The following is a 144,179-nucleotide window of genomic DNA, read 5'->3' on the forward strand; positions in this document are numbered from 1 at the left end:
AAAACATAATTGTAAAATTATATATAAATGAGTTCATAATTCACACAAGCTGCTTACCCCTTGCATTAGTCTTCTTGGCTTCTATAACAAAATACCATAACCTAATTTCCTCATTTAACCTCAATTACCCCTTAAAGACGCTAGCTCCAAATATAGTCACATTGGGGGTTATAGCTTCAACACATGAATTTTGGGGAAGCACAATTCAGTCCAAAACTCCCCCACAAAAGTTTTAAAGTACTTAAATTCAAGTCAATAAATATAGATTTATGTGATCATTCTAATGGTTTCCTAATAGTCCCTTGTACGGATGCACTATCATTTAAATAATCACACATTTATGTTATTTCTATTTTTTTGATACTCTAAAAGATGCAGCAATGAAAACATATGTACATGTGTGTGCAACTATGTTTGCAACCTTTTCCAAAAACCTCCTTAAAATAAATTCCAGATAAAGGGTCACCTTGTGGAAAATGAGGCTTAGGGAACTGGCACCAAAGCTGCTATTCTAGATATTGTTACTGCTGTGAATAATGAATTCTTTTGTCGCTGACCCAGACATCCATGAACTTGACAGCCTATCTTGTTGGCTTTGTCTGTAAAGTAAAATCTCAGATGCTTCCCCACTCTTAACACATTTGCACAATTTGCGATAGTCTCCATTATCCCTTGACAATCTAGAGTATTATCTATCTCCTCAAACCTCATCAGGCTCATAGTTTTTAAAACAAAAGAACCTTGTTTTATTTTTTAAATTGTATAGGCTTATTGGTCATTTCTGTTGATTTTTTTTGTAAATACCCATTTTTCTATTACACGCTTTTTTTGTACAAAATTGAAAGAGTTATTTGTATATTAGGAATATTGGCATTTTGTCTGTTAGATATTTATAGAATAGTTTCTTTCAAACTTAATTGATGTTTTATTTTTTTTCTAAAGTCAAATCCAAAAATCTTTTGCCTTACAGATGTTTGTCTTGGTGTCGTGCTCTCTCCTCTTCAAAATATTTGAATATTAACTTAATGCCTTTGCTGAAATTCAGGTGGGCCACAGATTAGCAGGAAGATTAGCACACACGCACACACGTGCACACACACACACTGATGTATTTATCCAATTTGGTGAAAGTGAGGTAGCTGCATAAAGCAGAGGCAAATGCTGCATACATCAGTGTAGCTTTCTTTTCTCACACCCCAATATGGTGGTGGTGGGGGACGTATAGCCTGATGACACTATCCTGTCCATGCTGAGGTTTCACTGTGCTATGTCACAATCCTTTTATACTTCGAACTTACTCCTTTATTCAGGCAGACTCACACAAACAATCTGTGGATTAATTCCATTGAAGGAATTGTTGATTTGTCCACATCTCCATCCCTTTTAATCTCCTTTTGCAGAATTAAGCTATTCTTTCACTTGTCCAGAAAATTTTAGATTCATCTTTGTAAGTTCTCCATCTCACTCACCACCCCTAATACCACCAGGATTTTAACTACAATTGCATACTACAAAAACATACTATTTAAGGAGGCTGAGACACAATCTCTTCATAAACCCCACCCAAGGCAGCAACACACAACCAGGAGGAAATTCAAAACCCCCAGCTTCTCCCAGAGAAGTGAAGAGTTTGGACCCCACAAAGACTTCACTCTGAGAGATGAGACCCCAGCACAACTAGCTTTGAAAGCCAATGGGGCTTGAGTCCACAAGGTGCATGAGGCTATAATGAACTGTGAGCCTGTCCAAACTGACTAGCATGGACTCACTGTGACTATGTACACAGGACACAGTAAAGAGGCATTAGACTGAAATGAATAGTCTTTCTGTGAAAGAAGCCTATTTTCTTATCTTAAAAGCTTTAGCCTGAAGGGCAGGCTTCTAATTTAACACACAAGTAGGGGCAATTATAATACCTACAGAGGCCACCAAGACTGGCAGGTGCTATCTTCATGCCCTCCCTCTGCCTTGCCTCAGATTGCCTGGAAAGGAGCTTGTGAACATGACTGGCACCTTGGCTTTTGTGGCTTCCACTCAGGGGATGCACTCCGTGGTCAGCTGGATCTAGGGGCTACCAGAGATGAGCACAGTAGCAAATGGGACAGTAGCAAATGAAAAAAAGTAGTTCATAACTGACTATGTGCCCTGGGCTCAGCGCAGAAGGAACAGACAGAAATGCTTATCTCCCAGCCTCGCCCCTGCAAGAAATGTATTTTCATACTTTAAAAGCTGCTGCCTGAGGGTCCAGCTTCCAATCAGCCTGCATCTTGGTAATAACTGAGATTCTCCACTCTGAGACACTGATGTATCTTGACATACTATCAACTACTGGGAGACACTAGTCTCCCGATAGTCTGCTTGGATGATCAAAATCTTTGGGAGACAACCCAGAGCTAGGGCAGGGTTGAACAATCAGGTTCATCTCCTACACAAAACAACTTCTTCAGGACTGGAAGAAGTGGCTGTTTAGCAAATGCATAAAAACCAACACACTGTGCTAAAGAAAATGAGAAATAGAAGAATATGTTCCAAACAAAAGAACAAAACAAAACCCTAGAAAAAGACCTTAATTAAACAGAAATAAGTGATTTACTCGATAAATAGTTCAAAATAATGTTCATAAAGATGCTCATTGAGATCAAGACAATGTGCATGGACAAAGTGAGAATTTCGACAAAGAGACCTACACCAAAACACATAAATTGTCAAAAGCTAAATACGAGGAGAGAATCTGAAAAGCAGTATGAGAAAAACAATTTGTTAGGTACAAGGGGACCTCCACAAGACTCTCCATAAGACTATCTATACATTTGGCAGCAGAAATTTTGCAAGCCAAATGGGAGTAGTACAATATATTCGAAGTGCTGAAAAAAACACAGCCAACCGAAAATACTTTACTTGGCAAATTGTCCTTTAGACCTCAAGTAGAGAAAGAGTTTTCCAGACAAACAAAAGCTTAAGGAATGCATCACCACTGCACAAAGGGATTTCCTCAAAATGCAACAAAAGAGTGCTAATTAGTAACAGGAAAACATATGAAAGTATAAATATCCAGTAAAGGTAAATACATAAATTCAGAATACTCTAATGTTGTAATGATAGTGGATTGATTACTTATAAATCTAGTATGAAGATTAAAAGACAAAAGTAATAAAAATAATAATTTTTAATGGATACATAAGATAAAAAAGTATAATTGTGATATCAAAAACAAAATGTAGGAGAGTAAAAATGTAGAGCTTTAAAATGTATTCAAACTTAAGCTTTTATCAACTTAAAATAGAAATGTTTTATGTAAACCTCATGGTACCACAAAGCAAAAACCTTTAGTAGATACACAAAAGATAAGGAGAAAGGAATCTAAGCATACTGCCATAGAAAACCAACAAATCACAAAGGAAGAGAGCAAGAGAAGAAAGGAACAAAGGAATTATGAGACAGACAGAGAACAATTAACAAAATGGCAATAAGTACATACCTATCAATAATTATTTTAAATGTAAATAGACTAAATTCTCCAATCAAAACACAGAGTGGCTGAATGGATTAAAAAAACAAGACCCAACTATACACTGCCTACAAGATATTCACTTCAGCTTTAAGAACACAGACAGACTAAAAGTGAAGATACAGAAAAGATATTCCATGCAAACGGAAACCAAAGGAAAGTAGGGTTATATATGCTTACATCAGATAAAATAGACTTCAAGACAAACACTGTTATATGACAAAGGGTCATTATATAAAGGAGTCAATCCTCAATCCCACAAAGAGGATATAACAATGGTAAATATTTTTAATAGGAACACCTAAATATGTAAAGCAAATATTAAAAGACCTAAGAGAGAAATAAATAGCAATACAATATCATAGGGGACTTCAATAGCACACTTTCATCAATGGATAAATCATACAGACAGAATATCAATAAGGAAACATTGGACTTAAATGACATGTTAAGACCAGATGGACTTAAAAGACATTTACAGAATATTCCCAAACCAGCAAAATACACTCTTTTCAAGTGCACATGAAACATTCTCCAGGACAGATCATATATTAGGCCACAAAACAAGTCTTACTATAAAAAATCTTCAAATAAAAAGATTGACACTATATCAAACATCTTTTCTAACCATAATGGTGCATAACTAGAAATCAATTACAAGAAGAAAACTTGAAAATTTGCAAATATGTGGAGATTAAAAAAAAAAATGTTCCTGAACCACCAATAGGTCGAAGAATAAATCAAGGGAGAAATCAAAAAAACATCTTGAGACAACTGAAAACAGAAATACACCAAATCCTATGGGATTCAGTAAAAGCAGTGCTAAGAGGAAAATTCATAATAATAAACACCTACATTAAGAAAAAAGAAAAATCTCAAATAAATAACCCAACTTTATACCTTAAGGAACTATAAAAAGAAGAACAACACCCAAAGTTAGTAGAAGGAAGGAAATAGCAAATATGAGTGGAAAAAAATGAAATAGAGACCAGAAAAACAATAGAAAAGATCAAAACTAGGAGCTAATGTTTTGAAAAGATAAATAAAATTGAAAAACCTTTAGCTAGACTAAGAAAAAAAACAGAGTGAAAACTCAAATAAATAAAATCAGAAAAGAAAGAGAAGTTAAAATGAAAACCACAGAAATACAAAGGATATGCAAGAGTACTACGAAAGGCTATACACCACCAAATTAGACAACCTAGAAGAAATGGACAAATTCTTAGAAGCATACAACCTACTAAGACTGAATCATGAAGAAATAGAAAATTTGAACAGACCAATTACTAGTAAGGAGATTGAATATACATTCAATGCTATACAATGGCATCAAAAAGAATAAAATACTAAGAATAAATTTAACCAAGGAGATGAAAGACCCACACACTTAAAACTATTACATATGGATGAAAGAGAAATTAAAGACTAAAAAAATAAACGGAAAGATATCCATGCTTGTGGATTGGAAGAATATTATTAAAATGTCCATACTAGGGGCGGCCGCATGGCTCAATTGGTTAGAGCGCAAGCTCTCTCTCTCTCTTAACAAGGTTGCCGGTTCAATTGACACAGGAGCCAGTGAGCTGCACCCTCCACAATCAGATTGAAAAAAAACAACTTGACTTGGAGCTGAGCTGCGCCCCCCACAACTAGACTGAAAACAAAAAATAACAATTTGACATCCTGGAAAAGCACACTGTTCCCCAATATCACCCCCCCCCCCCAAATATGCCTATACTACCCAAAACAATCTGCATATTCAATACAATTCCTATCAAAATTCCAATGGCATTTTTCTCAGCAATAGAAAAAAACAATTCTAAATTTGTATGAAAGCACAAAGTACCCCCCAAATAGCCAAGGCAATCTTGAGAAAGAAAAACAAGGCTGTAGTCATCACACTTCTTGATTTCAAATTATAAAACAAAGTTATAGTAATCAAAACAGGATGGTATTAGCATAAAAACAAACACGTAGATCAATGGAACAGAACTGAGAGCCCCAAAATAAACCCAGACATATATGGTCAATTAAATTTACAATAAAGGAACAAAGAATATACAATGGGTAATGGTTAATGTCTTCAATAAATGGTGTTGGGAAAACTGGGCAGCTACTACAAAAGAATAAAACTGGACCACTATCTTCTCATTTTCAGTTGACTTTTGTGTATAAATACTTGAACATAAGACCCAAAACCATAGAAACCCTAGAAGAAAACATACCTGGTAAGCTCCTTGACATCAGTTTTGGCAATGATTTTCTGATTTAACATGAAAGCAAAAGCAACAAAAATAAACAAGTGGGACTACATCAAACTAAAAGCCTTCTGTATAGCAACGGAAACAATCAACAAAATGAAAAGGCAGCCAACCAAATGAGAGAAAATATTTGCAAATCATATATCTGATAATAGGTTAATATTCAAAATATGTAAAGAACTCATACAACTCAATAACAACAATAATAACAACAACAACAGCAATCCACTTAAAAAATAGTAAATGTTCTGAAGACATTCAAATGGCCGATAGTTATATGAGATGTTCAATATCACCAAGCATCAGGGAAAAGCAAATCAAAAGCCCACTGAGATATCACCTTACATCTGTTAGAATGACTATTATAAAAAGACAAGAAATAACAAGTATTGGCCAGGATGTCAAACAAGGGAATTCTTGTGCACTGTTGGTGGAATGTAAATTGGTTCAGACACTATGAAAAACAGTGTGGAGGTCCCTCAAAAAAATTAAAAATAGAACTACCATACGATTTATCCAAAGGAAATTAAATCATTAGGTTGAAGAGACATACACACCGCGGTGTTCATTGCAACATTATTTACAATAAGCAAGACATGGAAACAACCAAAGTGTACATCAATGGGTGAATGGATTAAAAAAATGTGAGATTATATACATATGTGCATACATATATGTTTCTTTAAGTACTTTAATGACTGCCGATTTTAGTATTTTAAGTTCAACAGAAGTAGGGACCACTCACAAATTGGTAAACACAGCATGTCGTATGTGTTCAATAGGTTCTGGCTAAGTAAATGATAGATGCCCTTTATTACATTAGCAATCTTTAATAAAGACAAAAATATATAGCTTAAATTTCATTATTTTGTAAAACTATGTAGGGATACTTAACTCAAGTAGCAAACAAGACCCAAATGCACAATCAGATATGAAATAACATAGACGTGAACAGCAATAACATAGAGTCATACTGCCTACGATCACCCACATCTCACCTCCATTTTTTACTGACTGATTCCCCTGAGTCTCAGTTTACACATCTATAAAATGAAAACAATGATAGCATCTACTTCATAGAGTTAGTATGAGGAGAAATCATAGCCAATAATTAGCACAGCGCCCAGCATAGGGCATTTTAATATATATCATCTACTAATAGAAGTTATTAAAGCAAGGGATAAGCATTCTTCTAAATGGTTTACATATGTTGTTTTATTTTAAGTAATGAAAGTAGCAGATTTCACCTTCGTATTCATTCTCTTAAAAAAGGAAAACAAAATGTTTGAATTGTTTCAGAAGTCTATAAATTGGTAATAATAGAAGACTTACAAAATATAAGCTCCTCAAACGTGTCTCTGGGACCAGCAGCATCAGTAGTACCATGAGTATTACTTTTGTATTGCTGCTATAACAAATTACCACAAATTTAATGATTAAAATAACACAAATGTATTACCTCACAGTTTCTGTAGGTCAGATGTCTGGGCTCAGCATGGCTCAGGTGGTTCTCTGCTTAGAGAGTCTCACAGGCCGAAATCAAGGTGTCATCAGGGCTGCACTTCTTTCTAGAAGCTCTGGAAATGAATCGTCTTTCAGGCTCAGTTAGGTTGTTGTAAGAATTCAGTTCCATGTGGGACCGAGGTCCCTGTTTCCTTGAGCTATTTGGGACTGTTCTCAGTTTCTAGAGACCAGCCACACCCTTGGATTGTAGCCCCCTGCCTCTGTCTTCAAAGCTAACAAGGGCCAAGTAAACGTTCCTTAAGCTTCAACTCTCTGACCTCCCCTTCCACTTTTAAGGCCTCATGGGATTGCATTGGACCCACCCAGATAATTTATGGTCATCACCTGTTTTCGTCAATTCATTAGTAACCTAAATTCGGTCTGCCAAGTCCCTTCACAGCAGTTCCTAAACTAGCATTTGATTGAGTAACCAGGGCACAGTGCGATTCCTGGTGAGATTTCTTTAGAATTCTGCCTATCACACCTGGGAACTTTTAGAAATTCAAATTCTCAGGCCCTGTCCCAGATTTACTGAATCAGGACCCTCAGAGTGGAGGTCCAGCAGTCTGTGTTTTCACACGCCCTTCAGCTGATTATAACACAAGCACACTAACATTTGAGAACTATTGAAAGAAGTGGAAAGTATATGATTTGACTTCAAATCTTAAAGTTCAGCCAAGAACACCTGTTCTCAATTTTAAAATGAGTCTCAGAGAAACTTACTTCAATAAATTATTTTATAATACATGATATATTAATTACATTATGTCAACTCTTACTGATGCTAATTTTATTCACTGGCGAAGGGTCTCAATTTGAGTTTTAATGGCTACAAATGAAAATTTTGTTTCCCCAAACAAAAAATTTTTTGTATGTACCTTCTTGAAAAACAGTCTCATTTAAGGGGGGAGAGTCCTTAATCCTGAAGGATAATGTATAAATAAGACTACATGAGGAACTCCACACAGGAGCCCAGAAACCCCTTTATCTCTGGATAGTTAGGGGAACTGAGAAGGACTTTCCAGGCACCACTCATCACTTATTCATTATTTGCTTCCCTCATTTGCAATTTTTTTTTTCTCATTTCTTCTGCCTTCTTCTGAAGTCTCAATTGTAACTTTCAAATGAAATGAGATTGATGCAGAAGAAATTGGGTATAAGGGCAAGAGGAGGAAAAAAGCCAAAAGCTGGCTCTGGAAAACGAATCTTCCAGTTGGTCTCCCAATTGACCAGATGGTGTGTACATGCAATTTGTAAATGTAGGCCAGAGGGGAATTATTTCCTGACCAAAATGTGCTAAACAAACCCTTTTATACTATGTGACTGTATGAACTGCTCTAAAGACATTTTAAAGTGAAAGAAAAATAATGTGGCATAAAAACCTCCTTGCAAATGAAATGGCAAAAGATTGACATAGCTGCCGTAGCCTATAATACACTTACCTAAACTGTAATGACCCATCTTCACTTAAATTGGCCTATAGTCTGTAAAATATGGAGGTGTGCAATCATAGCTATCTATTAAACTTGACACATGAATCATTATAGAACGTTTCCTTGAATTTCATTTCGTATACCTTGAAAACTCTACCAAAACCTCAGGGGACTTCAGGCATATAATCGACTTTTTAAAAACTCGTATCTTCTCACTGTAGGATCCAAGGTCCAGATCAAGCTAAAAAGCCATCACATTACCAGCCTTCTAGGTCCACAAATGTAGTTGAATTATTCTACCATAATGGCTAGAGCCTGGAGGTTTGTGCCCACTCCCCCAAATTCCTATGTTAATCCTTAATGCCCAGTGTGACGCTATCAGGAGGAGGCTCCTTTGGGAGGTGATAAGGTCGTGATGATAAACTTCCTGAATGGGATGAGTGCCCTATAAAAGAGACCCCAGATGTGAGGACATTGAGAAGATGCTTGTCTATGATCCAGAAACAGGGCTCTCGTCAGCACTGAATCTGCCATGCCTTGGTCTTTCACTTCCCAGACTCCAGAACTCTGAAAGAAATTTCTGTTGTTTATAAGCTACCCAGTCTGTGGAATTCTGTTATAGCAGCCTGAATGGTCTAAAACAATACAGGCACACTTGAGAGATACTGCGGCTTCAGTTCCAGACCACTGCAATAAAGCGAGTTGTAATCTTTGCTGGTGGTGAGTCTTGTAAAAAACACAACATCTGTGAAGCGCCATAAATCGGAGTGCAATAAAACAAAGTATGCCTGTCACGTTTTGTTTTGTTGTTGTTGAAGGTTCTTAAATGCCCCAAACAACTCTCTACCACCATCCCCAGAAGCTCCAGAAAGTGTTCACATAAAACTCCAGGCAGAACCAACTTTCAGGGCAGGCACAGTGAGGACTGTGGGACCCAGGGCCCAGATATATTATGAAAATTGTTTAAAGATATAATGGAGAAGTGGGCTCCCTTCAATGTGTTTTTAAAAATATGCCCACTAACGCACAGTCATAGCTAAACTTTCCACTTGAAGGGGGACATTAGTTTAAAATTATATAAAATGGCCTTTTCTGATAATCTTTTCCTCTCTGTGTGTTTCTGAAGCAGAAAGTTACAATTCTATTTCAAGTTAAAAAAAAAAAAAGGCTCAACCTCATTCCCCTGGCATTAGACCTGGCTTATCACTCCCCCTCCGCACCTCACGCAGGCATTTACACAGGAGTGTTGCCTTAATGTGGCATGCCAGTAAATTGAGATTCTTGAAGTTAAGGGTTAATCAAAATAATTTAGCTGATAGCAGTTAACTCTCGGGAGAACTGGAGTCCTCATCAGAAGCTGGCTGCACATGAGAGGGGAATAAGAAAAATGGTAAAGCCACAGCTCTTTCAGGAGAAAGCTCCAGTTCTCAGCTGGCACACAGGCTCAATTATCAGGTTTTAGCTTAGTGGAAAGTCAAGGCTCCCCAAGCCCACTGGTGCTCCGTGCATTTTATTGGCTCATTAAATGTAGGATTTTGTTTTCCAGCTGCAGCCAAACGTGATGTGCTATCCAAACAGAAAGTATGATGAGAACTGGAATAGCTGACACATGTGCTTCCTTTTCGCCTTCTCTATGCTTCCTCTCGTTCTAGCCACCACCTATATGCCTTATTCCCATCACAGGATTCGTATAGAAATAAACAGCAAGAGGCTCCATGGCAGGTTCTTTTCATAAAGACTCAAACTTCAATCACTGACTCACAAGGTTTCAGAGTGTGTGTGAGATGAAGTCACTCAGACATATTTCCTACCCGAAATGGCTCACAGAGTAAATGACAGAGGAAAATAGAGTCAGAGGACTTAAATATTACTAAATAAACATCAATTAAGCAACCTAAAGGGTCTTAAAGTCAGAAATCATTGACGAACATGAGAGAAAACATTGGAAAGCTCCTTGATGAGATGAGGAAAAGTTGAGAAGAATTTTTGCCTCAATTACTCATCCTAATAAAGGATAAATTATTCTCTAGATTACTCTCATATATAACAAACCTTCAGCTCCTTTTGGAATAGTGACCTGTTCTATGAATGCATAGGATTGGACTTGTAACAGTTAAAATAAGTCAGTGCAATGGAAGTGGGGAAGAGTGAGGAGAAGGTCACGGACATAATCCTAGCAGATCCCAGAGGTGCCTGCTCTCTGCACACTTCCAGATTCTTTCTTCCTCTTTCCAAATTAAGCAGCTTAGAAAATCTGAAGAAATAGATAAAAAACCAATCCACTACACTGTTTACCACACACAAAATCCAACTAGATTACCTAAAAATAATAATAAGTATTAAAACAATACAACCGACATGAGTAAAGTTGTGGTAAAATTAAATGTATTCATATGGTACCACTGGCATTCTAAAGTAATGAAACACTGAAGTGAAAAAACCTTAACAGCAATCTGGTAATATATATTAAGAACCAAAAATATGATTTGAACCAAAACTATGTTTAAGAACCCCAAATACCTTTTGACTCAGGGATCCCATCTCGAGGACTTTATCTGAAAATAAATAACTAAAAGAAAAAGTCATATAGTGAAATTTATGTTTTAAAAAGTTACTGACCCCCTGTCAGGCCCCATGCTAAATACTTACCCCACAAAGATGAATAAGAAATTGTCTTCAGTTACAAACTTCAACTCTATGGAGTAGGAGATGACAGGGACATAAATAATCACAATACGATGTAAAAAAACACATCGCCTGAGAGATATGCTAGGTCCAGTCGTAACAGGGAAGAGGTACAAGAAGAAATAAAAGGGCATTTATTCCACACCTCATACGTGCTGTGCTAGGTTCTGAGAAGTAAGCCAGACAGACCATCCCTGCACTCGTCATGCCCATGGTGTACTAATGGTTCCAGGTGAAAAGGCGGCATCCTCAGTGGCCCACGAAGCATGAAGTAGCCCAGGATATTTGGGCAACTGAACGTATATGGCATTTCTGGAGCATAGAATCAGGTGTTAGGGTAGAAGGAGTGAGAGGGAAGAGAGGCCAGGCTATGGGAAACTTGTATGCCCAAAAAGGTGCTGAGACTTCACCCTGTACTTGGTGCAGCATTACTGAGGGTTTGTAGAGAAAGCACAGAGTCAGACCTGCAATTCACAAAGGTGAGTCTGTCACCAGTGTGGAAAACGGGTGGGGATGGGGTGAGCAGCGAGATTGGAGGACGTGAGACCAATGAGAGTCTACTGCAATGGTCCAAATGAGAAATCCCAAAAGCTTGAACAAGGCTAGTAGCAGAGAGGACAGAAAGAAGAACAAGTCAGAAGACCTGGTACACAGGCCTTTGACATTCACAAATGATTTGTCCTTGCAGTCCCCAATCTCATGAATATGGCAGTGTCCGCAGAAGTAGCTGGCTTTCTCCCAAATAACTTCATTTCCATTTAGAGATTCCCATTCTGTACCTGTCTAAATACCATAAAAATTAAAAAGCTTTCAATTTTCATTAAATATTTCTCTTCCACTTCAGCAGTCTTTGCACTCAAACTGGAATGGCCACTGAAAATCTCTTTACAATGATCAAGTTGATTCTGATGCTAATCCAAACAACTGAAAAGTGTGACATTCCACTCTCTATCTATCTAAACGATGTTTTTTTTTTTTTAACTTTCTTTATCCATTCATCCATCAGTGGACACCCAGGCTGCCTCCACACCTTGGACATTGTAAACAATGCTGTAATGAACATATGGATGCACATGTCCCCTTAAAGTAGCATTCTGAGTTCCTTTGGATAAATACACAGAAATGGGATTACTGGGTCCTTCTTTGTCTGTTCTTATAGCCTTTGTTTAAAGTCTATTTTGTCTGATATAAGTATTGCTACCCCAGCTTTTTTTTTTCCCATTTCTATTTTCATGAAATATCTTTTTCTCATCCCTTTACTTTCAGTCTGGGTGTGTCTTTTGATCTGAAGTAAGTCTCTTGGAGGCAGCATAAATAAGGGTTTTGTTTTCTTATCCATTCAGCCCCTCTACCTTTAATCCATTTACATTTAAAGTAATTGTTGATAGATACATAGTTATTGCCATTTTATTTATTATTATTATTATTATTTTCATCTTAAAGAAGTCTCTCTAAGATTCCTTGTAATTCTGGTTTGGTGGTGATGAACTCCTTTAGCTTTTTCTTGTCTGGGAAGTTCTTTATCTGTCCTTTGATTCTAAATAATAGCTTTGCTGAGTAGAGTAGCCTTGGTTGTAGGTCCTTGGCTTTTCATCACTTTGAATATTTCCTGCCAATCTCTTCTGGCCTGCAAAGTTTCTGTTGAGAAATCAGTCGAAAGTCTTATGGGAGCTCTCTTGTAGATAACTAACTGCTTTTCTCTTGCTGTTTTTAAGAGTCTTTGTATTTCACCTTTGGCATTTTAATTATGATGTGTGTTGGCATGGGCCTCTTTATGTACATCTTGTTTGGGACTCTTTGTTCTTCCTGGGCTTGTACATCTGTTTCCTTCACCAGGTTAAGGGAGTTTTCTAACATTATTTCTTCAAATAGATTCTCATTTCCTTATTCTTCCCTTATTCTCTTCTCCTCCTGGTACCTCTATGATGCGAATGTTGGAACACTTGATGTTGTCCCAGAGGCCCCTTTATCTCTCCTCATTTTTTTTGGATTCTTTTTTTCTTTTTGCTGTTCAAATGATTGGATGTTTTCTGCTACCTTATGTTCTAAATTGCTGATTTGATCCTCTGCTTCATCTAATATACTGTTAATTCCCTATAATGTATTTTTCGTTTCTGTTATTGTATTTTTTTTGACTTGTTATTTTTTTATGTTTTCTATCTGTTTTACGTTTCCTATCTCTTTAAGTTCTCCCGGAGATCACTGAGAATCTTTATAACCAGTGTTTGAAATCTGTGTCTAGTAGATTGCTTATCTCCATTTTGCTTAAGTTCTTTTTATGGAACTTTGTTCTGTTATTTATTTTAGAACATGTTTCTTTGTCTCCCCATTTTGGCTGCCTCCCTGTGTTTGTTTCTGTGTATTTGGTAGGGCTGTTATGCTTCCCAGTCTTAGTAGAGTGGCCTTATGTAGTAGCTGTCCTGTGGAGTCCACTGGGGCAGTCTCCCTGGTCACCTGAGCTGGGTGCTCCAGGTGTGTCCCTTGTGTGCTTTGTGTTGCCCTCCTGTTGTAGTTGAGCCTTGGTTCTTGACTGCACATCAGTGGAAATGTTTGACCCTTGGGTTGATTGGTTGTGAGGATTGGCCGTTATTACAGTGGAGGAGCTATTGTGCAGGGGCTGACCCAATGGAGCAGGATTTGCTTTAGCAGGGCTCTGGTGCCTGCCCTGTCTGCCCGTTGGGTGTGTCATCCTTGGACGCGGCTGAGCTGATGCTCCAGCTGGGTCTGAAGCTGGCCACTGTGCATGCCAGCCCCAGAGCCTCCTGGGAAGGGACCATCTGCAGGTCAAGTTTAGCTGCAGCCTACTGCCTAGGGCCACCTAGCATGAGCCATAAAGTAATCTGCAGATGGCCACTGCCAGCACTGGGCTTGGAGGTGTCTTGAAAGGCTAAGCCACAAACCAAGACTGGCTGTCCCTAGTGCCAGGTTTAGGGCTGCTCACCCAGAGGGTGAGCAGGGACATACCGAAGCCAGATGGTGCTTGTATGGGTTTTGTGAACAAGTCTTGAGGTGGCTTCTTCTGTATGCCCTCCATTGTAGAACTTCAGTTTAGCTAGACTTCAGGTGATTCTCAATGATGGTTTTTCTGTAGTTTAGTTGTAATTTTGATGTGGTCATGAGAGGAGATAAGCACAACATTTACCTACTTCGCCATCTTGACTGGAAAATTGAAATGATTTTCTTAGACTGTTTTTCTCTTCTTCTGTCATTAAAAATTAGTATTATGCTCTTTGTAAAATTCATATTTCATTAGAAATAAAGTTGTTTTTTTTCTGTTTTGTTTTTGTTTTGTTTTTGTCACCACAAATGCTAGGACAATTAAGGAACTACCAAGCTGAGTGTGAAGGCAGGCAGGTTTTTTTGGAGACAACAAGGCACAATGACTCACTTCTGCATATTACCTTACAACACCCCACATTAAATTTTGCCTCAGGATGAAATTAAAATTGTGTTTGTGAGGCAATTGGTACAGTGTCTGGTATAGAGGAAGCATTCAAAAAGTGTTTGTAAGACAATGTAAAGTCATGTAACTAATTTTTTTTTAGTTAATGAATATGAACCTTCTATCTCAGGCCAAAAGAATTTTAAATACAATTTCAATATCCTTACAAATATACAAAAACAAGGGCTATACAGGTATCAAAACACATATGCTAAAAACTATATGTAGTAGTGCATAAGGATTCTCAAGATCATTGCTAAGTGGAAATAGAGCAAGTTGAATATATATATATATATATATATATATATATATATATATATATATATATATATATATATCATGATCTTATTTGTGTAATAAAAAATAATAAAAAGGAAAATATCAAATTTTGCAACTCTAAAATGTCTCCTTGTAGTTATAGAATAAAGTGATGAAAAGCTTCACCATTGTTTTAAAAAGTGTTCCTGGTTATTTCTAGGATAACATAGTTATATTGCTTGACAACATTTTTGGCATCCTTTTCTGGCCACAGAGGTTCTCATGTTGAGAGTGGCTAAGGATGTTGTACCGTCATTTCTCAGTTGCTGTTGAGGTGGTTTTAGGTTCAGACACTATAAACATGTGTACTCCCAGAGTGTTGTTTTGTTTCTTATTTTTTAATCTTCAAAGAGTTTACATGTCTGTAAGACATCATTTAATGCCACTGGGATTCATGCAAATTGATGCTTTTACCTCTGGTATAAAAATACGTCTTTTTATATTATCACCTACAATGAAAAAAGGTGAATAGGTCATCTCTCTGAGGGGCTGCTTCAGCAGAAGCAAAGCATCAGAACAATGCTGCCAATATTTAAGAGCCACGTTTGAAACTTTCCCTGGTAAGACAATAATTTGGGGATAAGAATTCTGTGAGATGCAAATGAACATAACTAAGAGTTGTAAGGCTAAGGCCTTACTACTAAAAGTATGGTCTTTAGGCCCGCCCAGTGGCTCAGGCGGTTAGAGCTTCATGCTCCTAACCCCGAAGGCTGCCGGTTCGATTCCCACATGGGCCAGTGGGCTCTCAACCACAAGGTTGCCAGTTCAATTCCTCCAGTCCTGCAAGGGATGGTGGGCAGCGCCCCCTGCAACTAAGATTGAACATGGCACCTTGAGCTGAGCTGCCACTGAGCTCCCGGATGGCTCAGTTGGTTGGAACGCATCCTCTCAACCACAAGGTTGCCAGTTCGATTCCTCAACTCCCACAAGGGATGTTGGGCTGTGCCCCCTGCAACTAGAAAATGGCAACTGGACCTGGAGCTGAGCTGCGCCCTCCACAACTAAGATTGAAAGGACAACAATTTGACTTGGAAAAAAGTCCTGGAAGTACACGCTGTTCCCCAATAAAGTCCTGTACCCCTTCCCCAATTAAAAAAAAAAAAAAATCTTTAAAAAAAAAAAAAAAAGTATGGTCTTTAACCATCACTGGCAGCATAACCTGGGAGCTTGTTGGAAGCAGAGAATCTCAGGCCCTATCCCATAGCAGCTGAATCAGAATCTGCATTTTAACAAGACTGCACATTAATGTTTGAGGAGAACTGATCTTAAATCAGTGGCTTGTTTGGACACTGTCATTAAAATTTTTTCATGAAAAACAACAACACTTTACTCATTGTTTTCTATAAATTCTTCATTATTCACATTACTACAATATGGCTATTCAATTTTAACTACTTGAATATATACCTTGAACACTGCTGTTTTTCTTATGGAAAATCCACTTGTTTGTATTTTTTTAAATGGCCCACTTTTAGGAAACTAACCATCACTTAAATTGAAAGAGAAAAATACAGTAAGTAGTGGACTTTAAAAGTAGCCCCAAAATAGTGAAAACCACAAAGTCAAAGACTTACTAAGAGGCAGAATTGACACGACTGAGGAAAACTGGATATGGAGGCAAATGGAAGAGGATTTGCCAAGAGCCACTCCTGGATTTCTGGCTTTGGCAAGTAGATGGAGGCTGGAAACCCTTTACCAATGGAAGAGGTATGGTTTGGGAAGGAGAAACTATGAGTTCAATTTTTGGACATACTGATGCTTTTGGATTTTCTAGCTAAAGATAGATAACAGGCAGCTGGATACACAGGTCAGGCTCAGAGGAGGAATTCCAGTGGGTAAAATAGTGAGTCACTTATGCAAGGCCCAGAGCAGCCTCCTCCAGCATCAGAATCAAGGTCTTGTACCTTTACTTTACCTCTATCTAACTCGAGTCATTTAACAACCAGGGTACCTCTGATGTCCTCCAGAATGTCTATGCAATCTCTAACATGTCAGTGAGATATGATGTATCCACCAGGAGACCATATTCTCTTACTCCCCAGCAGTGGAAGGCCCTCTAAGTCCACCTTATCAAGGCCATCTGGGGCAACTTCAGGAAGTCTGCATCAGAGTGGGTGGATCCAGACAGGACAAATGTAGGTTCCTGTTGTTAACCTAAACCTGGTGGAAGACTGAACTTCTCCCCCAAATTCTGCAGCCGAAAACCAGAGGCTCTCATAGCCAATCCACTGACATGTACAAGATGTATGTTTCTCTTCATAATTTGTGCGTGATGGTTTTCTAGGAGACATTTCCTGCATTGGTAACCTGCAATGACAACTGTACAGGTACTCTTGCTTCTAAAATAAATGCTGACCTTAGACTAAAGTAGAACTTAGCCCTGAAGGGTAAATTCTGGAAAGCTGCAAGTAAGAAAAGAAGGAAACATATTAGGTAATGTTCTCATGAGTATATGAAATCATTAAAAAGTCATTCAGAAGTTAACTTCTGCCTATATATACATATATCCTATCTCTATCTCTGTCATCTATCTATCATCTATCTATCTGTCCGTCTATTTATCTATCTATCTATCTATCTATCTATCTATCTATCTATCATCTATCTATATTTGGTTTTAAGATCTGATATTCCAGCAAGTGAAGGCATTTCATTAATTTGGTACAAAAATAAATTCAAATCATCTCAGAGAGAAACTACTCAGTATATTTGGGTTTTTAAACTTTTCAAAAAGTTACCTAGTAAACAATATCAATTATAGAACTCAAGTTTATTGGGATATTTTTTATTTTATAGACACAACTGCTGCAGGTGCAGAAGAAACAGTGAAAAAACTGCACTCATACCTACTTCATAATGTTTCTTTAATTAAAGGAAATATTTAAATTCTAAAAATAGACAACCTAAGTCAAGCAGGAATGAAACAGCATGTCTTGGGAAGTAGGCTTGTGTTTTAGCTGAGCTTGGCTATTTGGGGGAATGACTGCTTCTTTCTGCTTGAGGGGTAGTTTCTCAGAGGCAGAGAACAAGTACTTGGGAAGAGTAATTACTATTTCCATGCTTAAAAAAGGAGCTTTCATTTGGGCCCAATGTCTTGACTCTCTGATACTCTATAATCCCATCAAAATCATTGCAGGAGGAGAAAGCAATTTAACAAAAACGTTGGTTAATAGCCACATATCTTTTACATAAACTCAAGGAAAATAGCCAAATGATTTTGTCATTCTGCAAGGTAGCTTGTTAAATACTTATCTACATATTTACCTGTAGTCAGTAAGCATATGTGGGAAGCACAACCCAGACCACAGAGATGGGAGGTGTGAAGTGAGTATTCACCAGCCTGAAGGAAGTCGACCACAGTTAACATCAGTGGCTGAGACAGCTCTTTCTCATAGTGGCCACTTTGGTCAAGAAAGACATTTTTCATAGATATCATATGACTAATGTTATTATGGGCTTCCTTCTCTGACGACAGGTGCCACAAAATATGATTTCAAAGATTAAGTGGATGAGATTTTTATGGCCCTTGCCTATCAGCTGGGTTATTTCACAGACTCCATTTATTGAGCTACATGTCAGGCACTATTTTAGATACTTCACGTTCATTTTCTTATTTGATCCTCATACTGTCCCTAGCAAGTCAAATTTTAGTTGTAGAGACAGCTATCATTTCCTCCGTACTCCTGTATTATCATCACAGTCCAGGAAGGGGATGATCTTCAAATGACAAGAGCCTGACCCACCAGGTGACTGTTGAGTAGAGAAAAGGTGGACACCTGACGTCAGGTAAACTGTGCCAATCAAACTTAAATCTGTAGGTATTTGCAGTTGGATATAGATAAACCAGATTGGTCTCTGTTGACGAATAAACCTAATAAATATTCTAATGGAGAAGTCATGTTGGATCCATTTGCAAGGCCTCAGAGAGAATGAACAATGATGCAGAAAAAGACCGTTTGGCCTTTTAAGAGAGATTGACTGAATCAGAAGTCACATTGGTGCTCAATGGTGTTTCAATTCCTGATTCACTTGCTTTTGAGGCCTGCCACACTTCCTGTCCCGGGGGTTCATAAAACATCCTTCCCAGGGCATTCATAGAACATCCTTCCAAATGTATTTCCTTTTTTCTCAAATTACCTTGAGTAAATTTCATTCAATACAGCACACTGGTCTCTAAGAGAGTATTCTTATCCCCATTTTGTTGATGAGGAAACAGACTCAGAGAATTTAAGTGAGTTGCTCAAGATCATGCAGATAGTAAAAAGTGGAATTCAAGACCAAGTCTATATGACTCCAAAGTTTGTGCTTCCACCAGATTTATTTAGATCTAAAAATTTCCACATACATTGTCAACTGCTAACAACATCTAAAGCTACTAAGCTACAGCCTGCTATTTTCAGAACTTATTGCTGTGTCTTCTTAAAACTTAATATGCAAAACAAATGCTCATTGCAAACAGACAGGCATAGAGTGTCCATATTTTCATCCACATCATTAAGTCGAGGGAAGTGAAACCTCTTATTTTCTAGCTGAGTTGACCTCCTTTCAAGGAGCCAAATCTAATTGCTTTTACAGAACACATATATCTCCAGTAAGTTAGACCCATCTCCTCCCAAGGAAAAATTTCATTTTCTTCTGGTCAATTTTCTATGCACAATTTATCATCACTAGACCATCCTTATTGTTTATCTTCATGAACTGCTTTCCAGAAGAAATTGACATATATTTTTTCTATTTCTAACTAGCCACGAACCCAGAGTTACTCATATAACTTCTGAACAGCCCAACTTCAGAGTTAAGCTATTATCCTTCCTCTATAGAGAAAAAAACAGTTCCCTCATGTGATCCTATTACCCTTTCTGCACTATCTTGGCTCTCGTCCTGGGATGTGAGGCCTTACCACTCTATCACCCCACACAACTGCTTGGCTCATGCGAATCTGGACTTAGGCCACTCTTTGATTCAGTGATTATGTGCAAGGTTTAAGTTGTTTTTATTGTAGTTGAACCAAAAAAACCATCACTCGCTATAAATACATCAATTTTGGTTACTTTAGATTTGTTAAACTCATAACATTATAACATCAGCAAGAATTTTACAAAAATCATACATATGCCTACCACTCTAACAAATCACCTTCCTGAGTTTTTCTGTATTCTTTTATGTTCTATTTATATACGTGCATACTTTTTACCTAGTTTTAGTCATAACAGATGCAACTCTGTATTAGCTTCCCTTCACCTAACTTTTCAGGCAGCACTTTTCTGTACTGCTAATATTTTAAATTATCATTTGCGTGGCCACATCCACCCATGTTAGATGTTAAACTTTCAATGTTTCCAGTTACTTCTTTAAACAATTCTAAATCTGGTGACTAGCCTGTTAGGAGACAAATTCACCTTCAACTGCCTTACCATGAAGTGCTGACAAACACTGGTCACATGCAAACAAAAACCAAACTGGTGGCAGAATGTATCAGTTTTTCATTTGCCTGGTGAGGGGTAAATATGTGCCCATGATTTCCTTGGCAATTATCCAGGCAGAAGATGTTAGGAGATTTCTTCATACTTAACTTAGTGTCCAAAAGCAACAGATAAAGTAACTGGGGATCATAGCAATGACACCTTTTGTCTTGAGGGCTGTCATGCAGGGTCTCTGGTCCCGCTCCCAGCACAAGAATGCAGGATATGGTGAGGCCAGAAAGGAACACTCACGGAGCCATATATAGGGGAGTCATACCACTATATTCTTGCCTGCAGCTGGGTTGGAGACACAGGAAGCAGGAGCTACACTGTCCGCAACCCACCGTGCTAACTGTAATCCGCGCCTGTCAGCCACCACCTTCTTGCTAGCCCCCATTTTCTGCTAGCACAGTCACAGCAGTTATATTAGTGGCCAATGGCTCACTGGTTACAGCTGACGGCCAACTAGCCACAGCTGATGGCCATCCAATCACAGTTGATGACCATCTACTACCTGAGCCAGCACCTTTCCACGTGAGGCCGAGAGCATGGAAACTGCACTCCTGGCTCTGTCCCCACAGGGCAGTACAGTCAGCAGGGGAAATGCAGTTTCCAATGGGAACTGGGGTGTTCTTTAAGCATTAAAAGTTGTGTACTTCTGTCTTCTGTTCCCATAGGTCCCAGATGTGTTACAGAGAAATCTAGGATGGCGTTTTCTCCCTTCTGACCACAGCTGAGACTTGGTAGGGCTTGAGGTGTCTTGGTCCTTTTAATTGACATCTTTTATTTTGTTTTTCATCTAGACCCCCCTCCATCAGTATGTCTAGAAGATCTGTGTACCTCTTTTGGCTAGTGACAAAGTCACAGTGATTTAGGCCTAGAGAAATGTAAATCGGGTCAAGTAAAAAGTCCTACTAGTTATTTATCCTGAAACACACACACACACCAATAAGTATGTTCTTCATTAAACACAGATACATGGAACCACACAGTAGGCAGAAAAACAAAAGGGGGATAAATAAGGGGTATCCTGTTTCTTAATGTGCTTATGCTGTCCCTCAGCTTTACCCTTGTAAGGCAATTCACTCTAAAACCTGTGTTTAAAAATCTAAACAATTTGCTACTTTGTTACTTAGTTGCCAAAAGCCTCAAAGTACTCAATTTACTTGCTCTAACTCTTTCTTGATTCTCAGAGATGTCTGTCTTTGATGGGCTTCGTTCTTCTGTGTCACACTCCTTGCTGTGAAAGCCTCCTTTCCAGTATTCCTGAAGCAGCCTGAAATACCCCTCCTCTCCTGCTCTGTATGGTGGCCACACTCTTAGCTGTTTCTGAGTTGGTTCCTAAGCTCAAGACTAAGTGACTCAGCCTGAATCAGTAACCTTGCCATTAAAGGTCAGACTGTTTTGAACCATAACCAATGCAGATTTAATGCAGTCAATCTATTTACTACAGTCGTTCTAAATTAAATACAGACATACTCAATATGTATGCTAAGAAGACATATAAAGGAGGGAACACTATTTTCCAAGCTTCAAAACAGTTTTAATTATTTTATTACAGGTAGTCTGTTGAGAATGGTCGATATCTTCAAGGTTACTTATGGTAACTCCAAAAAATGAAATTTTATTAAAAACTTTAATTAAAATGAAAAACTGAGTTCAGTGGGCTTTCCTCTGACCTCATTCTCCTTGACCAATCTGCGTAATGTTTGACGGGCTGTCCAGCCACCCATCTGTTCCTGACCTGGCAGCCATGACAGTCACTCCATGGGGCTCGTTTTGCTCACATTCCTTGCCCTGCACCTTTCCTGTTCCCTTGACAGTTTCTTCCTGTTTCCTCAGGGGTCCACTCACTTGAAATACCTGCAAGTATCACCTACATGTGGCTTCTTGGTGTTAGTTGGCAGTTGCAAGTAATAGAAACATAACCTGAACCAGCATAAAAATTGAAAAGATACTTAAGGATTTGAGGCAAGAACTAAGCTGTAGGGACACTTGGGATCAGGGACTCAAAACATGTGGCCCTTTTTTTTTTTTTTTTTTTTTTACCTATTTTGTTTTCTTTTGCTGTGTGTCCATTTCATTTTCCTGTGGGCAGACTGAGTTCATCTCTTTTGTTACAGAGAGCGGGAAGACGGGGCTACAATGTTTTGGTCTCAATTCCAAATCTCTAAGGATATTGATTGGCTCCATTTAGGCTTAGGTCTTGAATGAATCAATTTGCTGGCGGTACAGGCAGGGGAAGGGTCAGGTGCTCACCTTCAATTGATCATCTACGAGGAAGTCATCACAAGAACGTGGTGTCTCTACTCATCACCTCCAGACTTCACCTCCCACCTGAGCACATGAAGAATTGCTGGATATTGTCACATGCTGCCACCTCAAAGTTAACAAGCCTGAAAATGACCTCATCATTTCCCACCTAAACAATATGCCACCCTCGCCCCTGCCTTTAGTCTTTGTGAATGAATTGTATCAGCATTCTCCCAGAATACTTGGCCAAAACCTTGAATCTTCCTGTCTCATCTTTCTCTCTCCTGTATGTGCAGTCATTTAGCTGTAAAATAGTAATAGTCAATATTTAGTGGACATTTATATACATTATTGCCCTGAATTCTCAAAACAAACCCACGAGGTAGATACTACTGATAAGCCATTTTACAGATAAAGGAGACTGAAGCTCAAAAAAATCAAATAACTTGCCCAACACACACAGCTACCAGGTAATAGCACTAGAAAGCAAATTGGGTCTGTTTGAGTTCAGAACCAAAGCTTTTAACAGCCATGCCATACTATCTCATTGTTTCTGAAACATGTTTACTTAATATCCATCATATTATATGCTGCAAATCCCTCTGCAATCACCTCTGCACCCACACAACAGCCCCATTGCTGCCATTTCCCTACAGCTGTCTGGAGTTCTGAAACTCGCCTGGGATCTGAACTCAAGTATGAGAAACCTAGACTTTTGGCAGTTCCAGTGTTACATTCCTTGACAGTTGTTAGGTTAATATCTCTAAGAGTTGTTCAAAGTTTTTCTTTCTTTTTTTAAAAAAGCAGTTAAATGTATTAGCTTGTTCTAGTTCCCCTTTAAATCTTTCATTCCTCTGTATCTTTTATGTTTTTCACGGCTCACCAGACACCTACGAAAATCCCCAAGCACAAAATGCATTATTTAGATGGCCATAACTCCTGATTGTTGGCTTATGTTATGGATATCATCTTTTTTTGACTGGCTGTCCCTTACTTTAAGACTCCTATTACTATTTCTAGAAAAATTTCCCCATAATGTGCCTCAATACTTTTCCAGAACAGTACTTTTCTGGAAATCCAACTCCAGCAAACCTCAGAAGTCCTTTACCAGGGTCCATTTCCCCTTGGAATATGGCAGTGTTGATCTCCCTTCACACACAACCTTCAGCTGGCTTATGTTGAATTTCCACTAGTAATGGTTAGTCGCTGTGCTAGGCAGACTTTAAAATGGTATCCAGTGATCCTTGCTTCCTGGTATCCACTCCCGTGTTAATCCCTTCCCTTGAAGTATAAGTTGAACCTAGTCACTTGCTTCTAACCAACAGGCCTGGTGATGTGATGTCACTTCCATTATTAGGATAAAGAAGATTGTGACTGCTGTCTTACTGGGAGACTATTATCTTCTTGGCTTGTGCACGTTGACGAAGCAAGCTGCCACGTTGGAGAGGCTGCTGTAGTCATGAGGGACAGAGAGTGGTCTCCAGCCCACAGCCAGCAAGAAACTGGATTCTCCTAACAACCATGCTAGGAGAGCCTGGAGATGAATCCTTCCCTAGTCGAGCCTGCAGATGACCCTGAAGTAGAGGGTCCCGTTAAATGCTGCTTGGATTCCTGACCCATGGAAACTGTGAGGTAATATGAGTTGTTTTTTAATCTGCTAAATTGGTGATAATTTGTTATGTAGAATTAGGTTAATAAAGTAACTAAATTCAAAAAGTCAAGTTTTCCCCTATCACAGTAGTCATGTATTTGACTTTTTGGAAGAAATTACCTTAATAACTGTTTAACTTTTATGTGAGTTAGGCAATAGTGTATTTTTGTGCATCATTAGCGTGTTTCCAGTTGATGGCTCCCAATATCCTATGCTGAGAACAGAGGAAGAGACAAATACAAAACCGAGGCTGCTTTCCCCTCAATCCTCCAACATTTGGGAAGTGGGAGCAAGTACACTTCCCACATAATTATGTGAGACACCTCAGTTTAAAAGGTAATTTCATGATCATTGTCTTGTGTGAGTCTTTCGATGAGACTTCTTGCCAAGGTCACTCAGCTAACATTCTTTTGACCTCCAATTTTTTGACATAATATTCCTTTGCTAAAACACTGCATGCTAACAATTTCAATTTCAAAATGTAAAAATAGAGCATATTAGTTTAAAAGATTAATGAGAACAGTAGGGAAAATCTCTTTATGATCTGCAATGACTCCATCATTAATCCCAAAGTGAATGCAAATCAGGCTGCCAAATAATCTATCAATGATCAGTTGTAGTGAAGAAATTAAAATCATCAACCCCTTCTTATGATATTGTCCCAACTTTGGCATTAATGACCATTTCTCTGTGACAGTAAAGAGCAAAAGGGGCACCCACTACCTGATGATAATATTATATTTCCTTATATGTGAAGTTGTACTCCTGTTTTCACAAATTACAGGAAGATAATTATTGTTTGTGAGCTATTTTCTCGGGAACAAAAGTTTTACACTGATCATGTCATCAATGGTTTATGTCCTACATAAAGCACTTGCCAAGTTTCCGTTTGTGGGGAAAATAAAGACTCATTTTGTCCCTTTTTTCTCCTAGAGTCATCACCTTAAACCATACATATGGGAGAGCACACAAAAACAGTCAAGTATAATTGTCACTTAGATGATCCTCCTGAGGGGAGGGAATGGGGTTAAGAAGCCAAATGCCATCAGCTTGCAAAAAAGTATCTTCCTATCCCCCAAAAATAAGTACCAACCTAACTTGAAATTGCATTTTAAAACCAGATACTATTTTAGTGCATGTAGGTATCAGCAGAAAATTCTTTGTCGCAGTCCCTCCAAGTGTCCAGCCGGGAGGCCAACTCTTAACACTCCTCACATAACATGTTCCTTGTAATAAATTGCAGAAAGCTTTCATGGGACGGAGAGTGGGTTAGAGAGCATGGATCTGTGCCACAGAGTCTCCGGCCAACATCAATTCCAGCCTCCAGGCCACCTGTTTTCTCTAGAATTCTGTCTGTTTTAAATCTTTCATTCAGTGCACACTGGACAAAAGCACTAAGGAGTGACAAACCCGATTTATTGCACTTTTTGTTTTACATCATGGGAAAACATCCACTCAAACAGATGCCAGATTAAGACAATATTTTTAATAGGATACTTGGTTTATGTTCTTCTCGTTTGTTCAACGTACTAACATCATGAAAAACTTAAGATTGACCACAGATTCCATGTCCAATGCCAGGGTTAAGGGGACACCAGCCACAGATCGTACCCATCTCTTGCATGTTCTCAGCACGGGATACTGGGAGCCGCACACCAGGAACATAGCAGAGCTGAGCAAAAAGCTTATTGTTGGACTTATATACAAAAATTAAACCCAATTTTGCACAAAAAAAGGTGCAGTAAAGTCAATCACAAGTACTATTTTACATTTTAAAATGTTAAGCCATACACCAAACATTGTATTCCTGGACTTCCATTTGCTCTTTAATTCATAGTCACATTTACAAGAAGTATTACGAGGTCCCGCAGTGGTAAAAATCAAATTATGGCTTCAGAGCCTACCAAGAAGGTCATATTACAGAAAAGAAATTTCCATATAAAACATACTGGTTTGTATTATAACCATGAACATTTTAAATAGCTGTTAGTTTGGAAAATTTACAGCAAAGAATGGCAAAATGATATATGTATTCATTTCCATAGTCACAACGTAATTATTTTTAAATGTATACTGTACACAGAGGCAAATAAATAACTTTTTACTTTAAAGGTAGCAAAGTACATAGAAAAGCATGACAAAAGAAAAAAAAGGAAAAACAAAACAACAGTCTTGGATTCAGACGACCTAGTTTCCGGTCAGTCTCCCTTTCTTGCTAGCTTGTGGTTTCAGACAATTCACCTCTCTGGAATTTACTTGCCTCATCTTACCTGCAAGGTTCTTTCCAGTTCAAGTGTTTTATATTCTAAATCCTCTCTCAGATTCAGAAAAGCAACCTACAGTCTATATCTTTTATGCCTTTAGCAGTTTCTGAATTACATACAATCTATTTGTAAGTAGTTAAATATATTCTAGAGAAAATATTAATACTATTGTATATTACACTTATAGTACTTGTTCTGAGGGGCAGGAGAATAGAGGCTGGGGTGGGTATTGGTAAAAATCAAATCATGATTTGAGAGCCTACAAAGAACATCTAAAATCTTCATGAATAAACTAGTTTTAAATTGTTCTTAAAAACTAAAGAACAATTCCACTCCTGGGTATTTATGTGAAGAAATCCAAAACACTAATTGGAAAAGATATATGCATACCTCTGTTCATTATGGCATTATTTACAATAGCCACCATATGGACGCAACCTAAGTGTTCATCAATGGACAAAAGGATAAAGAAGAAGAGATACATGAATACAGTGGAATATTATTTGGCCATAAAAACAAATAAAATCTTACCATTTGTGACATGTATGGGCCTAGAGAACATTATGCTAAGTGAAATAAGTCAGACAGAAAAAGACAAATACCATTTGATCTCACTGATACATGGAAACTAAAGAACAAAATAAACAAACAAACAAAACAGAAACAGATACAGAGAACAAACTGGATGCCAGATCAGAGGGGGATTAAGGAGCTGGGTGAAAAAAGGGAAGGGATTAAGAAATACAAATTGGTAATTACAAAATAGTTATGGGGATACAAAGTACAGCATAGGGAATATGATCAATAATATGGTAATAACTAAGTAGAGTGTCAGGTGGGTACTAGACTAATCAGGGGGATCACTTTATAACTTATATAAATGTCTAATCACTGTACTGCACACCTGAAACTAATATAAAATAATATTGAATGTCCACTGTAATTAAAAACAACAACAACAACAACAACAAAAACCCCCTAATGCTCTACCATTAAAAAAAGAAGAAAGAATTTCTCCCCTGGTTTTCCACAAAACTTAATAGTTTTCCCTTCTATCAGGTATTTTTAATTAAAACTTTAATAAGACTTTGATTCTTATTTTCCTAGCTTACATTTATTTACAGTTCTTACATGTTCTAGCTATTATCTTAAAATAAAATTAAATGTAATATAGTTGATACTGAAATTTTTTAACAATAAAATTAATTAAAACAAAACAAAGGAAAGGAGAAACCAGAGGAGTGGCATTTGATATTGTGGCAAGAAAAGGAAAAATGAAATTTTCTGTAAGACAAGTACAACAGATAGTATTTAAAACAATTTTTCATGAGAGTTTATTAACTGAACTATTTAGATTAGATCCACATGGATTACATTTTTCTCATTTCTCAATATATATTAATTTGTTCTACAACCCTTTCAACATTATTTGGGTCTTCTATCACAGTGCTTCTTGTGATATTTCTAATCTGAAAATCAAAATATGTTACTTCTACTTTTAAATTTGGGTGGTCAAGTTTCAAACATGGAAGTTATTATCAATAATTACACCAAACTCCATGCAAGAAGCCACTCTGGGACAAGAATTTTGGCCTTTGAACCCTGAGCCTATTTTTCTTTTTAAGTATTTCATGTTTATTTTTAAAATTAAAAAAATGGGCAGAGGACCTGAATAGACATTTCTCCAGAGAGGACATATGCATGGCCAAGAGACACATGAAAAGATTCTCAACATCACTAAACATTAGGGAAATGCAAAGTAAAACCACAATGAGATATCACCTCACACCTATCAGAATGGCTATTATCAATAAATCTCAACAAATAACAAGTACTTGGGAGGATGTGGAGAAAAGGGAACCCTCAAGCACTGTTGGTGGGATTGTAAATTAGTGCAGCCACTACAGAAAACCGTATGGAGAGTCTTCAAAAATTAAAAATAGAGCTGCCATACGATCCAGCCAGACCAGTTCTGGGTACTTATCTGAAGAAAACAAAGACACAAATCTGAAAAGATGTAGGCACCCCTATGTTCATTGCAGCATTACTAGTAATAGTCAAGCTATGGGAACAAGATAGATGTGTATCTATAGATGAATGGATAAAGAAGATGTAGTACACCCCCCCCACACACACACAGAAATATTACTCAGCAATAAAAAAGGATAAAATCTTGCCATTTGTGACAACATGGATGGACCTAGAGGGTATTATACTAAGTGAAATAAGTCAGTCAGAGAAAGACAAATACCATATGATCTCACTTATAATGTGGAATCTGAAAAAATAAAATAAACAAAATGAAACAGACCCATAAACAGCGAATGAGCTGATGGTTGCCACAAGAGAGAGGGTGGGAGAGTGGGAAGAAAATTATAAAATAATAAAAAAAGTAAAATATCAATACTAAGTGAGCATATGTAATACTGGTGGAATAGCACATGAGAAGCTTTGTGCTCTAAGACTACTAATTACTTTAGGGCTCAACAATGTTGATTTTATTTCATCCTCGTCATTTTCTATATTTTAAAAATCTTTAAATATATGTAAAAGATTCATCACAATATGAAATCTGTTTAAAAACTACAAAAACAGCTCTATGAATTTTTTTCACACAGAAATCCTTGAATCATTATCTAAATACTACAACTGTCACTGTTTTCACAGAATACATTTCCTAAATATAGGACAATTATTAATCACATGATGGGTGCTCTTATTGTGCAAATGTATGGAGAAGGAAAATGAGACCAACTGCAGAAACAAAAATTGGGTCTTTGAGCCCTGAGCTATTTTTAAGTATTTCATATTTATTTTGCCTCAAACTCCACAAAAAAGCAGCAGTAAGCATGTGATGGTCAGTCTTAGTATTTGCACAATTAAGTATTGTTTTTATGTAAGTTAAACTTTTTCCCTGGGGCATTAAAAGATTCCTGTGTAAAAACTCTCCAAGTGCCTTAAATACTAGTAATAGAGGCTTTCCAGAGAATCTTACTTTCTGCATATCATTTATTCAATTTGGCAGGGGGGTGATGGGTAACACTAACCACTTTGCTTCAGAAAGTACTAAATACTCTAAGTGTATGGAAGGCATAAAAATTGAAGTATCTTTATATATATGTATATATATATATGTATATATATATACACTAGCTGGGTATCTACTATATTCATTTCGGGGCTCCATAGCGAAAAAGATAATTTAGAAAGGCCGTCAAGAAAAATCTCAATGATGAACAGAATTTTAAAAGAATTATGCAACTTGAAAAAAAATAGATTTAATACTTATTTTTTCACCTTGATATTTATGAGTTCTCCGAGTAATCGGGCCTACACACATTAAAAAAATAAAATAAAATAAATTAAAAGCCCGCGTATTTAGGTTAGATGTTAAACCTCCTGTTTCGGGATTCCCCAAAAGGAATAAATTCTTATATGTTAAAGATCTTACCTGGGCTTTTGGAACAGAGCAGAGCGACATGCCTCAAAATGCTTTCGACTGCAGTTAACAGAAGTTCAGGTGCAGAAGACCTGCAATTTCCAGGAATCTACTGATCCTCTAAACCTGACTAAATATAAGTAAAATGGAAAGAATATCTGTCTTCCTCACAGGATGTTGCATCAATTTAATACAACAAACGTGAATTGTTAATGTGTAAAACACTAAGACCAAAACTGTCAGGACACAATCACTGCTTCTAACCCAGGAGTAGAGACACCAGGGGTTCTACCGTGAGCCAGCAGGACCTAAACACCGGAACAGTGCTCACCATCAACAGCGCTCTTCTCTTACACAGGCCAGAACGACTGATTTCCACGTGAAGGACTGGGCTCCCCCAACCTGTCCTTCAGGCTTCAGTGCATCTTATAAAACAATCTATTTTGGAATTGAGGATAGAGTTTAATCTTTGGGGAAAAGCTAGGACAGTATTCTTGTTCACACCACACAACAGTCCCTGGATACTGTTAATAATCAGTTTGTATCATAGTTCCTTTACATCAAGAGAATGGAAGAGTGATCCTCTTGTTACCGCTTGTATTAGGTAGGATTGCATCTAGCTGCACATAAGAGAAATCTCAATGTAAGAGCATCTTTTTTTCTATGTAATAACAAGTCTGGAGGTGCTGTAGCTGCCTTGTCTTAGTATGGTGGTGACGTATGTTCACATGGCTTCTCAAAGGACCCAGGCAATAGAAAGCTTCGGTTTTGTCAGTTCCATCCAGCAGCTTAGAAAACACAAACAACAAAGTGCAGGATGGGGGAAGGTGTCACAGAAAAGGCCACAGTTGAGATGGGCTTTGAGGATAAGAACGAGCTCAAGAAGGAACATGATACAGTGGAAACCGCAACAGGTAATGATGGAGTCAACAGCCAAGCTGTTTCACTAGTGTCCGCACCACTCACTGGAAGCTCGCAGGAACGCACTGCTCAGAGGGCCCTGGGCTGTGTCCTGCCCGTGTTGTTGTTGGTTTAGATCAGAAGGACCAGTCAAGTCTCCTTGCTGATTTCACTGTGGGCTCAGCTGGTTTTGTCTGTCTGTGGATAACAATACTCCTCAGGCATGAGATTCTGGTCTGAGTCCTAGTATTCCTGTTCTATCCCCAAGTGGGGAGAAACCTTATTTTAGGACAGTAATCCCTGGTCTTGCCAACTGCCAAGTTCTAGTTGAGGACCACAAGTGTGTTATCAGCCATGCAGTTTTAGTGGCTTTAATTGGATAAGACTCATTGTTTGGCACTTTTTCATGATTTCTTTTAAAACTGTACTGGTCTCACTATTGTCACCATTTTCAATTTAGAGTATTCACTTTAAAAAGTTATCTTTGTTTTCATTTTTAATGTTTTGCAGAGAACAGGAAGTAACATACATAATATGGGTAACCCTATAGCTAATCCTACCTGAAACAAGGAAAATTAGTATATTTCACCCTCTGACTCTCCCAGTTAACTAAGCATAAATATTTTCAGGGCCCATGTCTAGATTTTTTCTTTGAATGTAGACTACAGTCTTTAAACTTGGCTCCAGTCTTCAGGATCCAAATGTTGCACGTAAAACTAAGATCATATAAATTAATAAAAACATTAAGATTCAGTAGAAAAATAGAAAATGAAAATAAACAGAACATTCACAAAAGACAGTATCACTAGTAAATATGTAGAAAAAATTGAAATCTATTATTAATGATAATAATAATACTAACAGTGACAACCATAAAATATCCTATCCTAGGAAGGATAGGGAAGAAGCAACTAGAAATCTCATCTATTGCTGGTGGCAATATAACTTGGAAGAATCCTTATGAAAATCTATTTGACCGTAAAATGTTCTTATTCTTTGATTCCACCTTCGGGAATTTATATGAAGAAAATGATCTCAGAGACAGGAAAAACTGCACATTTATTGGATTACTGTAGAAACCTCGTAAGGGATCTTTCTGTTTCCATCCTTGCCCTACACTGTCCGCAACCCCTCATCCCCCAGCACAATCTATTTTCAACACAGCAATGACCCACGCTTCTGCTGAAATTCTTACATTGTCCTACTAAAGTCCTATATGACCTCCTTGCTACCTGTGGGATCTCGTTCCTCTTCCCCCACTCCTTTCTCTCCAGCCAGGGGGCCTCCTTACTGTTCCTCTCTCAAGTGGGCCACACTCCTGTCTTGTGGGCTTTGTTCTTGGAGTTTCCTCTGCCTCAGAGCTCTTCCCCAGACCCTAGTGGGCCCACTCCCGCTTCCCTTCAACCTTTGCTTGGCTGTCATCTTCCCAACAAGCCCTGCCCTGACCTACTCAATTCAAAATTTCAATTCATACACCTACCCCTGAACACAAGGGGATTGGTGATGCCCCTTACACTGTTCTTTCTCTTCTTCATATTGTATCAACTACTTACTATGTTTATGACCTGTCTCCCCACACAAAATGCAAGGTCCACACAGGCAGGGACTTCTGTGTTTTGCAGTGATGTATCCTAAAAACGTGGAATGGTACCTGGCACACGCAGCAGGTCCTCAAATGTTTTGTTCAAAGTTGTCTCAGTATAACGTTGATGGGATGTCATAGGAACTCTTGTTTATATCAATTAGCCTACGGTAAGATTGGTTTTGTTATACATCGTTTCACTTAAGAATTGCAACCCATTGATGACATGAACGACTTAGTACATATGTAAACAGTCAATAAGGAATTGTTGCATGTATTTTAAAATAGCATTAATGAAGAAGCTTGTCTAAAAACAAAGTTGGCTAATTAAAATCATTACAAGAGTATGTATTCTGGACTGACATAATCAGATGCCCCTAATCTTTCTGTGTAATTCCACCCTTTGCAACCAGGTACTTAAAAAGGGGGGCAGAGCCCTATGTATTACGTCTTCTGAATAGAGAAGAAGCATTTAACGCTTTGCTCTCGGGGTGCACCAGGGCACCTTCAGTCTTGGCATTCAGGACATGACTGACAGACACATCATTGGATCTGACAGGAAGAAGCCCACCAGACAAGGCTTTTCTCTCCTCATGCTCAGGAGACTAATATGCCACATGCCACAAGCGCACTTATCTATGCTTTGGTAATTCAGCTTATGATTTACAACTATTGCAATAATGGTTATTCCCTATTTTCTTTATTTCTGTAAGTTTTCTTTTCACAATTAATCAATAGATGAATAAAATTGAAACCAGCAAATTCTCCCCTTACATTCTTTGATGTCTCTCAAAGAGGTTCACACATTCTCAAATAGATTTCAAGTGGACATTGCTATTTCACTTGGGCTAATCACACTCTCTGTGACTATTCCATCTGTAAAACAGGCATACTCTGAGTTTTGCCTACATCAAAAGGGGCTGTACGTGGGAAGCAGCATGCATAAGGAAGTGGGAAAGCCAAAGGATTTAAAGCCGTTATCATTGTGAGTTCTAACTCTGGCTCTGAAACTTACTAGCTATGTGACCTTGGGCAAGTTACAGAACGTCTCAGAGCCTCAATATGAAGTGGGCAATATCTACCCTATGTAGGGTATATGTACATAAGGCATTTGAAAGAGTGCCTGACATAGATGCTCAAGAAATGGTAACTATTATCCTAACAGTGCTTTGTAAACCACAAAGCATATTATATAAATGTAATGCATTGATGATGATAATAGAAAGAAAAGGGGAGAGAAATATATGAATAGAATTGGCAAGTACTGGGAGTGTGAAAGTACAAGAACATGGAGAGGAGTGAGCAGCATGGCACGGCTGGAGAATGGGACTCCTGAAGAAATCAGTCTGATTTTTAGTCTCAAGAATATGGAAAGCTACTGAAGACATTTTGAGAAAAATATGGCAAGGCGAGACCTATGCTTTAGGAAAACAACTGTTTAGAAATGTGGAAGATCGTGTGGAGACAGAAAAGACAGAGGCAGGACAACCACTTAGTTAGAAGGCAAGAGGGTATGAAACTGAGCTGGAGCAGTGAGGATGAGGCAGAGAGGCACGGAGAAGAGGCTGCTACAGGAGTCTGAGTGAAAAAGGGGGAAATCAGCACAGAATGGCTGTGAAGGAATGAAGATGACAAAAACATGGACAGTGACAGTCAGGATTAAAGACAGAAGAAAGGGTCAGTATGACTTCAAGGGTTTGAGTGGGGGATTAGGAGAATGTTAATTTCATTGTTCAAGAAAAAAGGAAGATAATGTCAGTTTTGGACTGGAAGAGTCAAAGGCATTTGAAGAGATGCCCGATAGGCAGGCCCCAGGGAGGGACCTGGGCACCTGGGCATCTTATATAGATTTGGGGAGTTATCACCATAGAGATGACAACTGTTACTAAGGGGACTGAATGAGAAAGAGCTTAGGACCTCCAAAATCATAAATTACAGGAAAGACCCTTAATAAATATAAACACATTTACACAAGACTAAAAAGAGGACAGAAGTTGGCTAAATGAAGCCTCCACCAACAATGGAATTGAAAAAGTATAAGGTATGAAAATGAAAACAGTAATATCTACAAAAATCTTAAAAATATCATTAACATATTAAATTTGTAATTTTTACATTCACCTATAGAAATAAATACTAATAAAATCATTGGGCTCCTACAGGCATAGAAATTTGAACTGATCAAAAATCAATGCTTCTGAAATGTCAACTAAATTTATTATATATATATATATATATATATATATATATATATATATATATATATATATATATATATATAGTCACAGGATGTGGAGCACAGCATAGGGAATAGAGTCAGTGGAACTGTAACAGCTGTATATGATGTCAGAGGGGCAGTAGATTGGGGGAGAGGGGTTATCACTTTGTGAGGGGTGTACATATCTAACTATTACACTGTTTTGTACATCTGAAACTGATGAAAAAATATTTTAAATAAAATATTTAAAATTATTATAAATTCTAGAAAAACAAAAACAAAACTCAATGCTTCTAAATTTCTGTTATAAAATTAAGTGAAATTTTTTCATATCAATAAATATTTGGAGGAGACTAACGTGAGAATTCCAGTGTTTATTTACATAGTGCATATCTCAAAGAGTTTGAAAAAAAGTTTTCAACAGAAAGTCAGCAAATTCTCATAAATCTTCCCATTGCTAGCATTTGCAGGAGATGGAGTCTGGAAGTTCTTTAGAGATTGGAGTCTTGATAGCAGAGCTTCAAATGTTCCCATCACTTGCCAAGAAAGTGCCACACTTGCTCTGTGTTTAAAATGGAGAAAGAAGGGTGTTAGGGAAGGGGTAAAGAGGGAGAGAGGAAGGAAGGAAGAATAAGAAATTTAATTTAGACTTTTAGGAAGTATTTAGGCAGATAAAAACAATCAAGAAGCTTACTATGACACATTTCTCTATTTAAAGCTACTTCCATTAAAACTCTTGAGTTCTCTCATTTAGATCAAGCCTTACACAGAACTACATTAAGAATTCTAGAGTCTTCCCACTTTGTTTCCTCTTCTTTCTAGGTCATTTTAGTCTCTATTGAATAATATAGAAGATAGTACCCTAACTACAGCACGAAAGGTCTAGGAAAATCCTTTACTGTAAAATTTGACTACATGTCAAATATCCAAAATGGGATAGTATCACAAAAAAACAATTGGTTAGTTTGCCATATAAGGAATGGAGCTTGCTTTCCCATGAAATCATGTCTGGATTTGCTCCTTTTTAAACATCCTAGAACTGGACTCAAAGTAAACAGTTTTCGTGTTTCCTCCAAATTTGCAAGTTCAATATTTTTCTAATGCTTTACATCAAAGTGAAAAGGCCAAAAGCCTTGCAATATATTGAAAGACAAATGATACATGCACATGCTTGTATTTTTAAGTTTTTATCACAGAACATTCTCACTTGTTTCTCAAAACAGCTTCGAATAGTAGTAATAAATATGATATTTTTAATCCTACTCCAAATTTTAATTTTTAAGATCTTCAGTTAAAATGAATGATTCATTAAAATGATGAGAGATAATAAAGAAAATCTCCTAAATCAGATATTTCAAGTTTTTAAAAATTTATCAGAACTAGCTGGAATCTCTCTTCTTCACCAAAAAGATCATTACATAATCAAACCATTTTCTGCCCTAAAAGCAATACATGTGCTCTTTCTCATTTTCTGAAATTAGGAAATAATGTATTTCATGTGAAAAATTTGATGACTATTTAAAAAAGTATTTCACTGACCTCATATAAGTTAATCTATTGTATTTATTTCGTTTCCACTAACTGTAAATGAATAAATTTACGTATCTAGCTCCTCAAGAACCAAATTATACCCTACCTTCTTCATTACTTTCTTCATTTGGTGAACATGATACCTGAAAGATAAAAAAAGAGTCTCTGTTATAATAAATACTTAGATGTGGAAACAATATCCAAAAAACTTTTTATCACAAAATTATAGAAAAAACTACACACAATGGTTCTCTAACCTAAAAAAAAAAGTATTCCCTGTTGCCTTTTATTTTCATTACACATTCTTTCAGATAAATGAACAACAGGCTTAGAGTCAAGTAAAAAATAGCATGCTTTAAAATATCTTGTCTCATTAACCCATGGGAACCACTGAGAATGAGGAGAGGTTTTCTGTCAGCTGCTTCTTTGGCTGAGGTCTTAAGAACAAGTCAAACACACACATTCATAAATATGTGCACGCACACATAGACACACACACACACACACACACACACACACACACACAATTTACTTAGCTGTCTTCTAGAGTTTTTAAGTTAATTTTTGTTTATTTCGATGATTGGGCCAAGATTCTTAGAGTAGATGTAACATAATCTGTGGTGAACAAGTTTGAAGGAAAGGTTTTTCTTAAGATATAAGATTTTTTTCTAACTAAGAATACATTTTTAAAAGTTAAAAAAAAAAACCCAACAAAAAACATTTTATTGGAAGAACCATGTTCTATAGACAGGAATGCACAAAGCCAAACAATACTTGGAATAAGCATCTACATAACCACTACTTGAGAAACAGAACATGACAGGCTCTTCCCTAATTGTAACCTCATCTCCCCAGGGGATAACCACTATCCTGATTTTATAATACACTTTTCAGATTTCAAATTTCATAATCAACTTCTAATTCTCTGAATTTGCTCACCCTCAGTAGGGAAGATCTGCCTCTAACATTTGAGGTCTGGGGCAAAAGTAGAAATGGAAGACCATATACTACACATCTGAATATTTAAAATTTATAAATCAAGCTAACAAAGTGATAACTAGAATATAGAGAATGTCCCATCCTATCTTGTAAGTGTATATTTGTAATGACTTGGAAGCTCTCGTTTAGCATTCTGGATACCTCAGAGACTGCCTGAAGAAGGCAGATTGGCACATGGCCCTCATCCTGCCCGTCTCCTCCTCCCCCAGGTGCCATTCTGTATGGGGAAGCCTCACCTGCACAAAGGTGGAAATTCCCGCCCACATCTATGCATCCTCTATCTGCAAAGCCGCAGGCCCCTGCAGAAGTAATGGTGAACACACAGTCTACATGGTAATGAGCATGGACTTGGGGAGATGCCTATGCAGGCCCTGGAAACGGACTTGCAGCTGTCTGGGCAAAGAATTCCAGGGTTGTCAGTAGCCAGAAGGTAATCTTAAATGGGGGGCTTGGACTCTTGGAGAAGACACAACCTTAGTCCCTTTGTCTTATCCTGTGGGGAGGGACATGACTGGATGAGGGCCAAGTAGGACTGTCTAAAAAGAAGGACTCAAAGCAGGGCCCTTCTTGATTAGGTCTAAGGGCAATACTGAATAAGAACAACACAGTAGGAAAAAAATAAATAAATTTCAGCAATATTAAAATATTCCCTATAATAGCTAAAGTGTCACCTTGAGGGTGTTTTTGGCTGAGATTAATATTTGAAATGGTGAACACTGGGTAAAGCAGATTGCCCTCCACAATGTGGGTGGCCCTCATCCAATCAGCTGAAGGCCTGAATAGACTAAAAAGACCAGCCTCCCTAAATAAGAGGGAATTCTCCAGCAAAATGCTTTTGGACTTCATCTGTACCATCGGTTCTCCCAGGCCTCTTGCCTGCTGGCCCACTCTGCAGATTTTGGACTCCTCAAGCCTCCATCATCTCTCTCTTTCTTTCTCATCACATACACACTCTCTCTCTCTCTCTCTCTCTCTCTCTCTCTCTCTCTCTCTCTCTCTCTCTCCACTGATTTGTTTTCTCTGGAGAGACTTGACTAATACATTCCCCCAAAACATAAATGGTTTAACGTTATTTCTTCTTCTACTCTTTGAAAAAAAAGGCTAACCAAATGTGCTTTGTTTTATTTTCTGTCATAGAAAATAATGATGTAACAATGTAAGTAAACAAGACATCTGTACAAATTTTATGTAAAACATCCTTGAGCTTTTCCAAGTACTTTGGAAACAAGAAAAATTCGATTCGGCTCTCTAGTACAGATAAAATGCTTAATTTAACTATGAGGATGGTAGAACTTAAATAAATGTGGGTGTAAAAGAAATACTGCAACATAAAAATTATATTCGTTGAGATTTGATGACTCTGGTTTTCTAAATAGACTATAAAAGAGAGTAACTTGCCTATTCTGTGAAATTGTTATGCTCCTTAAATTGTGCAGGACACACATTACAAAGTTTGTTGGAAAGTTAGCTGTTTAGATTTCCTGTTTAAAATCAGCAGCTGCTTCTTGCTAGAGCTGTCAAACATTTCAAAGGAAGAACATGTATGGTATATAAAATAGAATAATGGAGCCGCTTCTCATTAAAAAGTACTACAGAAATAAACAAATTACTCTCGCTAAAACATTTATCATTACATTTTATTTTAAAATTAATTTCCAAAATGTTTCTTTTTTCATTCTTAAAATGTATTTCTTGGTTGGTAAAATATATTCAGAATGTATAAAGCCTTATATAAAAGAAAACAACCATCATGGGTAAACCTAACACTTCGAGATAATAAATTACTTAAGTTTAGAGGTAATGTACTATTTTTTTTTACATTGTCACATATTAACATATGCCAAAAGACAAACCAACATTGAAATTTGAAAACAACTCAAGTTCGTAACACACACCAGCTATTTAACTCTTCACCTACTGTCAATGGCTTCCTGACTACTAAACCTAACAATAAACATCACACTTGCTTATAGAAACTGGAAGAGCAAAGAAATGCACAGAGTAACACCTGAAAGTGGCCCGATTCCAATTTTCACTCCCAGGAGTCACCACTGTTACATGTTCCTCGTAAGAAATTAAGAAAGGATTTTCAGGAACTTCTCCTATTTCTTGGTAGGGGAAGATTGTGGGAACGCTCTACTCATCTAAGATCAATTCTCCAGGAAGCAGTGAGTATTATTTCATACCCTCATTCTAAAAATGCTATGTCCTCTTCTTTTCCCCACTCTCAAAATACTTCTCACGAGTATTCATATTTTTAACTTCTTAGGAAAAAATCTACTGCTCTCCAAGTATTCTTTGTCTATCAACCAAAGAAAGCTTACTCTGGCCTCTGTCCCTATCCATGCATAAACTGTATTTTAAATTAATATGAGCCATTAATACAACTGCTCTGTACTTAATGTCTCTCCTTCAAATAACCCCGCCAGCTTCCTACAAGCCATTTTCTTACTTATCCATAAACAAAACATAAAAGCATTTTAAGTTGATGTAAGTTTAACCTACTTCCTCAAGAATTTATATAATTGACTAGTAGGTAACAAAATAATTTTGATTTTCATTTCCTTTACCCACCTTTGAGTGGCGATGCAGAGTGACAGAATTTAAGAGGCAAAAAGGGAAAGGAGGAGGGAGATTAAGTTCACTAGAATCAGATCCTAATTTATCAGAAGACATTAAACATTTTTATAATGAATTGCCATAAAGATGTTCATTCTCAGAATCACAAATGAAACAAACCTGTATGGCATAAATATCGTAGTGTGATAAATATCATTAGAAAATTATATCCACAGAACAGCTTTGCTCTATAAGGCAACAGCCTGCTCTGATGGAGAGGTAGCTTTGATTGGCGTGCCCACAGGGGAGTCTCCTGACAGGCAGTCGAAGGGTCCAAGCCACCTTTGGGTAAGAGGGTGATAAGAGCGTGTCCCAGCCAGACTGACTTCAGTACTTAGTTCTGAGTTGGCCTGATTTCAACAACCAGAAGCCACGGACTGTCATCTCTTTCTGCGAGGTGCAAGGAAATTGTTATTGTCATGTCACCAACAGCTCTAAGTAGAGAGCAAGCATACACCCACAGGAAACCATTTGAGGAGCATGCTGTTAAAAGTCCTATCCAACAACTATAATGAACTGTGACACTATTCTTCTGGTCATCATGTTTTGTACTTGAAACTATTTTTTAGCATTCGTTGTTGGTATTTTCCTGCTAGAGCACAGAACTCCTAAGTGTACGCGTCTAAGCTAGCCGCCCTATTGATTCATCTTTGTTGTGGGCCTCAGGAAAAATGAAATATGGCTTTGGGGTGAAATTCTTTTAAGTGCTATTGTTCTTAAATGGTAACAATGTCTCAGACTCACGAGAGGCTCAAGTTGATGGATTCACCTAAAGTCTTTCACATGGACTCATTTCTAAGTGTATGTAAAACACCAATGTGCATTTATAAGATTAAAGGTCAAGGTTAGAGATGAAATAGATGGCCACCTTATCTAATGATGTCACCTGCCACTAAGGTTCACTCTGTGGCCCTGAGCTCCTGAATGCACTGCTCTTTATAATTCAGCTAAGAAGTTCTGAACTCACATAGAAAATGGCCACCTAAAATTCAGACTACACTACACATCTTATTACTGAAGAAATAAGACCTGACAAATGCAGTCCAAATACATTTTTAACTAAAGTTGAAATTTCCTCCTCACTCTTCTCCTTCCAAGCACTGCTCACTGTGCATTATGTGCCATCGTCACTGCCATCTTTGACTTTGTGTGCTCCTGGTTTGCTCGAGACTGTTTTTTAATGGAAATCTGACCCCACAAAGGCAAAAGCAAGTCAGACAAATGCTGTGGAGACATTTCCGCGAGGCATTCTGTCTTCTCAGTTTTAGATGTCTCTAACCTTTTAGAACGTTTTCGATCACTACTGTGAGTTAACGGTTCATGGTGTCATGGGACTGGGTCCCAGCAACTGAGCAGGAGTGTGGTGACTTACTCTCCTTGGCCTGAGCCCAGATTCTAAGATCTTTAAATCCCAGAGGCTGTCAGGCTGTGTCGGGTCTGAGGCAAGTCTGGGAATTTTTTTGGCAATGACTGTGGTTTTCTTCCTCAGTCCTACATGCACTGAGTTTGTGTATGGAACTTCACAGACTTTAAGTTTTTGTTTTGTTTTGTTTTTAGTAAAATGACTAGTTACCAAATATTAGAGAACCTTACAAATTACCTAATTCAAACTTTCCCCACTTCACACGATGCTTAGAGGTTTTCCAGTTCCTCAGAGAGCAGAATACAAGGAAAGTACTTAAACAGAAGCATGTGGGAGAAATTTTGAGGAAAAAACTCCCAGATGGGAAAAATGGTTAAGTATTAGAATACGATATGAGGCTGTGGAAACTAATTTAACTCTCTTTCCCGCTCCCCTTCTTCCTGTTTAAGTTTCTGAAAACAGGGCTAATTCTCACTGAATAATTTAAATTAGGCTGACTTTCCCACTATCCAACAATGGAATGGGAGATCTCAGGAAGGAGTGATAGCTCAAGAAGAGGCTGGAGTAGAAGGGATTTCTTTCTGTGGTCAACTCAACTCAACAACACGAATAACAATGACAATAAAACCCAACATTTATTGAATACTTTCTACCTGCCCCACATTTTACCTGGATTATCTCATTTAATTCTCCACAACAGCCTCATATGGAAGATAATATTATTAGCTCCATTTTAAAAATAAGGAAACCAAAGCATAAATAAGTAAATAATTTGTCTCATGTTATAAGTAAAAGAGCTGGAATTTGGACCTAGACAGTTTGACACCAGAAGACACCTTTTTTGTTTAAAAAAAAAATAAAAAAAGCTTTATTAGACTAACACTGACATGAAATAAAGTGCACATAAATTTTGATATATATATACCCCGTGAAACCATTATCATGCTCAAGATAATAAACATATTACCGCCATCCCCAAGTTTCCTAAGTACCTTAAAAGCGATTGTAAATCCCTTCCTGGCCCTCTCCCAAACCATCCAACCAACAATCTGCCTTGTGTCAATATACATTAGCGTTTGCATTTCCTAAAATTATATATAGTACATGGCATGCTACAATATATCTGCCTTGTTTCACTCAACATTTTTTTTTTAATTCAGCCATATTGTAGCATGTACCAATAATTTATTTATTTTTATTGCAGAGTATTCCCTCATATGAATATACCACTATTTGTTCATCCATTCATCTGTTGATGGACATCTGGGTTGTTCCCTATTTTTGTCTTTTACAAATAAAGCTGCTATAAACATTTGTGTACAAGTCTTTGGCCATATACATCCATTTCTCCGAGGAAATATCTAAGAGCGGAACGGGTAGATCATGGTGATAGGTATAGGTTTAACTTTTCTAGAAAATGCAAATTGTTTTCCAAAGTGGTTGTACTATTTTGCATTCCAACCAGCAAGGTATGAGACTACCAGCTCCTCTACGTTCTTGCTAACAATTGGTATGGCCAATCTTTTAAATTTTTCGCTATTCTAAAAAGTGCATATAGGCATGTCATTGTGGTTTTCAATTTGCATTTTCCTACTGACTGGTAAAGCTGAGCATCATTTCATGTGTTTTCAGTGTATCTTCTTTGGTGACCATTCAATATATTGCACATTTTTTTTTTTTTTTTTTGTGGGGTGGGGGATGTTTTGTTTTCTTATTATTCAATTGTGAGAGTTCTTTATATATTCTGGACACAACTCACCTTATCAAGTATATGATTTTGAAATATTTTCTTGCAGTATGTGGCTTCTTTCTATTAAGAGTGACTTTTATAGAACATAAATTTTTAATTTTGAGGAACTCTAATTTATCATTTCTAAAAACAGATTGGGCTTTGTCATATCTAAGAAATCCTGCCTAACTAACCCAAGTTCAAAATAGGCTTATAGGTTTGTTTTAAACTGTGGTGTAGGATAAGCTTTAGACAATTATCATATATAGTGCAAGGTGTGGAATGAAGTGCTTTTTCTCCCTGTATGGAATAATCAATTATTCAAACACTATTTGTTGAAAAAATTATCATTTTGAAAATCAATTGTCCATATATATATATATATGATATACACATACATATATATTTATACATATATAAAACTAAACTAATATGTATATATATGATATACATATACATATATAAAACTAAACAGAGATAAATGAAATGAATATGTATATCTAGGTCCATTTCTAGATTTCGTTTCATTTATCTCTGTTTAGTTTTATATCATTACTACTCTCTCGATTCTTTTAGTTTTATAAAATGTGTTAAAATCAGAAATAGTTACTATTCCAACTTTGTTCTTTACAGAATTGTTTAGTCTATTGTGGGACCTTAGTATTTACATGAGTTTGTTAATGTCCATCTACAAAATAGTGCATTAGAATTTGACTGACATTGCATTGAATCCACAGATCAACTTGAAGAGGACTGACCTAACAATATTGAGTCTTCCAACCCATGAACATGATATATCTTCCCATTTATTTAGTTTTATTGCTTGCAGGGTACAGGTTCTTCACATTTTCCCCCAGGTTTATCCCTAAGTGTTTCATATTTTTGATGCCATTATATTTATTTTTAGTTTCCAATTGTTTGCTATTAGTATATAAAAATGTTTGTTGTATATTGATCTTGTATCCTGCAAACTTGCTAAAAATCACTTATTCTAGTAGCTTTTTGGTAAATTTTGTTGGATATTCTACATAGGCACGCATGTTATCTTCTTTCACAACTTTCCCTTCTCTTAAATGCCTTATTGTACTGACTAGAATTTTCAATAAAATGCTGAATAAATGTAGTGGGAGCCAACTAGGCCTAGAGTTGTGTTAATGGAAAGGTTTTGAAATACAAGTTTAATTTGTGTATGACTATTTCTCCATTAGTGAGCTTTGGTAGTCTATGTATTCCAAGAAATCTGTTCAGTTCATCCAAGTTGTCAAATTTATTGGTATAAAGTTTTTCACAATATTTCCCTATTGTTCTAGTATCTGTAGAATCAGTAGTGATGTCACTTAACTCACTCCTGACATTGAATATTTGTCTTTTCTTTCTTCTTTCCTGATCATTCTGGCTAAAGATTTATCAATTTTATTGGTCTTCTCAAAGAACTAGCTTTTGGTTTCATTCATTTTTTTCTACTGATTTTCTGAGCACACAAATTTTTAAAATTATGAAATACTTCAAACTTGCAGAAAATATAGACTATTATAACACATACCTACTCTCTAGATTTTTAAAAGTTAATGTTATTTCATAAACTTTACAACCAAAGTCTCTTTTTCTACCTACTCATCAAAATTAAAATCTTTTTTCCCTCCCTTCTCAAAAGTAATGTCTCTTATCCACTATGCTGCTGACACTGGTGTTTATTGTTCTTATTTGTTTCTGAAATGTGAATACCATATCTCTTTGCATTCATTAAAAATGTATGGTACTACCACATTGGGTGGTTTAAAATTTACAAAAAAGGTGCACATTACATCCTACTACAATCATGTTTTCACCCAACATCGCACTTTCAGGTTTTACCCATGTAGAGTCATGCAGTTCTAATTCACACATTTCACCTGTGGCACAGTATTCCACTGTATAAATATACTAGTTTACCTACTCAGTTTTTTAATCGATAAGACATTTATTCAGTTTCCAGTTTTCCCATGTCTGATCATACAAACACAAGTATTAGAACTTCTACAGAATGTATATATAGAGTTATTTCTGAGATGTGAGTTGTAAGCATCGTCAACTTTCCTAGAAATTAACTGCTCTTCAAAGTAGTTGTACCAATTTAAACTCCCATCAAGTATATCAATAAGTATGAGCGCTCTCCTTTCCCCACCTGCTTAAAAACACTTGGTATATGAGACTTCTAAACGTTTGCCAACTGATAATATGAAACTGTATCGTGTCTTCGGTTGATCTCACTGATTAATGGTGAGATAGAGTTTACTGGCCATTTAAGTACACCTTCTGGTGAGCTGTCCATATTATTTGCCCATTTTTTCCCTTCTGGGTTATCTTTTTCTTGTAGAATTGAAAAAGTTGTTAATCCTTTTGTCGTTTATATGTAAATATCTTCTCCCAATCAATGGCTTATCTTTTAACTTATGGTATCTTCAGTTGTTTGCAGATTTCTTTTTTTAAAACTTTAAATTTATCAATTTTTTCTAGGTTATGCCTGACCCTTTACTATTCCGTGTAAATTTTAGGATCATTCTGTCAAGTTCAATGAAAACCGGATGGCGATTCTGATTAAAAACAGACTGACTTCATTAATTAATAGGGAAAAATTAATAATTGCGTATTATTTTAAACTGTTATAAGTCTATTAGGGTTTTCTATTTATTCTTGACTTAATATTGGTAATTTATATTTTAAACAAAATTGTTAATCTGTGTTTAGAAAGGTACTTCCAAAAACATCTCCTAGTATTACCTTCTTATTATTTAAATGTCCTATGCATATAATTATATTTTCATTTTAGTTCTTGATACTTTTATTTGTGCATTCTCTATTTCATTGTTCTTCCTTTAATAGGTTTGTCTATGCTGTTAGTCTTAAAAAATCCAGCTTTTGGCTGAGCCTCTCAACATCTTTAATTAATAAAATGGCCTCTCATTTGTGTGGGGAAAAAAAAAATCCAGCTTTTGTTTTAATCGATTCTTGCCATTATTTGTTTTCTATTTCATCAAATATTTGCTCTGCTCTTTATAATTTTCTTCCTTATAACGTAAAAAGGTAGGAAAAAGAACAGAGTAATTGTTGAGTTGAATGCTTAGCCCCTAAATTTTCTTTCTTCATTAAGCTATATACATTTAATTTCTTTCAGAAACTATTTTTGCTGCATTGCACAAATTTTGACATAATAGTGATTTAGTTGTCATTCAATTTAAAATACTTTATAACGTTATAATTTGTTATTTGAGGCATGACTTATTTAGAAGTGTTTTTAGTCTCCAAACACGTGGATTTGGCGTTTTTTCTTTTAATATTTTCACAACTGATTATTATAACTTTATTATATTGTAGACAGAGACTGTGGTCTGCATGACATACACTCTGGCATTTTTTTGCAACTCTCTTTGTGGCCTAACATATACTCAATTTTTGGATGTGTCCACATGTACTAGAAAAAAAACTATGTATTCTCTAATTACATGCATCTATTAGATTAAGCTTGTAAATTTTATTTAAATCTTCTCAACATAATTCAAAGTAACATTTATGTACAGTAAAGGATCCTAAAAGTAGCATTTTAAACCGCAGTAGTGGCTTCTCTGCATCTTCCCTTAACCCCCTACAGTCTCTTCTCAGCAGGCAGCTAGAGTGTCTTGTTAAAATCTAAGTCAGATCATATCACTCTTTTGTTCAAAATCCTCCAACGGTTCTGGATCTCATTCAGAATGAGAAACAAAATTGTTAAAATAGTCTTTGCAGACTATATTACAACGTCTTTCATAATAATGGCCCTCCATTTCCACCCCCCAGATCCAAACATTTCTGATCTCGTCTCCTGCTTCCTCCCCTAGACGCTCTCTACTCTACCAGTCAGACTCCGCCGCGGTTCCGTGGGTATTTCTAGAACACGTCAGGCATCCTCTTGCCTCACGGCCTTTGGGACTGTGGCCTGGAATGCTCTTCCTTCAGACAGTCACTTGGCTCATTCCCTTACCTTCTAAGAATCTTAACTCATGGCAGTCCTCTCCTCAGCGAGGCTGTCCCTGACTACGTTTTGAAAATAATTACAACTACCATCTCACTCCTGGCACTTTATCCCCGCTCCCCTGCTCATTTTTCATCATAGCATTTATCATCTTCTGTGATACTATGTATTTTACGCGTGTATTTAATTATTATCTAGCTCCCCAACTATAATGTTAGCTATACGAGGGCAGAGGTTTTTCTATCTTTTCTTTAATACTTCATCCCCAGCACCTAGACCCTCACCACATGGGGTAGGCACTAACTAAATAGCTGATAAATTAGTAGGGCGGAAATATTCACAGCATCCATAGCGAGCAAACAATTTTGTTGTTCCTGAAGTAAAGATCTAAATTCACGAGTTTCCTATCTCATAGTTTAAACAAACTTAATTTATCAATGGGATTTCTAGCCTAAGATCACTCCTGAATACACTTTATATGGCAATATTATCTGATTATCTGAATAATCTTATTTAATGGTCTCCCAATCAAGCATTAATTTGCTAATAAATTCAGTTGTCTCCAGGCAGCAATATCACTAAGACATGTAAAAAGCCCAAGGATATCTTCTTAGCTAGGAAAAAGAAAGCTTGTGAGATAGCCAAATTAAATAGAAAAAAAGTGGAGTCTTGTTTGTTTTTTTGAGCCAAAATGCACTGGTACCTGCAGCCAGTTGCAATTTAGCCACTGAATGGTGGATAACTCATGACAATAGAACAGTATAGAGGAGAGTAAATGCATACAAACAACAATAAATTGGTGATAAGAAAAACACCATCAAATGAAATTAAATGGTTAATGTACTTAGAAAATAGAATTTAAAAATTCAACTGAAAAGTTTTAAGGGTTTTGACTTAAATTTCCTGGATTAAAAAAATAGATTTTAATGTTATTTTTTAACTTTTTGCTTCCCAAAAGACTTTATACAGGTCATTGCTAGATTTTTTAGACTTTCCGCTAGACTTCCTCATGACATTTAAGATTAAAGGATGCCTTGGACATTTCCCTTACCGATTCAACTAATGATCTTGCTTCCTCTTGAGTACAATGGAAAGGACTATCGCATACCTGCACGTTTGTGCTGCAAATGAAAAGAGTATGTTATTATTACACAGGATAAAAAAGGAGCAATCATCAAAAAAGAAAAACAACTCTCCTGCAACAACTATGATTCCAGCTAATGAAAGAACCTGAATGAATATAATTCAGGACAACTGAGATTCTTATACATTCTTTTAGGCAAGGTTAAAAACATTAAGTGCTCCACAGCACTGCACTCTACAAATTAAAAAAAAAAAAAAATGATAGTAATACAATCTAAATAATCCCCTGCTACATTTAAAACGCTATACCCAAACTACACATCACCTTTACTGAAGAAAATAATAAAAAAAAAAAAACAAATTTGACCCACAGAATGATGACTGTAAGGAAGAATTTTCTTCTAAGTGAGGTGATAAACATTGTAACTGGCTACTGAAAGATGCTGTGGAATCTATTCCTTAGACAGATATGGAAGATTAAGCTAAGAGTGGTGAGAGAACACCATACGAATATGAAAACTCAGTTTTCTTAGAAGTAAGGAAGTTCAGTATGCATAAGACAGCAGCTCCTCCCATGATCAATAAAGGCTCTATAAAGTCAAAAGCCTTTCCACACAATGGGGAATGGCACGGTATCTCCACAAGCATGGGTGGCAACCCATTATGCATTTCCTACTTCACAGATGAAAGCAGAGGCATCATTCCTCTCAAACATATTAAGTCTGATTTTTAAAAATTTCATCAAAGAAATCAGCAGATTAAAATGGATACAGAAAGAAGTGGTAAGAAGAGAGTTAAAGACCGATAAATTTTTTAAAACAGAAGGGAAAAGTGATTAGCAGATTCCTAACAGAGAGCGCGCGCACACATACACACTTGCCCTCAAGTGGATCTACGGTATATAAGAAATAAAATTTATTTTCACAATGGCTTTGTGAATGTATTGGGATATATAGAATATGAAGATCTGTCTACTTATTTATCTTTTTAACTACATCTGTCTACAATCAGACATTGGATATACAGCAATTATCATAACTCGTCCTTTTGCTTTCTATCCAGACTCAAAATGTGGGATTTATTTTCATTCTTGACATGAATAAAACTGATGAAAGTTGGCAATATCATTTTCAAACTGTTTTGTATTGTCTTCTCTACATCTCATGTTTAAGTAAACTAAAAATTGAAAAAAGTAAGGCCTTATAAGCCAATTTCCCTAAAGAAAGTCAGAACTAAATTTAAAAAAAGGACAAGGCAAAAAAAGAGACACTGCAAAGTTTTAAATGCCAGTCCTCTGAAGAAACCCTGGCATATTGTAAATATGGTATATACGATGTTTTTAACATCATAACTCAACCAAAGTGAAACATTCCTTGGAAATTATGGGAAAATGATGGTGAGAGAACAAGAGTCTTCTCTAAATGTTTCCAGATAAATTATAGAATACCCGATTCAATGTTGTATACATGATAAACATCAAACTATTATTTTAGTATAACTATGTCCCAAATATTACGAGACATATTTATACTAAAAAGATGTATTGCTCTGAAATTTGGATTTAACTGGGTGTCCTATATTTTTATCTGTTAAATCTGATAATTATTTCTAAAGAAACCCTCTACTCCTACAATAAAGCAAAACCATCAACAAAAATAGGAGAAAAGAGACAATATTAAAGCCAGCATTGTAAATTTTTAAAACTCTGAATAATTTTTTAAATATCTCCAGTAAAATATCTTGATGAGGAACCACCAGAACCTAGGAAAACCAAAAGGCTCTGCCATTTTTCACCTTGGACAAATGATTAGTATGCCTGTTTTAAGAATGCAATGAACGGTATATATACATGAACTTAAGAGAGTCTTGTATGATTTATTGATGATAGCCAGTCTGACCAGAGTGAGGTGGTATCTCATTGTGGTTTTTATTTGCATTTCTCTAATGATTAGTGAGGTTAAACATTTTTACATATGTCAGTTGGCCATCTGTACAAGGGACACTTGTCTCATTAGGGAGAATACTTCATGGATGGTGTAGATGCCTGACCACTGCACTGTACACCTGAAGCTGAAGCTGATTAATACTGAATGTCAACTATAATTTAATATAGGATCTGGAGCACAGCATAGGGAACAGAGTCAATGGAATTTTAACAGCTATATACAATGTCAGAGGGGTAGTAGATTGGGGGAAAGGGGTTATCACTTTGTGAGGGGTGTAAATGTCTATTACATTGTTTTGTACACCTGAAACTAAAAAAAACCAAAAAAAACCTTGCATGATATGCTAACATAAAGGTGAACGGGTACAAAGTCCCTTGCTACTATTACTGCACTAGGCACTCAGATTAGCATTTTATCAGCTAAAAATAGTGCCAACTTCCTCACTGACATCCTTTGATTGGTTTAAAGAAAAGTGTGTAATTTGGGTTGCAATACACTTTCCTCAGGATTTAATGAAGTGGTTTTTACTTTCAATGTTTGAAGCTACAACAAAAGGCATATTATCAAGAACATTTTTATTTTCCCTGAATCGGACCTTATGTAAAAATAATTAACACTACTTCATATGTATTTATTGATTCAAAAAATTCTTATAATATCTATTAGGGACATTTCTAGATGCTGGGGATACAATATGGAACCACAGAGGCCCCACGGAGCTTATAATATTTAGGGTTCATTTTAGCTCTCAAATCTGACAATGGCCTACAAGAGGAGTAGGTAGCAGAAAATATCACTTAAAGGAAAGATGACTAAGCTGATGGTGTCTACCACAAGTAAGATTAAATATAAGGACTAAAAAGAATGTGCTGCTTTCCGTTTTAAAAGAAGATACCAAATATTTTGTTCTAAATTTATACACATTATAGGGCCCGTACACAATCTTGCTGACCAAAATAAACAAACATGACATTAGAGCAAAAGATGAGCAATACCAAAAATGCTGTGTACAACAAATCCAAGTTGCATTTGAAAACAATAAAAAAGAATATTAATAGATACATAATAGTGCATAATAACTGATCACATCAAAATAGAAATAGAAAATTACCTGCAAATAATAAACAGAAACATAAAAGATGAAATTTACAGCCAGCAATACGGAACTTTAGTAAAGAGAAATTATCCTTTTTCAAGAGAATCTCAATTCAGACAAAGGCCCACACTCATGAGAATTCTTAAAGACAGTGTCCAGGATGTAGATTTGCCAAGGTTTTTCACTCTACAGCAAAGTAGTCAAAGAAAGAGAAGAGAGAAAATTTAAAGATATAAGAATGACAATGATTTTGGGTCATCATCTCCAGAGTTTGTAGAAGAAAAGTGACACTGAAGTAAATCTACACAAAGTTAAAAGAACTGGAGTTATCTGTATATAGATCAAATACACCTGCCTCTAGAAAAGCAAAAGAAAAAAAAAGCAATTTCAAGACCTAAACAATTTGGATACATATTCATTCAGTAAGCATATTTAAACTACATACCATGTGTCAAGTCCTACCACTAAGTGCTAAGGTACAAACTCAGCGTAGAGCATAAAATAATAAATTGCTCAAGTTCTCCATAGAGGTGTGTACAACTACTATGTAAGAGCCAGGTAAGAATACAGTTAATGCTATCCAGAAAGAAATGAAAATTCTTTGCAGAGGTAACATCTAAATTGCTTCTTGAAGAATGAACAGACATTCATGGAAGAAAGACAGTGAGATAGGAGGGGGCAGAACATGAGGCTGGCAAAGTAGGTTTGGACGCATTTTTTAATATAAAGAGCTGGGTTATATACCATAAGTGAGGGGAAATATATGAAGTTTCTAAGCATGAAAATGATAATCACGTTTGTCTTTCTCAAAGAAAATTCTGATAGTAGTGTATAGAGCACATTAAACAGGAGAGTAGTTGCAATATAAAACAATTTATGAGTATAGAAATGATAAGTTAATTAAAGCAGTTTTACAACTAGAAGGGCATTCAAGACTAAATCAAAACTTGAAAAATTTGGAAGACAAATGGATCAGAATAAGTGATTATTACTGAAGTAAAATAAACTGGTAAAATGAATAGTACATTTCAGATTTCTTTAAAATAGATAAAAAAACTGTGGCTGAAGAGAGGGTGAAAGGAGTAGTAGCATAAACCCAAATGGCAAAAAACTATATTTGTCCTACAAAAGAGCTTAAAGTTACATTAAGGATAGAAATAATGAAATTATCTCTTATAAAAGAATATGTAGCTTTCAGAGTCAATATTAAACAGTGGAAAAAAAGAATAAAAATAAAACACTCTGAAAAGTATAATTAGTCAAAATATCAATTAAAAAATTTAGTAAATGCAGTGCTCCTGGAAACAGAAGAGTCACCACTGGATTAAAAAACAACAACAACAAATATTTGTTGGCTTTAAAATATCATTCAACAATTTATTCAATTGGTATTTATTAAGTAGCTATTACATGTCAGATAAGAAACATAAAGATGATTAGAGCTTCATCTGCTTTCAAGGAACTTATATTCTAGAGAAGGAGACACATTCATAAAACAAGTACAGCAGTCCCCCTTATCCACCAGGGATATGCTCCAAGACCCTCAGTGGATACCTGAAACCACGGATAGTAACAAACTCTATATATACTATGGTTTTGCCTATACATATGATAAAATTTAATTTGCAAATTCAGTACAGTAAGAGATTAATAACAATAACTAATAATTAAATAGAGCAATTATAACAACATACTGTAATAAAAGTTAGGTGAATGTGGTCTTTCTCTTTCTGATAATCGGTCTGATAACTGAGACAGCTACTAAGTGACTAATGGGTGGGGAGCGTATATAGTATAGATATGTTGGACAAAGGGATAACTCACACCCTGGACTAGACAGAGTAGGACCGCGTGAGATTTCATCACACTACTAAGAACAGTGCTCAATTTAAAGCTTATAAATTGTTTATTTCTGGAATTTTCAATGTAATAGTTCAGAGAACAGTTGACTGCAAGCAACTGAAATCACGGAAAGCAAAGCTGCAGATGGGGAGGGGGACTACTGTAGTTAATAGCTGTGGTAGATGCAATGAGAGAAGTACACAGAGGGGCAACATAGAGTGCACTGGCACCTTAGCTGGCACTGGGCTACTATGAGGGAATATTTCCTGGAGAAAATGAAGTCAAAATTAAGTCTTAAAAGGTGAGGAAGTCAGTTAACAAAATGAGAAGACAATCACGGCAAAGGAAACAGAATGAGTAATGGCCTAGAGGTCAGTAACACCATGGTGTTTGTGAGGAGTGACACATGGTCTAAGTTGTTAGAACATGAAATAGGCAAGAAGTGATGGAAAATGAGACTAGACAGGTAGCAGGGGCCAAATCTTAGAAGGCCTTGTTTGCTCTTCTAGAAGTTTGGATTTGATGGTTCTCACACAGAGGCTCATTAGAAGCACCTAGGGAGCTTTTAAAACATAGAGGCTTAGACCATACTCCTTAGCGATCCTGATTCACAAGGTTTAAAGAAGGGGACAATGCATTTGAATTTTCTAACAGTTTCTTTAGGTAATTCAGATGTACTGTGTGTTGTTTGAGAGAACCGCTGTGATAATATAGCCCTAAACTGAACTAAGTGAAGAAGCAGGTTAAACTGGAAGGGGGACACAGTTTGCTAAAGCAGTAACAATACATTTTAAGGAACTAAGGAAAATAAGTAATTCATTCGGTAAAGACAAAGGAAATACAAATTTAATTACTCTGAATATATTTTACAAATCAAATAGTGATAAAAATAATGGAAAAATGAATTAAAATTCTAAAGATTTTGACTTTAAATTATCTAAATGCATATCATTTATACCCAGATATTTATACTGTGATAATTTTTAAGCTGAAAATTTTTAATTTTGTTGTATTCTCTAAAATGGTAGAGGCAGAATATAGCTGCTAAGAGAGAAGCTTTGGAATCTGTCTTAAATTCTGCCTCCACCATCAGTGTGACCTTAGGTCACTTAATCTCAGTGCATTCTCAATTTCCTCATGTGTAAGATGGAGATAATGATACCTATCTTACAGGGTTCTTACGAGTATTAATTAGATAACACATATAAAACACTTAGAACCTGGAAGACAATATAGAGTTCAATAAATGTCAATTCTTATTAATGAAATCCTTATCATTACCAAGGGTACTACAGTAAAATGACGCCAGAGCTTAGAAATAAGGCTACCCTCGGAGTAAAGATAATTAGAATCAGCACAGAAGTAATGATATCAAGCTGTAGAAAAACTATCCACAGAGATTATCTTCAGCTGTGTAGCTGAGGAGACCTGGGAAACACACAATCCCACCAAGAACTACTGAAGTTTTCAGAAATTATGACTAAGAAGGAGATAAGATACCTCTTCAGACAATTAGAGATCTCTTCTTTTTTAGCTCATCACATTAATATCTGACTATGAAGACTAACTCAGTGTACTGGTTACTAGGATAATCAGGAGTAAAAGACTTCCAATTATATTCCGTTTCTTTGTTAATAAATTATACTATTTAAATTAGAAACAATTGCCTAAATTTTAGGACTATGTTGATGAAAAGCGAGTTGTTTGCATAAGAGGTAAGAAAACAGGAGAATTTCAAAGAGTTGAAGTGTTACTTTAGCTAGCATGAGAAATAGAATGTGAAGCTAAAATGCCCAAGCATTTGTGTCATAAACAAGATGAGCCTTTTGATGACTTAAATAAAATATTCCTTGAGACTATTTCTTTACTCCATCAGACTACTTTATTCTAATGACTTCTCTGATGTCTCTCGTGTTTCCAGACTTTATGCTCCCAAAGAACAGGGACTCTTATTTAAATTGTATTCACAGGAGTAATCCTGTATCAGGACAGGACCTGAAGTAGACCCTCAATCAGTATTTGCTCAGAGTGGATGGCTTCCCAAATTTCTTATGATTCATAGAAAGGAACTATGAAGTTGGGTAGTATCTCCTCTCCAGAATGACCATGTACTTTTACTTCCTACATTTAGGCTTACTAAGAGTCAGCTGTTTTTGTTTCCAAACCTGCTTATGTCAGTTGTCCTTGTTACTACAGATTCATAATGTAAGCAGTAATTATGCTTATAAATGAAGGGAGTGTGGAAAGAGAACTGTTTCTATGAACACTAAGTAGGCTCTAAAACTACTGAGGCTGCTGTCGAGGCTCTAAAAAGCCACAAAAAGGGGAATTACTATAAAAATTTGGTGTCAAGTGAAGTATGGGTAAGGCAACCATAAAAGGTTAGAAAAAAGAACACTAAAAATATGTAAGAGTATTTAATTGTAAGTAGTTTATGGATTACAGGATCTGATCTTTATTTTCTATTATGTATATTGTTAGAATATATATATATATATATATATATATATATAACTTATATAGAAAAGGTCTCAGCCTTATATCCAGAGACTTGTGAATGTTTTAAAGTACAATAAAATGATTGAGCTATATATCAATATTGTTTGGTCCAGATCTTGTTGGACAAGCAGGCTTTCACTGTTCTTATTAAGAAATGACACGGTAGTTATAAGTAAATAAAATAACCATATGTTTACATGTTGAAGAATTACTGTTTTTTACTCTATCTTTGCACATATCATATTACAATAACATTATTATTTTAAATGCCCTCACTAAACTATAAATACCTTGAGAAATGGGACTGTGTCAGTCACTAGCCTCAGAGTGCCAGCACTAGGGAATGCCTTCCAAATAGGTGCTCCATAAGTATTTGCTAAGTGGAAAATAAACTGCAATTCTCTTTTGAAAAAAAAAAAATCAGATCTGAGTAGTATTATATGGCTGTTTAATACCAATTAATAATAAAATAATATTATGTAGAAAAAACAAATTCTTACCAATTTATAGCCCCTCCATCACACTTCTTCATAAGCAATGCTTTCCAACATTCATGAGTAGATTTAATAACTTCAAGAGCAAAAGCCTAGTTCCAAACCAAAAAGAGACAGGAATCACACCATTACAGTAACATAGTATACTAACATTAAATGTACTCTGACAATCAACTGTTAAGAACATGAGTTCTGGAATCAGGCAAACCTGAGTATAAATTCTGACACCCTTATTTACCAGCTGTTTGACTTTGGGCAAGTGACTTCATCTCACTAAATCTTAATTTCTCCCATCTATAAAATGGAATGCAGTGGGGATAATCTGAATCAAGGGTTGGCAAACTAGGACCTGTGGGCCAGACCCAGCCTGCCACCTGTTTTTGTAAATAAAGTTTAACTAAATACAGTCATGCCCATTCATCTGTGCCTGCCTTATGGCTGCTTTAGTGTTACAATGACAGAGTTGAGTAGTTGTGACAGATCGTATGCCCTACAAAGTCTAAAATATTTACTCTCTGGTCCTTTACAGAAAAAAGTTTGCCAACTACTAATTCAAATCACACAGTTATTAAAAGAATGAATGAGATGTTGTATGTAAAGTGTTTAGACTAGTTCCTAGTTTGTGAGCAAGCATTCATCTTTTAATTTCATTGTCATCGAAACTGCAGTCTAACTGCATAATCTTATTTTAGACTATTCACTGTCTGAAGGTAGCAAACCTCTTTCCCATTTTCAAAATTTCCTTCGTATGAATTCATGTGGTATCTAAAAATGCAACATCAACAATAGATACACCTCTTGCTAGATATATAATCTAGCAATACCATCTAAGGAAAGCTTGCTTTATTATTCCAAAGCAGAAAATTCTTTATATATTTTCCCAAAATGTTTCTAATTTTTCTTAAGCAGAGTCCCTATGTATTACCTAATTCATACTAGCTCCTTTCTCCCTCTGTGACAACTAAACAAATTATAATAAGAAATTAAGAAAATAGAGAATCTTGGGGGAACCATTCCTAACCACTTCCAGTTTGGTGCTGCCCCTTTCCTCAAATCAATTTTTGCTCAAACTTGTAAAAAGAAAAAAAAATTTTTTGTAATAATAATGGGAAATTTACTTCTAAAAAGTTGGCTCAGGTCTGCTATTGTGTCAGATAAAGGAGAATGGCTTAATTCTAAATGAGGTTGTGCTGGGGTCTCAAGATATGGGACAATAAGTCCAATTTATTATCTTAAAAATACAAGGGAAGATTTTTAAGCTAAATTGCTCAGATAATTGCAATTATTTAGAATTAATTCCAGAACTTGCTTAAAGGATTAGGCAGGAAAAATCTATATTATAGCACAGAGGCCATCCTTTCAACCATGCTCAAGAGGCACAACTTAATTTTCCTGAGTTAGGCATTATATTTTAAACAGCATGATAAAAAGCAATTAATAAAATGATTATTTTTCTGAAGTGAGGTTATATAAATCACCTAGTCTTCATTTAGAAAAGAATTAATGTTTGTCAAAATGAAATAAAAAAACAAAAACACCTTTTACAAATTCTTAAATTGGCGGTCTTACCCTGACTGAGGCAATAAAGGGCCACATAAGTTCTATATATATATTTGAAATTCATTATTATTTGAAACATAAAATACAACATATTTCTTTGAGGAAAAATATTTTTAAAAAATTATAAAATTTCCATGTCTCATATTTAAAAGAGAATCAAATCTAATAGTTTTATATTTACATTTAATAATTCTACACAAAGCCCTCAAGAGCTTCAGAGTTTTTAATGTGCCTTTAAAAAAAATGCTTTTGTCTGGCAATGAATTCTTTTTTTTTTAGGAGGTGAGGGGTTCAGGGTCGCCACCCCTGGCTGGTAATAAATTCTTGTATAGCAAAATACTTAGTGTAAATTTTAAGTTTTTACTTATTACTACCCTTAAATGCTGGTTTATAATGTGTAATTTATATAGTGGTAATAACTTTTAAAAAATATTTCATGAGTTAGACTAACTCTTTGGCTTATTTTCTCCATTTGTGTCTTATTAGAGACACTTTATGGTATTCTAATAGAAAAGTCCTATGACAGTAAGATAATTCAAATGCTTTCTTAAATTGGCAGTTTAATTCAGTCACGGTAGAACGAGCACACTGGAGATAAGCCCCTGTGGGTTTACACTAATGGTAAGTAGCTGTCTCCTTTCCAGAACAGTAAAGAGGTTTTTTTCATACAGAATTTGAAGAATTTAGACTCGTCATGGAAATTCTTCATTTTCTGAGGTAAAGGCGATATGGAGAGATCAACAGATGGATATATTTATTAGCTTTATTGATTCAGTAAGAGGATCTGAGAAAATTTTTTAATTAAAATGATAAAAAGTCCTTCATTATGAAGTCAGTAAAAAGCATTTTTGTTATCATGCGATATACAAATATTCATATAAGGAACCCCCAACATGAAAAAGTGTTGTACAGTTATCCCGAGGTACATTTATTTAAAATAAAGATGATCATCTTTACCTTGTTTTTGAATTCTCCATTAAAAGCAAACTGGTTTTCTGGTTTTCCGTCTGGCACCTTATACAATCTAAACCAATTAAGCGTAGCTTCCAAATAACCTGGTTTGTACTTCTTAACATCATCAATATCTGTAAACGAAGAAACAAAAAGACTCTGTTAAAAATCAAAATTCCTGTTAGTGGGAGAGCATTGGATCGAGAGAGGCAGAGAACATGGGTTCTGGTCCAACTCTGCTAACCAGCAGCACAACCATCAGTATGTGTCCTAGCACCTCTGGACATCTGCTTTTGCATACGTAAAATATTACTCCTTCGTTCTACTCTCGTGAGCACCTTCCAACACTGTATTAGGTACAGTAGGTAGATAGAAGACGGCAACCAAGTTCTTCTTCCTCATCGAGCTCAGAGATCTAATTAAAGGAAACGGACGAATAGACAAACCGCAATGAAGTGAGAAGATTAAGTGAGATGTACTTAAGGCCTATGTGAGCAATGGAGGGCGTAGAATAGGAGAAGTTACAACATCAGGATAAGTGTTTTAGAACTAGTAAGCTAAAAGAACACTGATTATAGAATGAAGAGGGCAGTGCCCAGAAGAGAACATACTAAAGTTGAATGAGAAGGGTTTTATGCACGTATGTACCAAATATTTAGTAAAGTTTCTCATTCATTTTGTGTAAGACACTGTTCTAAGCAGGAAAATAGAAGAGTAAACAAAACGAGTCCCTGCTCTCATGGCTTACACAGTAGAAAAGACAGCAACAGATAAACAAATACATACTACGTTAAGTGGTGAAAAGAGCTATAAACGAAAATAAAGCCGAGTACGAACGAGAATGCAGAGAGCGCAATTTTAAACAGAGTGATGATACCTGTATGGTTCAGTATTTAATTTCAAAATCTGTAATGATTTACACGATTTATTTTTAAGTTCTACTACCACATAAACAGCTTACCCATTACATTTTGAGGACATTCATTTAAACATAATTGGAAACATTACTGAATTAATAATAGTCCCCACCCCAAAAAGGTCCCTGAGGAATTGACCCTTTCCAATAGATATCAATTCAAAAAGTATGAGAAATAACTAGATAAAACTAGAAGTCTTTACTCTCCACCACACTGTGGCTTAACATTTAATTTAGCACAACCCTTTACGCACAGTATTTTATGGCAAATGACATACAGACTTGGTAGCACTTGAAAAACTAGAAAGTTATACGTAAAAACAGGAGAAGACAACCGTACATAGAGATAATTTAAAGATCACATAGTTTCAGACTTGTTCCTCCAAGTCTTGTGGAATCCTTCACTCACCAGGCATGACAAGAAAAAGTAATTAATACGCATTTTGCAGGCATGGGTTAAACAGACAGGAATTATCCTTCTGCTTTTTATGCTTGTCTTTTGCCTCTTATATAATGATTTAGAAAGAGTTACATATGCCTCTGGAAGCCAGATGTTTCACAAAGTGACATGAGTGTTGGGAAGGCAGACACCATAGGAACGGCAGAGACCATGGCAAACAAAAGATTGAGTATGCTGCCTAAAGGCACTTGAATTAAACATTTAAAAATATGTAAATGGGCCACACATCTATCTAAAGTAATTCTGGAGCAAACAAGCAGAAACATTACAACTAACTAAGGGGAAAAGAAAAACTTGAAACTGAACACAGGCTACACTTGCTCTATTAATCAGAGTCAATACATATTTATTGAGTAAATGATGGAAGATGTTTGCCATAGTAAATTATTATTTTTTTATTACACATCATGTTCTAGGTCATAGAGGTCTTTGTCATGCCCCAAATAGTATATTTCATAAATATTTCACCTAATATACATTGTTTCCTCTTTGAATTCTGGTAATTTTCTTCTGCTTATCTTATTAAAAGAGCTTTCCAAGGTAAGTTTTCTATGACTCATTTTCTTACACTCTTTCTCTATTTTTACAAAAAAAAGTCTCGTAAATTAACTAATACTGAGTTCCTCCAACTCACTGTTTTCTTATTCAGAGGGAGGAAAAAATATTTTAGTCCACTGAAGGTAAGCAACCAGAAAGGCACTTTAATCAATGTCCAAAATAAGTAAGTTTCTCTAACTTAATCTGATTTACGATTTCATCATTGTAGCTCACTCAATCTGCCATTTTCTATCTCATGCATAAACTTTTTTTTGATAACTGCTTTTTAATTCACTGATTTCAAATAAGAAAGGAAAAGCTAAGTTATCCAATATCTCAGCTTAGAAGGCTTTTTTATCAGAACTTATGAAGAGGACCTGTTAAGAAAAGATATCAATAAAAAAACGAACAAACAAACCAACAAAAAACTTAAAATGAATAATACCAATAAGAAGTGGAACTCGCCACATATAAGGTAAACTTTTCCATTCTCAATTAATTATATCCTGGGGAAAAAACGGCTGCATTTTCACAAAAAGGCAAAGCCAAAATTTTAAATAAGCAATTAAAATAATTTTAAAACCTCAATAACAAATGCCTCAAGCCAAAATCTTATATGCAGTACCAAGAGTTCAATGACTTACTCATCTGAAAATAGATAATTCCACCTAAAATCTATAAACTGATTTACAGTTTACAAAACTTTTACAGAAATAACCTCATTTGTTCCTCATAAACCTCCTGAGAGTTGAGAATAAGCACATTCATGTGAAACATAAGAAAACTACAGCTAAGAAAATATAGAAGATTTGCCAAAATTGATCTAACTTATTTATGGTAAACCTAGTACAGTAATCTCCCCTTATCTGTGCAGGATATGGTTTTCAAGACCCCCCAGGGGATAATTAAAACCTCTGATAGTATATACTATGCTTTTATACAAACCCTATATACGTATATACTATGCTTTTTCTTATACATACAGACCTATGATAAACTTTAAATTATAAATTAGGCACAGTAAGAGATTAATAGTAACTAATGATCAAATAGAACAATTACAACAATATACAGTAATAAAAGTTATGTGAACATGGTCTCTCTCAAAATATCTAATAACCGAGCTGGTAACTGAGAGCAGGTAGCATATGTACAGCGTGGAGATGCTGGACACTGGGATGATTCACGTCCCGGGCAGGATGGAGTGGGACAGCATGAGATTTTGTATGCTATTCAGAACAGAGCACAATTTAACACTTAGAAATTGCTGAATTCTGGAATTTTCCATTTAATACAGAGAATGCCAAAAAAATGTATGCACATTTTAAGAAAAGAAAACTGTATTAAAATTGTAATACTCAATATATACCAGTTACAAAAGATGAATACAAGTCACATTGACTTCTGCAGTTATAAGAGGTGCTCAAAGTGGTTACCATCAGCATCCAGACACTTCTGATTATAGCGAACTACTACTTGAGCAATGTTGACCAAAGTGTCCACTTGTATACATTTTTTTGGCATCCCCAGTATTTTTGGACCGCAGTTGACCTTGGGTAACTGAAATTGTGGAAAGCAAAACTGCGGATAAGAAGGAAATACTATATTATATAAATACAAGTTTCCTAATTCCACAAATTCTGCTTTTTCTTCTACATTGCACAGTAATACTGTCACAGGTTTTATTTACATTAAGAGAATATTAAGTGTAGATATATTTTCATTTTAGTTTTATTATGGTAAAATATATATAACAAAATGTACCATTTTAAGTGTATAATTTAGTGGCATTAAGTAGATCTGCAATGTTGTGTAACCATCATTATTATCCATATCCAGAATTTTTCATTGGATGTATTTTTTCACAATGTTATTTTAAGAAAAGCAGCAATTCTATAGTAGTCATTTATTCCAAATCTTGAGAATTAACTTTATATTAAAGTTTCTATTATAATTACATACCGCGTTGCTGTGAAAATAAGACCTAGCTGGATAATCAGCTGTAATGTGTCTTTTGGAGCAAAAATTAATATAAGATCCGGTATTATACTATGATATTATATGATATGATATATGATATTATATTATATAAAGACCTGGTCTTATAGTAAAATAAGACTGGGTAGTGTATCATATCATATCATATTATATTAATTATATTATATATGACCCAGTCTTATAGTAAAATAAGACTGGGTCATATATAATATAATTAATATAATTAATTATATTATATGTATCATATCATATCATATTATATTAATTATATTATATATGACCCAGTCTTATAGTAAAATAAGACTGGGTCTTATATTAATTTTTGCTCCAAAAGACACATTAGAGCTGATTGTCTGGCTAGGTCTTATTTTAGGGGAAACACAGTTTATTTTCAAGATGAACTAATCCAACAACAAAAGTTAGAATAATCTAGAAAAGCTCTTTTATGTAAATAAGCTAAACTTATTTCCATTTGTTTTTAATTACAAATCAAACTCCTTTAATCAAGAACTACTCGATCAACTCCCCGGATGATTAACAATGACTTCTTTAAAATATCCTGATTGATGTCCACAACAGTCTGTATACTGAGTCTGGTAGACAATTCCACAATAAAACTCACACCTTGCTTTCACCAGGTAAGTTCCAGCTTTAGCAAGCATCAGGTATGTTTATTTCCAAAGCATTTATGCCAACTGCATCTGTGGTTATAATTATGAGATTTAATAAAATATTATATGAGGCAGTGCTTTTATCAGGACAAAAAAGAGATTGTGTTTCTATAAAATTAATTTGTATGTTTTGAAGGCATTCTTATATAGAGAATATATAAGGTTGCCAAAAATAGCTGCTGTCAAATATCTTATATACAGGTTGCTAAAATTATCTGCTGTCAAATTAGGGTGGGGTAAGAAAACAGTTAAAGATGAGAAAAAGACAAAAAATTTACAATTATGCATGTAGATTGCTCTGCAAGTGAGGTGGAAAGAGGATTTTAAATATGAGAGGTCAGGGACAGACTCTGATAAAATGTACTTTAGTCAATTCTTGGACGAAGTGTGGGAGCAACTCATTCAAATATCTAAAAAAGTCATCTAGGGAGGAAGATGTTAAGTGCCAATATTCTGAAGTATGAAGCATAAAATATTTGAGGAAAACAGTTAAGAAAGCCCTGTGGTTTAGAGCAGAGTGAAGAAAGAGCATGTCAATAGATGAGATTAGAGAAGCAGCCACAGGCCAGTCACATAGTCCTCTAAGGGCCACACCAAGGACTCCGCCTTTTACTTTGAGATGGAAAAGCATTAGAGGGTTCTGGGCAGAACAGCACATGTTTCAGGAAGATCTCTCTATCTGCTGTGTAGGGAAAGACTGTATCGAGGAAGAAGTGGAAGCAGAAAAATCCAGTAAGAGGCTACTGAGAGGATCCACACAGGTAACATGAGAGCTTAGACAACTGTAGTTGTATGGAGATGGTGACAAATGGTCAATTTTGGATATCTGTAGAAAGTAGAACTGAGAGGAATTATCAATGAAAAAAAAAGTAAAAACCAATAAAGATCAGACTTACGTAAAACTTAAAGTATCAAAGTGTTAAAAAGGACTAGTCTATAACATTAGGTAAAAACTGTCACCTAAATATGTATCACCCTAGTTTTTTTAAAAAAGCTTCATATGAGGTATCATAACTTCTGACAAATAGTGTACAGCCACGGTTTACTTTATTACAGGGCTGTTTTCAACTTTGAAAGTTTAATTGACAAAGATTATATTGGGTCTCCTTAAGAGAATATTTATATTAAAATTATAGATACAAGATACATAAATAATCACAGTTCTAAATAAATCCATTGGAAATTTTATAAATTTCTTTATTAAATGCTAGCTAAAAAAGTAAAACAGAAAGTAATGATGTAACATAATAACAAATTTTCAAGTTCAATTTGATTATTTCAAGTTCAGAATTTTCCATTTATTAACTAATTTTGATTTAGGAACTTACAAATGCAAAAAAATTGATCTAAACTATCTTAGTCAAAACCTATGATTCTATCTCTAGACATTAGAGGGTCATAACACTTTCTTTTTTTTTTTTTTAAAGCAATGTTTATGAGTTACCTTTTTCCTTAATCAGGGCTATTGCATACCTTTTATGTAATCAAGTTTATTTTAAAAAACCTAACTTAATGTCACAAATTGTGATCTACTAAGGAAAATGAAAAAAAGAAGTGGTTTGTGAATTAAGTTTCGTTCTATTCTTTTTATATCAAAAATGTCCTCTTTCATACCAGGGGGAGTTTCTAATCATGTGTGTTTGCCAAGGCTTCAATTTATTCAGATTTCAGAATTAAACACACTTTAAGACAATACTCTATTTTTGCCAAATAAACAAACAGTAATGATGTAAATGAGGTGAAAGTTGAGTTGATTAGATTCATTTCATACATACAGCCTATGAACGAGATGAGAAAGGAGAGAGGAGAGAGGAAAGAAAAAGAGAAGAGAGAAAGAGAGAGAGAGAGAGAGAGATATCTAAAGTATGAGATCTTTTTGATTTAGACATATTTAAGTACCAATGAACTTTAAAAACGATTATGTACTAAAAACAAACATTAAGAAATTTGAAGCATGAGAATATTATGACAGCATATTCAGTAAGCACAATACAGTAAATCTAAAGATCAACAATAAAAATTTTAAATAATTCTTTCACCCACCAAAAAACACTGCACCCAGTCCCCCAACTATACATATGATTAAAAAAATTAAAAACAAAAAAATAAAAAAGAAAAACATACTCTTACTTAATAAATAAATTTTGGGGGTCCAAAAGAAAAATCAAAACTCTAGCTAAAAATATTCAGAAAATAACAACAAGAACTTCAAAAAGTTTATAAGAAATAAGATAAATAAGGAAAAATATCCTGTTTGGAATTGAACAGCACTACGTTGAAATTCCACTTCTGGCACTCATATGTTGTGTCATCTTGAGAAAATACTTTACTTTGTTTCTTGAAATATAAAATGAAGAAAAAGAAATCAAGGTTATTAAATCATATATGAAAATCACCTACTAAAAGTAAGGGATAGCTTAACAAATATTACTTATCAGCTCTCCAATCCCCTAAAACCTTTTCCATGGGATGCAAAGTTATACTCAGAAGGCAAACCTATAGCCTTACATGCTTTATTTATCAAAAATAAATCAACTAATAAACAAATATGAATTAATTATTTAGAATATTTAAAATATTTTCATTAGTTTCTTATTTTTAATGTGTAGAATCAATGTAGCTAGACATAGATATAAGCAATGTAAACAAGCACTAAAAATAACATTTAAGAAGCATATGGACATATATACACACATACACATTCACAACCTTTTTCTATAAACATACTTTTTTTTTCCTTATGGGAAAGATAAAGCCTCACATGAATATGAAATTAACATCCTATTTAATGAGACATATTTACCGTTAGTTCTAATATTATTACTATTTAGTTCTTATAAAGATTTATTTTTTAAATTTCCAGCGTGTTTAAGTTAAATTTAAATAACCATTTTTTAAACACTTGGCACAGAATATATAAATAAAATTACTTTTATGTCTGAAATGAGACTTTCACTCAGTTAAAGTATATTAAGCAAATTATCAGCAATTAAAAACAATGCTAAACTTTCTAAAGCATTTGCTTTACAGAAAACAGAAATCTCTGATAAAGATGAGGCACTGAATTCATGTTTCAATCCATTCCCTCAGGTTAACCCACAGTAAGCTAGATAACATATAAAAAGAGATGACCAAAAATACTCAGAAAGATAAGCATCCTGCAGACACAGTACGGAACAAAAACAGCTGCCAGGTAAAAGCAGGGCAACCACATGAGTTATTGTACATCATGGAATATTTCTGAGACTCCTAATTAAGACAAAAAACAGTCAACAGAAATCAATCCTGAGATAACCCTTGCAAACAAGAATTTTAAAGTAGTTAATATGAATATGCTCAAGAACTTTCAGGAAAATACAGTCACAATGCATTAATATGTGGAAATCTCAGTCAAGGAATAGAAACTATACAACTATCAAAAAAAGAACCACATGAGGGAGTATGTGAAATGAAAAATCATATAGGTTTAATCAGAACTTGGATACGGCAGGAAACAAATTAGGAACGTAGAAGACAGATAAATAAAAATTATCTAGTCTGAGAACAGTAAGAAAGAAAAACTGAAAAGACATTAAGAGAGTTTCACTGACCTGTGAGACAATAAAAACTGGTCTAAAATATTTGTATTATGAGTCTCATAATGAAGGCAAGAGGAGATAAGGTGAAGAAAAATGTGAAAACGTAATGGCAAACAATTCAGCAAATGTTACGAAAACATGAACCAACAGATCCACAAAGTTCAGTATACCTAAGGAGGATAAATATAAAGGAAAGGACAACTTGGCATATCACAAAAACATTTCTGAAATCCAAAAATAAGGAGAAAATCTTTAAAAACAATCTGATAAGGACAATATATTACTAGGTATACATTGACAGTTGACTTCTCATCAGAAGCAATGGAGGCCAAAAGAAAATGGAACATCTTTACAAAAATCCCCATAACTCAAAATTCTGTATCCAGTGAAACTATACTTTCAAAACAAAGGCAAAAAAAGATAATTTCATATTGATGAAAATTGGGAGAATTCATTGCCAGCACAACTGCACTACAAAAAATGTCAAACTCTTCAAGTTGAGGGAAATGAACCCAGGCGAAACTACAGACCTTCAGGAAATAATGAATTGTATGAGCATGAAAATGGCAACTGTAAAAGAATGTGTGTGTGTGTGTGTGTGCGTGTGTTATTTCTCCTCTTAATTTCTTTAAAAAAACACTTGATTGTTTAAGATAATCTGAAACAAAAGCACAAAGAATGGATGGAGTTTCTGGGAGCAACTGGATCTCTCATACAATCACTGGTGGAAATCCAAAATAGTATAGCCACTTTGGTAAATAGTTGGACAGTTTCTTATGGTGTTAAGGATATAATTATCATTTGACCCAGTAACCTGATTCTTAGCTGTTACCCCAAGAGCAATAAAAACATGTTCACACAAAGATTTGTATTTGAATGTTCATAGCAGCAGCTTTGTTCACACTAGCCCAAATTTGGAAACCCAAACTTCCATCAACAGATGGATGAATAAGTTGATATATCTAGACATTAAAACACTATTCAGCAATAAAATGGAAGAAACTACATAACAATATGCATGAATCTATAAAGCATTACATAAGAGAAAAAAGTCATATACGGAAGACTACATGTCTTTGGCAATGTACAAATGAATCTAATGAAACACAACCGTGATTGTTAAAATTGCCAAAATTTTTAAGTACATGTTTTCTCCTTTTAATAAAAGTAAAAATGCACGTATTTTGAAGATACTTTCAGACTTTGCTCAAAACATTAATTTTTTTGCTTATCAATATATGCATGTATACATTCATTTATTCACCAATTTAAAATAAATATATTGAGCACCTATAATATGTCAGGCACTATACAAAGCTTTTTAATGGAAAAATTCATATTAAATACTTAGACTCAAACCTAACATAAAATGTAACCAGACCTTCATTACTAAATCTATAACACTTTACTAAAAGATATACAAGAAAGCATGAATGGAGAAATATACAAATGTCATATTCATTGATACGAAATTTAATATTTTAAAGACAGCAGAAATCCTTGACAACTGGATTCAAAAATGTGCACAGAAGAAAAAAGGCATAAGAAAAAACAAAACAACTTTGAAAGAGAAAATAAAAGAATTTATTTTCTGTATGTTTTATTATGAGGCTATAGTAATTAAAATAACATGGCATTGGCATTGGAATAGATCAATGACACCAAACAGGATCCAGAAACAGACTATTTGTATAAACAGGAATGCAACATATGATAAAGGAGACATTTCAAAATAGTGGGGAGAACACATCTTTCTGTTAAGTGGTAATAGAAAAATTGTATATATGGAAAAAATAAAATAAATTCTACATGGATTAAAGACCCAATTATTTAAAAAAAGTATAAAAGAATAAAAACGAAATAAAGAAAAACATCTTTCTGACAATGGGGTAAGATATCCTTAAATAAGAATCAAAATGCTAAAGTCATATAGAAAAATGACTGATAAAATGGAATACATCAAAAATAAAAATATCTGTAAGCCAAAAGGCAACAGTTTTTCTACAGATAGGGAGAAAATATATGAAATCCAAATATTAAATATCCGAAATATCCAAGTAACTCCTATATATCAAAAGAATATGTCAACTCAAAAGAAAAATGGGAACAATAAGTATAGGCAATTCACAGAAAGGAAGGTACAAATAGCCAATAAATATATGAAAAAGATGTTCCATCCCAGCAGGGAGCAGAAAAACACAAAATTAAACCAAGATACCATTTTCATCTATCAGACTGGCAAAAAAATAAAATAATGCTCAGTAATAGTATGTCACTGATGCTTTAAAACCTGTAAATTAGATATTATTTATTTTCTTTATGTAAATTAGGAAATTGTGGCTCCACTAGGTTAAATAAATTGCTCAAGGTCTGGAAGGGAATGGCATAAATATACTGGCTTTAAATGTGGGGCAGCAGGTGTGTGTATGGGGGGGATATAATCAAATTTGATTAGGTGATTACATCTCCTAACGGAATGCATATCAAAATTGTTATCAATTATTCTAGATCCAAGATTAGAATATCCAACCAGCAAAGAAAGATAGATAGATTAATGTAAAAGTTCTCAACTTGGAGGAACATACCAGAATCAGCCAGGGAGTTTTATCAAACTATACACATTCCCATCTCTAACTTCCCACCCACATCCCCAAATTGAGAAGCCCCTGCACTTCCACAAATAAGAGCTAAAGAAAAAAGAACTGAAATGCCACTTTCACCTGGATTGTTTCCACCAAACCATAACATGAAGTGAGGAAAGCATATAATCAGCTGAGGACTTTTTGTTTTTATTTTTAGATAAAACCATAAATGTAATGCCCTATCTCTTCACATGCATTATTTAAAAGAAAACAAAAAAAAGACACTAGAAAATGGACTCATACTTGAAATTTTGTCCAAAGAGTATAAAAAAATAAATAAAAAAGGAGTTTCCATTCTATGGATTTTGCCAAAGGAAGTGATGCAAATGTACAAAGCTGTCCTTCCGATACTTTGGGTGCTGCTCTCACAGAGCTAATCAAGTGCACACTGACCTCTAAACAAAATCAGTGGGAAGCAAGAACATATGTTTTTAATGACATTTTATAAACATTCACAAGAAACAACAGTTCCTTTCCAGAACACTCACTATATTTTCTGCATCACAAATAGATTGCAGTTCAGCGAATTCTTTTAATAGTTTGTGCTTATTCAGAATCTCTAAAAGATTTTCGTGTTTCCCACCCTGTTCTACATATCTATGTTTCAGAATACACAGGCTAATGAACAGTATCCTTCACTTTAGTTGTCCTTTCCTTCTCCATTCTCCTCTCCCACAAATTCTACTCTCATCAACACCTGTACTAAAATACATATATTTTTCATGAAAAATAATGGAAATTAACACACTTCAAAATAAGTGATATCAAACAAGGTAATTCTACATAGAGGTCTATTTGTGTTGTATCCAAAAAGCCTCTCAGAAAAGACTGGGTAAACTTTTTCCAAAAATATACATGTTCATCACCATTTCGTGAGAAATTTTACATGACCAATAAAAGAAAACCGTGAGGGTGTCTTGTACATAACAGAAATTCAAATTTCCTTCTAATGTAATTTTAATATGAAGCATATAACAAAGTGGCTAAAAGCTCAGGCTTTGGGTCAGACAGACCTCCACTGAAGTTCCAGCTCCATCATTTAAAAGCTACACTAAAGTACTTAAAAATGTGCCAATGTCGCCAAGAAGCCATCTCATGATCCTTTAATTTAAATTGGGTTTCCTTCATCACTAACTCTGAAGAAAATCTAGGTCTTTCTACTTTAGAAGAAGACAAGCTAAAAATAATGATCTAAAAATATTTTCTTAGAACCAAAATTCAGAGATGGGGGAGGGGACCCTTGGGAATATTTACTGATTAGAGGATCAACTTTAGAGAAGAAACTAAAGCTTCAAGAGGTTATATAACTTTTCCAAGATTACATTAAACAAACACAAGAAGAGTTTAGCATTTAGGTCTCCCTCCTCTTCACCACATTATACAAATATGACTGACTGAGACCTAAAAACTAAGTGAAAGAGGTCATGGTTCAAAATAGAGGCAAAAGATATCCAGAAATTTAATTCTATTCTTAATTATAGTACATCTTACTTAATTTGTCCCTGTTCCTCAACTGCCTCCTCCCACACCCCAATCCTACACACCCAGACCTATTAAGTCATAACTTAAGGAATCAAAGGATTGAGGATCAAAACAGCCATCTTTTTACTGGGACCTCTAATCATAATTATTCCTCTGAAGCCTAATTATTTAAGAGCAAATGGCTAGTACTCCCCAAAAGCAACATGGTCCCAGGCAACAAACTACCCCAGTATTTTTCAGGGGGGCAGTGTGAAGCAATGCTGAAGAGCATGGTCTCTGGAGTCCAACTGGATTCCAGTGGCTCTCTGCATAACTTTAGACAAGTTACTAACTACCAGCCCCCACCAGTGCCTCAGTTTTCTGATCTGAAAGGGAAAAAAAGCACCACTTCCTTGAGCTTGCATAAACATTAAACAGCTATTCCAAAGAACCATTCAGCAGAGTTCCTTGGTATACAGTAATTCTCCCCAACATGTTAGAGCTTTTAGGATGATAATGATGACATGCCAGCCCCTTTCTACACCAGAGTACATGCACGGGAAAGCAAACTGAACCCCATTCTTTCTGGTTACAAAGGTTAACATGAATATTTTCCCTTAAGATTATTATGTATTCCCTAATTTTTCCCTTAAATGACAGCGTTAAATTTTGTTTTAGGAAGTAGGGAAATCAAACACCATATTAAATTCTTTATTTTTAAAATAATAACTGCAAGGACCCTAGCAGTGTTTATTTAGCAAATGAAAATTTAAGCCAAATAGACTGTTTCCACATGTATATTCCTGTTTTGCAAGACAACAGAGGCCCCTTATCCATAGTTTCACTTTCTGCAGTTTCAGTTACATTCAGTCAACCACGGTCCAAAAATATTAAAATGGAAAATTCCAGAAATACACAATTCAGAAATGTAAATTGCTTGCTATGCTGAGTAGCGTGATAAAATGTCCTGCCATCTTAATCCATCCCATGAATCATCCCTTTGTCCATCACACCCATGCTGTAGACAACCCCCGCCTGTTAGGCACTTAGTATCAATATCAGTTATCAGATTGATTGTCCTTGTGTTGCAGTGCTTGTGTTCAAGTAACCCTTATTTTACTTAATGATAGCCCCAAAGTGTAAGAGTAGTGATGCTGGCAATTCGGATATGCCAAAGAGTAGCAACAAAGTCCTTCCTTTAAGTGAAAAAGTAAACAGTCTCAATTTAATAAGAAAGAGAAAAAAAAAAAAAAATCGTATGCTGAGGTTAAGATCTTTGGTAAGACCGAATCTTTTATCCATGAAATTGTGAAGAAGGAAAAATAAATACGTGCTACTTTTGCTATTGCACCTCAAACTGCTCAAGTTACAGCCACAATGCACGATAAGTGTTTGGTTAAGACGGAAAAGGCATTAAATTTGTGGCTGGGAGACATGAACAGAAAATGTATTCCAACTGATGGCAACATGTTACACCAGAAAGCATTTGAGCCTACATGAAGACTTCAGCAAGGAATCCTCTGAACGAGTGACTATATTCACATAACTTTTATTACAGAATATTGTTATAATTTTTCTATTCTATTATTAGTTATTGTTGTTAATCTCTTACTGTGCCTATAAATGAAAGTTTATCATAGGTATGTTTGTATAGGAACAAACAGTATACACAGGGTTCAGTACTATCCATGGTTTCAGGAATTCAATGGGGGTCTTGGAACATAAGATAAGAGGGACTACTATATATGAAATACATATAAATTCTTATAATTTTAGGACAAGTACAATGCTGGCTTTTGAAGAAGTCTCAACTGCCTCGTTTAAAATAAATCCCTTATTATTTATGTAATTTATTCATCCCAGAATGTATCTATATCAATATGGCTGTTCTGATTTCAAGTTTTAATTTTTAAATCACTGCACAGATAATAGTTATTATAAGACAATAGGCAATAGTTTTCATTCGTTTAAAGACCAATCAAAAGAAATCTTTATTGCTCCAAAAGTCGAGGTAGCTTCTAAGCCTAATTTACCTTCTCACGACATTACTTCACCTGACATAACATCCTTAGGCATCACTGGCAGTTCTGAAGAGGCTCTAATATCTGTTTGGTGACTATGTGAAGCTCTACGTTACAGAAGGTGGTTAATTATACAAACTTCTTTAAAAGCTCTGAACTTGGTTCTGTCATAACCAAGTGCGACTATTCCCCAAGGCATTCTCGAGTAACAACTGAGGTGTCCTAGGAGTCGTACTCACTCTTTCACATTACGGTCCTGTTCAGAGCATTAGGGTCTAGAACCTAATCGCAGTGCATTAAATGGTCTTAGCGCTCTCCAAGTGTTAATGAGCCAGCCAGTGTGACCAATTTTCTATCCAGAGTACAAGGAATTTGTTTCCAAATGTTACTTAGGCTTCCCCCCCCCCCCCCAAGATTTTCACAGTGGTGATTCCAGTTTCAGAAGGCAACACTTAAAGATTTAAACATAATGTGGAAATTACAGAAATACAGCCAACAACCAGTTTATTTCTAATTGAAATATGTTCTCTGATGCAATTCCTAATTTTAGTTCAGTCATGTCAAAGTTAAAAACTATAAATATTTTAATAGGATATTATAGTCTACCAAAGCCTGTACATATGTTTATTAAGATCAAAGACATTATTTCATAACAAATAAAACAACCATAAAACTTCCTAGCCGAATCATAACTTAAATATGGCAAATATGTGTGTACACACACACACACACACACACACACACACACACACACACAGAGGAACATCCTGTCTATAAATTAAAACAGACTTCTTTGTTCTCAAAAAAGAAAAAAATAGGTACTGACCATGTCAAAAAACAGCTATTTCTTAAGGTAGTGGAAATCAGTAGGAGGGATTTATCTTTTAAATGTCTAAATGACAATAAAAATGTATAGGGAATAATACATTTCTTTATACATTTCCATATTACACACCAAAGCTACAAAATTTTTAAAAAATTTCCAGAGAGCTACCCTTTCCTACATGTTTTTAATCCTTCCTCCTGTTGATCTAATATGCCAAGAAGTATAGATAACATGTTTAAACTGCTATAAAATCACTTACTCCTTTATGATAGAAATTTCAATTTATGCACAGTAATTTAAAGTTACTGCATTAAGTATTTTTAAATTATTTAAGTAGGAGACCCCCCCATCCCCCAACAAAAAGATATTCAAACATATATGGATTCAGAGAATCAATCTCCATGCATTTTCTGTAAAAATTTTTGGAAAAAGTACACCAGCCAACAATGAAAAAGGAAAACAAAGAGGACATAAAAGAATCTAAGAAAGTATAGACCTAATAACCCAGGAGGGCAATGAAAAGAAACCCAGAATGATGGTTATGCAGAAGACTCAGAACAGCCTGCCCAAAACCGACCATTCAACACATGGGATGATAAACTAGGTGAACAATGTTCACATAAATACTATAAAGGCTATTTATTAGTCTTCAATTTTTAGATTCACAAGACAACACATGAAAAACAGTTATAGGTGAAGAACAGAACTTAAACATTGTAAATTTTGATGCAGTAGAACTAAGAGTGTAGCTGAGAGAAGCTGGGCGGTAAGGCGCAGAGGAAGAGAGAAGTACAGAAACCTCAATGGTCAATGGCAGCCACCAGCTATTGTTTAAAATTAATGTAGCAATAACTATAACTCAAAGTATAGTACTTAGAATTAGGAAGATAACAGAAGAAACATGGTTACAAAATTAGTGCATAAGAAGTTAAATTCCTAATCAATCAAAGCAGCAATTTGAGTCACCGGAGGAAAGACATAAATTAAGAAACAGAGGTATAAGCACACTGTTTACAGAAGACAAGCAACCACTCAAAAGAACTAAAAAACTTATGGGGAAGAAGATATGAGAAGTACACTTGGGGGTGAGTAGTGGGAAGGAGAACTTTATTTTTCATTTTATATACCTCTTTTATACTTCTGAATTTTTATTTCCAAGTATATGATTATTTTATAATAAAAAAAATGCCATCCGAAATCCTGTGTTTGTAATTTTAGAAGGTAAATGTGGGTGGGAGACATAATAAAATTTTTTTAAGTTACTTGACTTAATATTAAATATAGTTGATTAATTTTCAAAAACATATAGTAGAGAATAGCACCAAACTTTTAGTATCTATTAGCTAATATTTATTCAATCACATGAATTCAAATATATATCTTTTTCTTATTACAATAAAATCATATTGTTTATAAGAGGCATAATCATGAAGTTGGTTCCTTTATTTCTGAGGCCCCCTCACCCCTGCCAAGGTTCTATTTTAACATCATATAAAATAAGCCATGTGCTTACAATACTTAAGCTCCTCCTGAATTATAAGTTAGATACCTTCAAAATATGCATTGAATATTATGATACAAGAGAAAGCTACTAAATATTGTAATCAAATCATATGAACTGCTTTTTCTTAAATAAAATTAAAATTTTCTTTGCAAATTTAGGAAGTTTCAACCCCTGCAATTATTGAGCATCCCTCCGGTCTCATCCCCTCCAACTCCCCTCTGTATTAGGTGCTAATGAAAACCAAGTAACACAGCATGCTAAGTAGTGAACCAAAAAACGTAAGATTAGGAATCATTTCTGTCCATTAAAATTTACTTAAGCAGCAAGACAACAGAAACTGTCTGTTATCTGAAATAGCTGAGAGAACCGCTGGGTGATGTTTGAGAGATGCAATAAATAAAAACTAAAATGAGTTTAAGTTAAAAATAAAAGCCACTACATAGGGTCATGTAAGTATTCTACGATTTACTATTTAAAAAAAAAAAAAAATGTATATATATATATATATATATATATATATATATATATATACATATATACACACACACACACACACACACTACAATTTCTTCAGTCTTTCAACTTGTGCCTATATCTACTTTTTCCTTAGGCCACTGTAAAATAAGTGAGAAGACAGAATTCAGTTATTATTGTATAATAATGTGAAGGTAACAGGAAAGAGAAGTAAAAAGAAAACACAACTCTTAAAACTACAGAACTTATTTTACAAAATCTAGATATATAAGAGTAATTATGGTACTACCCAGTGGGAACAATATGCAAATATCGTTAAAGGAAATTTCCACCCCCTACCATACCTTACTCATTCTGGAAATTTATACAAAACACAATGTCAACATACCATTTTACAGCAAAATATGTCAATGAAACTCATCTCTTAATTCTACAATTTTAAAAATGTATGAAGAATTGTATTTTTCATGATGAACATAATACATACAGCTGCCTTTTAGTGGAATGAAAAAATGTCCTATATTCCTTTAAAAATAATTTCTTGTTTTAATTATTCTAGTCTGATAATTTCATCTCGACCTAAACAAGCTTCAATATTTCTGCATGTCATGGTTTCAGTATTTCTGCATGTTTTTTTGTACAAGCACACACAAAAAGAATTTAGAAGATGACTAAATGCAGTCATCGTCACTCTGGGTACAAAGATAAATAAAATGAAAAAAGAGCTAAAATTTTTCATTTTAAGCCTTAGGCCACTCTAGAAGGAGTAAGATACTTTGCCTATGTAATCTGATTTTAATACCTCTAGCTACGAATACTATAAATGACTACAATCAAGTATGACTTGTACTGTAGATGGATAATGGACTTTATAATCTAACAGAAATGAGTTCAAATCATGGTTCTAATATTTACCAGGTGTACAAACTTGGACAAGTTATTTAAATCCTTTAGAGCAGCCTCTAAATGAATAATAATTATAATATGTACTAGACAGGTACCAGTGCTTGGCATATGCTAGAAAGTTTAAAATGTTAAATCCTATTTCCAACAGTATTACGCTAACAACTAGTTTATTCCGCCTTAAGACTAGTTTCATTCCAGCTCTCAGAGCTCCAGTTTCAAGGGGCATCCCTTAGTAGGGTTTCATTACTTTAGCATGCCACTTCAAACATGATTTGTTTTGGCTGGCTATTGCGCTATTTTATTATCAGTTCTCATTTGAGGAACAGTTAATATTAAACTGGAAATTTACTTATGTAAACATATGCATGTGTAAGAAATATGATAATAAAGAAACTCAGGGTAAAATAATGAGACAAGAAATATATATGATTTATGAACTCAAGACTCATATTTTAATTGTAGTTCCATGTTTTAGTTTTGACCCTAAGGTTACCAGTACTTCATCCTATCAGACTGCTTCCTTTCTCAATTACATGCAAGAATAACATAAAATCCCTCTTGCTGTTCCACGTGCAAGTAAAGGCTTTAAATGCACATAAATTAAGAGAGGTTAAACATAGTGTTAATGAGTTTCAGTCAATTCAGAAATGATACCGTTTCCAGTTAAGAGTCAGAAGTAACCTGGATCTTGAATAAGGATGAAACTGAAAGGAAAAAGGCTAGAAAAATATGGGGGAAAAATCTGGTTAAAGAATAATAATAATGGCCATACATTCAACACTTGCATGTAACAGCCAGATGCTTTAAGTAAATCATCTCTATTCTGTCAACAACCTCACAAGTAGGTGCAATTATCTCCATTTATAGATGAGCAAACTGAAAATCAGAAATGTTAAATAATCTCTCCCAAGTCACCAGGTAGAAAGCAATACAGCCAGAACTCAAATTCAACTCTGTCTGTCTGACTCCAAAGAAAGTCCTCTTCGTCACACCAGACAATTTCTGGAACTTAAATTTCAGGGATATCAAAATTTTGTCAGAGGGCAGTTATCTTTCCCTTCATTTGTACAAGAGAACAAAAACTGGGTGTAGAAACAGTTTATGTTCTCGATGAACACTCCTTCCTTAGTTTTTTCCATTACTCAAATAAACAAAAGAGAGATTTATGAAATAAAAGGAAGGAAAAGAAGGAAGGAGGAGGGGGAAGGGAACTCATAGAATGCATTTTTTCAGTTTGAAGTATCATTTGTCTGTCTACATCCTTTTCTTTCTCTTGTTCCTCCTAGCAATATGACACAACTCAGACATAATCATACTAGAATGCCCTTTAAGTTCCATGGAGAGAGAATAAATAAAAAACAAAACATAAATTTAACTGCCGAATATATACGGTATTTTACATTAGTCCCTTTTAAATTCTAAGAATTCCAATAACCCACGGACTTACTTCTATTTCTGGAAAGTTACAGACTTACCATGAAATTTTGAGGCTTCAGGATCATTCACACTGATAGCAATTAATTTCCAATCTGTTTCACCCTGATCAATCAGAGCCAAAACTCCAAGGATCTTCACACGAATAACCTCTCCACTAGAAAGAACCTTTAAAGAGCAAAGACATTCAGCATTTGCAAGGCTTTGGAGAAGTTTACTCATATATCATAAAAATCCATATGAAAGATGAAAAGCATTATAGACTGAAATTTAAAAAAGGTTTAATAATTTAAAATAGTGTAAAAACAGTTATAAAGCCTTTTATGATACCTCTTTTTAAATTAAGTATCTTGATCCCTTTTTGGATATTGAAGTTATTTATAGATCTTGAAATTTAATGTACTAGACCTAGAAACTCACATTAAACAGAAAATAAACCCATGCATATCATTACATAATACAAACCTGGCTTCTGCTGCTTGGGGGTAAAAAGAGACCTTTTAAATGGCTTCATAGCACCTTTTTTGCAAAACTCATTATTCAGTTACTAGTGGAAAGTAAATTTGTAACATATTACAATATAGAAAATATTATTAAGATAAAAAATGACAATGAGAGAATCATTAATGTTAAAGATATAGACAAAACAGGTTTCATAAAATGTTTTAGGAAGATTTAAAGAGAAACAGAGAAACAGCATGCTGTGAAAACTGATGGTCTATGTACTAAAAAAAAGTTATTTCAGTGGTTGCTTCAAGTTGCCTATGCCAAGTTTACATGGAGTCTTTCTATATCCTTTTATTTTTAAGGTTTGGTCATCCATAGAATTTCACTGCAAGCTGAAATTTGAACACATGCTTCAGAATACATTCCATCATGATTCAAAGTGCAGCTTCACATTTGGAAAGCAAGGTATGAAAAAGAAACTCACTTTTGTGTCTAGAAATTATTTGAGACCAAAAAAAACAGACTTAAACCATGAAGTCAAATAAATCCTTTCAGAACATTTGCAAAATAAATCCAAAATCTTAACATAAATCTGCATGAAGTTGTAATCAGTTTACACAAGAGATTAGTGAGACTGTATAAATTGTACTGAATGTCACTTTTAGGAGAATATGCACAATCATCTTAACCGGACTCTCACATGTTCAGGATCTATTAAGTACTGAGCACCATATTAGACACTATGTATATACAATACAAAGAAAGGATCCCTGTTCTCAAAGGTTTACAATCTTGTTAGGGACACTTAACATACCTCATGCCAGGAGATCCCTTATAAAACAAAAATGTTCAAATTCAAAGTTATCACATAATCACAATGAAAGGCTGGTTACGTTGGTTAACTCAACGATAAACTAGACGACTACTTCTCAACCAGACACAATTTTGCCCTCTAAAAGATATTTGGCAATGTCTGGAGATATTCTGGGCTGGCAAACTGGGGAGGTATTACTAGCACCTAGTGGGATGCTGCACAGGACAGTCCCCTGTAACAGAATTATCCATCCAAATAGCAGTAGCGCCAAAGCTGAGAAGTGAGTCCTCCAGCAGATTTTGGTGGCAGGGGTATCCATCAGAATACCTGGGAGTCACATCTAGTTTTAAAAAGCACATTCTAACTTGTTTTATTTTTATTCATGAAAATTAACTTTGAAATTTCATACATCATAAGAGCAAGGGCAGATCTGAGACTTTTATGGCTACTGGGGCAAGCAGGAAGTATGTCAGGATTATCAAGCTTCATCAGAATCATACGTGCTCTTTGATCTCATAGGCAACAGAAAGGGATTAGACAGACCATTGCCTTGTTATATGACCTTTACAAACTGAAAAGGAAACTCAATCAACCCAAAAACTCTAAATAAAATGCTTAGGAACAAATAGTAAAATTCTTATGAATCCCTCACAATTCCATTCATTCTAAATCAACTCAATAATTAATGACAATTTATAACACTAGACACCAAACGGATGCTAAATAACCCCTCAAGGAACGTACCCTTGAAAATGTCTGTATCTGTGGTTCTAAGTCTATTATCAACTTTCAGAACTCTGCTCTTTTCACTTTACCCATTTACAATGTGGTGTTGAAGAGTCTTTCCACCACCATGTTCCTTACAGATGATTTAAGGACTCTTGCATAGCCAGGCACGAAAGGAACACAGTCCTGACCAAGACCTATTCTTTAGATGGCGATTAAGTACTTACTTCTTGTCTACTAAATGTTACTAAGGTCTTAATAACTAAAGGAATAAATTGCTCTGGCTGTAAGATGAAACCCATTTTCCCAATTCCATTATAAAACTATCAGTCTACCCTTCCAAGGAAATTAATTCACATAGCATATTCCATTACTAATTCTTTGGGAATCATATAATTCATCATGTTGGAAAAATGAGTTGAAATTCTTAAATAAGAACACATGTATGCCTTAAAATTTTAGGCAGATTCACAGTAGGTTTATTAATCAACTTTTCTAGATATTATGGAAAGATTTCAAAAGATAGGATTTTTAAGTCACAAATACCTATGTGGGATTGAATTTTTCCTACCATTCCCAGAGGCAACCCTAGGCAAATTACTTCCCACAATCATTTAGGACTTGGTTTCTCAAAAGTAAAATGGAGATTATATCACTTATTCCTTGAAGCAAACAGCAAAGGAAACAACAGGTACATGAACTAGAATTTAAGAGGTCTGCTACAGATACTAGTACTTTTTCTCTCTGGGCTCTAAATGTACTTAGTTCACACCTATCAATTCAGGTGCCAGATATATACCAAAGAATATATAGTGGAGTATAACAAAAGTTCTGTGCTGATTCAGAATTTGAAGAATTCTGAGGTCAAAATTCAACTGGACCCAATTAATATAAGAAAAAACATGGAAAACAAAACTGTCTAAGGCCTATCATCCTATGTATTAGGTCTGTATTGTAGTTTAACAAATTACTACAAACCTAACATCTTAAAATAGTGTAAATTTATTATCTCACAGTTCCCGTGGCCAGGAGTCAAGGCAAACATGTTGGCCAGGCTGGGCTTTGAGCTGAAGGTTCTAAGGAAGACTTCACTTAAATTCAGTTCTTCGCAGTTGTAGGTCTGAAGTTCCCAATAACTTGCCAGATGTCAACTGCTCTCTGCAACTAGAAGCCTACTACATCCCTTTTCATATGCCTTCCCTTCCTCATCTTCAATCAGCAATGGTCTATCAGTATTTCTCACACGTCGAACCTCTGACTTCTACCACCAGCCAGAAAAAGCACCTTATTTTTAAGAGCTCATGTAATTACATTGTATCTGCATGGGACGTCCAGATAATCTTCCTACTTTAAAGTAAATTGTGCTCTATAAAATAATATAATCAAGGTAATGATATTATATTCACAGATTCCAGAGTTTAGGGCAGATGTCTTTGAGGGGCAATTTTAGGAATTCTGCTACCATATCGTTATCCCAAAATCAATTAAAAATGAACAGCTATAGTCAGGAAAGCCTTTAACTATATCAACTCTATAATAGAAAATAAACTGGAAAAAAGTGCCCAACAAAATAAAAATGTTTATATATTTATCCAAGGAAGAAAAAAACAGAAAGATAAAAACAACATGACTCATTGGGAAAGCAGGATTGTGAGGGAAGCTTGATGCTTGCTTTTACTAAACTAAACTAAAAGCTAAAGTTTTCTTGAACAATAACTATTGCTGAAGAAAAAGAAACCCTACAAATTGACGGAATATGGGGCAAACATCAAAACAAAACCAGGCAAAAATAAGAAATCTGTTCCAATGAAACGGGAAAAAAAAAGCATTTTAGTGATTATTGAGTTTATAATAGCCAGACTTACAAAATGGTAAATTCTAAAATAAACTATCAATATTTTATTTACTAGCAACTATAGTACCTAAATTTTTTATTTCTTCTTTTATATGACTTTTAATTTTTTCATCACTCTATGGTGTATATCCTTTGCTTTGCAGTTCTTGGTCTATAAAAATTTTTCCTATACCTTACAATGTTACAGTCAACATTCAACCAGAAGTATATTCATTTGACCATTTATAATTAATACATTTCCTCAAAAAAATGACAATAATTAATCAATGTTTTTTCAATAATCTACCAAACACCTAGTATGTACCTAGCTTTCTATGCAAAATGTAAAAGTATGCTTGCAAGATTAATTATATATTATTACATAATAATTCATTATCATATAATGAACAAATACGTATTAGTTGTATAAATAAAATATCTTATGTTTAAAACCTTTAATTTTATTCTGCATATTTAGTAACTTTAACAGGTTTATTTAAAAACCTCTGTATCAAGTTTTCATAGAGTGATTATTTTGTCAATAACAAGTTAGTGTTACACTAGGTCAAATCAATTTATCGAGTACATACACTTTCAGATGACTTCTTTAAGTCACCAATCTCATTAACTGTATGCTCACTGACGAACTTTTAAGTAAAATTTAAAAATTTTAAGTGAAAGTAAGATATTTCTATTTAATCTTGTCACTCACACTTAATATCTGTGTAAGGATTTAAATTAAAATAATTATTTACACTTAATATGAACTGGATGTCCCCAGGGAATACACCCTCAGAATAAGAGTTTTCTAATATATAGATCTATCCATCAATGTAATGTTAGTTAATTTAGTAACTTTTACTTATGAAATAAAAGATGCAAAAGTGACTAAAGCACCTAAGATAGGTCTGGAACACAGGAGTTTCTCATTAAAATATATATATTCTTCCTTCCTTCTTATCTATTCATTTTAGACATATTTTAGTATGTACCCCTCTGGAGAGAAAATGTCCAAAAGGTAAATTTCTACACTAGCTTAAATGTAAGAGAAAGCTAACATTTAGGCCATATTTCTGCTAGAGAGATACAAGAATTATAGTCTCACACATGTACTCAAGACCGTTTGTCCCTATCTGTGTGTAAAACCAGAAATATTAGTTGGATGGGAATCTCCCCTGCAGGAAAAGAAGAGGGGAGTGGGAGAGAAGATGGGGAGAAGAGTAGAAGGAAGAAGAAAAGAAGTAGAAGAACAGGAGAAAAAGCCAAAGGAGGAAGAGAAAGTCAAAGAGGATTACGAAGAACAGGAGGGAAAAAAGAGGAGGAATAAGAAAGGAGAATGAAGAAGAAAAGGAGAAAAGAAAAAAGAGAGTAACAAAATATTACGATAAATAAACAAAGTGACAAAGAATCAGAGGAAACTATTTGCTAAGCAATAATCTAGAAGCCTAAAATTTCTATTATTAAGGGTTACCAGGGATAAGTGATTTAATCTTAAGTAGAAGAATATAATTCAAGTAATAATTCAGTTTGGCATTTCTTAAATGAAGCCTATCCTATGTGCCAGGCACTAAGTTAGAAACTACCAATGGTGAGTCCTAGCCTCACAGAGCTAACTTCCATCTCATAAAGGAGACAATGAAACAAACAACAGACCACTTACTACTAAGAAAGCACATAACAAAGAGCAAGTGTCTTAGTCTGGGGGGAGTCTGGAGGGGCTAAAAGAAGACTTCGAAGAGGAAGTGATATTTTAGCTGAGATATAAAGGATGAGCAAGGGGGAGGTGAAGAGAAAAAAAGGGGGAAGTAAAATAAAGTGAAGGAGGAAGAAGGTTCCATTCTACACAGAAGGAGTAGCTTGTGCGAAGGCCTGGACATGGGGGACAGCAGATGCATTACAGGAACTGAAAGATCAGTGCAGCTGGAGGGTATGTGCAAACGAGGATGCCAAGAGAGGAAGCCAGTAAAAGCAGGGTGCAAGTACAAACAGTAAAGCAGGAAAAGAGTCTGGAATAAATGATGGGGGAAAATAAGACTCATCAAGGAAACTGGTCAGTAGCAGCAATAATTCAAGTGAGATAAAACAGAGGACTAGACAGAGCTAGCTGCGGTGAGAATGGAAAGAAAGATTTAAAGGCTATTTAGAATATAGAATCAGCATTTCATGATTAACGGGATGAAGAAAGGCAAAGGATGATCAAAGATGACCCCCCAGTGTTGGGCTTAAGAATCTGGGGTAGGGAGGGGAAAAGGAGACATCATTCACTGAGCCTAAGAGAAGTAAATAGGAGAAGAGGAAAGAATGAACTCAGTTTTGGACAAAATGAGTTTGAGGTGCCTGGGAGACATCCAAGTGCAGAAGTAGGCAGTTGAGTATACAGGTCAGACCTAGAGACATTAATTTGAGAGCAAAACTAGAAACGCTTAGGATTGGATCACCAACGGGGTTTCCACATGAGGAGGAGGAGTTAGACGAGGGCACAACCCTCAAGCTAATCAATCCTTAAGGCGTAGGCAGGACAAAATAGCTTGCAAAAGAAACCAGGAAGGAACCAGAATTAGAGAATATCCAAGATATTATAATACAATCCAAGTCAAGTGAAGACACTATCTCAAGAAGGAAGACAGAGGTTAACAGTATAAAATGATTAAAGTAAATTCAAGTCAGACAAGAACTATGAAACAGGCCTGTTCGATCTGGCTTTAAAAAAGTTACCAGGGACCTTAGTGAGAACATTGTCAATGAAATAATGGCAGGATGGAAACAATTTTCAATAGGCTGAAGATCAAGGGGGAAGTAGGAGATGGAGATAAGTGTTGAAAACTCTTTTTACATGCCTGCATGTGAAGAGGAAAGACATATGGAAGGAAACCAATAAAGAAAAAGAAGTTATAAAGACAAAATAGAAAAGGGTTAGGAAAACACTGTCACTCAGAGGCAGGAAGGGATAGTATGTACAGCACAGGTGGAAGTACTGGGTTTGGACAAAAAAAAGACAATTGTCTTAGCAACAAAAGGAAAGGGAGAAAGAATGTTTGCAGGCGCAGGTAGTTTGGTAGTCTAAGGGGAAAAGGTGAGGGAGCTCTCACCTGCTGGTTTCTCTCAGCTAGACAAAATTAAACACAAGACATTCTGCTGGGAGTGAGAACAAATTGAAAGGAGCTGAAAGTAAAGAATGGCAACTATTAGCAATAAATGCAGTAGAAGATAGAAAGAACTGACCAGAGACACATTGAATTCTATGGGTAGCAGTGACCTATGGAAAGTTTGGCTTTTCTGTAGTAGGACTTGGCAACCTGGAAGCAGGCCCCCCAAAAAGAGAGTACCCACTGGCTTTCATCAGTCTTGAGTTTCTTGTCTGGATAATAGGCAAGGAAGCTGAAGATAGGATTTAGCAGAACTTTCTATAACAGGTCAGACAGTAAAGACTTCAGACTTGGCAGACTGTATGGTCTCTGCTGCCATTCCTCAGCTTTGCTGTGCTACAAAAGCAGCCACAGACAATACATAAATGAATGGGCATACTGAAAACAACAGGTGGTGAGCTAGATTTGACCCACCATGGGCTGAAGTTTACCAACCCCTATCTTAAGAGAAGTAAAAATACAAAAAGAGACTGAAATCAGAAGGATTAACAAGCTAGAACTTTGAAGAGTTGAAAAACTGATGCCTTCCAAAGAAAAGTGAAATTTTATGGCATGAATAGATTAGAACACGTTAGAATAACAGTCTACGAAACAAACCTTTGAGCCTATTTCACAGACATCAATAGGATCATCATCTCCACAGCAGTCTGTGCTCTTATCTTTTCGACGGGGATCTTCCCAAGTCTAAAAAAGGGGGGAAGAAATACAGGTTAATACTCGCTATAATGCATCTTAATCTTTCCACAATCATAATGTTTTACAGATTGCCATAATGCAAAGGAAAATGCTCAGAAATTGTATAGGCTCAATGTTACCAGCGACAGTACATCCGTAAGCATCATAATCATTAAAACATTTATACTATTTCCTCCTTCTGTCTCTCATTTGTCTGTATAATCATATCTGAAAGTGGGTGGTATTTCTAAACTGTACTCTTCTTCCATATTCTTCTTCCAAGTTTAGTCAGTCTAAATTCATGTTCACTTTTAGAGTTTCAGTTCAGCTGTTCCCATTGTGTCTGGCCTTGTTTCCACTGAGTGCCTAAACTGCTGGTTCCATCATCATTCATTGCTTCCTTTGACAAGGTAACAAACAGCACTGGGTCTGGCTTTCCATGTTTGAAAACAAACTTTCTGTTCTTTAAAAGACTTCTACTAGAAGAAATCTAGTTTTCCCTTCATAAACTAAAGAACAAGACAGTGTCTACCACAGAAAATAAAACGTCTATTTTTGTCTCATTTCATTCCATTTAGAAAACCCTCTACCTTGGCCATCAAATCTGAAGACCTTGACAAAAACATGAAAAGGTATCAACTCTTTAGTTTACTGAAAAGATTATATACCCTGTTGGCTACAAAATAAACCCATAGGCACTTTTATAAATGAATTAAGTAGCATAACAGAAATTTGTTATCCAGTTTAAATATCCCCTAGGCATTATCCTTCCCCGTCTCATAATTGGATGTCATTGGAACGGCGGCAGCGAGCTGGTCTTCTTGAGTTCTCCTCTGGAACTTACCACAAATTGAACATCTATAACCCATCAAAGGACTTTCTGCTCATCACACAGAACAGCTAAGTGACTCTTACTAGGATTACTTGAAGGTGAGAAAACCGGGGGTGCAGGGGAAGAGGGAAGGAAGCGGAGTGGAGATGCGGCCGCATCCGCGGCTGCCTGGATGGAAGTTGGGGCCCCAGGACACAGAACAGAGATCACAAGAGCCAGGAGGTGGCTCTTTTCTGCGTCCCACAGCTGATCTCTCCTGCCAAGAGAGCAGTGTATCCAGCATTTGAGGCGGTAACCTCAGCTGAGATCTCCAGCTGGGCCCTAGGTCGACAAAAGGCAAACTCCATACCTGGGCCTCTCCCCCCACTCTCCCACAGCAATCCTACCCCCACCCTTCCAGAGTCTCAAGCTGGTCCCTGAACTGAAGAGTAGTGTCAGATTACAGAGGAGCTATAGTGCTCAGGACCTAGAAAAAGCCGCTTTACAGCTGTGACCTAGGAAAGAGTCTGGGAAGAGTGTGACGCTACTGGGCTGGGAGACGGAAGATACCTCTCTTCCCAGCCCCTACCTTTTCTGGACTGCAGCACAGGACAATTATATACAGAGACACACACAGAGGTTAACAGCAGGTGGCAGGGCTTTCAGCAGCTCAGAAATCTCACACCCTCCATACTCCCCTACGGAACAATTGCCCTAAGACTCAGGAGACCTGGGCACAGGGAATAAACCAACCTCCCATTGGCTAGCTGTGGTGCTTCAGAGCGCATATGTGCAGGCAAGAGCAGAAACTGCACTGACTTTGTAAAAACTACCATCCACACCCCATAGCCCTATTCTTCTAGAACTGCAGTCCCAGGGTCACTCTGGACACCAGCTGGACAGCTCTGCCTGCACAAGACGCAGAGGACTCTTTGTACAGCAGAGGACAACCTGGAGATTGTTTGGTGGGTTTAAGCCAAGACTTGTGCTTTTTGTTTCTTTTTTGTGTTTTTGATATTTTTGCCTGTGTTGAGTGTGGGTTATTGGTTGTTTTTACATGTGATTGTATCTGGTTTTTTTCTTTGTTTTTGTTGCTGCTGTTGTGTTTGTTGATTTGCTTTGTTCTGAAATTGCCCTGCACCAGGGCCCAGCTCAAGAGGCACAAGATTCAACACACCCAGTGGCCAACTCCAGACCAAACGAGAGTATTACTGGGTTTGACCTACAAGTGACACACCCAGAAGGAATTCTCTACAGGCACAAGAGCCCATAGGGGCCAAGCTTCATCTGCGGGGTCAACCCTCACACAGCAAATTAATAAAATCAGAAATAAAGGAAGAAGTGACAACAGACACCACAGAAATACAAAAAATTTTAACAAATTACTATGAGCAACTATACGCCAACAAATTAGACAATCTGGAAGAAATGGATAATTTTCTAGAAGTATACAACCTTCCAAGGCTAACTCAAGAAGAAACAGAATACCTGAATAGACTGATTAGTACCAGGGAAATTGAATCAATAATCAACAAGCTCCCAACAAACGAAAGCCCTGGACCAGATGGCTTTACAGGTGAATTTTACAAAACATTCAAAAAAAGAATTATCACCTATATTCCTCAAACTACTCCAAAAAATCCAGAAGGAGGGAAGGCTCCCAAACACTTTTTATGATGTCACTATCACCCTGATCCCTAAATCAGACAAAGACATTACAAAAAAGAAAACTACAGACCGATATCCCTAATGAACACAGATGCAAAAATCCTCAACAAAATATTAGCAAACAGAATTCAGCAATACATTAAAAAGATCATACACCATGATCAAGTGGGATTCACTCCTGGTATGCAAGGTTGGTTCAACATCCACAAATCAATTAATGTGATACACCACATTAACAAAATGAAAAACAAAAACCATATGATCATATCAATAGATGCAGAAAAAGCATTCGACAAAATCCAGCAGTCATTTATGATAAAAACTCTTACGAAAGTGGGAATAGAGGGATCATATCTCAACATAATAAAGGCCATATATGATAAACCCACAGCTAACATCATACTCAATGGGGAAAAGCTAAAACCATTCCCCTTAAGATCAGGAACAAGGCAAGGTTGCCCACTTTCTCCACTTCTATTCAACATAGTTCTGGAAGTTTGAGCCACAGCAATCAGACAAGAAAAAGAAATAAAAGGCATCAGAATTGGTAAGGAGGAAGTAAAATTGCCATTATATGCAGATGACATGATACTATATTTAGAGAACCCCAAAGACTCCACCAAAAAACTATTAGAACTGATATTACTTATTAAATTAAGAGGAATAAACATAATTGTTAACCTTACATACTGGTTATAGTTGAGAAACACTTTTTAAGTGATACACACGCACACACACACACACACACACACACACACAATCACACTCACACATTCATACACTCCATGAGGAATGTACCATTATTAACCACATTTTACAAAGGAGCAAACTGAAGTACACAGAGTTTAAATTTGTCCAAGGTCAGTTTCCAAATGGGGGCAATGGAATTAGAACTCATACTATTAAATCATTATGTTATGATGTCCCAATTTTGATAACAATAGCAGTTGAATGGCAACTCTTCTCAGATAATAACCTTATTCTATTTCATGGTCTTTTCTTTTAAATAAATACCTTTTCTTACTCTCAGAATCTCCTAAGTATATTTTCCTGTGGGCGTTCTCTTCTTTCTGATTGTTCCCCTTATTGCTTCTTGTTTTCTATTACCTATCAGCAGACATCCATTCATAGAGAAAATATTTACTGAGTACCCACTCCAGGCCAGGAGTTAGGAACAGAGACACATAGAACATAGGTAATACCCTGAAGAATATCATGTTAAAAATGGTATAACATTTGCAACTAATGCTATAACATTAATTTTAATGTGCTGGGATGGGATTGAGGTATAACAGGAATCAGAAAACCTAGAAGCAGAATCAAAAAGTCTGAGAGTTTCCTCCATCCTAAAGCAGGTATGAGTATATATTGTTACAACTTCTTTTGTAAACAATTTAGGAATACTTAGTAAAGTAAAATAGATGTGCAACTCACAATTTAGCAATTTGATTCACAGGTATAGACTTAGAAGTATATACCTACTATATATACTATGGATACAGAAAAATTTTAGCATGGAGACAAGAAAAGCATAAAAAATTAAAAACAACTTATCAACAGGAATATAATGTTAAACTTGTACAAAGAATGGCTCTAAAGCTATAAAAATAAATAAATCACAGTGCACAGATCAGGCCTAAAACAAATCTTACTCCTCCTCCTGCAGGCGTTTGACATCATTTCCTTATAATCTGTAAACAGTAACCAATATGTTTGTAGTCATCATGCTCTGGTCCTTAAGTCTCTGAAACACAACTGACTTGTACAGAGCTGTACATAGGTGCTCCTTGAGAATTACTTCATGATTAATCAGGATTCTTGTCACCTCTGACTAAAGGGCATAAGGTCTACTCAGCCACTACCTGTACTTAACCAGCTTCAATTTAGAGCAAAAGCCTGTAACAGTTGTTCCACTATTAGCAGCAAATATGAGCAGCAAGCGTCATCATCATTGAGATAATATGACTGAGAACTCACTACGGGGCTAAACACTTCACTTTCATCATCTCATTCAATATTCACAATAGCCTTGCAGGGTAGGTGGTATGATGACACAGATGAACAAAAGGGCCTAGTGAAATTTAGTCGCTGGTCCCAGGTTCTAAAACTACTAAGTGGTATTAAACGATACCTGGGGTAAAGAACCAAATTTGTAAGAAAGTTCAAAATAATAAATACAACAATATTACACTAAGTCTGAAGAAATCTTGATTTTAGTGATTCGAGTCCTTATCATTATCCAGATGGGTCTTCTAAATATTCACTCAGAAAGACTGCGGAAAGATAAACAAAGATAATTTTTGCCCAGGCCAAACTCAAAACTCTGAGGAAGCCATTATTGCTCGTGCAGGAGAAGTTAATAAGGTTAAACAGTGTAGACAACAGAAGGTCTGAAATAATGGCACCCTGATTGATCAAAAGCTAAGTGGAGAGACTGCTACTTAAACAGTATTGTGCTGCTTAAATGTTCTCCCAAGCACGATTGGCTTGGTAACTGCTTTGAACAAATTTCCTGACGTTACAAGACAAATCCTAAGACAACAGCAAAACTCAATACCCACATATGCCTACGAAACAAATGCAACACACACAATGCATTCATTAACTCATTCATTCCACAGATATATATTGATGACCTACTCTGTGCCAGGCACTAAGCTGAGCAGTTGGAAGACACCAGTGAACAAAACAGACAGAATCCCTGCCCTCATGAAGTCTCCAGTCTAGCTGGAAGAAATTAACAATAAATATGAATAAATAAATTACATAACATGTAAAAAGTCGGAAAAGGGAAAAAGAGAAAGTATGGAAGGCGGAATGAGAGTAGAGCAGGCAGGGTTAAAATTGTAAAGGGTGTTCCGAGCAGATATCATGAAGGTGACTCCTGTGCAAACATGTAAAGAGGATGCCATGTGCATAGCTGGGAAACAGAGGGTTTCACTCTGGAGGACACAGTGAGCGTGCAGGCCTGAGGCAGGCGCGTGCCTTGAGTATCAGAGGAATTGTGCGGGGGCCACTGTGGGAGTGACAGAACAGAAGGAGGGGGACAAGGGGAAGTTGGAGATGAGATCTAAAGCATAAATAGGACCATGGGCTTGCTTTCATTTTAACAGGCTCTTTCAGTCTTAGTATCGACAATGAAGCGAGCTAGCCTTTCCCATAAACAACTGGCCTAATTTCAACTTTTTATTAATATTAATCAATTCAGGTTATTATTATTTTTTTTTTGGTAAATAACTTCTATGCAAGCTATAGTGTATGCATTTGCTGAAGACTAACACACATTCACACACACACTACAAGATTAGTTTGGGTTTAAAAAGATAGTAAAGATCTCTAAAAACAGAAGAGAGTTTTTGTTTGGTTTGGTCATTTACTTCTTTTTTATATTATGTTCTACGTGAGTGAAATCATAGTTTTTGTCCTTTTCTGTCTGAGGTATTATATTTCACTTAGCATAATACCATCAAGATGTTGTCATAAACGGCAATATTTAATTTTTTTGACTGAGTAATATTCTACTGTATGTGTGTATATATATATATATGCATGTGTATGTATGTATATGTATGTGCACACACACAAACACACACACACACGCACACACACACACACACCACATCTTTATCCATTCATCCATCAAAGGACACTTATGTTGCTTCTATATCTTGGCTACTATAAATAATGCTGCAATGAACACAGGGGTGCACATCTTTTCAAATTAGTATTTTCATATTCTTGGAATACCCTGAAGAAGAATGTGTGGATATGGTAGTGCTAGTGTTAATTTTTTGAGAAACTGCCATAATGTTTTCCATAGTGGCTGCACCAATTTACATTCCCACCAACAGTGCACAAGAGTTCCCTTTTCTCCACACCCTCTCCAGCATTTATTTCTTGTCATTTTGATAACAGTCCTTCTAATAGGTGTGAGGTGATATCTCCTTGTGGTTACCAGAGGGAAGAGGGGGTGGAGGAAGGGTGAAATGGGTCAAGGGGGTCAAATGGATGGGTAACGGATGGAACTAGACTTTTGGTGATGAGCATGCTATAGTGTATATAGATACCAAATTATAATTTTGTACACCTGAAACTTATATAATGTTATTAAACATTGTTACCTCAATAAAAAATAAACTAAAATTAAATAAAATCAAAGCATCAATATAAAAAAAAGGCAGAGAGAATACAGGTCTATTTCTTCTTCCTCACTTCCATTCTAGTCACACTGGCCTCCGTTCTGTTCCTCACAACCACCCCAGGACTTTTACACTTGCTATTTCTTGTTGAATTCCCTAGACATCCATACTACTTGTTCCCTCCCTTCCTTTAGGTCTTCATTCAAGTAACACCTTCTCACGGAGGCCTTCTCTCTAAATTGCAACATCCCAACATGCCCTAGCCCCATTTCCTGCTTTATTTTTCTCTAACACACCATCAACTGATGTATTATACATTTTATTATGATTTTTTTTATTTTTCTGTCTGTCTCTGCCCAGGATAAAAGTCCCAGAGAATTTTTGTCACTTTTATCACTACTTCACCTCCAATACTTAAAATATTGCCTGGCAAACATCAGACACTCAAAAAATATGTACTGAATGAATGAATGAATGAATGAACAGCTCTGTGAAGGCATGGTGTGGAAATGACAATAGAAAATTAGAAACACTGAAGAAGTCATAGTGGTGGGATAAAGTAAGAAAGGACAAATGTTGTAAAATGAGGCTGGAGAACTTAACAGAGGCCAGATGATGCAGGGTTGAAAGGCCATGTTAAGAATGTTGTATTTATCCTTTTAGCAACAAGAAACCATTAAAAGGTTCTCATGAGCAAAACATTAGCAAATTTATGTTTCCAAAATACTATTTAAATATTTAAAATATTACTTTGGATGCTGGATGGAGTGTGAGATTTTGGTAGATAGCAGTGACAAAGGGTGCATTAAGAGACTGCTGCAGTTTAATACTGTTGTAATTAAACAGGATCTACTGCACCTAACAGACTAATGTAACAGCAGGTAAGAGCATCTGGAAATGTCAAACACATCCAGAGAAGTACAAAAATTCATCAGGATTGTAAATAAACCACAAAAGCTTAGAATTAGTAGATGAGTTAGAAGCACCTATTATGCTCCACTGTAACCACTTGTTTAGTTGTCGATCATTCCATGAGACTACAAATCCCTTTGGAGAAAAGACAGCATAATAATAAAAGTATCAGCAGTAACAATAATGTGATCACTACCCATTAGTCACTATTCGAACATGAATGTGCAATAACTCATTCAACCTCAACACAACCATACGCGATAGGTACTGTATCATCTCTATTTTACAGATGAAGAAAGCGAGGCAAAGAAAGACAAAGTAACTTGCCCAAGGTTATATTACTAGAAAGTGGCAATCTAGTTCCAAATCCACATTCTTAGCCACTTATTATGCTTCTTGGATCTTATATTTATATCCCATTTTTCTTTAAACATCCAACACCTAATACACTGCCTAGCACACAGATCTTTAATAAATATTTAATGAAATAAACAAATACATAAACTTTAGTTTATCTTCTGCTTACTCTAAATGTCTCTGTTTTTGTCTGGCTGTCTCTAATTCAATGGTTTATTTGGCCTTCCCCTCATCCATATGACTTCTCCTACAGACAGTATCCCCTTCACTTAACAAATATTTTTTAACCCTTTCCCTGCCAAGTCAAGCAGAATGTCTACTTAGGCACCTGAGGAGCAGAAAACCTGCCTTCATGGTTTCAAGAGACATTCTCATTCTCAGCACAATCATTTTAGAAGTGCTTGTTTTGAAGAATGTATCCATGTGGGTGGTCTAACTGCATCAAAGACAGCCTGACTCTTTAGAAAACAATTTTCTTTTTTCTTTTCCTGTGAATATTTATTCTATGTGGGCAGTTGTTTTCCTGACTTGGATAAAGCAAGACCCCTTTACTCACATATTTCCCCAAAAGCAACTTGGAATTTCATGTAAAATGTTAAAATTAACAACAACAACAACAAAAAATACAAAAATTAAATATCCAGATAGAGTGATGGTCTGACGGCTTTATAAACATAAAGGCAGATGCTTTTCTACGTCCCCGAAACTTAGACTTTTCATTCTACATATTCTGAATTTTACTCACTGAATAATCTAGAAGTAGTTATCACTTTCCAGGAGTGAGGAAACACAAGGAAACAAAAAGGGATAAGAGAAAAAGCAAACAGCAAGTGTCATTCTCTAATACATTCTCTAATAGATACTGCTTTATCATTATTTAGCTCTTGCTTTCACTGCTTTCCACTGAAAAATTATAAATTCATAGTAGTAAATAATTAAGTCCCCTAATTGAATTCACAATGAGTTCTGGAAAAAAGTTAAAAATTTTAAATATTTATCTGTTAAACTTTAAAAAATAAAATTCATGCTATCATATATGAATGTTTCTAAAAGCATTACTTGTCGTATTCAAATAAATCACTGAAGATAAAGCAGATAAAACATTTTTCACTCATCCTTAATAACCAAGCCCAGAAAAAGAAATGTGTTCAAAATGCGAAATGTGAGTGTTCTATATGCCTATCTCCAAGAACTTGAGTATAGACATAAATACAGTTTGAAAAAAAAATTTATTGATAGAATAAAACTCCACATTAAAAAATTTTTAATTTTCAAATCTCTCAAACTGACATGTCCTAAGAACTAATTTAAATTCAAGTAGTTCACAGGATTTACAAGGCAATTTTTTCAGAAGACAGGAAAGTTTTACCATTATAACAAAAATGTTACCTGAGGGAGGGCACCGTAATTCCATATATAACCCTTGTGAGGAAAGATATTCGCCACATAGCGTAGCTTGCCATCCTTTATGTCTGGTTTAATGGGATTCAATGGCTCCTTCGTGGCAATCTAAGCAGATCATGGAAAAAAAAAGGGGGCAGGGGGATGAGAAATGAATAATCTTATCTTCAAATAGTGTTTTTAAGATCTGCTATTTTCAAACTAAATATTCGTATTCCAATTTACTGATCAAAGATACTTTAAAATAAATTAAGACAGCTCTTATTTGTAATTTACAGTACTGTGTAAGAAAAAAACATCTGGAAAGGAAACATCAGATCATATATTTAGGCACTCAATTATTTAAGCAGTCATTTTTCTAACACAAATAATAAAATGATTGAAATGGCAAGAAGACAAAGATTAATCATCCTGCTTTTTGTTAATAATCTCAGGCTTTTTACCATCAATCTTATGATAATAAAGATAATGCAAAGATTTTCACCAAGTGATTTCATTTCTAAGTTACCTTTCTATCAAGCATATCCAAATTGCCATGCAAAGAGAAAACAAACAAAAAAAGAAACAAGAAACTACCCTATAATGTAAACAAAAAATAACTGAATCCATGTTTGAATGAATAAATGCTGTTTAGATTAGGTAAAATTTCACAGATTCTTTACCCTATACCTAACTGAGGTAGAGTATCCAGAATGATAAAGCAAGATTATATTATTATCTGAAGCAAGACCAAAAGAAGAATCTAGTATCTTTACATTTGCCTATTAAAATATTAACCAAAAAAATACTACGATGGCCTAGTGAAATTACTGACAATTCTCCAAATAGAAATTCTGAAAAATATACACCTACATAAAAATCCTTAATTTAAATACTTGAAATAATACTTGCCACCACATCCGAAGTGTAGGAGGTTTAAATAACTAAACAAATTGCCATAAATTAAGTTCTACTCAGAACTCTAAGGGGTCTTACCTAACTGCATATGGAACCATAAAATTCTGAAAAGCAAAAGGAAAGTTCTTGATAGGTTCATGTCTCATGGAAAAGATTTTTTAAAAATTTAAAGAGCTAACTAGGGGACAGCAGAAGCTCTAAAATAGTGCTCATAAATCAAGAGTTGGCCAGGAAAATGCTTTCACTCCTGGTAGAGTAAAATCTAAAGGAGAATTAAGTCCTTAGAAACCAAAATTGCCATAAGCTCCAAGTAAATATGTCTCAGTTGCGTCTATGAAAAAAATACATCAAATAATCTATTTAAGTAAACCTTGAAAATATTTGTCATTTTCAAAGACGGGGGAATCAAGTAAAATTAAATATGTGTATAACAAAATAGAGAGGCAAAAATGGAAAATACTCTCTTTAAAGTATAAATTCATCTTTGAATATTTTGCTTTTTTGAAATTAGACTCAAACTAAATTCACAAGAATGTTTTCAATATAAACAAGTTTGTTAAGCATTCTAAATTCACATTAGGAAAAATAACTTGAAACAAAGTTTTTATATCATTATTATAATTTCCATTTTATAAACAGAATATATCCATACCTCCATTTTAGCATTTGTCCACCGAGGTATCTCGACAACCATATTAAATAAATTCTGCCGTTAAAAAAAAAAAAAAAAAAAACAGAAAAAATTAAAAATTTTTTACCTATTCTTTATTTTTTCACTTATCTTCTATATGAGTGTAATGCAGGGACTCTGGTCCCACTCCCCGCACAAGAACACAGTATATGGTGAGGCCAAAAAGGAACACCAACGGAGCCATGGATAGGGGAGTCATACCACTATATTCTCGCTGGCCGCTGGTTTGGAGACACAGGAAGCAGGATCCACACAATGCCCAATCCACCATCCACTTCTCTGCCAACCAGCCCACCCCTTGCTAATTGCAATCTGCACTTGCTATTTCAGCCCCGGCAGTTATATCACTGGCCAATGGCTAACTGGTTACAGCTGATGGCCAACTAGTTACAGCTGATAACCATCTACTATCCGAGCCAGCACCTTTCCACATGAGGCCGAGAGCCTGGAAACTGCTCTGGGACTCTGTCCCCACACTCCACCCCTACAGGGTCTCGCCTCACAATCTACGCAACAAGCGTCTTCCACGAAGGACCCTCTGTCAGGAACCCAGCTCACGAAAAAAAGTTTCAGTCCAGTTCAAGCAATGTCCCAGGAGGTGTCCCTCGATGTCCACCTACTTTCTGGGCACTGCCAGTCTCTCTGGGCACAGCCAGACTTCCTGGGCACAGCCAGGGTTCTCAGGGCACCATGCTGGAACAATAGTGGCTCACAACCAAGGTGCTTACATATTCTCGACTGCGGCTGATTGAGACACAAGAAGTAAACATCTGCCTGTACCCCAACAAGTGGTTTCCTGCACCAACGTCTCACTGGCAGCCAGGTGAGACACAGGAAGTGAACATCTGCTAGTTCCACTACATGGTGGTACGTTCCCAAGCAAACAGTCAAGCGGTCCATCAAATCAGGGATGGAAGGCAACTCCCCATAGTCCATATTCATTCACCAGAGCTGTGCGTTGGTCTCATAACGTGTGCCCTCTCCACAGGGCGAGGGCTCCAAGTCCTCCCCAACCTGGGGCTGAGGGACGACCTCAACCTCACCCGCATCTTCCTCTGAGGACTCAGCATGCGTTTCCTCTTGGGACTACAAGTCCCGCATCTGGGCTGCCTCAGCAAGAACTTCCCAGCCCACACGGCCGTAATGACCTTCACTTTCTCCATCCTATGCTGGTCAGAGAACTGTCCACGTCTTCCCACCCCTCCCCTGGAGTCCAGCTCTCTGGCAGCTGCACAGATTTTTCTATGCCACGTCCTCCCACCCCTCCACGGGGGCCCAGCTCTTGAGAACAGTGGCCACCGGGCACCACACACTGCGTGAGGGCCACATATTCTCCTGCCCAGAGTCAGAACCATTCCCACCTGGCTGGAATTCTGCCCACCGAGTGGGTGGTGGCCCCGGTGCAAGATGCCCACAACTCTAGGAGCCATGGCAGCAGTAGCCTACCAAAAAGCAGGCGACGTCTGCTAAGGCCAATAGGGCGGCGTGCCATCCGGAGGCTCGAGAAGACCACCAAGTCACTGAGGGGTCAGGTTTCTCCCAGGCAGATCACACTTCCTACGCCCGGCACTGCTCCTCACGGGCTTCCTGAGACTGAGTGTTCACATGCACCAACTGCTCCACTGCTCTTCGGAGCGCTTTGGCCAGCACCATACCCTGCTCGCTGTGCCATGTGTATTGCAGGATCTCTGGTCCCGCTCCCCACACAAGAATGCAGGACGTGGTGAGGCCAAAAAGGAACACCAACGCAGCCATGGATAGGGGAGTCATACCACTATAGTCTCGCTGGCGGCTGGGTTGGAGACACAGGAAGCAGGATCCACACGATGCGTAATCCGCCGTCCGCTTCTCTGCCAACCAACACACCACTTGCTAACTGCAATCCGCACTTGCTAGCTCAGCCATGGCAATTAAATCAGTGGCCAATGGCTAACTGGTTACAGCTGATGGCCAACTAGTCATAGCTGATGGCCACCTACTACCCGAGCCACCACTTTTCTACGTGAGGCCAAGAACCTGGAAACTGCTCTCTGGGACTCTGTCTCCATAATGAAAATGCTTTAGGTTTTTTCTCACACAAAAAAAAAAAAAAAAAAAAAAAAAAAAATATTTAGAGTCTGCATCATATGTCTGCTTATGGCTTAAATTTCTTCTAAAAAGTTAGAGAAGTTGTCTAAAACACAGCAGAATTTAAGCCATCATGTCACTACAGTGCAATGTTAAAAGTTGCTACGTATCTGGAAATACCTTTTTAGTGTAGTGACAGAACTAGAATGGAGTCAGGAAACTCGTTTCAATATTTATTTTCAAACTAAAATAGGAGAGACGGGATCCATCATGTAAGCTGAATGTCTCACCTTTCCAATCTGTCAAGTATGACAAGCTCTGTCCTCCTCACTATACAAGTGTGGAGACCGAGTCCCAGAGAGCAGTTTCCAGGCTCTCGGCCTCATGTGTAAAGGTGCTGACTCGGGTAGTAGGTGGCCATCAGCTGTAACCAGTTAGCCACTGGCCACTGATATAACTGCCGTGGCTGAGATAGCAAGCACGGATGGCAGCTAGCAAGTGGGGTTGGCTGGTGCATTGGTTGACAGAGAAACAGACAGCGGATTGCGGCTAGCTAGTTGAATTAGCAAACGCGGATGGCAGATTGTGGATTGTGTGGATCCTACTTCCTGTGTCTCACCCGGCCACCAGCGAGACTGGGGTGCAGGAAGACCCTTTGTTGGGGTACTGGCAGATGTTTGCTTTTGTGTCTCGACCAGCCGCCATTGAGAACCCCCTGTCCATGGTGGTATGAACCCCCTATCCATGGCTCCGGTGTTCCTTTTTGGCCTCACCATATCCTGCGTTCTGGTGAGGGGAGCAGGACCAGAGACCCTGCATGACAACAAGGTTGTTATGAAGATCAATTATATAATTTAAATGAAAACACACAGAAAATTATAAAGTACAATATTTTGAGAATTATAAAACAATATTTAAATCCAAATTATTATGATCATAATGCACGTAAAATTGAGGATGTCAGTATAGGTAGTTTACAAAGAGTTTAGACACAGCTTTCTAAACTTAGCTTGCATACTTCATGATTGATTTCTGGTTCCCTAAAATTACAAAAGGACCATTGCTTCTATGTATCCTTTCTGAACTTTGAAGAATGATTAAAACAATGGTGAGTAAAATTAATTTCCTACAGTAATTAGGAATGTAAATGTATATAATTTCCTACAGTTTGGGCCTTACAAAGAGAAAGTCTTAAGGTTAAAGTTGACTTGCATGCCATCTTGATATTAGTAACTAACAATGAGGCAAAGCAATGGTTAAAACAGTGCTACCCCAAGTGCAGTCAGAGACCAGGGCTAATCAGCAAGCTGATTGTTATTGGTTCATTTAGAAACACTTATAGTAATTTTTATGTTTTGCTGATCCTACTGTGTTTCCCCAAAAATAAGACCTAGCCGGACCATCAGCTCTAATGCGTCTTTTGGAACAAAAATTAATATACTAAGACCTGGTCTTATTTAATAAAATTAATAATATAAGACTGGGTATTATATTATATTAATTTTTGCTCCAAAAGACACATTAAAGCTGATTGTCCAGTTAGGTCTTATTTTCAGGGAAACACGGTAGTAAGAGTTACACTTTTCTAATAATTCATTTTGATTGTATTTTTAAAGTATCAGTTCACAACAGATTAGAAATACACCGAAATAAAATTAGTCCTTCACCACAGATTATTTGAGAATCAGTAATTAAATATACCTTTTCTCAATCATTGCACACATGAAAATCATCTAGAGAGCTTTAACCAATTATACAAGAAAAAGGATTCCAAGAGCCCCACCTCCCACATCTTTGAATTCAGTTGTTCTGGGGTGGAGCCAAGGCACCACTTATTTTTAAAGCTCTCTAAGTAATTTTAATATGCAGCCAGAGTTGAGAATCTCTGGTTTGAAGCACAGCTAAACAATATGTGGGGCTTTATTAAGTGAAACATGAATGCTATTAATTCAAAGAATGCCATGTACACAATTAAATATAGATATAAATTGAGCCACAAAAGTACTAATGGTTTTTTAAGTTTTTCTAGATAAAACTAAAGTTTACCAATGACAGAACCACATACTCATAATGAGATAAAGAACAAAGCCGAGAATGAATTCTCAACAATTGCTCTTTAGAAGTACGTCTCATACCTATCCTAGCAACCTTATATACAGTCCTGTTGTTATGTTTCATTTTCTATGCTCTTTCATGAGGTACCCCAGCACCTGTTTAAATATGTCTGAAGAGCTGTTAAAAAAAAAAAAAACTAAGTAAATGGCAGATGTTCACATAATTTATTCATCCCTGAAAGCCTGGCTCTAAGAGAACAAATGCATGCAGATGCATACTCAGAGGTGACAGAGAAGACCAAGCTAGTGACAATTGTTTTACACAAGGACACATACCAAAACCACTCACGGAGACTTGAATTAGGTCGAAAGAACAACAGATGAGTTTTAAATTTTAAGTCTGCAAACCACACTCTCTCTCATCATTTGTTCTGGATCACTAAGAGTGTATATCCAGTCTTCTTTTCTTCTCCCCAACTAAAATGTGTATGATCTATATTTTTCTAAAGCCCATGTTACTCTGATTATCTTAACGTTACTGTTAATTATAAACCAATAATGGTGTGCTGAAATTTATTAGAAAATCGCAAAGATACAAGGGGACACGTTTCAATTCAGAAAGTTAGGTATGGGCCAGGGATATTTAACTTCTCTTTCATTTCTTTTCTATCTCTCCATTTTCCCTTTCTATTCTTATTGTAGAAATTAAAAAGAAAAACTAATAAGATATGAAAAAGCAATCAGTACATTTCATATAGTTGGGGGGTATATTGAAGGATATCACCCTTCTTTCCTTTTTCTAACTTAATATCAAATAAACTTTGGATTTGACAGCAAAGTCAAGAAAAGCAAAAATAAACCAGTGGACCTACATGAAACTAAAAAGCTTCTGCACGGCAAAGGAAACCACAACAACATGAAAAGGCCAGCTACTGAATGGGAGAAAATGTTAGCAAATCATATATCTGATAAGGGGTTAATATCCAAAATATATAAAGAACTTGTACAACTCAATAGCAAAAACAAACAAACAAAAAACAAAAAAAACCACCAATCATGATAAAAAAAATGGGCAGAGGAATTGAATACACAGTTTTCCAAAGAAGACATACAGATGGCCAGCAGATACATGAAAACATGTTCAACATCACTAATCATAAGGAAAAAGCAAATCAAAACCACAATGAGATATCACCTCACACCTGTTAGAATGACTATCATCAAAAAAACACGAAATAACAAGTATTGGCAAGGATGTGGAGAAAAGGGAACCCCTGTGTACGCTGTTGATGAGAATGGAAATTGATGCAGCCACTATGGAAAATTGTATGGAAGTCAAAAAATTAAAAACAGAACTATTATATTATCCAACAATTCCACTTCTAGGTGTATGTCCAAAGGAAGTACAGACAGAATCCTGAAGACTATTTGCATCCCATGCTTACTGCAGCAGCATTATTCACAATAGCCAGGACATAACCGATGTGTCCACCAATGGATGAATGGATAAAAAAGACATGGTAGATGCACACACTGGAGTATTATTCAACCAGGAGAAAGAAGGAAATCCTGCCATTTGTGACAAACTGGATGGGCTGTTAGGGCATCATGTTCACTGAAATAAACAATACAGAGAAAGGCAAATACTGCATGGGATATCACTCACATGTGGAATCTTGAACAAGAAAAACCAGCCAAACTCATAGAAACAGAGAGTAGAAAAGTGGTTGTCAGGGCTTGGAGCATGGGGCAAATGGAAGAGAATTTAAAAAAAAAAAATCACACTCAAATCAGGCGGCCTCTTGACATATAAACTATGTTCTAACAATTAAATTTTGAGTTGCTGTATGGACTCAGAATTACACATTTTTTCCCACTGAGACAATTGTTTACAGGGCAATACACAAAGTCTCTAGGAACCTATAAAGCCTTGAGGCCCTGAATGACTATTGACCCAACATCTAGGACACCGGTTCTCAAACTTCAGCGTGTATAGGATGTCCTGGAACACTAGTTAAATCACGCAGACTAACCAGTCCCCATCGAGCAGAGAGTCTGATTTAGTAGACACGGAATGGGGCCAGGAATCCAAAATTCTAACAAGTGCTCTACATGGTTCCATTGTATATGGTTTAAGGACTATTTGACAAACACCAGTTTAGGTAAATACAAGATGGTTGGCAGGCAAAGGGTGTAGGAATTAAAAAGCCCACATGACTAGGTTTGGAGGTGAATGCAAAAGCTGGGGTCATAAGTTTCTTTTGGAGTAGAGAATAGATGAAATTGAGGTTGGAAAGAGAAAAGAAGGTGGAAAAGCTACCTGTCATCAGCGAGATAAAATGGCATCGATCGACAGCAAGAGATGGGATGACAGACATCAATCAAACGTTCTGGTCCTAAGTCAAGAACTAGTAAAGGTTTGACAGTTAGATATTTGGAAGATATATTTAGAACATATTTATTTTTGGCATACAGTTGGTATAACTATTTTTTTCTTCTCCTCTACCTTCAAAAGACTTGTTCCTGGATTCTAAAAGAGCCTCCCAAACCATCTTTACCCCCTTGTAATAAAAAGATGATAAACTCACCAATTTTCATAAAGTGCCTTTACTTTAGACCACCTACCAGGATAACTTGCTACTAAAATCTGGGTTCATTTCCTGATTCTTTCTGGTTTTTCTCTCATAAAATGAAATGGTAAGGAGGTACCTAGAATAGTCAGATTCATAAGCAGAAGGAATAGTGGTTACCAGAGGTTGGGCGGAGGGAGGAAAGGAGAGTTAGTTACTGTTTATGTGTACAGAGTTTCAACGTGGGAAGATGAAAAAGTTCTAGAGATGGCTGGTGGTGATAGTTTCACAACATGTGAATGTACTTAATGCCACTGAACTATACAATTTAAAAAGTACACAATAAATAAAACTGTAAATTTTCTTATATATATATATATTCTTTTTTACCACACACACACAAAAAAGATAGTGAAATGTATTGTAATATCATCCCTATCTGCCTTAAAACAATACTAGAAGAAAAATAAAACATCAGAATGCACACATAAGTCTTGCGGGGTAAAAAATTTAGAAGCACTTTACAAATACAAACTATCATCAAGGTCTTTAACAGACAACATAAGTGATTCACAAAAATAAAAACCTTTAGATATACCTCATATTCATCATTTCGTGCTCTCTTTGTAGGAATGCCATTTTCCTATAAAAGAAAATATGGTATTTATGATTGTAGTATTTCATGAAAATACAGCTGCACCACAAAGCTATGAAAGTATGCTTATTGCATAAACATCTCACTACAGAGCTGACCTGATGCAACAGAGAACTACCAAAGGCCCAGTTCATTTTTCTCTCTCAGTATTCGCATCCTCAGTGCAAGAGCACCAAAATGTTTCATAAAATAAATTATCAGAAAAGCTAAATCTCTTTCAAGTATATTTTTCTTAGTTTTCATAAAATAAGCAAAGGCTCTGTTCAGTCTTTAAGGAGAGACTGGCAGTTTCCAGTGATTGTGCTTAAAACAGTCATTTCATTATCGAAATGAAACTCCAGGGAGCGTGACTAACAAGCCATGAAAGCACTCAGCTGTACCTCCAGCCTGTGAGTCCCGCCAAGGTGTGATTACTCTTGCCTCCATCAGGCACTTTTAAATTAAAACAAAGTATGTGGTGGGTTGGGAAGAAAAATTATGCCATTCACAAATGCCCACACATCATACGTAATTTTTATATACCAAAATGACTGATGAAGGACACAAACAAACAGAAAAATGATTATTCCAAGTCAGCTGTGAAATATTATTACTATTCCTAAAACACCACATCCCAAAGTACAGGGTGCAATAGTGCTAACTAGTCATTCCAGTCGAGAGCGACGAACGCCTATTTACACCACCACTGTGTGTGCCAATCTCTCCACTTGCCTAGAATTCTCTGGCCTATCGTGTTATATTTTGCCCTGCCCTATCCTCAATTTTCCCTAACCCTAGGCAGGATATTATGCCCACTGGGATATTTCTAGCCCACTCTTCATTCTACACCTCCACTCCTACCTACTACATGTTTCCCAATAACATTACTCGTTATTAGATACACAGATTTTGCCATGTTGTACCCCCACATGAAGCAGCTCCCCTTCTTTGCCTGTGCTTTACCTGTGCATTACCCTGTGCTAGTTGTACAGCACTTAACATTCTCTGATTGACTTGTTTGTTTTCTGGTTGTCTGTCTCCTCCAACTCACCCCTGCAACCCTAGTGCGTGGAATACTGTCTGGCTGACAATAATCATGCAAAGATTCTTTACTGAATGAATAAATTAATGAGCAAAAGAATAAATGAATGCATGCACTTTTGGCCAAAAGCAAGGACTGGTGCTGGGAGACAAGGTATTTAGGCTGGATAGTTCGCTGGCCAAAACAAAACATACGGATACATGGACACACGGCCTCCCTCTCAATCAATCTCTCTCTCTCTCTCTCTCTCTCTCTCTCTCTCTCTCTCTCTCTCTCAAACAAAACATACACAGTAAAATGAAGTTCTTTCTGCCCTCTCTTTGGTTTCTTTCTCCCTCCAGATTATATGACCTTTTGTCCTGCAGCTGAACACTTCTTAGAAGTAATGACCCTGAAGCATTACATAAGAGCAGTTAAGCAGTTAAGACTACAAGCTACAGACTTAGAGCACCTAAGTTCAAATCCCACCTCCACAACAGACTAGATTTGTGACCATGGGCAAGACACTTAACCTCATTAACAAAATAAGGTTAATAGTAGCCCTAGACATAGAGATAATGCAAGGCAAGCACTGAGCACTTGCTTCTCTAAGCACGGTGAGCACTCACTAAATCTTTGCTATTACTCTCCCTATCACCATGGTTACTGACAGTCCGGTCCACTGCAGGGCGGGAAGGCAGCACAAATCATACGTTGGCATTCCATAACCTTAGTATGATGCCTTATCTTCAGCCTCTAAGGCAATACCAAGGTCAAACCCTCTTGCATCTGAAGCAGCTTCCCACTTCTTCACTGGCCTCTGCCCCTACACTGACCTGGAAAACCCAACCCCATTAACCAGCCATGTACAATCTCGACCTGGAAGGTAGTCCTGGTTATTCAATAAATTTGGTAATGTAATAAACCAATTAACTACTCGGATTTTAAGGAAAGCATTTCCAGCATAGTGATAACTACCATCCACTACCAATTGCGAGCCATCTTGCAAGTTACAGGAACGCGCCAAAGATCCTGAACCACTCTCAGCTCCACCTTTAGCGAGGAGCTCCCACGCCTGCGGGAATTACATCCTTCCCACCCTTACATCTGCAAAGAAATTTTAGTTTTTAAGAGAATAGCTATTCAAAGACTACCATTTCCGAACTTTAGTTTTCTAACATCTATTTCACGGAGTGTTAAAGAGCATGAGGTTTGTGATCACAAATGCTAGTTCAAAAGCTGGCTCCGGCACTTAGCAGCAGCTGTGTGGTCTTAGAGACGTCAATACAATGCCTTCAGCTTTGATGCCCTTGGAGATAATAATAGCAACTCATAAGGATTAAATCGAATGACAAATGTCCACATGGTGGCTAGCAAATAGAAAATAATCCACAAATGTTAACTATGTTGTTAGTAGTATTATTATTAAAAAGTAAGCCCGTTGTTAACCTCTTAACCTTAAATCTTTATTTCCTACTAAATTCCAAGCTTTATGGACCACTTACCTCTCTTCTCCTCAGTCCTCCTGAAAGAATACTATTTCTCATACAAATTCTAATTCTTGAAGGAGGTTTACAATCCTGTTATAACTCCATTATCCTTCTTGACTTCTGACCAAATTCTTTCAAGATGCTTCTAAAAAGCATTTCGAGGTGATACTAGAAATATGTGTTTTTATCCCGCAAACAAGTTAAAACAATACCTCTATAGAATCCACCTTCAGAGGAATATCATGAAAGGGGGAAATGTAGTGACCAGCTTCATTCTCTGCAAAGGAAGAAAACAAAACAAAACAAAAAAACAGGATTAAAGCAATGAACTATCCAGTTCTTTAAAGCAATTATACCTTTATCCACTTTAAAAATTTTTTTTAAAGTATTTTCAATTTATAACAAATTTCAAAAAAATTAACTTTAACTCCCAATCTAAAGTCTAATTCAACTTTTAAAATTTGCTCCAACCTAATGACCAAAGAGAAAACATACCAAATAAACCATATTTGGGTTGCTAAAATCATCACTTATCCCTGTGGCTTAAAACACCCAAAGCAGATGTCTAAAATAGACTAGAACCCCAAATATGAAAAATCTCACTTTTGAAAGGAGAGTCTTTAATGAGTAAATTGGATTAAAATTAATGTCAACTTCCCTAAGAGAAACCTAACAACAGAACTCCCAATTTCCACCTACAATCCATATAAACAAAGGTCTAAAGGTCCTACCCAAAGAAAACAACTTGTTTCCACTCAAAGTGATAAGGAAATTAATAATATTAAGGTAAATTTTTAAAAAGAAAAGTTTAGTAACAGAAACTATCTTACTTTCGTTACATACTGAAATGCATATTTTAAATACTTAGTGACTCAATGTGCACTTTTATTGGAATGTATCTGTTTCCAAAAGGTGGGCTTAATACAGTCATATAAATTTTTCACTTTGTAATTTCCTAAGTCAGGGTATGTTTTATTTCTGGCCTGCTACCTCTTTGGCATAATTTTTCAAATTTAGACTTTAGAAATATTTTAAATAAAACAAGGATTGGCTGACACCCCAATAGCTATGACTATACCTGGTACCCAAATCTTGCTTTCTAAATACTATTCTCCAATACAAAAGAACTACGGGTTCTTGAAGAGGGGGCTGATTCTAAGGTTGGGGCAAAGATTATACAAGATGAGCCTGTAGCAGTAGCAGAAATCAACCAAGTGCTCAAAACACAGACGGTTAGAGGTATGTCAGAGATAAACAGGAGCCAACCTAAAAGAGCTCCCAGAGGCCAAAGTTGAACAATCTGAAAAACCAAATAAAAATGAAGTATTGGATTATAATCCAAAGTATAATATATATATATATATATATATATATATATATATATATATATCTCCACACTAATACAAAAAAAACTTATTTTAATAACTAAGAGACAAATCTTCCGTACAGAAAAATTCCAAGCAATGTATGTAGATGTCTCCCCCTCTAAGTAAAGCTTACGGCCCCCTCCATCCCTGTTGAGTGTGACTGGATTTAGTGACTGGCTTCCAAAGAGTAAACTATGAAAAGGGAAAAACATTACAGCGGGGAAATGTGACAAACAGTAACCTTAACCAAGTATCAAGGTTAACCCGCTGGTGATAAGTCACGTTGATAGCATGTGCCTCCTGATATGCAGTGATGAGAAGTATACTTCATTTCTGTTGTAATCTTCCCAAAACCCATAACGCCAGTCTCATCATAAGGAATTCATCAGACAAACCCAAACTGAGGGGCATTCTACAAAATATCTAACCAGTACTCTTAGAGGTCTCAAGGTCATAAAAAAGAAAAAGAGAAACTGACAAATTGTCACACACTGGAGGAAACTAAGGAAATATAATGACTGAATGCAATGTGGAATTTTGAATTGGATCTTGGACCAGAAAAACGCCATTAGTGGAAAAATGAGTGATAGCCTAATAAAATGTGGTGTTTGGTTAATAGTATGTACCAATATTCTTAATTCTTACAAATATACAATGGTAATGAAAGATGTTACATTAAGAGAAACTGGGTAAGGGATATACTGGAATTCTGTACTATCTTTGCAACTTTGCCAAATCTAAAATTATTCCAAGATGAAGACTGTTTTAAACAAACAAACAAACAAACAAACAAACAGAGAAAAACAAGCCCTGGCTTCAGTCCAATAAAATTAGAAGCATATAACTTAACGACCCTCACTGTACCAAAATCTTACTCCCTCCTCTTGTGCTGTGTGGTTTTCCTTAGCACTTATCACTATACTGAAGTTCCAGAAAGAAGTTTTTGTTTTTGTTTGTTCTGTTAGCTCTCTACTGGATCGCCAACAGCCAGAACGGTACCCAGCACTTAGTAGGCATTCAATAAATAAGTGCTAAGCAATCATCTTTATTACTATTTCATTGTCCCCTCCAAACTGTTAAGGCAATGTTTCTTTCTCCACCCTAGCAACTCCTGTGCACAAGGCAGGAAAAAGATGAGAAAGTCAGTAAAACTTTTGCTACGATCTATAAAGCTGTTCTTCATCAAAAAGGATGCACCTTAAAAAAAACAAAAACACAACTTCTCTTTTGCATATCACGTCGAATTTCAAATTCTCTGCCTGACTTTTAAGTCGCCTATAAGCAAAATTAAGAATACAAGAAAAAACGTAATTAATATTTAAAAAGAACGGAAGAAACAAAATTATCAGTTTGTTGCATAATTATTTACTTTTCTATAAATAAGCAAGATATTTAAGTGGGTCACATTTACATACTTTCCATTAAAGTAAAATGTAGTGGGAGCTGAAAATGGTACAGCCACTTTGGAAAACAGTGTGGCAGTTCCTTATAAAGTTAAACCTATGACATAGAAATCCTAGTAAGTACTTGACCAAGAGATATGAAAACTATGTTCACAAAAACCTCTAAGCAAATCTTTACAGCAGCTTTATTAAAAAATCACCCAAAACTGACAATAACCCAAATGTCCAACTGGTAAATAAACTCTATTACAGTACTGTTTTACTCAACAATATGTTAGTCCACAATAAAAAGGAATGAACTATTGATATACACAACAAAATGGATAAATCTGAAATGCATTATACCAAGTGAAAGAGGCGAGACACAAACAATGACATTCTGGAAAAGGCAAAACTATACGGATAAAAAACAAATCAGTGGTTGCCAGGGGTTAAAGTCAAAGGGTGGAACTGCCTTTTCAGAGTGACCACAGGGAAATTTTTTTGGAATGATGAACTTTTCTGTACCTTGACTGTGACGGTGTTTAAATGAATCTGTATTTCCATGAAAACTCTGAATTGTTCACAAAAAGAGTGAATTTTACTGTATGTGATTTAAAAAATAAATATAGAGCAAAACAGGAGGCTAAGAAAAATATATATTAACATAAATGGAAGTTCGTGTTCCAAAGAGCAACCATCAACCTGTGATTCTTTTATTCGCCTCAAGTCACAAAGATAAGGTAGAACTTTGAAGAAAAGAAAAATCCAGTGCTTTAGCAGATTACTTCAGTTGTTACATGTGGGATGGAAATTAACAAACATCTCAACTCTAACAATTCGGGACGCTGCCCAAACCAACTACATTCATAATTAAAATTAAGAAAGTATAGGACAAAAATGACAGAATAGCTGTGCTGCCTTTTTAATTAAGAGTAAATTATACCTCTAGCACATTGATCTGTTGTTAAATTTCCCTAAAGCTCCAATGCTCCTGTTAACTTGGGACATGTCCCCAACAAACTTGTAACATGTAAACTGAGTGCGTGTTACTCCAGGATGGGGAAAACACAGGACAACTGAGCGGTGATCACTAAGAGCAAAAGGTCTGTGAGAAGTGCTCTGCAAATTGGGATTTAAATAGTATTATATTCAAATAGGAAGGTAATAGTAAGGCAATTTTTAATTGCTATTTTGGAAAGTAAAGAGAGTATAAATGAGCGAATGGTCTGACTCAGATAACCATATCTACTAAAAGCCACTTGGATCATGAGACTATAAATGATAATGCAATGAAGAAAAAAAGATTTCTGAAAATATAAAAATATGGCCTTAGATCTCAGACAGTAACAATGCTTTTTGGTGGGGAATATACCAATCAATTCACACAGGTGCAATGAATACAGAGGCCAAGAGCTTGATTTCTAGTTACTGAGCTTGATAAAGTCACTCAATTTTTCAGAATCTTATTTTTTCTATTTTCTTCAACTAAGAAATACACGATTTAGCATGTAAAAGGCAAGGTACTAGATGCTGGGATATAAAAGTGCTAAAAAGTGAGCTATGCCCACAGCTAAGACAGGGCACGTACTCCATCAGCAGCAACACCAGCCAGTAAGCTTAAGACACAGGAGTCCTCTGGGCACAATTGGAGAGCTAATCACTGACCGAAGGCACAAAGGAAGGATCAGAACCTTCCATTAAATGTTTTCTAGGGTCAGTGCAATTAGTATGCTATTATGCTCCATTTAAAGTATTAAGATTCTGCAACAGTATATTTAAAGATATGCACTATCTATCCTGATCCTCTATAAAATGAAAGGGTAATCCATATTTTACAGAGACGTGGTATATGCAGCAAGCGTTGTTGCAACGTATGCCACTTTTTAAAGATAATAGAAGTGAAGCACACATTAGAGATAGACCTTTCTCAGAGGCTCAGAATAACTTAGTGATAAATCTTAGGTTAGAATTTCATTATCTGAAGCTCTGACTGGTTATTTCTTTAGAGTTGAAACCAAGTTGTTGCCAATTTACTTTTAAAAATCTCTATTTTGTTGTTGTTTAAACAAAACAATGCATGTGCATGGTTAAAAAAATAAAAATCCCCACTTTTGTCCAACCGTTCTACTATCAGAGCAACCCATTTTCATCTTTAATTTACTTAGGTCTAGTGATTATCTTCATTTCTCTAAAAACATTTATGATTAGTTTTATCACTTTTAGAAATTATCTACTGATTCCAATAAGGTAAGTTTAGTTCATTTGACCCCAATCTATTCCTATTAAATTCTCCACTAGCTAATCTTTACACTTTATAGATTTGTTCTTTGTTCCACCAAACATATACAGCATTTCTTGACTCTACTAACCAGATTCTTACTGTTCTTTCCTCATTCTTCTAATTTTTGTCTCCTGCACTTTTATATTTTCATTTCAAGGCTTAATAAAATGTTCTATAATCACATCGAATTTTCTATGCTTCTCCTGTTGGTACACAGTTGACCCTTGAACAACACGGGCTTGAAATGCATGGGTCCACTTATACGCAGATTTTTTAAATAAAAACTGTAAATGTATTTTTTCTTCCTTGTGATTGTTTTCTCTAGTTTACTTTATTGTAAGAATACAGTATATAATACATGTAACATACAAAGTATGTGTTAATCTATTGTTTACATTACCGGTAAGGCTTCCGGTCAACAGTAGGTTATCAGTAGTTAAGTTCGCAGGGAGTCAGAGGTTATACACAGATTTTTGATTGCACAGAGGGTCTGTACCCCTAACCCTGTCTTATTCAAGGGGCAACTATATTTCCCAAATTTTTCTACAGATTATAAAAAGCTGGAGCGCTTGTTAAACAGATCTCTGGACCCCCATTTCATTCATGCTAGTTAATCAGATCTTAAGGAGAAAAATATGCACATCTATATTTTTAGTGTGCAAACTCAATTCTTACACTCAGGCAAGTTTGAGAAGCACTGCCTATGTGCAGATTTTTACCCAAGTAGAAAGCTAAAATTAAATTTCCTTTCTTGTTTAGCTTGTATTTTGACTTGTACTCTAATTATCTTTCTTCCATTGTGAGTCATAATCATATCTATAAATTATTCGAATGCCTCACAGACACCATCAAAATTATGAACCCTCTCTTTATCCAAATAGCTCCCTTTGGAAATCTACCCTCCTGCTTCAATCTGGCCGGAATGCTTGCTTAGCATCCTAAGAATATGCTTCTTTGGTCTTTAGTTTAGATCTATTGTTTTGGGGACCCCATGCAATCATCTTTTTTGGTTTACTTACTTGTTTTTGCAGAAGCATATCCCTAACTTATGTTCTGTAAGTAAGGTTGCATATGAGGTACATTTCCTAAGTTCTTAAATGTCCAAAATGTCATCCTTCAATCTTCACCCTAGATTAATGGTTGTGTGGGCAAAGAATTCTAAGAAATTATTTTCTTTCAGAATTTTGAAGGCATTACTCCAGTCTTCAAGCAGTCAAGCGTTGAGCAATCAGTGTCGCCGGTAAGTCTCAGATACCAGGTTAGTTCTCATTCCTTTTCAAGTGACCTGTTCTCCCTTCCTCCCTGTCCCCCTGCCCCAGGACTTTTAGGATTTTCTTCACTAGTTTTGATCTTCTGAGATTGCAGTTTTGTCTGGGACTCAGAACACTTGGGTCCTTAAATTCTTAGGTCTCTGCTATTATCCCTTTGATAATTCCTTCTCCATTGTGTTGGTTCCTTCCTTCTGGAACTCACATTAGTCAAATGGTGGACTTCCTAGATTGAATCTCCATGTCTCCTTTTTATGTTTTTTTTCTTTCTTTTTCTTTTCCTGACATTTTATTCAAACTTTCTGGTAGATTTCTTTACCTATATTCTAACTTTTCTGTTTTAATTTTCTAGGACTACCAAGAGAGATTACCAGAAACTTGGTGGCTTGAAACAACAGAACACCATTCAACCCACTACACCTTCTACTGAGTTCTTTGTCTTAACAATTGTACTTTAATTTTCAAGAGTCTTGTTCTTTGATTGCCCTTTTTTTTTTTCATTTTAATGGATGCAATAGCTTCTAAAATCTCAGAGAACATCCATTTGACTTTTTAAAATTCAAGTTCTCTTCTTTCTATTTTCTTTTTTTCCCATTTAATTCATAAGGTCTCCATAAATTCACCCATGCAGTAAAAATTCACTGAAAACAAATACCATACCAAGCATTATTTTAGGTACTAGGTACACAAATTTCCTGTTCTTAGGGAACTTATGTCCTGGGGGAGGGGGAAGGGTTAGAGAAGCAATGAATATGAGTATGTTTTTACTGTATCAGGTACAATAAGCACCATAAAGGAAAACTAATCAGGGCAAGCAAAGAGGGAATAATCGCAGGGGATACTATTTTAAATGTAGAAAGGCCAGGGAATCTGTCTCTCTGCTGGGAACCATTCAGCACAGAGCTGCATGAAGTGAGGAAGTGGGTCAAGTGGACACCTAGGGAGGAACGGTGCAGGCACAGGAAGCACAGCGCTGCTGAGGCGAGAACACACACAGCGCGTGTGAGACGCAGCGAGGAGGTCAGGGTGACTGGAGCACAAGAATCAAAGGGAAGAGCGGTGAGGGATGAATTCAGAGGAAGCTCCATATTAGGTCACACAGGGCCTCTGGGAAATACGTAAAATTTATTCTGACTGAAATGGAAAGCCACTGGGGTTTTGAGCAGACTCTGGGCATGATCTGACTTAGATTTTTAAAGGACCAAGGTGACTAATGTGTGGAAAGCAGACTACAGGGGGACAGGGGTGGAAGCAGGGTAAAGGATCAGGAGGCCACCGGTCATGTGAAAGATGACGGTGACACGGAGCAAGTGGCAGGGGTTGAAGCAGAGAGAATTGTCTTCCGGGCACATTTAAGAACAGAGCAGAGGGAAGAGATTAATGAACCAGACATAGGGTAAGAGTTAAGACAAGCAACAAGAAGATTCCTAGATTATTGGTTATAGATGTAGAAACAGTTGGGCAGAGGTGGGGGGGTCAGGGTTTCTGGTTTGCACACGTTAACTTCGAGATGTTTTGTACGCATTTAAGTAGGAATTCAGAGTGGAAAGTCGGATGTATAAATTTGGAGATCAAGAAGAGACTGGGGCTTAATATTATAAACCTGGGAAGCATACATGCTATCTAAAGCTATGGGACTTGATGGGATCACCTAGAGCAGTAGCAAGTCAGCAAACTCTAGCTTCCGGGCCAAATCCAGCCCACAGCCTGTTTTATTTTTGTAAATACAGTTAGTAGGAACACAGCCATAGCCATGCATGGTATCTCTGGTTGCTCTGCACAATAACAGAGCCGAGCAGCAGAGAGAGAGACTGTAGGGCCTGCCTGCAAGGCCTAACATATTGCCTCTCTGACCCTTTATTGGACAAGTTTGCCAACCACTGCTTGAGAGAGAATAGACAGAAAAGTGTGCCAAGGACTGAGCCCTGGAGTGTGGTTAGAGTTCATAAATACAGAGGAATCCGGCAGGGGAGACTGCTGAAGGGGAAGCTATCAAAATAGGATAACTAAGAGACAGTGTTGCCCCAGAGATAAAAAGAAAAAGAAAGGGGTTTTAAAGGAGAGAAAGTGATCAACTGTGAAAAGTACTATTGAGGACACGTGAAATTTGTCGCCTGGAGGTCCGCTTGTGGCCTTGACAAAAGCGGTCTGGTAGAGCTGCAGTGATGAAAGCCTGACGGAAGGTGATCCTTGACTAATTGGTTTCTCTTTAGGAGTCAGAGACGAGAAGCACTTATTGGAAAAACCCATGTGTTCGAGGAGAGGCTTGCTGCGGAGCCAGCTTCCTGTGGACATGCAGGTAGGAGGCTGGCTGTGACACTAGGGAATTTCTAAGAGCCAGAACGCAGAGGTCTGCTGGGGGAGCAACGTCATCAGGTTGTCTGACTCCCCCCAAACGCTTTCTTCAGCTTCTACAGAAGGAACTAGCCTTTTTCCCCAGCCCCAGGCCTGCATGGTAACCATGTGTGTGCTATTCCATAACAGAACTTCAATTACTCCCTGAGTTCAGCTCCACGTCACTCTCACCTTCTCTCTCCTACAACATCAGCATGTCCACAACAATCTAAGGTTTGCAAAGCATTTCAGCATCTTAGCACATATGCTTAAGCTGTGACGCCCTCCATGCTGCTTCACTGAAAACCAAACCTCCATCTGGTTTTCATCTTTTATAAAGATTATGAAATTTCCACCTCTGATGGCTCCTTATTTTTTGTTTTGGAGTTATCTTTTTTATTCACTTACGATCACTTTGATAGGATATTTATTAGGAGGGAGATAAGATAAACAATTGTAGTCTCCCTGCCCCCTGGTCTAGGCCACTCTTGTAAAAAGCAGGCTGCATGCCTAGGCATAACCTAATGAATTTAGCAGGCCCATCAACATACACTGGATATTGCCAAACAGTATCAAAACTCTCCCTTCAACTGGAATGAGATGAGATTATTCTATCATTTTTAAGTTATCTGTATGTTCTTCTCTCATATTAGCAAGTGAGAAAATTGAATAGAATAAGAAATCTTATGGGATTTTATGTATATACACCAAATAGCCTCATGTATGCCAAGTACTAACACACTACTACATACTATTACTGAAACCATTTACAGTGATTCCTACTGGAAACTGGCAAGGCAAAAAAACAAATAAATATAATTTTCTACATTCACACAATAACCATTATGTTATATTGTGTCAATTCAACTTCTATGATATGGGCCAACTTATAAAAAAGGTTACAAGAATCAAACAAATATTTTGTGGATTATTCACAGGCAAATTTATCAGGTCCAAATGTATGGTACATTCAATGACAGTTTCCACCTATTACTTAAACAAGGAGACAGTAGTTTCAAGTATATGCTTACTATAAAGGATAAAACAAATTCATTCTTAAAGAACTGCATAATTCATCCTCATGCTAAATAAAAGCAATTATCCATAGCACTGTTTCTCTAAGTGAACCAGTCACCTACCCATAGAAACAAAAATCTAAATTATGAAAAGCAGTGTCTCCCCATCCTTTAAGAAGTTTAAAAATCTAAAACAGTGAATTTTCAAGTAAGTAACAAAACAAAATAAGCAAAAATGTTCAGGTTATCAAAGGAATATTGACATGCAGTCTTTGGTCCCATGTAAATAAGTCTAACTGCATTATGATTTCACAAGTAATTTAAGCCCGCAGGGCAGTATCCATTAAAACTCTGAGACCTAGGAATTAATAAATTCAAAATATTCACTTTTATCCCCATCCCACTGTTTTCACCCTTCACAGAATATAACAATAAGAATTTTGGTCTCGAGTCTTAAAGTCAAAAGGGAAAAAGAAATAACATATATTAAATACCTACCATGTGTGAGACACTGATAATCTTTACACACAGTCTCATTTAACTGCCGCAGCAATTCTGAAAAATTATTAGTCCTATCCTTATTTTCCAGGTGGAGAAATTCAGCTAAGGGATGTCAAGTGACACCCAAGATGGCGGAGCCAGGCCTACAACCTGTGTTCTGATTATTAGACTAGAACTGTTCCCACCACACACTTGCTTCTGGAAGTTTCAGAAATCTCATTCAGCACTTCCCAAACTAAATTCCATGAAACTCTAAGAATCACAAAGATGTTAAAAAATATTGTGAGAAACAGGGGTTCTGGGGCTCAAAAGCCCCAGAGGTAACTCTAAGGTAACTTTGGGACAAGTTACCATAGAATTTCCCAGGATTTTAATAGGCACATGGTGACTCTCCGAGGCGGCGATAAAACGGAAAGTGTTCTGCTAATTCATTAAATCATGAAGTCCTTTTTTTTAAAGAAAACCTAGTAACATCCCATGGGATACTTGTGCTCAACTCAGCACAGTTTGGAAAATGATCATCTAGTCCAATCTCTTCTTTCCATGGTTTAATAAAACGAAGTACAGAGAGGTTAAATGACACTCAAGGCCACAGAGAAGTTACCGACAGGGCCAGGGCTGGCACCAAGGAGGCCTGATGATTCTACCAGGATGCTCTTGTTCCTGTATCATCTTGTCTTCCCACTTCAATACTGTTGCTACAAAGTTCAACACCGATTAAAAGAGGGGGGAAAAAAAACCCACAAAAACTTCTACATCAATCATTTATTCTGATTCTTCTAAATGGCAATAGAGAGAAACCATTTACAGAGATAAAGCTCAAAAATGACCAATCTTCCACTGAACTAGTATTTCACATATATATGGGTATATATTTGGAAATGCTGAACAACACTTTTCAGCCAAGTAGGGCTATACTCCTGTTTTTCTTCGAAGTGAGAGAGAATTTCACCCTAGTACTGCAGGCAGACTCTGCCAGAGTTAAAAATACCAAATAAGACCATCTTTATAACAAGCAATTTGTTCACTGTTTTCCCCTTACCCCCTTACCTTAAAGGGGCTGGCTTCCTATTCCTTTATCCTACCCCTTCCAGCAAGTAGTAAACAGTCCTGGGCCAAGGCCGCCATCTGGCGTTTAGTTCAGGAATTGTTTAACCCAACATACCTGCCAATTACTATCTCATCCCCTCGCCCCTCTTCAAAACCACACTCTCCTTTCTTCCAATTCTTGCCCATTTACCTCAGTAAAATCGTTTTTTCTTCTTGTCTGCTGTTTATCCCAACTGAGTGGGGAAAAAATATTTTATTTGTGGCATTCTACTTACAGAAAAATCATGAACCTGAAATACACTTGTAGCTAAAGAAACAAGCCACCGTGAGGCCAATCAATATAATACACTACAGCCTCAGGGACCCTACCTCAATAGAGATTGTTAGAGTATCTATTATTCATCCAAAGCCTTCAAAGAATATCAGCGCTGAGAAGGACCTTGAAGATCAACGCTAGGCTAACTGCTTCATTTTACAGCTGAAGAAAAAGGCCTGGTGAGAAAGACATGAGGCAATCACCTGCCCAAAAGCACAGTGAGTTCATGGCAGAGCCAGGATTAAGGCCTAGAACTCTCCCTTCTAAAGCCAGTACTTTTCAGCTACACCATATGCTCCAGGCTCCTCAAGAGTGCTTTTTTCCTCAACCAACATTCAAACAAAGTATTTTTCAGTGGTTTTATATTTTTCTTAATTAATTTTGTTGATATTATGAATCTCATGATAGCAGGGCCCATAATTAAATCCCCTCAATGCCTCCCATGTCTAACAGTGCCAAGCAGACTTCATAAATACTTACTATTTTTTTGTCTAATATTAATTACTGTTCTTATTGCAAATGTAGAGTACTTTCACCGTATCTTGCATTGGACATGCTTTTATCTGCTTAAAAACCTAATTGCCATTTCACAACACTGTTTCTATGGAAAACTGGTACCAATAATCATCATATTGTAACCTTTTGGAACACAACCCATTCAGAAATATTGGACTCCTTGTCAAGGGTTCCAGTCTACCTGATCAGTCTTGACCAACAAGTATGAAAAACAGGTAGTAGCATGGAGTAAAAAAAGCAACCAATTTTGAAGAAAATGGTCATTTTAGTACCCATTATAATCACAAAATTTGAAGCAAGCTCAGTTTTCTCTCCCACAAAATACTCCTCGACCTTAAGCGCAGGTCAGATACATGTAAACATTTTATAAAGTACAGCTATCAATAATGACTACATGTATTACTAACAGTAGTAATTTATATTCTAGGTCCTGTGCCTAATCACTTTACATCCACTGTGTCACGCTATTCTTACAGCCCATACAGATGAGAAAAACCAAGGCTAGGAAGTTAAGAAACTTGTCGGAGGCCACAGCTAAGACTTGAAGAATCCAGAATTCAAGTTTAGATCTGAAAGCCTCCAGAATTGGTGCTCCTAACAGGTGGGCGATAACGTAAGGCAGACTTTATAGAAAAAAAAGGAACTACCCCCGTTGGGGTTCTGAAGTCATTGAAGCATGAAGGCAACTCAACCAACCTCGCTATTTTCAGGTTATAGCTAACTCGACAGTGAAATATCTGGGTGTAGAGAATAACTGAGACCTGGGTCTTTTCCGGCTTTAGTGGGCCAACTCTTAGTGTCCTAAAAGTCCTTCGCCCTCTAGGTTTGTTCAATTTGGGGAGATTGAGGGGTAGGGGGAGGGACTACCCTGGAGCCAGGGAGGCGCTTGATCGTGGTTCACATTCAAGGAGTAAACTTATGAGTGTAAATACATGATCCTGGGAGATCCTACATCACAGCCCTCTTGACAAAGAAGCACCGCTGGACTAGCCATCTCCAAAGTTCTGCCTGCTTCTTTGCCTGCAGGCAGCCCTCACGAGGAGGAGCTTGGTTACGCGCACCGAGAGGGCGGGCTGGAGGGCGGGCTCTGCGCCTTCGCTTTCATAAATCAGTTACCGGAACCCAGAACAGCCGCCGGGGTTCGGCTAATGCGCGCGGGGCCGCAGCGGAGTGACCCCGCGGCCCTGGGAGGGCGGCTGGCCGCGCCCAGGGCGACAATGCCGCCACCTGCCGCCCTGCGTCTGGGTTCCGCCTCTGGTGTCTGAGGCCGATGCTCCCCTCGCGGGCATCTCTCAGGGCTCGGCTCGCGCGGGAAGGTGGCCTGGACCGCGCGGCCACAGGGACGGGCCCGAAGCGGAAAGGGAGGGAGGCCGCGCGGGCAGCACAGGTCCCACCCGAACCTCCTCCGCCGCGCCGCGCGGTGGGGCCCCGCGAGCTACTTACTGAAGAAGAGGCGGTACCCCGGCGAGTGGGGCTGGCCGCGCCCCTCCGTGCGGTACAGGCTCATGGCACGCCACAGCCCGTCCCCTGCGCTCACTCCACCCGGCAGGCGGACGGCGACCAGGGAGCCCGCGCGCCTGCCCCAGCTCGTACGCAGCAGCGGCAGCAGCGCGAGCATGGCGTCCACCGCTGTACGGCTCCGCGCGGCGTGGTGCCCGGACTCGGCCCGGCCGCGCGCCCGCGCCCCCTATCGCCCGGAGTTGTCACTCCCAGCTCAGGACTTGGATGTAGATCCCCGGCCAGGGCCCAGGTCCGGCTGGCCCTGGAGACTCAGATCAGAGAAATCAGAGCGCCCAGCTAATTGCCACTAATGCGCACTGTACCCGCAGCGAGACCAAGGTTCAAAGATGAGCAAGACAAGGCCTACCCTCCGCCTCCTGAGGAGCTCACTGCCACTTATTGCATACATGCATTTGTTTCTTTACCCAACCAGTCAATATTTACCATCATAATATTTTTTATTATAGTGATAGTGTATTGAGTAATTATTCTGTGCCTGGCGCTTCTCCAGACCCCCCAAATGTAGGCGACAAGCATGCACACACACACACACACACACACACACACACACACACACAAAAGTGTTATGAGACATAATGATCAGGCCTCCTTCTGAGGACGTGACCTTGACACTGATTTACGGAGCAAAAAACAATAAGGTCCATCTCCACGAAGCCCTTTCCTGTTTAACCCAAATAAAGGCGATTTATGCTTCCATGTCCTTACAATGGCACTTAGTGCTGCACCTATATGTTTGTGAACCTGTCGTATTCCCTATGTCACCTTAACTAGCCCACTGGGTTGTTAACATCCCAAGCATTTAATACGCAAGGTTTAGTATATTTGCAGGATGTGGCATCATACCTTTCATATAATCACGGCACCTTTGTTGTTGAATTAAATTGCTCCTGGAACTCTCTCTCTCTACCAAATCTTTCTCATTAGCATATGAAATTCTGGTTATCGACTTGCCAGAAAAACTTGTGGAAACAATTGTCTATAGGCACTGTCTCTACTTCTTTATATTCTCATCTCAGAGCAAACGCTTTCTCCACCTTCTCAGAGTCAACAGTTACCTCCTTGTTGTCAAAACAAGGTTAATTATTTAAAGGTCAAGGCTCAATAAATTGGAGTGAGAGAATCCTGAAGAGAGCATTATATAAGATTTTTTCAATTAGAAATTAAAACTTTTAAAGCAAATGAAATGTTTCAGTTATTCACCTGTAAAAGTAAAAGCAAGAAAAGTAGCAATTCTATAGAAAGACCAAATGAGAGAGGCCAATCTGAAAAGGCAATGTACTTCGTAATCCTAACTATATGAATTCTGGAAAAGACAAAACAGGAGAGAGTAAAAAGTTCAGTGATGGCCATGGTTTGAGGGTGGGGGGGAGGGATGAACAGGCAGAACAGAAGATGTTTAGGGCAGTGAAACTACTCTGTATGATACCATATGATGAATACATGCCATTATACATTTGGCATGTATTGGACTGTGTACAACACCAAGGGTGAACCGTAATGTAAAGTAAGGAATTTAGGTGATAATGATGTATCAATGTAGGTTCAACTGTAACAAATGTACCACTCTGATGAGGAATATTGACAGTGGGAGAGACAGTGTCTGTGTAGGGTAGAGGGTCTATGTGAAGGCTGTGTACCTTCTGCTCAGTTTTGCTGTGAACCTAGAACTGCTCTAAAAAATAAAGTCGATAAAATAAAAATGATTCCAAGAGACTTAACATGTCAAAAATTTTGAAACAATATTTAGTAAGGTAATTTAATTTTAGAAAATATTTCATTGATTTTCTCTCGTATTAACTGCATTTTCCTTTATCACCTAATGAAAATTATGTTTTATTTCAACTTCCTAACTCATAACGCCTGTAAGAGTCACATTAGTATCTTTAGGTGCTCAGAGTATTTTGAAGGAAGAAAGTATGTTCTATACTTGGTCCAAGTAAAAAAGAGATTTCCAATGGATCTGACATCTCTACCCACATAACACACAGCAAATGGTGGGTCTCTGCAAGCTCAGTCTTGGTGGCTCAGCCTTTAGGATGTCTATCAGCAAATTGTGAATTTTGTTTTCTTTTCTGAAGTGACATTATTTCAAAGTTTTTTTGCTCACTTTCCATTATCAGAAGAGTCCCTGAGAACAAATCGATTTGGGTGTTTTTTTTTGTATATATATATATATATATATATATATATATATATAATATTGATACTTTAGATGCTCTAGTATACAAATCAACTTTTTTTTAAAAGTTTATTGGGGCGACAATGGTTAGTCAAGTTACATAGGTTTCAGGTGTACAATTCTGTAACACATCATCTATATATCACATTGTGTGTTCACCACCCAGAGTCAGTTAGTTCTCTTTCTATCACCATGTGTTTGATCCCTTTTACCTATCATCCCCCTCTCCCCTTACCCTCTTGTTTTAAAGCAGTTTTTAAGCAGCTATTTGGAGGAAGGCACTGTTGGGTGTCAAGACTGCACCGCCTTCGCTATCAGAGCAAGGCAAGGCTTAGAAGGAGGCAGGGGCAGGGCTGCAGACAGCACATTCCAGGGCCTTATGTGTTCCTGTAATTCTGTTCCTAAAGCTCAGAAACCTTAGAAATGAAATCCCAGGTGCCAAATGCCTTGTTCTGCCATAAAGCGACAGGGAGCAGATACCAAGATAACTCCTTGAGGAATGTGGGTCCCTCTGGAGGGAGGGACCAGAAAACTTAGTCACCAGGTTATATTGTGTCATGTTTGTTCTGTTTGGTGGAGTGTGTTAGAGTAAAAGATTTAGAGACTGCTGTGCAGAGCTCTGAAGCGAGTCTGGCTGGAAAAGCTGAAGCATAGATATCTGGGGAGAGAGAGGGACTTTGTGAAAAGAGGATTTTAAAGAAGTTTTGTTGCATGTGATGAAATGTCACTCTTTCCTATGACTTCCTTTGAAGTTTACTGGTACAACTCTATGACTCGTTGATGCTTTTGGACGTAGACTTGTGTTTTCAGGAACCTGTAGTATGTCGAAACTGACTTTAATGCAGTTATGATACATGAGAGTTAGAGATTTAAACACTGTCATAGAATGCAGATATGCATTTAATTTTAAGGATAAAATATGAATCTTCAGGGAAATTTCAAGATTCAGGAAATGAACTTTGGGTCACATATTCTCAAAAGGACACTACTGCCTCCAAAGAGGCATTTTTAAAAATTGTCAGGGTGTTTTCTGATGTTATAATTATTAACGAGCATTACTGCCATTTAGGGGGTAGGAGTCAGGGATGCTGTACACCCTAAAACTCCTAAGACAGCCCTACATGAGAAAGTTTTGTCCAGTGTACTTCATTGCTCTCAAATGCCACATCCGACATTTGTGTAGGTGAAGAATCTGTTTTTTAAAAATGATCTCAGCCTAAAAACTAGCGCCATTTTGTGGATAATACAACATATTTTTTGCATTGTTTTAATATGCTCATGGTATTTGAGTCTCCAATAGTATCAGTCTGCATTTATAGCTCTTAATTCATTGTGGTTCTAAATATTACTACTTCATATGTCTTGAGTTCTGGTGCCTGAACATTTTCATATTGAAATGCATAAAAGTTTATTCTAAATCACTTTTCTTTTATTATCTTCTATATATGATAGTTAGACATTACATTGATTTTTTTTTTAAATTATCAGTCTAGTAGTTTTTATTAGCTACCAATTTCATTTCAGAAGAGTAAAGATGTTGTTACAAAAGATTTCTTATTAAAAGGGAAGTTTAGTTTATCCATCCAACCATCCACTGATAGACATTTGAATGGTTTCCATTTTTTGGCTATTATAAATAATACTGCTATAAATATTCATATGTAAGTTTCTGTGTAGATATGTTTTCATTTCTCCTGGGTCATATGCCAATTCTATGTTTAATTCTTTGAGGAACCGTCAAACTGTGTTCCACAACAACAGCGCCATTTCACATTCCTACCAGCAAGGTACAAGAGTTCCTATTTCTCTCTATATCCTTGTTAATACTTGTTATTTTTTTTAAAAAAAATTATTACAGCCATCCTACTGGGTATGTAGTGGTATCTCATTATGGTTTTATTTATATTTCCTTAATGACCAATGAAGTGGAACATCTTTTCCTGTGTTTTTTGGCCATCTGTATATCTTCTTTGGAAAAATGTCTGTTCATGTTCATTGCCCATTGTTTAATTAAGTTGTTGGTCTTTTGTTGTTGAGTTGGGTAAACAAACTGTGGTATATAAATGCAATGGAATATTAGTCAGCCATAAAAAGAAATGAAATTCTGATACATTCTACAATTTGGATGGACATCAAAAGCATTAAAGATGCTTTTAAAGTAATATATGCCAGACACAAAAGGTCACGTGTTGTATGATTTCTTTTATATGATAAATCTAGAATAGGCAAATACATAGAGACATAAAAAGAATTAGTGGTTGTCATGGGAGGGGGGCAGGAATAGAGAATGATTAATTAGAGAGCATGGGACGTTCTTCTGGGATAATAAAAATGTTTTGAAACTAGACGGGTGGTGGGTACACAATGCTGAGATTGCACTAGATGCTGCTGAATTGTACACTCAAAAATGGTTAATTGTATGTTATGTGAATTTCACCTCAATTTTTTAGAAAGGGGAAAGTTAGGTCTAATAAGGTTGGAAATAACTGCTTTGGGTGTTCCTGGCCATTTTGTTCCATTAATTCCCTTAGTAGTCTTATGAGACCTATGACATTCTTCTCAAAGTGTTTGTAAATGCATAAATAAAATATATAGCTAAAAAGTAAACCAATTATATTAAAATATATTTGCAAAAATACTTTCCAAAAAACATTGTTATCTAATAACATGCTTGCTTCTTCACTGAGGCATTTAGTGACTAGATCTAGCAGCAAATCTAACCACTACCATAATTTCGAAGTAGTGATGGGTGTAAATGATATTTAGAGGCATCTGCAACATTGGAAAAATCATATAACAAATATATGCCATCTGTACTGGAGACAAAAAAACATAGATACTATTAACACGACTGTAAGCTTTGTTGTCTACATTCATAAATGCTAAATTTTGAAGCAAATGAAAATAAAGATGTGTCTATGAGTTTCTCTTTCTCATTTGTTTGTCTTGTGCTTTTGTTGTTTTGGTTTATATACCACATATCAGTGAAACCATATGGTTCTCTGATTTTTCTGTCTGACTTATTTCACTCAGCTCATAGACACAGACAATAGATTAGTGGTTACCAGAGGGTAAGGGGGGTGGGGGGTAGGAGATGAGGGTAAGGGGGATCAAATATATGGTGATGGAAGAACTGACTCTGGGTGGTGAACACACAATGGGATTTATAGATGATGTAATACAGAATTGTACACCTGAAATCTATGTAATTTTACTGACAATTGTCACCCCAATAAATTTAAAAAAAAAGAAAGAAAAGAAAGATGTAATGTTTTTTTAAAACCCAATTTCTCTGACCCACTAACTTCTACCCCAGAACTCCTGGTGATAAGCACCTAGTAAATAGAAGTGATACATATGCTTTCTCCTTCGCCCTTGGATTCCTCTTTAAGTTTGTCATGATTCAAGAGCAGACAAACTTAAAGAGATAAGAGATCTATCTGTCCTTTACTTATTTCTTTAAAAGTTTTTCTTCCCTGTTTTAAAATACAAGTTTTGATGAAACAAATGGTCCAAGAACAAACTCACTCGGCAGACAGAGACATAATTGATTTAAAGAGGAAAAACTATATTTAGTTCCCTTTCTGGACAATGAAAAAAAAGGTTGTTAGTATGTAGAAATTCTTTCTCTGAATGATTGCATATATGTGAAAATAAGCCCGTGTCCTGAAGCCCATATACCTCTTAAGAATAGGAAAGAAGATAATCAAGTTGTATTTAACCAAGTCCCAGGGATGTACAGAATACATTTGGTATTAAGCTTTCAGTTTTTCAGTCACTAAGGTGGACATAATAAAATGTATCCATCAGATAAGAATCACTTGATTTAGCTACACATTGTTAAACTGCATGAAAAAATACAAAGTTTTGCTTGATTAAGTATTATTACTGCTCCTAAGCTAAAATAATCACGAGAAATTTCAGTTCCAAATGACACATTATAAATCCCTTGTAATAATATAAATATAGTAATCATAGTAATACTTTAATCCAATTCAAGGGTGAGCTAGTAAATTGATAATAATAGGTCCTGAACAAAATCTAATGAGACAACCCATTTTCTCTGCCCACTTTCTAGATTTTCCCTTTTAGGCCTTGAGCAGTGGGAATTAATTTTGTGTTTAAGTGGTTTTACCATAGAACTTTTTTTTCTCTTTTATACTGTGCTAATTACATGGAATAATGGTTTTCAAATTGGATTCAAAAGAACACTGGGTTCCAAGACAATTCCTTGAAATAAATTTTAAGTAATCCATTCCAAGGAAATATGGACAGGATTAACTTCTGTCAGTCCTCTTGCCCACGCCACAAGAGTTTCAGGGTGCCAAAAAAGAATGCAGAATGATCTCATAATTTCCGTTCGTGACCCTTGTGTTACAAAGTTAGTAGCTGAGGAGTTTTCTTTATTTGGAAATCATGTTTTTATAAAGAAAACTTGTCCTTTCTCTTCCTCCTTTATTCATCCTTTCATTCAACTAGTATTTACTAAAGATGTACTATGTATTAGGAACTATGATAGTAACTGGATATAGAATGATAAAAAATTAGGAAACTTGTCTGTGCTCATGATGTTTATAGTCTGGTGCAGGATTCAGGTATTAAATAAATAATCACATAAATCGATTGATAGGATTGCAAACTGAGATAAGTGCTGTGAGGAAAATTTATGAAGCTATGACAGAAAATAAAGGGATACTTGATTTAGATTAAAGATCAGAGAAAGACTCAGTAAGGATATGACATTTTAGCTGATACCTAAAGGAGAAGTAGGAGACAGCCAAGGGGAAAGTGGTGTAAAAAGAGAATGTGCAAAGGTCCTGAGGTAATATATGCCTGAGAAATGTTTTCTGAGACATTACTTGCCACAATATATGAAATATATATTTTCCATAGGATGGATTCTCTAGGATGAAGAACCTGAGACAGGATATTTATTAGAAACTTTTCTTAGGATCAATCCATGTGGAAAATAAAGGAAGGATTCAGGATTTGGCTGAGGGAAAAGTCCAGCTGCAAGGCAGACTCAAACAACAGCTTTAGCTGATCACATGGAATTCTAGAGGTAACATTTTACCTCAGAAATGTCTCCTATTGGGCTAGAATGGCTGGACCTTTATAGCCTTCCTCTGTCACATCAGTCATTGAATGTAAGCCACTAGGGTAAGGATGTGACCTTGGGCAAGGTGACTGCAGTTGATGCCATCCCTGAAGAGACTGGCAGGTGAAGGCTCCCTACTAACAACACTCTGTGTAGCAGAGGCAACAAACCCCTCCTTGCAGGGGGACCTGGGCGGCATATCTCTGTGTCCATCCCAAAGTCGATATTATAAAGAGCTTTTACAAATTCATAAAAAAATAACTCAATAATAAAAGAGTGGACAACAAGAATAGGCAATTCATAGAAGAATCACAAGTTATCAATAAATATATACAAATATGCTTAGCCATTAACAATAAGGAAAGTGCCAACTAAAATGAGAAGCCTTTTTGTTTCGTGGTGCCTTGCCTTGGCAGAAATGTAATGACTGATAATAGCGATGATAGGTGAAGGTGTAGCTATTCTGCTGCTCATCCTAAGATTCCTGGACGATGGTCCCTCTCAATGTGGGACCACTTCCTCAGTGCAGGAGCAGCCCGTTACATAGTGTGTCAGAGTTTGCAGTAACCAGGTGAATTTCCACACCGGTGGAAGGAGGTAGCAAAATTAACTATTAAATGTCTCCATAGTCCATGGGAAAAACAAACAGAAAATTCTACCAGGGTTCATCAGAAATACATCTCAATGTCTAGTCTTCTACTCTGAGGTTCAGCTGTTTCTGCTAGAGGAGTGATAATTTTTGTTCGTCCAAAAAATGAACTTACCTGTGTTTATGTATATGCTAATAAATGCAGGAGAAAATCGGAAAGGGCATCACTGAAGTTTACTTCTGTGTTTTTTTTTATTATTTTTATTGTGGTTGTTACAGTAAGCATGTACTATTTTAGTATTTTTAAAAGGCTTTAGGTAATCTTCCAGCAAAAGTGATGCCTTCCAATATAGCTAAGCATTTTCTCAGCCCTCTAATCACTCACCATTTTCAGAGTTTCATCCAGACCCCATATGTACAGTCTTTTTTTAGGAGCCTAAGATGCCAATAAGAATCACCACCACTATGATCTTCTACCCCTCCAAAAAGTTTAGACAGAAAGAAAGCAAGAGCGGAAGATGGGACAAAGTGTCCACATGAAGTGGATTACAGTGAGTAACAGAGGACAGTAGTAGGCAGATCATGCATGGCCTTGTGGGCATTTTTAAGACTTTTGGAATTTATCCTCTATACAATATGAACCCAATAAGGGGCTTTAAGCAGGGAGTGACATGATTCAACTGCTGTTTTATAACTATCACCTTGGTTAGAGGGAGGCCAATAAATTAGAGGGGTGCAAGTATGTCACCTAGGAGTCTGATTAGGAGGCCATTGGAAGAATCCAAGCAAGATGCAGTGGGAGCATTGGGAGCGGCAGCAAAAATGTCAGGGAAAATTAGAAAAGGTAAGGAAGCTGAGGTAGAAAAAGATTTCCAGAGTGGAGAAAAGAATGAATCCAGCACACAGGAAAATACGCAGGTCTAAAAGAAAGAAGGACATGGATGACTGGATATGGAAGGAGAAAAGGAATTAAGAACTATGACGCTGAGGAACAATGAGTTCAAGGTAAAATGGAAATAAAGATAGATAAACGGGTGGGATTGTAATTTGGAGGCCATAAAACAATAGTGATATATCTTTGAACACCCATTAAAAAAATGTGCACTTAAAAAAAACTGAATGTTATATATTGTTTTTAAAACTTTTATTAGGAAAACCAATATCTGCCACTCTGTTGAAGCATGTTTTAGTTATTTCCCTGTTATAGAAGAGTCTGTCTTTTGTTATAAAAAAAAACAAAATTACATAACTCATGCTCAGCGCTGCCTGGTATGATGCAGCACAGATGAACAAATTTTGTAGTTGAGGATGACACCTCTGAAGCTAGTGTATTGTGTCTTTTTTTTTACTTACCTTCAAAGCTACTTAATCTAAAGTGTGACTTTTCCCATTGAGACACTTACTACTGTATTCCTTAAGAAAAGGTATGTTTCTTTTGCAAACGAGATAAATAGTGATATCTGGAACACAAAGAACTATGCCTTAATTAACATACTTTGAATCAAGCTGTTCATAGTAGTAGCCATAATCAGAGTTCTAAATTTTAGGTAATAAATGGCTCTTCTCAGCCCCAGTTAGAAGCCCCCCAAGAAGAGGTGACCTAGAACTTAGGATCTGCACTCTCTGAAGACCTGGAAGAAGGGAGCAGCAGTTATACATCCTATCCACGCTATGGAAACCAGCTTCACGTATGAGAGTGATTCATGGGGCCTGTGTTCACCAGCCCTTCTCATATAAGACCACTCCAATCTCATAACTGCCTGTCAGGCTGATGCCAACAACAGAGCCTCCTTATCTGTTGGATGAAGCAGCAGCTCAATCAGCAATGGATTGTGGGCTGTCTGAGCCATGTAGGACTGAGTTTGGCCTCATCTGAAGAAGGGCAAAGGGACATGGGCAAGTGAAATCAGACTGAGGCTTAGTCTATAAAATCAAGCAGACCATAAGCAACCCAAGAATCTCTGGTAGCTCTTCACTGCCTTTCAGGTTGGAGAAGAAATGGGTGGATATACAATGGTCTTTAGTGATCTTTTTAGAACAGTAGGCAATCTTAGCTAGAATGTTAATTCAGTGTGTAATTCTAGTGTGTATATTAAGATGTATCTATCCTATTATATCATACATACAACTTATGTGGGGTATTATTTATTACATAATTTTATTATTTTATCTTTTTCTTTTACATTTTCTCTCTTTTAAATCACTTTTCCCCCCTAAGCTTTCCTCCAAATGAAAACAATATCAAAATTACCTAACTAGCCTGCTCACACTCTTCTTGGCTGGCTTTGATGTCACAGTGTCCATCCACTTTTTCACAGGTACGTGAGATTTCCCTATAGAAAGTCAACTGCTACCATATACCTTTAAGAAAGTAAATGCTAGTAAATGATTAGCTTCATTTGCTAAAATCACTTTCCTTTTGATTTTTTTTTTGCTTCAGTCACTAAGAAATCATTTATTTTTTGTAAGTAAAAGAAAACTTCAAAAATAATACCTAAAAAATGCTTCCCATTCATCATCTCCAAGATTACAAATAGGAAAAAGAACATATAAGTAAAAATTATGTCTAGGTAATTCAACCTTAAAAAGATGAATATAGTGGTAACTGAATTAAAGTACTTTTCATATAACTTTTAGAAATTTACAGCTGGTTCTTAGCTGCAAATATAATTACTTCACTTAATTCTTGTTGGCTTTTCTTTTAACTGATTAAGTAAAATTCAAATTTCCCCATCCTGGAAATAAAGCTTAGGTCTTTCCACAGACAGTGGATAACAGAGATGATGATAAAAGCATTTAATCCTATTTGAAACAAATGTTCAAATGAGCATTTATCCCTTATTTGCAGCCATTACACAGTTGTTTTGATTCCCCACTCAAAACACTTTTAGCAATATTTTTTTAGAAATGTTGCCCAGACCAGGTTATCACCACTTTAAAAACATCAGTCTCATTATATGGTAATGATACCTCATTTTAGACCCCAAAATGTTATTACCCAGTGATATCATATGCCTTTTCCCTGCTCCAAATGAATTTTAATTCTTTCCAAAAGACAAATTATTCACAATCCAAAGATTTAACATCACTGAAAATTTATAAAAAGAATAACATAGGATCTCGGGAAAAAAAAAAAAAAAAAAAAAAAAGATAAGAATACCCATAGATGATTGCCCTGTCAAATTTTCAAAACATCTTCAAGTCTCTCATCTCATTTATTTTTCATGACTTTCCTTAGGTATTATTAATCACATACAGGGTGAAGGCTGAAGAAATCATTCTATATCATTCATTCATTCATTTGATATTTATGTGATGCCTGCTATGGCTCAACACTGGCAGATCAGATAAATATGTGTAAAGTTACATAGCTAGTATGTGGCAAATCAGAACTAGGACACAGGTCCAATTTTCTGCTCTGTCATACTGATTGTGGCAGATTATATATTTTAAAATATAAAAATCATCACTAATATTTCTGATGCTGCGTGCTCTAGAAGCTTGCCACTCCCCTATCAAGAAGTGAAGTCTAATATTCCTCTCTTTGAACCTTTGAACACTGTAACTGATATAATACAGTAGCTGAAGTGGTTACATAATGTAGAAGGTAAACTTCAAATTCATGAGCTAGATTACTTGCTCTTAATGCCTTGTTTTCCAAGTAAGCAGTCCACGTACCATAAGGTCACCACGGTGTGAGGACGCCCATGTAGAAAGACCACCTGGTAAGGCTATGAAAGCAAGATACCCGTCCAGCCCCCATCTGCTTCAACACCCCCTGTTCCAACCCCAGCCATCATCTAACTGCAACTGTGTGAGAAACTGAATGAGCCAGGACCATCCAGGTGAGCCTTTTCTGAGTTCCTAATCCATAGTAACAGTTAACCAGAACACACTCACTAAGAAAAATTCAAAATATTTCTGATAGCTGCCTGTGCAGTAGATTGAATTAATGGCCCCAAATTCTTCATCCCCCATCACTGTGCCCTTTCCCATGTCTCTCTAAAGTTCCCCGAGGCAGTGTACAAATGACCACCCCCTTGACTGTGTGTTCAACTACATGATTCCTTTCAGCCAAAATGATAGATGCAAATGTAACACAAGTAGAGACTTGTTATTACGTGTCCGAGTTTGTTTTCTGTATCTCTTTCATCTCCATGGAAAAGCTATGCCTTGGTTATGACCACTCCACTGGTCCAAGGAGGATGAGTGGCATGTGGACTAGGGCTACCCCAACTGAGCCCAACCTAGACCAGCTGACCCTCAACCCATCTGCCGATGCATGAAAAATAATAAATTATTGTTGTGTTAAGCCATTGAGTTTTGGGGTGATTTTTTTTTTGTAGCAATGAGTAACTGATAACACTAACCTTCTCTAAAAAAATATATATCCTCTCCAGATAAACAAAAAAGACAAATGCTTATTAATATGTGCAAGTTCTAATTCATTCTTTGTAAAATCAGTCTTCTTATAACCATAATTCATGAGTCCTATGTCTTGGAAGTTAGCTGGAATGTTAATCCTGTCTTTGATATTCACAAGCTGCTTAACCTGGGCAAGATGAGAACCTCTCAAACTTGGTTTCCTCATTTGTAAAAAGGTAATAATGGGACCTACCATAAAGGATTGTTGAGAGAATTAAATGAGATAATCCACTGTGCTAGTTCTATGCTTTTGTTACAAGTGATAGGAATACCACTCAAACTAATCTAAGCAAAAATGGAAATTAGTTGACAAGATATCTCATATAATCGAAGGAAATAGTGAACAACTGAGCCACAAGATACAACCACTCCTTAAAAACAATTGAAACCCGGGTCTTTAAATAACTCCAGGACTCTTTTCTTTTCCCTAGATTTTCTTTTACCTATTTTCCTAGGAATATCAGTTTTATTCCTCCTTACCAATTCCCTCAAAAGCAGAAAACCATGTCGACTAACTATTCCCCAGTTTGAGATTTTGTGCTTCCCACTATCATGTTCTCTCTGGTCCTAAGTTCAAAATTCTCAGTGATGGGTTTTCATTGGCTATTCTTGGATCAAGTAACTGTGGCCAGGAGGCATGGTCTATAAGATGACAGCTCTTGTGTATTCTACATGGCAGAGAGAAGAAGGTAGTAGATTCCATTAGAAGAAGCACTATACCCAGAACAGGAGTAATGGTATAACAGTTTCTTAGATAGCCAGAATACATGCAAATCATTTAGCACACTGGATAGTTTATGGTAAAAGTGCAACTTATTTTAGCATCTTTTGACTGATTCAAGAAATATTAGTAATCATCAGTGAATACGTTATCTAATATCCATATACCTAATTTATAACCCACAATTGTAGAGCAGCATAATATTAGTTTCTACTGACATCCACCTTCAGCTTGAGTGTTACATAACGCATTAATGAACCTTCCTAGGTAATACATGATTTTGACAAGTCAGTGAAACCTTGGGATTTTTCTTCCTCTTCAGAGACACCTTTGGTCAAAATCTGCTTTATAGATATTGTGATGGTTAATTTTATGTGTCAACTTACCTGGGCTGAGGGATACCCAGCTAGTTGGTAAAACATTATCTATGGGTATATCTATGAGGAGGTTCCTGGATGATATTCGTATTTGAATCAGTAGATTGAGTAAAAAATGCAGGTGGGCATCATCTAATCCACTGAGGGTTTGACTAGAACAAAAAGGTAGGGGAAGGACAAATTTGCTCTCTTTGAGCTGGGACGTCGTCTTCTCCTGCCCATGGACATTGGTGCTCCTGGTTCTCAGGCATTCAGACTTAGACCAGGACTTATACTGTTGGCCTCCTGGTTCTTCCCTGGTTCTCAGGCCTTCGAGTTTGGACTGGAACAACACTTCTAGCTTTCCTGAGGCTGGGTTACAAATGGCAGATTGTGGGACTTCTCAGCCTCCATAATTGTATGAGCCAATGAATCATAATAAATCTCTCTGCATATTTGTATATATACTATTGGTTCTATTTCTCTGGGGGGCCCTGAGGATGTAGCCTTAAAGTCCCTTTTATCACTGAAAGAAAATTAATAGATGGCATCTTCTGTCTATTGTACTTAAATAAATCACAGTAAGCTGCCTGGGCATATACCTCAGATGACGCGTCATACATATTGCAATAAAATGGACTGTGTACTGGAAGATGTATCTTCCCACATGCACATACTGAAAACAAAAGAGAGAGAGAGAGAGAGAGAGAGAGAGAGAGAGAGAGAGAGAGAGAGAGAAGGAAGTTGTCCTTTTTTTTTTTTAACTTAAAAATTCTGGGGAAAATTCCCAAGTGATAAAATCCTATACGCCCAACCATCAAAGTGGCAAGTAAACAAAGGCCCTGAAGCTATCAGACTCAACTTCCACCTCACCCACTTATTAGGAAAGCAGTAGAAGTTGTAAATAACAAGCAGTTTTTAAATATCATCTTTCTCTGAGGAAATATTTATCACCCTGGCTAGTTCAAGACATGGGTAAAGGGAAGATAATGTACTAGTATTCAGGCTATTGGTGACTCAGACCCAACTTTCCTGCCCTTCTCCTTTCCCTGTGAGTTGGATGGGACTTTTCTCTGATAGCCCATTTTGGGAAAGTCTAAAACTCAGGTTTTATAGGTATTATATCTTCAGCTGTTTATTTAGAACCCTGAAAGAGTTTTCAGCCCTTCTTTTCCAATATTTGAATTACCTCAGCCTAAAAAGGTAAGGTTCCTCCAGTCAGAGAAACTTGTGAAACGTCTTCAGGAAATAGATGTAGTAGACATTAATTGGTGTGATTGCCTGGCTCACAATGATTTCCCCAGTAGTCAGTCTCTGATTCTTTTCTTTTGGGGGACTGATTCTTCTGTCTCCACTCCCACTCTAGCATATGATCAAATGGAAGCTGTGTGATTTTTGTCTCCATTGCTAGGGGAAGCTAAACATGGGTCCATGACTCCAACTAGGCCAATCAGAGTCCCTTCTTTGCATTATTAAAATGGGAGCAGTAAGTAATAAATATATGAGTCCAGAGTTTCTACACTCTACACTATCTCTGACTACTCTACCACAGGAAGAAACTTGTCTGCAACAATGGGAAGCAGAAACAACAAGAGGCACAGAGGAAATCTTAACGACATTCAAGTCCTGGGTTCCAGTTATTGAAATTCCTGGGGCTGTGCTAACCACCCCCGCCCCCCCACCCCACCACCCCGCCACCTTTCCAAAAGGTGATTGTTCAATCTTTCACTGGCTCTGGGAATTTTACCAATACCTTTTCAACACACTCTCTTTATTGTTCAAGTTTTAGTCACACTTCTGTCACTTGCAGAAGTTAGAGCCCTCACTTCCTAGAAAGCAAGTATCTGTCTTTGATTCAAACAAGCAGTGTGAGTATTCAGAGTGCACAGAGCCCTAAATTTTATCCCATCACAACTCCGTTACCCTTAGAGAAGTCACTCCCATATCTGATCACCCCGCACTGTGTAAAGTAATATGAATCCAAAGGCCCCTGTCTATAATCAACTCCTTATTTCAGAATGATTTATCTATTGAGTTTGTGAGGCATTCTATCTACAGAGAAGAAGACATTTAGGCACAACATTTTGGTACTTCAAATAGTGCCCAACACATAATAGTCTCTTAATAAAAATTTAACAATGAATGAATTTAGTGTTTTGAGACCAGATATAATTCTTAATGCCAGAAAGAGGCCCCAAGGAGAGAAAGAAGGCATGTGTAAGTCTTGTTTTAGTGTCAGTAGGGTTCAGTCTTTTTTGAGTCATAGGCTCATGTTAGAATGTGATTAAAGCTACAGACTCCTTTCCCTGCAAAGTGCACAATACCTGTAAAAGTTTGCTTAAATTTTTAGGAAGTTTGCTGACCTAAGTATCAGTGATCTTTATGTTCAGATTTTCTCTTGAAGTAGAATATTAAATAATATAGAAAAATATTCATAATCATCGAGGAATGGCTTGGGGGCTAATTTGCACTCAGCTAGCCTCATCAATTCTTTCTGGCCTATTATTGTGATTTAATTGCATTGTGCACTCTTTAAACAATCATTTTAAAAAAAAGGAAAAGAGTCCTATGTTGGCAACAAAGAAAACATAAGAAAATATTGATTCCTCCTCCCATGGACTTCTACTCCTTACACTAATTTAGAAGATTCTTACTGTATCTATACCCTCAGGCTGGATATGACTGTCATGATATGTTGTTAATGACCTTCTTATGACAAAACGTTACCATTTGAATCTAAATGTTTATATGGACTGTGTCTTTTATTTTTTTAATGGTAGGATGAGATGGGGGAAACAAAACATTTTGTAGAGAAAAATCCCTAGTGAAGCTGCTGACCTCTGCCTTACCCTTCCTCATTTCAATTAAAGTTCAAAAACTCTAATTGGTACTTAAAAAAAAAAAAAATCTCCTCTAGTATTATGTTTAGGTGTATCTGTTTCCTGAGAACCAGGAAGGAAACAAGATGATACTGAACTATAGCCACATACTTTAAAGCTAAATTATATAGGTCACCTAACCTGACATCTTGGTTTCAAAAATTAAAAAACTAAGCCAGAGAGGTTAAAGTAACCATCTAAGATCTTCATAACTTTTCCAAGTTCTCCAGAACAGATTTTTCACTCTCTCTCCCTTTTAGAAAGTTACTCATTCACACAGATTGTCACGTGTCATTGCAATTCCTCTCAACAGAGTAGGTGGAGGTATATTTTTCCATCTCATTGATGTTGAGCTTGGCCATGTGACTTGCCAATGAAGTATTAGCAGAAACTTTAAAGGTGTTTGTCTTTTTTGCGTTTCCTCTTGCACTTCCCATCGTTAGAAGTACATAGTCTAGGTAGCTGCTGGACCCAAATGATGACAACACGTGGAAAACACCTGATCCTGATATGGAGTTTGGAGACCAGCCAAACGCATCATCATACCCAAAATTAGATGAATAGCAGCCAACACACAGACCTGTAAGCAGGAAACGTCCTTGTTGTTTTAAGCCTCTGAGATATTGGGGTCTGTCCGCTATGCAGTATTATCACAGTGAAAAAGCCGACTAATAGAATCTCATGAACAATTAGCAAAGGTAGACTATTCAAACACTTTTTCAAACGATTGCATTTGTTGCAATTTGATTCACATGCATATAATGTAAAAACTCAAATAATAATAATTTAATCAAACTTGAATTTTACTTCTCTCTTAGAAAAACCAGTCTAGAGTTTGGCAATTCAGACATAATTTAGTGATTCTATGAGGTCATTAGGCTTTTTCCTATGCGTGGCTTTACCATCCCTAGAATATGGCCCTTGTCTTAATGTTCCAAAATTGCTAATAGAACTCCTACATCCAAGACTAAGGAATATGAATGGTGAAAGGAATAAAAGAATGATATATGCCTTCTTTTTTAAGGAGACTTCTTAGAATTTCCACAAAATTTCTACTGATATTTTATTGATTAAAACTTAGTCAAATTATCATACTTAGATGTAATGGAGACTATGAAGTATAATTTTTTATCTAAATATCAACATGCCAGTGAAAAACTATAGGGTTCTATTGCCAAAAAGAAGGAGAGAATAGGTGCTCTGAGGCAACTAGCAGCTTCTGTCATAGTAGTTATTGCCCTATAGGAAATGCCCAGTAAATGTTAGGTAGATGACTAAATGAAAATATTAGTTACTTTCATGATCTGAATCACCAAAGGGGGGAAAATATTTCAGATTTGATTATGCAATTTATTTAAAACTTGCTTTCTTGTAAACATGATGTTTTACTGTGCATAATAAATTTTTGCAATTCCATTCAGTAAATAGCACTGGCCATTATAATGTGAAAAGCATTGTGCTTGGAATTGTTAGGATCCAGGCAGGAATAAGACACAGTCCTGAAATGCATAAAATTTAGACTTTCGTGGAAGATTTTGTAATAGCATCACTGAGTTTGCAAGCAGTGAGGGACATTTTTCTAACAAGCTGACAGCTTTCTACCTCAAGTATCTGGTTTCTTGGCTTCTCTTTTTGAGGACTTTCTTTAGTGTTACAGAAGCTTATTCAGCCCATTAGTAGGGTAATCCAGAAATACTTGGAATTTAATTCTTTTTGTGTGTGAAAGTGTCATCTTGTGCATTATCAGATTATTCCATTTGTTATATTTAACTGAAGAGACTGAGTTTCTCAAAAGCCTTCAATCTATAATAGGTATCAAAATTAAAAAAAATTAATTGAATTGTATGACAGAAGTCATAATAAAAATTGTGACTATAAATAAGTGTTTTTAATTTTGCTGACTTAAGTAAACAGGGAGTACCAATGGATGGATATTTGTCTATCTACTCTGACCAAGGGCCATAAGGTTGTTTCTGGAACTAGATGGACCAATCCACAACAAATAACTAGAAAACTGGAAAAACTGCAAGAAACAAGTATTTTCAGACATGGACTAATAGGAAGAGCAGAACTATGAGATGAGCCCTATAATTACCATAGCTTTCTGCCGGAAGACACATTCCACAATGTGCTAGTGGTAGGGGAATCCCCAAGTAAAGCAGTGATCTCACGGAGCTGATGAAACTTCCTCAACCTGATAAAAGGCATCCATGAAGACTAAACACTTTTATTCTGAAATGTGGACAAAAAAGGGGCCTGACAAGCTCAGGGGAGGCCAGCATGGCAGGCACTACAAACTCAGAGACCTCAATAAACTACATAGGATGGTCTGAATATACAAATTCATAATTAAAAGTGAGTCTGGGTGAGTTGTCACATTTTTGGCCTGTAGATTCCTGGACAAAGGTCAGTCTTCACCTTAAGTGAGCCCGTTTGTTGTTTTTTGCATCTAAGATAACATACTTTTGAAATGTCAAAGTATTATCCTTTCCCAGACCCCCGAGGGCACAACAGCAGCACCAGAGCACAAGACCACAGAACCCCTAATTGTTGTCGTGTTGCCTGCATACCATCTCTGTGTGCTGTAAATGTTAATTATTAACTAGCATGTCCCCACCAGTGTATAAGAAGTATGTCTTTCTGTTTTATCTTTTATTCAATCCTAGAGATTTCCCCCCATTTTGTTTTCTCCTACCCCCTTGATTCGCCACCAGTAGGCTTCATGTAACCCTCTTTATGTCTCCTTTGATACTATATATAAAATAAGCTGCAAAACTGCCATTCTTTGAGGCATTTTCTTAATCCATTGAGATTTTGCTTTCTGGTAAATCTCATCAGTTTGACTCAAACAAACTCATTAAACGTCTCTACAGGTCTGGACATTTCTTGTCGACAAGGATCAGGAATAAGAAAAGAATGTCTGCTTTCTCTACTCTTTTTCAACATTTACTGAAGATCTTAGCCAGTGCGTTAAGAAAAACAAACAAACAAACAAACAAACACAACATAGAGATTACAAAGAAAGAAATTAAAACTCTTATTTGCAGGCAAAATGATCGTGTACCTAGAAAATCTTAAAGAATCTGCAAAAAAATTATTAGCTAATGAGTGACTTTAGTAAGATCCCCAACTCTGAGCTAACATGGAAAAATCAGTTGCATTTCTATATATTGGCAACAAACAGTTGGAAATATAAATTATAAAACATTTCCACTACAAGTATGTCAAAAAATATGAATTTTTTAGGGATATATGTAATAAAATATGTGCAAAATATGATTATTGGAAACTACAAAATATTACAGAGACTAATTTTAAAAGATCTGGATAAATGAGGAAATATGCCATGTTCACGCATTGGAAGATCCAATGTTGTTAAAATGGCAATTCTCCCAATATCAAGATTAATCCGTAGATTGAACTAATCCAAATCAAATCCCAACATATTTTTTGGAAGCAGCTGACAAATTGATTATAAAATTTATATGGAAATGCAAGGGACTAAAATAATCAAGTAATTTTGAAAAGGAAGAACAAAATTAGAGGATATACTCATTTGACTCCAAGATTTCTTATTTAAAAAATTGACCAAAAGTGAGCAGTTGGTGAAATAATAGACATATACATCAATGGAAAAGAATGGAGAGTCCACAAATGGAATCAGACATATATAGTCAGTTGATTTTCAACAAAGGCATCAAGGTAATTCAGTGCAAAAATCGTGCCAGTTGGATATACATATGGAAAAAAAAGTAAACCTGGACCCCTATTTCATACCAAATATTAAAATTAATTTACAGTGAATCATAGACTTAAACTTAAGAGATAAAACTCTAAAATTTCTAAAAGAAAACATAGGAATAAATGCTTTTTTACTCTGGGGTAGGTAAGGGACATAAAAAGCATATGCCACAAAAATAATTATTAATTTACGTTCACAAAATTTAAAAAAACTGTCAGCTCTTTGACAAACGTTGTCAAGAAAACCACAGAGTGGACAATATATTCACATAACATACATTTGACAAAAGATTTGAATTTGAAATAAAAACTGTTGCATCTTATTAATAGTAATATAAACAGCAGCTCAATAAACATGGGCAGATACTTTACAAAAGAAGATACACAAATATATAAAGAGCACATGAAAAGATGCTTATTATCATTGGTCATCAGGAAAATGCAAATTAAAACCATAATGAGTACCATTTTACCCAGTAAAATGGTTAAAATTAGGAAGTCTGATAGTTTTAAGTATTTGAAAGGATGTGAATAATTAAAATTCTCATGCATTACTGGAGACAATATAAAATGGTACAATCACTTTGGTAAAGAGTTTGAGAGTGTTTATATAGCCCATAAAAGGTTCAAGTTGCATTTATAACAGGGAGAACTAATTAGCCCTCATAGTCACATATTATATCAAGTAGAAAGTGAGTCTAACAGGAATGAGCACACTACGACCAAGCAGAAATTTTCTAACATATTTGATTTAGCAAAATATCTTAAAGAGACATGTATGGTCCTGTTCTTGCATTTCTTAAGAGATGAAACTGTTATGTGACCTTACAAATTATAAAATACTAATAAGGAATTTTAAAAAGTTGTGATAATACTAAAAGACCAGGTCAATACATGTGATGACAAAACATCGATGACATTACTAACAAAGGGAGATTTTCAAAATATATTATTTAAACATAAAAGAAAATAGTCTGATAACCATTATCCTGATTTTCAATCTGCTTGAGAGAAACAACTAAATTCTATACCCAATTCTTTATCTAAAAATCAATTGATTGATAACCAGATCCGGTGAACATGACTAGTTCTAAAAAGTATTTTTTCCTTTTCTGTCAGGAAAGGTTACCATCCCTGGAAATATTATTTAAAGATAGTATTACTACAACCTTAGGAAGATATCAATTTAAATACAGTAAGAATATTATACAACAACAAAAGAAATATTGAGGATATTAATCAAATCTATAATGTTAATATTTTAGAACAGATGTAAAGGTATATGTAATAATAAGTTGTGTAGTTCTTGTATTTGTATACATTTTATCTGTTGTTTAAGGTGTTCAGTCATGCTAAATATAGAATTGCTCTTTATCTTTTTAAAGTAATTTCACCAAATTTATCATCAATGTATATATATATGTATATATATACATATACATATACATGTATATATACATATACATATATATGTTTCATAAGTAAAACGTATGAATTCAGTAAGCTAAAAATTAAACAAAATACAAATACTTTTTGTTGTTCCTCTCCATACACAAAAAATGCTGGACATCAATACATATATTCAGTCACAAACATATATAGAGCTAACCAATATATAAAGCTTAAGGTTAAACACCAAGCTTCTAGCACAAAGCTTGGCATGTAGTAGAAATTTGGTAAATACTTGTAAAATAAACAATACAAAGTAAACCCTGGAAAGGGAATTGAATTACGGAGTTCTAGGTGTACAAACCATGATGTAACTCAAAAATGTGTATTTTCTAATGGCAACATAAAAGTATGATGGATAGCAAAGGGAAGCCATGCTAGAATGGTAATTAAAAAAAAAAGCATAAACATTGTGCTTTATTATTTTTATATTGACTAGCTTGTATTTTATATGGACAGTTTATATTATTTTTTATATTGACTAGCCTATATTTAGTAAATTACAAGTCAATTGTAATAAAAATGAAGAGACAGTGGATTTCCTTCGGAAGACAGATAAAAGATTCCCAGTACCAAACCCAGCACTTGGTGGACTAAATTAGACTATATGTTTATCACTTCATTCAAAAAGCCAGTCACCATGATGGTGCTCATATTTCAATGAAAAATTCAATTTACTTTTTTTACATAATTCTAAATGTGTTTTTTTGTTGAGAAATCGACAACAGTCCTATAGATTACAATGTATTTAAAGGTGGGTTTTTCTTATATAATGATATTCAGAGCAATGTTGTTTTAGTGACTAACTCAACCATGAGGGGAATTTTGAAAAGAATATGTGTGGCAAATACGTATAAGTATACTGTACATAAAACACACAGTTATCAGACATACAGCTTTGGATCTCAAGGAATATAAAATCTCATAGGAAGAAGAAATATAGACTTTTTGCACTTTATACAAACTATTGAAAAATATAAGTCCTTGAAAAATGTTGTGTGTTAATTAAATTCAAGAGACAAAATTAAGTTGTTATTTTCCCAAATATTCAGCTCACCCTCACCGAGGAAGCTCGAGTCTCATGGTTTAGACCTTTAACTCATTAGTGGTTGTTAATGTTTATCGTTAACTCTGAACTTCGCCTCCTTTCAAGCTGGCAAATTTTGCTGAATGGCGTACCCATGACAATCATGATTTGACAGCTGTAAGTGTGGTAACCACTTTATTTTTGAGAGGTTATTTAGGTCAATGGAAAACTTGGAGTTGTGTCTTTTGATACAACTCCAGAATTACTCAACATTACCAGAATTGTTGAAATGGAAATTACCAATATTCTTGTGTTTTCTAGCCCTTTCTTTCAGACTTGATTAAATGCATTTCTTTTTTTCTGGTTATTTTTTATAGATGTTCTCAATAAGTAGCTTTTAGAAACTTGTATATTCAGATAAATCATATTTTATTATGTCACAAGGGGCTTAAGTGAAATATTGTCAAATAAAAAGGATACTCAGGAGGCCCATTTCATCATTAACATTAGTCTTATCCATCTTTCACAATATCTATCATTCACCTTTCCTCCCCTTCCCATTGCCAGGCCCTTGTTAGCTATTCTATTTTATTATTATTATTATTAGCAGTAGTAGTAGTAGTAGTAGTAGTAGTAGTAGTAGTAGTAGTATTTAGTTTCTGGTGGCAGATGCTTGTAACTAACTACACAATAACAATTTTCCAGTTCTTCCTTAGTGACAAAATCCCAAATTTATTTGGAGTTGCAATGTGCCCAGCTGGAAAAATCATTTCCCAGCCTCTCTTGTATCTACCCTGTTTCCCCCCAAGTAAGACCTAGCCGAACAATCAGCTCTAATGAGTCTTTTGGAGCAAAAATTAATATACGACCCAGTATTATATCATATCATATATCATATCGTATTATTTTCAGGGAACCATGGTAGATATAGCCATGTGATGAAGTTCTGGCCAATGAGATGGAAACAAAAGTGTTGGAGGAGACTTCCTGGAAGGCTTCTTGAAATTACTGAGAAGTGAAGCCCTTTATTCTCCTTCCTGCCCTTATAGAGTGGAAGCAATGGTCAGGATGCCAACAGCAATCTGGTAGCCAGTGCCAGTTTGGTGAAGGAGAATTATAGAACCCCGGACACAAGATGACTACAAAACCATCATATTAACCTGGGACTGCCAACTTCCCTGACTTCTTTTACTTAGAACAAAAGTAAACTACTGAGTTTTAAATACTACGATTGGAGTTCTTTTCCGTATGGTACACAGTTACGGTTTCAGTGGGAAATGGATGGCAGGCTCAAACAGGGTTAACTGCGTATAGTTTAATGGAGGGACTTTTTATAAGGGTGTCGGCAGGGTTAAGGCAAATGAATACATTTATCAACACAAGGAAGCCTGTGTGGCCCTGAGGCCTAGAGCTAAGGGAGAGAGCCATTATTGTACCCCAGGCAGCTTTAGAATTGGGCCTGCGGAGAGGATCAGTGATCTTCATGTAGACATGCTGACCTGAGAGTGACTCAGGGTATCAGTCACTCTGGTCTCACTCTCCAACTGTCATCTTTTCTCCAGCTGTGTCTCCTATTGGCCAAATTCAATCATAAATTAGAAGGTAAAGGTAGTCTGTTCAAATAGTCCATAAAAGTCATCCTCCAGGGGCAGAAAGTAAAGCTGAAGGGACCAATGGAAAATGTCCCTCCTGCTCAACGACCTATGCTTTCTTTCTCATATATGAAAACCTTATCCATATTTTAAGGCATAGCTTACATG

The 144,179-nt window shown here is 36.3% G+C and overlaps 1 protein-coding gene across 3 annotated transcripts; it reads right to left on the bottom strand.

The window, feature by feature from the left end:
- Positions 1-35,278: 35,278 nt before the first annotated feature.
- On the bottom strand, positions 35,279-120,118 carry PPA2 (inorganic pyrophosphatase 2). 3 transcript variants are annotated; one of them, XR_012493160.2, is made up of 13 exons: positions 119,878-120,118; positions 106,613-106,677; positions 103,854-103,898; positions 96,526-96,579; positions 94,965-95,084; positions 85,611-85,697; positions 78,088-78,214; positions 58,625-58,752; positions 56,114-56,199; positions 51,288-51,458; positions 48,199-48,268; positions 36,556-36,592; positions 35,279-35,481 (listed from the first exon to the last, which is right to left on the bottom strand). XR_012493160.2 is itself a non-coding variant. In XM_019738932.3 (12 exons), exons 1-12 carry the CDS (start codon positions 120,050-120,052, stop codon positions 35,453-35,455), a joined length of 1,023 nt encoding a protein of 340 aa, XP_019594491.3. In that variant the 5' UTR covers positions 120,053-120,116; the 3' UTR covers positions 35,279-35,452. The 3 variants fall into 3 exon arrangements, 2 of the variants coding, with proteins under 2 accessions (XP_019594491.3, XP_019594492.3); XM_019738932.3 differs by lacking the exon at positions 51,288-51,458 and having other exon boundaries at positions 119,878-120,116; XM_019738933.3 differs by lacking the exons at positions 51,288-51,458; positions 103,854-103,898 and having other exon boundaries at positions 119,878-120,117.
- Positions 120,119-144,179: the final 24,061 nt, after the last annotated feature.

This window comes from Rhinolophus sinicus, chromosome 1 (genome assembly GCF_057876585.1).
Source record: "Rhinolophus sinicus isolate RSI-liver-muscle chromosome 1, RSI-T2T, whole genome shotgun sequence".
Taxonomy (NCBI): Eukaryota; Metazoa; Chordata; class Mammalia; order Chiroptera; family Rhinolophidae; genus Rhinolophus; species Rhinolophus sinicus.

Bases quoted from the DNA above. Each gene is read 5' to 3' on its own strand.
- PPA2 (XM_019738932.3), bottom strand. From the start codon at position 120,052: ATGCTCGCGCTGCTGCCGCTGCTGCGTACGAGCTGGGGCAGGCGCGCG. The intron at 106,678-119,877 runs GTAAGTAGCTCG...CTTCCTTTGCAG, and splicing joins GGGGTACCGCCTCTTCTTCA to AGAATGAAGCTGGTCACTAC. The intron at 78,215-85,610 runs GTTTGTTTCGTA...TGCTCTTTAAAG, and splicing joins TCTGTGAAATAGGCTCAAAG to GTTCTTTCTAGTGGAGAGGT.